Below are 126,376 nucleotides of genomic sequence, written 5' to 3'. Positions count from 1 at the left end.
GTTTCGATCTCCACGCCATACCACTTGTTGATGAGCTTGAAGCAAGTGATGATCTGGTAAGACACTAGAGTGAGATGGCAAAGCGAGAGTTTTTAACAAACAAAGACTTTCTCGCTAAAGTCCGAAATGGGGAATCTCAAGCCTCAACTCCCAATGAGCTTCATCCATCTCGTTGGCCATATAAAAACGTTGCTTTGCTTCGTAGATCTCGAGGCTCATCCGCTTGGATATTTCTTATTTCTTGCCTTTTCACCTCCCCCAATTCACCGATAGTGAAGAAAGAGATTAGCAATGATGGACTAGACCAATGAAAGCGAACAAAGGTTTTTATTTGTTAGCCAAGCCCACCTATTACATCACCTTCTATTGCAGAAGCGAAAGAGACATGCCCTATTGACTAGTCGAAGAACATCCTTATACATAATCAGTCATTTTGACTCTCATTGGTACAAATTCTTTTTAAATCTTCTCTATCTTGTCTAAATGCTGAGGCATGCTTGTCTTCTTTTGCTTCTTACTTGGAAAAGACCATTGTAAAAAAAACTTCATGTTTACCATTTTCACTGACTTATACGTTCTATGTGGAGTTGCTAGATTTCTCACGCAGACTTAATGTGGAAAATATCATGGATGGATGTCGGTGCACGGCCGCTCTGGGTTGGATAGACCTAGTATCGGGCTGTGAACATCTTTGCCGACCTCCCACTAGAGTGTGCAACCATTGAGTGTGTTTGTTATTCTCTTTACTATTATAACAAGCCGTAAACACACATTCCATATGCAATTCCTTTCATGCATATGTTTTGCCGTTCTCATTTACCGTCACAGTTGTTTGCTATTTGCAGGTTATTCGAATTTATGCCTCCACCATCCACTGCGATGCCCAAATTTGGTTCCAACAACTGCTGCTTTCATTAAGAGTGAACACATATTCTTCTTGGTCAAATCACTCTACTGGAAATATGACTGCTAAGGAAACCTCTGTTAACGCTAATATTAACCCAATTGTGTGACCATGATTTTTCAAGGCCAGAGTAAGGTTGATCAAAATACAATTACCTTAGAAGTTCGGTTATAGACTCACCAGCTTCGAAGAGTTAAATTAACCAGAACGGCGGTGAAACTATCACCTTGTTTTGGGGCAATAAGCGGAGAGACTCCGCTAGATGACCATACTTGTTCTGAAAGACACTTGATCTGATCCAAATATAGACTCAATCAGATCTTTATAAGTCTTAGAGTTCCTACAATCTTGGAATTGGTGTGTGCCACAAGTAATCACAACTCCTAATAGGGTGCAATATCTACTTCTAAGTATCCTCCAAGATTCTCATGGCTTAGAAAGATGATTTTATCCTAAAACAGTCTCTCCCCATGGTGTAAATGCACCTATCCAGGGTTCACCTATGATAATGCAATCTTTATGCTTGAATTTTCTTGCCACTACTTGAGTCTAAAACAATTCACTATAACCCGTCGGATAGCCCACCTTCTCGAGGCTTTAGTAAAGAAACTTCTCTTTTAACCTTATGCTCGTCATGGTACTCAAAGGAGAGTGTATGACTTTGATTGGCACAGAAGTGCCCAGCTGAGAATTTCCCCAAAACGGCGCCAAGCTGTTAACGCTCAAAACTTGGAGGTCAACAAATGACCAATATGGTTAACCCTGGATGAGTTTAACGTTATACAAATATGAAAACAACAAGATTTAAATGGTCCCCCCATAAGATTGGGCTATGTCCATTGGAGTAATATCCCTTTAAATTTGGTATGTCACAAGAACTCTTAATATAAAGTAATCCTAGTCTATTCTCGTGATTGGACCACTTCTAATGGGCACTCATTTTTTTTTTATATAAGTCATGACTGAGCCCAAAAAGTCTTTGCCATTTAAGTTTTTCACAGTCCCATTATTAAATGACTTGTACTAGTAAACTTGGCTCGTAGACTACTTCTCCACTATCCCAATTGACACATGGAGAAGAAATGACATTCGTGCATGGCTACTTGCTTGGTTTCCTTCGTCGACACCATTCGAGTGCGGCGCTCGTTAGTGGGTGGTTGGAAATCACTTAACCTGAGCACTAGCTCTGAAACCAACTATGACCTTTCATAGATTTCCTTCCTTGTTGCAAGCCAACGCGTGAGTTAACATTTGGAAAAGAGCGATCATTGGTGGTGCTTGTCATTACTTTAGTCTAAAGAAAGCATGGAAATGGCACTGTAGAAATGAATAGTGTCAGTTTAATTACAATAATGCCATTGCTTTAAGGATTTCACCTGGGTTTTTTTTTTTTCCAGGTTTAGTTGTATGGGCTTTTGCGAGTTTGGGCTGTGATTGGGTTGGTGGGTTTTGTTTGTGGTTGGGTTGTTCGGATGGATGGCCGACACGGGCAGACCTAGCCTGCAATGAAGCCCATGAGAAGATAGGGGAGGTGTGGTGCGATGCGAGAAAGAAGAGAGAGAGGAGTCGTCCGATGGCAGAGAGACGAGAGGTGGGTTGTGCGATGCCAGAGAGAAGAGAGATGAGGACTTGTAGAAGGAAAAATTGGAGGAGAGAGGGAGAGGTAGGATGAGCAAAGCAATAGGTAGGGCTGCCCGGAATTTGGGTTTTGTTTTTTCTCGGTGAGCTCTGCTTTAGAGAAACGGTGAAGCAGGAAGGGACGCCTAAACCTAGGGTTGGTTTCAGAGATTTGGTCTGCAAGCATTGATGAAGATTTCTCCCAGCTGGCAGTTTGAATTCCTTTCAAAGCTAAGTGTCCCTTTTGAACCGAATTTTCCCTTATTTCACTGTTTCTGGTTTGAACTTGCTTAGAAACCAGTTGGTTTTTCTGCTTTCTTTTCTGTTTAATTCTGGTTCGGTTCTTCAACGTTTTAGTTGGGAGTGCAAGATTTGATTTTAAATTATTAAATTGGGACAACAAAACAAGTATTTTTTGCTGCTTTCTTCACTGTCTAATAATACCACTTCCTCTTCATTTCTCTTTTTCTTCCTGTTGTGTTGGTCTTTCAGTATTTATAGCTTCTCCGCCGAAATAGGTTTTCCATTTGTATAAACCTAGGGTTTTGGGTGTTTTTTCCTCCATGGTAAAATTGCTTCGCACAATTTCTGGGGTTGCGATCGACGGTGGTATGTGTTGTGTTTGGTTTTTCTTTTGCATTTTGCTTGATTTGGATGAAATTGTAACCATTTTGTTTTGGGTTGGTTTTGATCCTGTGCTAGGTTTTCCTCGCTGAGAGGATATTTTTCATTTTGGTTCCTTCGTTGATCAGTCGCAAATTTGGCAGTGTCTCTGCCGGTCCTCTTATTTTTTGGGTAAATCTCCTTCCGCCAAAAACAATTTCCTTGCTATTTTTACTACTTCGTTCTCCTTCTTCTTCTTTATTATTATATACCTTTTGTCTATTTAACATGTTTGTAAGATTGGTTTATCATTTATGCATGTTTTTATACAATTGTTGCATATTTCATTCATATTTTACATATGTATATGCTTCACTTTTATCAAGTACATACTTGAGAGATTGGCAGCTTAATTTTTGGGTGACTTTTTGTCATCATTTTTTTTTATACGTCTGGGAACCCATTGATAAGTGTTAGATTAGAGTGTGTTTGTAATTTTTTGGAACAAATCAGAGGAATGATTGGAGTTTGGGTAAATTTGATGTTAGGTTAAAATTTCTTTGTAATTTTAGTCTGTTGTGCATTACCTATTCGGAAATCACGCTTGAGCAGTGGTGTTGCACCATTGTGCTATTTTGCAAAGTACCAAACCAGGGGAAGAAGATCATTAACACTTTGTTTAGACAGAACCGTTTGTTTTGGCCAAAATCAAAAGGAAAAAAAAAATACTTTTAACCAAATGTTGTGTTTTCTTTCTTCTTTGTCCATTTTTCCTAAAACATTTAACCAAAACATGACAATTTCACTGAAAAAAAATCCCATTTCCGTACTTTTAAATGAATTAAGCATGTCATTTTAACACCTCCTATAAAATATTTATGTAAACCAACAAAAAATCCGACTTTTTTCCTACTTCTGAATGAATGAAGCATGCAATTTCAATTTTGTCCATGTGGTCTAAACTATTGAATCAAAACATGGCAATTTCATTGCAAAAACCCCATTTTTCCCAACTTTTGACTGAATTGAGCATAACATTTTAAGGCTTTGCGTAAAAGATTATATGAGGCAGCTAAAAATCCTATTGTTTTTCTACTTATTCATTGAATCAAACATGTCATTTCAAATTAGTAGCTCAATTTTCTTTCTGCTGTTACAATTAGTGGCTTAAGTGCCCCATTTTTTCCTACTTTTGAATGAATTGAGCATAGCTGTGAATTGTTTCCTAACAAATCTGTTGAGATATGTTATTTTTGGTAGGAAATTATGGTTGTTGTTGTTAGAAATAGATTGAATTTTTCTGTTTGGTTTTGATTATAGCTTATGTCTTTGAACAAGCATCCTTTTAAAGTTGCTGCAAAGTGTTTCCTCCCTTGCTTGAACAGGTAATACAATGTTTCCTCCCTTAATTTCTCTGTTTCGTCTACTATATCCACCTGCCATAAATCACAAAAGCAGTTCTACTCAACACGCACACACACACCCACTTTTCCGACCGTCCAAATCAACCACTTTTCCGACCCTTGAATGTCTTAAGGTACTTTTCTGTTTCTTTTGGTTCCTTCTTTTGTTGCTTAAATTCATGTGATTAAAGTCTGAAAACATATAGTGAAAAAGATGCAACTTTTTTTATGTCAAATGTGCTTAAAGATTGGACATGTTATTGAATGTTAGCCATATAGTTTGAATTGGATATGTGATTGAATAGTAGGTATTTAGTTTGAATTGATTTGAATGTGTGGTTTATTGAATTGGAATTTGGATATGTGCGAATTGGAATTGGATATGTTGAAACTTTATATTTATCTCAAAAGAAAATAAAAGGAATTCATTCCACATACAGAAGCAAATGATCCAACAATTACATATTTAATTCGAACTCCATGAGTGTTTTTGTCAATGATTTATTGATTTTGTGTGATTTCGGTTGGATGGCTATCATAAAGTGAATCCTCAACTTTGTTCGTGTATATTGAGAGTAAATTAGAGAGCTAAAAGGTAGTAAAGTTTGAATATTTATGTTTAATGTTGTTTTGAGTTTGGATTAATTTTGTTTGTTTGATATTAGAAATTGAGTGATAGGGAATTGGCACTTTTGTCCCTTTTGAATAACGTTTAACTCAATTCTAATTTTCTATTTGGTTTCCAAGAAAATTGAGGGAAAAAAGGATAGAAGATTAATGAATTCACTGAATTGAGTGCTTTAAGTCCATTTGTGATTGAAGTTATTCCCTTTGCTTTCATTTCTGTTTTTTTTTTCTTTTGGGTTTCCAGCACGTTGAGCATGGTAAAATAAATTATTTTGATTTTGGAAGTCTACTTTGTTTTTCAACTTTAGTTCTTGGGGGAACCGAAAATGTGATTATATGTATGGTGGTTGTATTTGTTTGTCATTTGAAAGCAATTGAAATAGAGTGAGAGAAGGGAGAGGAAAAGGATTTGGTCCTCATTTAATTCTTCTTCTATTTCATAGATTCAAAATGTGTTTAGTATCTTATTTAATTGGTGTACCTTTGCTCATTTAACTCAGATTTAATATGATTTGGTCCTCTAATTTCTCTAAATTGCTAACGGATTTATTTTCTTTAGAAATTTCATGAACTCTGGTTGTGGGATGATGCTTGTAGATGAACTATATGCACGGTTTTCTAGGATGAGTTAGGAAGATCCACCTGAAAACAGCATAGAAGATAGAGAACTGGTATGTTGCTTTGTGTTTCTGTTGGATTTTGATGTTTATATGACCATTGTCTTTTCAATTGATAAAAAATCTTGTGTAACTTCTGAAAATTCATCGTCACCATTGAAAAAAAGTGTGATTTGTTCTTGGTAGATCGGGTGGCGTTCGATAGTTGATGGATTCATGCCTAGAATCCTACTACTAATTTTGGGCTATAGGCTTGACCATTATTTACAGCAGAGAGGTTGTTTTGAGATTAAGAGACCTTAGGAAACTATCATACAAGACTATACTTACAATTCAATATCGTTTTTCGAGTTCATAAGAGGAATGTGTTTATGGAAGTTAATATCTTCTTTTTCTTTTGGTGGTTTTCTCACTAGGAAATGCTCAAGTTCTATCATATATTTTTTGGTAATTGAGTTTTAATTTTCACAGTAATTGTACAACCTTGTTCCATCATGATTAAATCTGCCTCGCAGATCTTCTCTCTGTGCCTCCTTCAAAACTCCTATCGTGAGTTCCAAAATATACCCCCAATTGTATTTTCTCTCTCTCTGCGCTTTTGGAAGGTTCCAATTTCTTGCGTTCTTAAGCTTATACCTAATTCTGCCTGTGTAAGTTTATCTTACATTGCCGGTCCCAAGCCCGGATAAAGGAGGAAGGGGAGGGCGTCAGGTAGTCGACAGCCGGCACTCCTCGGTTACGTCGAATCCTTATGAAAATGAATCCAGAACGAAATCACGCTAAAGCTAGGGCGTCACCCGTAAGTGCCGTGCTGTGTGGCCCGAGCACAGTGATAAGTGAGTAAGGGTCGCTGTATCTCCATCGGCACCCGGATGCAGTGTTAAATGAGCAAGGGGGCCATAGAAACTTCTTTTCGAACGACTACACTCAAAGTTGCTTGGGAGCATATGCTCCTATCAACTTTACACAGGACACACAAAAGAAGTACTTTGATCCTATTAGACGAGGGAGGGTGAAGAAGCTAGGACAGAAGGGTAGAGTTTAAGAGAGTATAATGCATTTAGGAAGGTGGAATATAGGAACCTTAACGGGAAAATCTATGGAAGTAGTGGAAGTTATGGTGAGGAGAAGGATAAATATTATGTGCCTACAAGAAACTAAGTGGGTTGGTCTTAAGGCAAAGGATCTAGAAAACTCAGGGTTTAAACTTTGGTATTCGGGCATAAATAAAACTAGAAACGGTGTTGGCATCATCGTGGACAAGACCTTGACACAAGATGTTGTAGATGTCAAGAGGGTAGGAGATAAAATCATGGCAATTAAGATTGTAATAGGATAAGAACTCATCAATGTGATTAGTGCGTATACACCTCAAGTAGGGTTGGATACGAGTTCGAAGGAGAAATTTTAGGAAGACCTTGGAGACTTGGTGCAAGGAATTGCTCAGACGGAGAAGTTATGTATAGGAGGAGATTTAAATGGACCCGTGGGTAGGGAGACAGGCAACTATGGAGGTTTTCATGGTGGCCATGGTTTTGGGGAGAGAAACGAGGATGGGGAAGCTATCTTGGATTTCGCAATGGCATATGATCTTTTCTCAGCCAACACCTTCTTTAAGAAGAGAGAAGAACATGTGATCACCTACAAAAGTGGGTCGTCAAAAACACAAATAGATTTTCTTCTAATGAGGAAAGGGGATTGTATAATTTGTAAGGATTGCAAAGTTATACCGGGAGAGAGCTTGGCTAATCAACATCGCTTGTTGGTGATGGATGTACATATCAAAAGAGAGAAAAAAGAACAAGACTTGGAAATGCCCAAGGACTAGATGGTGGAATCTAAAAGGAGAAAAACAAGTCATTTTCAAAGAGAAAGTAATCACCCAGTGTGTGTGAGATAGAGAGGGGGAAGCTAGCCAAAGGTGGGATTCCATGGCTAGTTGTATCCGAAAAGTAGCAAAAGAGATATTAGGAGAGTCCAAGGGTTTTGCTACACACCAAAAGGAATCTTGGTGGTGGAATGAGGAGGTACAAACAAAGGTGAAGGCTAAGAAGGAATGTTGTAAAGCCTTATACAAAGATAGGACCGATGAAAATGGTGAAAGGTATAGAAGAGCGAAGCAAGAGGCGAAGAAAGCTGTGAGAGAAGCTCAGTTAGCGGCTTATGACGATATGTATAAGCGACTAGATACCAAAAGAAGGAGAGTTGGATATCTATAAACTAGCTAGAGCAAGGGAAAAGAAGACAAGGGACCTAAACCAAGTGAGGTGCATCAAGGATGAGGATGGAAAGGTTCTTGCTACAGAGAACGCGGTCAAAGACAGATAGAGAGATTATTTTCATAATCTTTTCAATGAAGGACATGAAAGGAGTACTTCTTTAGGGGAGTTGAGTAACTCAGAAGAGTGTAGAAACTACTTATTTTATCGTCGAATCAGGAAGGAAGAAGTGGTTGTAGCTTTGAAAAAGATGAAGCATAGAAAAGCAGTGGGCCCAGACGATATACCGATCGAAGTGTGGAAAGTCTTGGGAGAGACAGGTATAGCATGGCTCATTGACCTTTTCAATAGGATTTTGAAAACGAAGAAGATGCCAAATGAGTGGTGAAAGAGCACTTTGGTGTCTATCTACAAGAATAAGGGCGACGTACAAAATTGCATGAACTATAGGGGTATTAAGCTAATGAGTCATACAATGAAGCTCTGGGAGAGAGTCATTAAGCATATATTGAGGCAAGAGACACGGGTTTCGGACAACCAATTCGGGTTCATGCCAGGGTGCTCAACCATGGAGACAATTTATCTCTTATGAAGATTGATGGAAATATATAGAGATGGGAAAAAGGATTTACACATGGTCTTTATAGATTTGGAAAAAGCGTATGACAGGGTCCCAAGAGACATTCTTTGGAGGATTTTAGAGAAGAAAGAAGTACGAGTAGCATATATCTAAGCTATAAAAGATATGTATGAATGAACAAAGATTGCCGTAAGAACTCATGAATGACAAACTGAAAGCTTCCCCATAACTGTAGGATTACATCAAGGCTCATCCTTAAGTCCTTACCTTTTTGTGTTGGTAATGGATGAGTTAACAGGACATATTCAAGATGATATTCCTTGGTGTATGCTTTTTGCAGACGATATAGTGTTGATAAATGAAACTCAGGAAGGGGTAAATGCGAAGCTTAACCTTTGGAGAGAAGTGTTGGAATCTAAAGGTCTTCGCCTAAGCCGATCAAAGACAGAATATATGGAGTGCAAGTTCAGTGCAAATGAAGGCCAAAATGAGTTAGGGTGAGGATCGGAGATCAGGAAATACCAAAGAGCGACCGTTTTCGCTAACTATTATCTATCTTGCAAAAGAACGGAGAATTAGATGAAGATCTCAACCATAGAATACAAGCTGGATGGATGAAGTGGAAGTGTTCATCTGGCATGTTGTGTGACCGTCGTATGCCACTGAAGCTCAAGGAAAAATTTTATAGGACGGCAATAAGGCTGGCAATGCTGTATGGCACAGAATGTTGGGCGGTGAAGCATCAACACGTACATAAAATGGGTGTAGCGGAGATGAGGGTGCTTCGTTGGATGTGTGGGCACACGAGAAATGATAAGATTAGGAATGAGGATATCCGAGGTAAAGTAGGAGTAGCCGAAATTGTAGGAAAGTTGAGAGAAAATTAGTTACGGTGGTTTGGACATGTGCAAAGAAGGCCTACTGACGCTCTGGTTAGAAGATACGACTACGGGACAGAGGTTCAGGGCCGAAGGGGTAGAGGAAGACCTAGGAAAACTTTGGAAGAGACTCTAAGAAAAGACTTAGAGTACTTGGATCTAATGGAGGACATGATACAGGACCGAGCACAATGGTGTTCTAAGATTCATATAGCCAACCCCACTCAATGACTTGGATTTTTCAAGTCTCCAATCGAGAAGTTTTCCTCACTAGGGAAATTAAGGGAATACTACCTCAACCTACATGCTCCACTCACAAAGCTTCAACATACAAGCTTCAACAAAAGAAAAATTCAAAGAACTTAGTGAAGAAGGCTTTGGTGTATTTAACATAATACGTTGAAATGAAGCAAAACTTATTTATTGATATCTCCGATAAGTTACAAATATGTACATATACATGAGTCAAAATAAACAAACAAGAGGGAGCCTTCACAAAGGTTGCTTAGGAGAAGTCTCAGCAGTCGGTAGAGCCCCAGAAAGAGAAGGCACCGGAAGGGGATCATTCGGAGCCTCAGTACTGGACAAAACCCTAGAAGGAGGAGGCATCGGAAGTTGATCATTTGGAGCTTCATTACGTAGTACACCCTCAGAAGACGAAGGCAATAAATGCCTTTGGAACAAACCCACAAACCTCTGATGATCAAGTAAAATCTGACCATCAGATTCCTTCATCTGGTCAAGCTTCCTCTTCATGTTTGTAGCATAGTCATGTGTGAGCCAGTGCAATTGTTTATTTTCATGCTTGAGCCCTCTAATCTCCTGTTTGAGACTCATTACTTCAGCCGCCAATGATTCAACTTGGCGGGTTCGAGCAAATAGGCGTTGGGCCATATTAGCCACAGAACCTCCACACTGAACACTAAGAGCCAGAGAATCCTTAACAGCCAACTCATCAGACCGTTTGGAAAGTAGTCTGTTATCTTTGGGAGTGAGAAGGTTCCTGGCCACCACCACAGCGATCATATCATTCTTCATCACGGAATCCCCAACGGTAAGAAGACCAGTAAGGGATAAGAAGGATGGGCGCCATATGTTGTCTGGAGAAGGCGTGGCTTCCTCTTCAACAAGGTTCAAGTCAAAACGACGGTCGGAGGGGCCAGACATTTTCAAAGGTGTTGAAGAGAGGAGGTCAGACAAATCAAGATCTTAGAAGTGCAAGAAGGGAGCTTCTACTGGTGGAGATTCAAGTGTGTTTTGGAACTTAATGCCAGCCTCTATAAAAATCTGCACTCGACGGAGCTTCAAAAATCGAAGAGGCATTTGCTTTCTCAAAAGCTGGGCTGCACAGAGACCACGAGGGCCGATCTCAAAAATCGAAGACGCGTTTGCTTTCTCAAAAGCTGGGCTGCTCAAAGACCACGAATGCCGATCTCAGAAATCGAAGAGGCGCTTGCTTTCTCAAAAGTTGGGCTGCTCAGAGACCACGAGGGCCAATCTCAGAAATCGAAAAGGCACTTACTTTTTCAGCCTTGTCTAAAGAAGGCGTGGCTGCCTCTTCAACAAGGTTCAAGTTAAAACGACGGTCGAAGGGGCCAAACATTTTGAAAGGTGTTGAAGAGAGAAGAGGTCGGACAAATTAAGATCTTAGAAGTGCAAAGAAGGGAGCTTCTACTGGTGGAGATTCAAGTGTGCTTTGGAACTTAATGCCAGCCTCTATAAAAATCTGCACTCGACGGAGCTTCAGAAATCGAAGAGGCGTTTGCTTTCTCAAAAGCTGGGCTGCACAGAGACCACGAGGGCCGATCTCAGAAATCGAAGACGTGTTTGCTTTCTCAAAAGCTGGGCTGCTCAAAGACCACGAAGGCCGATCTCAGAAATCGAAGAGGCGCTTGCTTTCTCAAAAGCGGGGCTGCTCAGAGACCACGAGGGTCGATCTCAGAAATTGAAGAGGCACTTACTTTTTCAGCCTTGTCAGCACCTGTCACATGCACACTCAGCTTTGCGGAAATTACGAGCATTCTGTCGAAGATTTCTGGTAAAGTAGAAAGCATGTGAATCTTAATGTTCAATCATCAACTTTCCACACGCAACATCAGCTCATGGGTACCACAGATAACTTTGCCAAAGATCTCTGACGAAGTTTAGACACGTGAAGCTTGCAGCTTCCACTACATCACTATGACCAAGAAGGGTAAAAGAATAGCAAAGAAACAACACTAATAAAGTTTAGACACATATATTTTAAAGGTCTAGCTACCATATTATTACCCACAAGGGTAAAGGAACATCACCGCTGCTGGATAATTGGAAAGTCCCTGTGTGTCAACCTTTGTGCTCCGTAGCAAGGTAGACTAGCAAACATGCCTAACATTTACTCACATTCGAGAAAACACTCCCAACAAGATTGCTTCTTCTAAAATCGAAAAGGCACCGTCCTTCGAATCTCGAGAGCCAGACTCCCAACATGATTACTTTATCAGAAATCAAAAAGACACCGCTCTCCGAATCTCGAGAGCCAGACTCCCAGCAAGATTGCTTTCTCAAAAATCGAAGAGGCACCGTTCTCCGAATCTCGAGAGCCAGATCCTTCAAAAATCGAAGAGGCACCGCTTTCTCAACTTCGAGAGCCAGATTTCCTTGGATAAAGCTTGTCTATAATCTTCACATGCAACATCAGCTTTCCAGATACCACAGACCACTTTTTCAAAGTGCTCTGACAGAGTTAAAACACGTGAAGCTGGCAACTCCCACTACTGTGCTATGACCAAGTAGGGTAAAGGAATAGCATTACTACTTGTTATTAGGGAGACTCCTATATATGTCGACCTCTATCCTCAATGGACAGGCAAACTTGCAAAAATGTTCAACCCTTCCTCATATCTGAGAGGGCACTCCCAACGAAGCCTCTCGAAATACTCAGCTTTCTTTCCCCCCCGATAATACCTCTGCAAACAAGCTACACATGAGTAAGAATATCTCATATCATCAGGGTTAAAAGCAAGAGTATCTTATATCATGTTTTTTCCCTGTCTTTTCCTTTGGCCTTATTCTTACCTGCAAGATAAGGAGAAATAGAGCAATCAGTCAGCACTTGGAATCAAGCTTCTAGTCAGCAACTGATTGCCTGGAACCCCTTACCTGATTACTTACCTGGCATTGCTCTCGAGTATTCATCTTCAACATCTTATGCTTCTAGGGAAGATACCACATGTGCTTGAGGAACAGATAGGGCAAGTGAGAATGATACAAGGAAGCATGTGGAGACAAGCATAACAGAACATGTGCCGATACATCCACTACTTTGTCAACAGCAAAAGTATCCCATATCATCAAGGTCGAACGTACTCTAGATTTGATGGACTTGTTTTGACCCTCAAATTCTTCAGTCGGCTTTATACTCTGGAGGAAACCAGAAAATCCTCCAGCCCAGTTCAAGAATAAGTCTGTGGAAAGTTACTTTTTCAAAAGCAAAAGTATCTCATATCATATCTTCTCATTTTTCTTCTCTTTATCCTTCATGCTGCCTGCAAGATAGGGAGAATGAGAACAATCAGCCGGAACTCGAAATCAAACTTCTGATCTGGGACTAATTGCTTGGATCTCTGATTGCTTACCTTGTCTTTCACTTCTTTCAGCAGATCCCCTAGCTCGACGACTTGGGGGACTCCTACTACATGGTTTGTATCGTACTTGACCAAGCCTGAAACTACAAGTAAGCTTCAAGTGAAATTGATACATTACCTTTTGCATCTCCACCAGTTAAAGATACCACCCCTGGATGGAGGAAGAGTACTTCCAGAGAAGATGCCACATCTACCTATGAGACAGATAAGGCAAGTGAAGACGATACCACACTTCGGTACTTAGAAGTTTCGTGATTACGAGATCATTCTCCCACAATATTTCCTAATGTCATTTGTACTAAATCATTCACTTGTACTCACTAAAGGATAGCTTGAACCTATGTACTTGTGTAAACCCTTCACATTTAATGAGAACTCCTCTACTCCGTGGACGTAGCCAATCTGGGTGAACCACGTACATCTTGTGTTTGCTTTCCTGTCTCTATCCATTTACATACTTATCCACACTAATGATCGGAGCAATCTAGCGAAGATCACAAACTTAATTTTTTGTGTTGTACCAAAGTCCTCACTGATTTTGTGCATCAACAATCCTTAAGTCTTTACATTTTTGCGTTGGTAATGGATGAGTTAACATGACATATTCAAGATGATATTCCTTGGTGTATGCTTTTCGCAAACGATATAGTGTTGATAGATGAAACTCAGGAAAGGGTATATGCGAAGCTTAACCTCTGGAGAGCAGTGTTGGAATCTAAAGGTTTTCGCCTAAGTCGATCAAAGACAGAATATATGAAGTGCAAGTTTAGTGCAAATGGAGGCCAAAATGAGTTAGGGGTGAGGATTGGAGATCAGGAAATACCAAAGAGCGACTGTTTTCACTACCTAGGATCTATCTTGCAAAAGAACGGATAATTAGATGGAGATCTCAACCATAGAATACAAGCTGGATGGATGAAGTGGAAGAGTGCATCCGACGTGTTGTGTGACCATCGTAGGCCACTGAAACTCAAGGGAAAATTTTATAGGACGGCAATAAGGCCGGCGATGCTGTATGGCACAGAATGTTGGACATTGAAGTATCAACACGTACATAAAATGGGTGTAGCGAAGATGAGGTTGCTCATCCAATTTACCATTCAATGCCTCATATTCATGCTGATACACACACACACACACACACATATTTGTTTTGATATTTTAGTACTTTCCAGAAATGGATTTATGAGGATTTATATCGTAGTTGGGTACATGATGCGGATTCATATTCAAAGAAAAATGATCCCCGCTCTTGAGGTCTCTTTCTTGCTTCGATTGATCGTTTTGCTAGGGTTTCGAGTTGTTGCAATCTTGAAATTGCATTGTAGAATTTATTAGCATAGTGGTCCTCACAAATCACCATCGATGTAGCACCTAATTAATCGTATTCAATGTTGTGATCTGAAAAGAAGCACTAATTAAGGGAGTAATATTTAAGGTTGAAGATAAAAGATTCTCTATAGCTGATAGCTCTAGATGTGTAATTACATAATAATTAGCTCTGCTGGTTAATCCAATTTGTTGAGGTAAGGAATATATTTTGAATGATACAACTGCATGCTCTCATGGATTTCTCCCAAAGATTGGATTTTCAGTTTTTGGGAGTGTTAAAATTTTAGTTTTTTGATCTTTTCTTGAAAGGATATGAAATTGGAAATCCAAAATATCAATTTTTTGTTGAAATTATTTGACTTTTGGTTCAAAATTTTGAATGCAAGAGGTCCTGTTGGTCCATTTTTGACCTTATTTTTTTATATTATATTTTGTTGTCAGCAATGAATTTATGAATGTATGAAAACAGTGGATGCTAAATTTAGGGGGATTTTGCTCAAATGAAGATATTTTTGTATGGATATTTAGTATTAGTGCGATTTCTGCTTCTTGAATTGGGGCAAATAGCACTTTGATATTGCTCTTGGACTTTAGAACAAGTTTCCCCTTCTATGAAAACATAGCATAGTAATTTTAGGAAACATGTGAAATTATAGAAGTTTCTATGTTGAATTCTCTTTATTTCACTTTGAATCATTGTCAAGGAATTGCTCTTGGGAACTTGGTGCTGCATGAGGAATTTGTTCGGGTCATTCAAATGTTTGGAGGTTAACTTTCTATTTGGAGATTCTAGAAAATAAGTTGTAATCATGAATTTTTAGCAAGAGAAGTTTGTTAGGTTAGTTTAATCAGCCTAGGTAAAGGAAATTAGTTACTGTTGTGGAATTTCTTGATTAAATTTCTTACTTTGGTAGTGGTTTTTTATTTTGTATGCATTTGACTGAATCTGGTAGTTGGGATTTTTTTTTTAAATTTTTTATTTTGTCATTCGTTTGCCATCACCCTCTCTACTGAGATAATGACACAAGTGAAAAGTGGTGGAAAGGGAAAAGATTTGTTGTTAGAGAAAATATGTACTGTTGGATTAGGAATTAGCTGAGATAGCAGCAACGTTTTTTTAGCGATTAATATTGATGTTTCATTGTACTATATGCGTAGGATATATGAATGCAATAATAGGGATTGAGTTTCAAGGGTGTGTGCTTTGTGCATCAATTGGTGAATGAATTTGATTGGTTCTGTTTTTTGGGATTGAAATTTGAAACAAAATATTCATGCTTTTGTGGCGTAAGTAGGTGAATGAATTTGATTGGTTTTGTGTGCCTACGCTGTTAAAGAAAAGTCGAAACAAAACGAACAACAACAACAACAACAACAACAACAACAACAAAGCCTTTTCCCACTAAGTGGGGTCGGCTATATGAATCCTAGAACGCCATTGCGCTCGGTTTTGTGTCATGTCCTCCGTTAGATCCAAGTACTCTAAGTCTTTTCTTAGAGTCTCTTCCAAAGTTTTCCTAGGTCTTCCTCTACCCCTTCGGCCCTGAACCTCTGTCCCGTAGTCACATCTTCGAACCGGAGCGTCAGTCGGCCTTCTTTGCACATGTCCAAATCACCAGAGCCGATTTTCTCTCATCTTTCCTACAATTTCGGCTACTCCTACTGTACCTCGGATATCCTCATTCCCAATCTTATCCTTTCTCGTGTGCCCACACATCCCACGAAGCATCCTCATCTCCGCTACACCCATTTTGTGTACGTGTTGATGCTTCACCACCCAACATTCTCTGCCATACAACATCGCTGGCCTTATTGCCGTCCTATAAAATTTTCCCTTGAGCTTCAGTGGCCTACGACGGTCACACAACACGCCGGATGCACTCTTTCCATCCAGCTCGTATTCTATGGTTGAGATCTCCATCTAATTCTCCGTTCTCTTGCAAGATAGATCATAGGTAACGAAAACGGTCGCTTTTTGTGATCTTCGCTAGATTGCTCCGGTCATTAGTGTGGATAAGTATATAAATGGATAGAGATAGGAAAGCAAACACAAGATGTACGTGGTTCACCCAGATTGGCTACGTCCACGGAATAGAAGAGTTCTCATTAATTGTGAAGGGTTTACACAAGTATATAGGTTCAAGCTCTCCTTTAGTGAGTACGAGTGAATGATTTAGTACAAATGACATTAGGAAATATTGTGGGAGAATGATCTCGTAATCACGAAACTTCTAAGTATCGGAGTGTGGTGTCGTCTTGACTTGCCTTATCTGTCTCATAGGTAGATGTGGCATCTTCTCTGGAAGTACTCTTCCTCCATCCAAGGGTGGTATCTTTAACTGGTGGAGATGCACAAGGTAATGTATCAATTTCACTTGAAGCTTACTTGTAGTTTCAGGCTTGGTCAAGCGCGATACAAACCATGTAGTAGGAGTCCCCCAAGTCGCCGAGCTAGGGGGTCTGCTGAAAGAGGTGACAGACAAGGTAAGCAATCAGAGCTCAGACTGATTGTTCACCTTCTCCCCATCTTGCAGCAGCATGAAGGATAAAGAGAAGAAAAATGAGAAGAGATGATATGAGATACTTTTGCTTTTGAAGAAGTAACTTTCCACAGGCTTATTCTTGAACTGAGCTGGAGGGTTTTCTGGTTTCCTCCAGAGTATAAGGCCGACTGAAGAATTTGAGGGTCAAAACAAGTCCATCAAATCTAGAGTACGTTCCACCCTGCTGATATGGGATACTTTTGCTTTTGACAGAGTAATGGATGTATCGGCACGTGTGCTGTTACGCTTGTCTCCACATGCTTCCTTGTATCCTTCGCACTTGCCCTATCTGTTCCTCAAGCAGATGCGGAATCTTCCCTGGAAACATAAGATGTTGAAGATGAGTACTCGAGAGCAATGGCAGGTAAGTAATCAGGTAAGGGGTTCCAGGCAGTCAGTTCCTGGCTGGAAGCTTGATTCCAAGTGCTGACTGATTGCTCTCTTTCTCCTTGTCTTGCAGGTAAAAACAAGGCCAAAAGAAAAAACAGGGAAAAAGCATGATATGGGATACTCTTGCTTTTAACCCTGATGATATGAGATATTCTTGCTCTAGTATAGCTTGTTTGCAGAGGTATTATCGGGGGGAAAGAAAGCTGAATATTTCGAAAGGCTTTGTTGGGAGTGCCCTCTCAGATATGATGAAGGGTTGAGCATTTTTGCAGGTCTGCCTGTCCGTTGGGGATGGAGGTCGACATATATAGGAGTCTCCCTAACAACAAGTAGTAATGCTATTCCTTTACCCTGCTTGGTCATAGCACGGTAGTGGGAGCTGCCAGTTTCACATGTTTTAACTCTGTCAGAGCACTTTGAAAAAGTGGTCTGTGGTATCTGGCTCTCGAGATTCGGAGAACGATGCCTCTTCGATTTTTGAGAAAGCAATCATGTTGGGGGTCTGACTCTCGAGATTCGGAGAGCAGTGTCTCTTCGATTTTTGAGGAAGTAATCATGTTGGGAGTCTGGCTCTCGAGATTCGGAGGGCGGTGCCTCTTCGATTTTGGAGCAAGCAATCTTGTTGGGAGTGTTGTCTCGAATGTGAGTAAAGGTTGGACATGTTTGCTAGTCTACCTTGCCACGAAGCACAAAGGTTGACACATAGGGACTTTCCAATTATCCAGCAATGGTACTGTTCATTTACCCTCTCTTCGATTTTGAGAAAGTAGTCATGTTGGGAGTCTAGCTCTCGAGATTCGGAGGACGGTGCCTCTTCGATTTTGGAGCAAGCAATCTTGTTGGGACTGTTTTCTCGAATGTGAGTAAAGGTTGGGCATGTTTGCTAGTCTACCTTGCCACGAAGCACAGAGGTTGACACACAGGGACTTTCCAATTATCCAGCAGTGGTACTGTTCCTTTACCCTTGTGGGTAATAATACGGTAGCTAGACCTTCAAAATTTATGTGTCTAAACTTTGTTAGTGCTGTTTCTTTGCTATTCTTTTACCTTTCTTGGTCAGAGCGATGTAGTGGGAGCTGCAAGCTTCACGTGCTCAACTTTGGCAAAGTGATCTGTGGTACCCATGAGTTATTGTTACGTGTGGGAAGTGGGTGATTGAACAGTAAGATTCATGTGCTTTCTACTTCACTAGAAGTCTTCGACAGAATGCCCATAATTTCTGCAAAGCTGAGTGTGCGTGTGACAGGTGCTGACAAGGCTAGAAAAGTAGGTGCCTCTTTGATTTCTGAGATCGGCCCTCGTGGTCTCTGAGCAGCCCAGCTTTTGAGAAAGCGAGCGCCTCTTCGATTGATTCGGAGAACGGTGCCTCACCGATTTTTGAGAAAGCAATCATGCTGGGGGTCTGGCTCTCGAGATTCGGGGAGCAGTGTCTCTTCGATTTTTGAGAAAGTAATCATGTTGGGAGAGTGGCTCTCGAGATTCGGAGGGCGGTGCCTCTTCGATTTTGGAGCAAGCAATCTTGTTGGGAGTGTTTTCTCGAATGTGAGTAAAGGTTGGGCATGTTTGCTAGTCTACCTTGCCACGAAGCACAGAGGTTGACACACAGGGACTTTCCAATTATCCAGCAATGGTACTGTTCCTTTACCCTCTCTTCGATTTTTAAGAAAGTAGTCATGTTGGGAGTCTGGCTCTTTAGATTCGGAGGACGGTGCCTCTTCGATTTTGGAGCAAGCAATCTTATTGGGAGTGTTTTCTCGAATGTGAGTAAAGGTTGGGCATGTTTGCTAGTCTACCTTGCCACGAAGCACAGAGGTTGACATACATGGACTTTCCAATTATCCAGCAGTGGTACTGTTCCTTTACCCTTGTGGGTAATAATATGGTAGCTAGACCTTCAAAATTTATGGGTCTAAACTTTGTTAGTGTTGTTTCTTTGCTATTCTTTTACCCTTCTTGGTCAGAGCGATGTAGTGGGAGCTGCAAGCTTCACGTGCTCAACTTTGGCAGAGAACTTTGGCAAAGTTATCTGTGGTACCCATGAGCTATTGTTGCGTGTGGGAAGTGGGTGATTGAACAGTAAGATTCATGTGTTTTCTACTTCCCCAGAAGTCTTTGACAGAATGCCCATAATTTCCGCAAAGCTGAGTGTGCGTGTGACAGGTGCTGACAAGGCTGGAAAAGTAGGTGCCTCTTCGATTTCTGAGATCGGCCCTCGTGGTCTCTAGGGAGCCCAGCTTTTGAGAAAGCGAGCGCCTCTTCGATTTCTGAGATCGGCCTTCGTGGTCTTTGAGCAGCCCAACTTTTGAGAAAGCAAACGGCTCTTCGATTTCTGAGATTAACCCTCGTGATCTCTAAGCAGCCCAACTTTTGAGAAAGCAAACGCCTCTTCGATTTCTGAGCAGGCGCCTCTTTGATTTCTGAAGCTCCGTCGAGTGCAGATTTTTATAGGGGCTGGCATTAAGTTCCAAAGCACACTTGAATCTCCACCAGTAGAAGCTTCATTCTTGCACTTCTAAGATCTTGATTTGTCCGACCTCTTCTCTCTTCAACACCTTTGAAAATGTCTGGCCCTTCCGACCGTCGTTTTGACTTGAACCTTGTTGAAGAGGCAGCCCCGCCTTCTCCAGACAACATATGGCGCCCATCCTTCGTCTCCCCAACTGGTCCTCTTACCGTTGGGGATTCCGTGATGAAGAATGATATGACCGCTGCGGTGGTGGCCAGGAACCTTCTCACTCCCAAAGATAACAGACTACTTTCCAAACGGTCTGATGAGTTAGCTGTTAAGGATTCGCTGGCTCTCAGTGTTCAGTGTGCAGGTTCTGTGTCTAATATGGCACAACGCCTATTTGCTCGAACCCGCCAAGTTGAATCATTGGCGGCTGAAGTGATGAGTCTCAAACAGGAGATTAGAGGGCTCAAGCATGAGAATAAACAGTTGCACCGGCTCGCACATGACTATGCTACAAACATGAAGAGGAAGCTTGACCAGATGAAGGAAACTGATGGTCAGGTTTTACTTGATCATCAGAGATTTGTGGGTTTGTTCCAAAGGCATTTATTGCCTTCGTCTTCTGGGGCTGTACCGCGTAATGAAGCTCCAAATGATCAACCTCTGATGCCTCATCCTTCTAGGGTTCTGTCCAGTACTGAGGCTCCAAATGATCCCCCTCCGGTGCCTTCTCTTTCTGGGGCTCTACCGACTGCTGAGACTTCTCCTAAGCAACCTTTGTGAAGGCTCCCTCTTGTGTGTTTATTTTGACTCATGTATATGTACATATTTGTAGCTTATCGGGGATATCAATAAATAAGCTTTCCTTCATTTCAACGTATTGTGTTAAATACACCAAAGCCTTCTTCGCTAAGTTCTTTGAATTTTCTTTTGTTGAAGCTTGTATGTTGAAGCTTTCTGAGTGGAGCATGTAGGTTGGGGTAGTGTTCCCTTAATTTCCCGAGTGAGGAAAACTTCTTGGTTGGAGACTTGGAAAATCCAAGTCACTGAGTGGGATCGGCTATATGAATCTTAGAACGCCATTGTGCTCGATCCTGTGTCATGTCCTTCGTTAGATCCAAGTACTCTAAGTCTTTTCTTAGAGTCTCTTCCAAAGTTTTCCTAGGTCTTCCTCTACCCCTTCGGCCCTGAACCTCTGTCCCATAGTCGCATCTTCTAATCGGAGCGTCAGTAGGCCTTCTTTGCACATGTCCAAACCACCGTAACCGATTTTCTCTCATCTTTCCTTCAATTTCGGCTACTCCTGCTTTACCCCGGATATCCTCATTCCTAATCTTATCCTTTCTCGTGTGCCCACACATCCAACGAAGCATCCTCATCTCCGCTACACCCATTTTGTGTACGTGTTGATGTTTCACCGCCCAACATTCTGTGCCATACAGCATTGCCGGCCTTATTGCCGTCCTATAAAATTTTCCCTTGAGCTTCAGTGGCATACGGCGGTCACACAACACGCCGGATGCACTCTTCCACTTCATCCATCCAGCTTGTATTCTATGGTTGAGATCTCCATCTAATTCTCCGTTCTTTTGCAAGATAGATCCTAGGTAACGAAAACGGTCGCTCTTTGGTATTTCTTGATCTCCGATCCTCACCCCTAACTCGTTTTGGCCTCCATTTGCACTGAACTTGCACTCCATATATTCTGTCTTTGATCGGCTTAGGCGAAGACCTTTAGATTCCAATACTTCTCTCCAAAGGTTAAGCTTTGCATTTACCCCTTCCTGAGTTTCATCTATCAACACTATATCGTCTGCGAAAAGCATACACCAAGGAATATCATCTTGAATATGTCCTGTTAACTCATCCATTACCAACGCAAAAAGGTAAGGACTTAAGGATGAGCCTTGATGTAATCCTACAGTTATGGGAAAGCTTTCGGTTTGTCCTTCATGAGTTCTTACGGCAGTCTTTGCTCCTTCATACATATCCTTTATAGCTTGGATATATGCTACTCGTACTCCTTTCTTCTCTAAAATCCTCCAAAGAATGTCTCTTGGGACCCTATCATACGCTTTTTCCAAATCTATAAAGACCATGTGTAAATCCTTTTTCCCATCTCTATATCTTTCCATCAATCTTCGTAAGAGATAGATTGCCTCCATGGTTGAGCGCCCTGGCATGAACCCGAATTGGTTGTCCGAAACCCGTGTCTCTTGCCTCAATCTATGCTCAATGACTCTCTCCCAGAGCTTCATTGTATGACTCATTAGCTTAATACCCCTATAGTTCATGCAATTTTGTACGTCGCCCTTATTCTTGTAGATAGGCACCAAAGTGCTCGTTCGCCACTCATTTGGCATCTTCTTCGTTTTCAAAATCCTATTGAAAAGGTCAGTGAGCCATGTTATACCTGTCTCTCCCAAAACTTTCCACACTTCGATTGGTATATCGTCTGGGCCTATTGCTTTTCTATGCTTCATCTTATTCAAAGCTACAACCACTTCTTCCTTCCGGATTCGACGATAAAAGGAGTAGTTTCTACACTCTTCTGAGTTACTCAACTCCCCTAAAGAAGCACTCCTTTCATGTCCTTCATTGAAAAGATTATGAAAATAACCTCTCCATCTGTCTTTAACCGCGTTCTCTGTAGCAAGAACCTTTCCATCCTCATCCTTGATGCACCTCACTTGGTTTAGGTCCCTTGTCTTCTTTTCCCTTGCTCTAGCTAGTTTATAGATATCCAACTCTCCTTCTTTGGTATCTAGTCGTTTATACATATCGTCGTAAGCCGCTAACTTAGCTTCTCTGACAGCTTTCTTCGCCTCTTGCTTCGCTTTTCTATACCTTTCACCATTTTCATCGGTCCTCTCCTTGTATAAGGCTTTACAACATTCCTTCTTAGCCTTCACCTTTGTTTGTACCTCCTCATTCCACCACCAAGATTCCTTTTGGTGTGGGGCAAAGCCCTTGGACTCTCCTAATACCTCTTTTGCTACTTTTCGGATACAACTAGCCATGGAATCCCACATTTGGCTAGCTTCCCCCTCTCTATCCCACACACATTGGGTGATTACCTTCTCTTTGAAAATGGCTTGTTTTTCTTCTTTTAGATTCCACCATCTAGTTCTTGGGCACTTCCAAGTCTTGTTCTTTTGTCTTACTCTTTTGATATGTACATCCATCACCAACAAGCGATGTTGATTAGCCACGCTCTCTCCTGGTATAACTTTGCAATCCTTACAAGTTATACGATCCCCTTTCCTCATTAGAAGAAAATCTATTTGTGTTTTTGACGACCCACTCTTGTAGGTGATCACATGTTCTTCTCTCTTCTTAAAGAAGGTGTTGGCTAAGAAGAGATCATATGCCATTGCAAAATCCAAGATAGCTTCCCCATCCTCGTTTCTCTCCCCAAAACCATGGCCACCATGAAAACCTCCATAGTTGCCTGTCTCCCTGCCCACGTGTCCATTTAAATCTCCTCCTATAAATAACTTCTCCGTCTGAGCAATTCCTTGCACCAAGTCTCCAAGATCTTCCCAAAATTTCTCCTTCGAACTCGTATCCAACCCTACTTGAGGTGCGTACGCACTAATCACATTGATAAGTTCTTGTCCTATTACAATCTTGATTGCCATGATTCTATCTCCTACCCTCTTGACATCTACAACATCTTGTACCAAGGTCTTGTCCACGATGATGCCAACACCGTTTCTCGTTCTATTTGTGCCCGAATACCAAAGTTTAAACCCTGAGTTTTCTAGATCCTTTGCCTTACTACCAACCCACTTAGTTTCTTGTAGGCACATAATATTTATCCTTCTCCTCACCATAACTTCCACTACTTCCATAGATTTTCCCGTTAAGGTTCCTATATTCCACGTTCCTAAACGCATTTTGCTCTCTTGAACTCTACCCTTCTGTCCTAGCTTCTTCACCCTCCCCCGTCTAATAGGATCAAAGTACTTCTTTTGTGTGTCCCGGGTAAAGTTGATAGGAGCATATGCTCCCAAACAACTTTGAGTGGAGTCGTTCGAAAAGAAGTTTCTATGGCCCCCTTGCTCATTTAACACTGCATCCGGGTGCCGATGGAGATACAGCGACCCTTGCTCACTTATCACTGTGCTCGGGCCACACAGCGCGCCACTTACGGGTGACGCCCTAGCTTTAGCGCGATTTTGTTCTGGATTCATTTTCATAAGGATTCGACGTGATCATGGAGTGCCGGCTGTCGACTACCTGACGCCCTCCCCCTCCTCCTTTATCCGGGCTTGGGACCGGCCATGTAAGACATAGGCGGAGTTAGTCGAAACAAAACGAAACGAAAAAGAAAATTAAAAGAGTGATCCTGAGTAGTGTGAACTCGAATCATAGGTATTGACCTTTCCTTTTTGTGTTGAATTTTTTGTTTTTTTTTTAATGATTTAGTGTCAGATTTGAATTGGGGAATTGCTGCTGTAATAGGAGAGCTTGATCATGGTGATTGAGGTGTTAATTTGATTTTATGTTTACTTTGGAGTTTTGGATAATGATCATGAATTTTGGTGGAAGATATGAGATTTCTTTAATTTTTTGCTTGGTTAAATATGACAACTACCAATACATACGACAACGTCGTCCTTCTCAGTTCTCCCCCACAAACTCCTTTCTGTTTGGATCATCTCAATTTTCTAACTTATTATTACACTCATTCCTCTGTCCTTTTCCTGTTTAGTTGATATAGAATGAGGTTTTGGTTGTTTTAGAGAATTTTTGTTTTCTTACCTGTAGAAAGAAATTGAGGATGTATGTTTTTGTGTTGGAAGGGTGGAGGCAGTAGTTTTTGAAAAAAAAGGTTGTTTTTTCAATTTTTTATTTCTGTGTTCATGGTTGTTTCAATGGATCTTCGTCTAATATAAATAGAGCTAAATTGAATGCCTATTTTTCTGCATTGTATTTGCCTTTTTAAATTCATTCCTTTTTCTTGATGAATGTAATTTGGTTTTGCAGGTCAAACTTTTCCAGCAAGAAGATTTAAGCTTTGAATTGGATCGAGGTATAAATGTTTCCACTTATTTAGTGTGCTCAATTGATTATTGCTTTGAATGCATTGTGGTTGGAACATGATTTAGTACGTATTTGATTGACAATGAGAAATTGAGAGATTTATGTTTTGGGATCAGACAGAATCCCTTTAACCACAGATACTATTTTTGGTGAGTTTTTTTTAGTGAGACAATGATGTTATTATAATGCAGTTGGTTATTCTTTTTTGTAGTTGATCAAATCCAAATGTTTTCTTACATGCCCTTCGATATAAATACTCACAGCTCTCTCTCTCTCTCTCTCTCTCTCAGCTCACACACGCACACAGAAACTACCACATTGCTAGAAAAGCTGAAGAAACACTAGAATTTAGTGAGTCTGAAACGTTGAGGTTGACATTTAAGGTTCTCTTTCTTTCAGAGGCTAGAAAATATCTGGATCTGCTTCAAATTTCAATTTTTGTGGCCAGATTTTTGTGCCCCGTACGGTTTGTGTTGTGCTAAAAGCATGATTGTTAACGTTTGAGTGGTTTAAGGGAATGTCCAACTGAGTTGGGAAGTTTTTGTTCATTCTGTTAAGGTGAGCGTCTTTGGAGGTATTGTGGATATATTGTCCGAATTGGGGTTTTTAAAGTTGAAATTTAATCTGGGATTCTGAATTTTTTTTACAAGTTAGTAATTTGTGGAGTTATTCTTAGTTTTTATCAAGAAATTTGATTTAGGTTTCATATATTTTGTGAAATTAGATACTCTTTTTTGTGAAGATTTTTTTAATCTGAAAATGCCCGAGAGTTGAATGTGACAAAGTAAGCAGATCAGCATGTAAACCAGAAACCAAGAAGCTCAAACCCTGAGAATTCAATGGTTAGCCCTGTTTTCAGATTAGTTTGCTTCAGTTTATTTTGTCGTAATTTAATTAATAACATATTAGAGCGAAACCCTGTTGGTTATTGTGCTTTTTGTATAATAACATGTATTTTCTCTTCTTTGCATTTAGCAGTAATCAACCTTAGTTATGCGACTCAAAATCTGAGGTAGCCTCTGGACCTTATTCTCAGGAAGGTAGCATTTTCCAATTTTTCATCTTTACTTTTTCAGTTATTTTCTGTTCGGTTGTTGAGAAAGTGATGGAAATATAGTTATCTGTAAATATGGAAACTTGAATCTGTGCAGACTCCTTGGTTCTGTATTGGGTTCTGTGGAGGTTTAGGGTTTTAATTCTGAATGATTTGTTCATATTTGTGTTGAATTTATTCAACTTAAATGTGTTTTATTTATCCGATTACGCCTGAAACAGCTGGTTCCTGCAGCAACGTGCGGACGTAATTTCTAATTTATAACTAAGATAGTGCTCTGTCAACTATACATTATTTTAATGAGTCTAAAAGGACCCTACGCGTTAATGATGAGTCAATATTATATTATATATTTTGCCATAATCTTAGTATTAATTTATTAGTTATTTTGTGAGAAATTTGATACTTTGAATGATATTTCCAATGTAGAACATTTGACTTTCTCTTGAGCAAAAAATAGCCAAACTGATGAATTTTAGAGTGATTCCAATTGGAGGAAGTTCGTGTGTTTCTCAACATGCTCGTATCTAACTTTCATACTTTTCTACCAGTTAACAAACGTCATTCTAGCTTAGTTCATCTACATATTTGGAGTTCTTCTTACTTTTGACAAGTTTCATGTGATTTATCAAGGTAATTCAATCCATTGGATCCATACCTTGCATGAATTGTGTATTGTGATTGAGCCACTGATGAGACGATGGAGATCAAATCTTCTGCATCTAAAATGGGTGTGGCTTCTCTATGGCCCAAATCATTGACTGACAAGTGTTTATAAACTTAAATGTTCTTAACTTTGTTGTCAGAAACTTAATATGTGTCAGTCAATGATTAGGACTATAGAGAGGTCACACCCATTTTAAATGTAGAAGATTTGGTATTGTGACGATGAGCTGCAACTTGCCTATGTTCTTGAGCTTTGCGAGTGATTGAGCATCAGGACAACTGCCACTTCAAAGACAAGAAGTGCGACAAAGCTGTTATTTTATACTTCGTTAATATTTGGATTCTTGGCACGTAGTAGGATATAAAACAAAGTCCTTAAGTTACTAGACGAAGAAAAGAATCAAAACAAGCACAATCTTCTAAGAAGTCAAATAACTTAGGGAAATGGCTACTAGTTAATATGAGAAGCGAGAATGTCTATTAGTTATGAAGCATGTATGTTGGGGTCCGGAATTTAGCGAGTATGACCACAACTAGTTTGCCTCAGCGAAAAATAAAATTAAGAAAAAGCTTAGAGGACGTTAAGGGTCATGCGTGTCCATGAAATAACGATAACAGGTATCATGTTTTCCACATGCACGGTTAACTGGTGGTTGGTATACCAATAGGTTGCCATTAAAGTTTCTTATTAATGCGAAAAGCAGCTCATTGATCGATCTCTAGTTCTGTGCATATCATTTGCATGTACTGTACATATGATGTGCATGTGGTGCACATATAGTGTATATGGTGATGATATCACAGGTGATGACGCCATTTTTCTGATTTCGAAGAGAGCTTTGAGCTTTGGGTTAGCTCAGATTTGTGAACATATCATGTGCATGTGTGTGCATGTTGTGTACATACAGTGAGCATATCCTGAAAAATTCATCCAACAAAACACCAATTTTTGCCAATTTTTAGTGAACACCATCACAACATTAAAACGAGGTAGGGAATCCTATGATATAGAAGAGGGAGGATTGATTAAATTTTGTTTCACTATTACTTCATATAGCTTCTAGGTTTATTCTCCCATTCCCTAAATATGAAAAAGCTCACTTCTTTAATCCCACTAATCTGCAAATATTGGAAGGAAGAGTGCAAACAACAAATGAGTTTTCTCATTTTTGGTCAATAACAAATGGGTTTTCTTGTTTTGGTGGTGTTGACCCCTCTAGCCCAGGATGTTCGTGGAGAGAGAGAGAGAGAGAGAGAGAGAGAGAGAGAGAGAGAGAGAGAGAGAGAGAGAGATGAGGGCTTTGTTCCCAATAGACATCGCATGTGTAGCAGCAGTTAATGACTATGCTTTGTTCCCACACTCAATGCAAGTCCAATGGTGGTGGTCTCGAGCCTCAATTGTTTGCTATGTTGCTAAAAAATGGCCAGAAAACTCCCGCTTGCTGGAGTTTTGATCCCAACAATTAGGGATGAGATTTGTGACAAGGCTAGGTGTTTTTTACTACGAGGACGAGATGAAATTTGTGGTGGCTTCGTTTTGGAAAATGTTGGTCGAGACGACTATGCACCGCGTGTGCACAGTGGTGCACAATGAGAATAGGATAGAGAGAGCATGAGGGACAAAGTGAGAGAAGAAAGAGGGAGGGACATAGGGAGAGTAGAAAGAGAAAACAGAAAATGGGAAGAAATAACTTATTTATATACAAGGGCAATTATGTCATTTCAAGGTATAGGAAAAAAGGAAAACTAATGAAAAGGGCTTGAAAACTTTGAGTTTTAATGATAAGGACAAAATAAAGGGTAAAGTGAATAGTACCAGGATTGATTTTTTAGTGTAAAAATGTGGTTTTTCGTTAAAGTGAACAGTACCGGGTGCTTTTCATTAAAGTTCCCTAGGAAAAATCATGTTTTTGTTCAATTGTTGTGCATGGTGTATACATGCCGTGTGCATATTCAAAAAATCCTATTTTTGTCCCAAGATTAAAAAAATATCCTATTTTGAGTAATTCCCAATAATTTAAGATGCAAGTAAAACTTAACTTACTCAAAAGACTGTCATTAGTAGAATCCAACAATGACATGCTTGTTATTCTATATATCATTTAACTTGAATTGTCTACTTAGCCTCTCATTCACATTGGTATAGAACTCTATGAAGAGAACCTAGCTAGTTCATTTATTTTGGAGTATCATCAGTTGCATTGGATCAATACTATTTCTTTGTCAGAAGAAGAGTATGATTTGTTTTAATTTGGTTTTTTCAACCCATCCAAATATCACGTGGTCTCCGAAGATGTCATGTTCTTCAAATAATATTTCAGTCGCGGTACTTAAAGGCCTGTTTGGTATCCTATTTGAAAATTTTTATCATTTCTCAAAACATTTTTTAAGAACATTTCTTGAAAACAGTTTTTTTGAAGACTCAAAAACTTGATTTGTTTCTAATTAAATTTTTTTATATCTTACGACTTAAACTATAACAAAGAGATCTAAAAAGAGGAGGTCGCAAGAGAGGTAGAAAGAGAAGAGAGGAGGAAAGAAAGTAAGATATGATTTAAGGAAAAAGAAAGAAGAGAGAGAATCAGACGAGATAAAGAGGAAGATGAGTGAGAAAAAGAACCTAAAAAATAAAAAGAGCGGATTGGAGGAGAGACGAAAAAGATAAAAAAAAAAAAAAGAGTATAGAGAAAGAAGAAAAGAGAGAGATTTGGAGTGAGAGTGGAGGAGGAAGAGAAAAGAAAGAAGTGAGTTTAAGTTTAAAAATTCTAAAAACCCACTTTTTATGTTTTTAGATAATAGACTATATTTTTTAGTTAGTCTTGAGTTCAGTTTTTGAAAATAGTCCTACCAAACAAGTTTTTAAGGCCTAAAACTTGAAAATTGTTTTTGAGTTTAAAAAGTTGTATTCAAGTACACTACCAAACAGGCTCTAAATATCTTGTAAAACATATTTTGGGTGCATCCAATTCATAAAACTCGTTTATGCACGTACTTCAAATATGAAATGTGAGTTATTTAACAAAAAAAATAAAAATAAAAAAAATGAAACGTGAGTTGTTATTACAAGTCCAGGTCAATGTTTGGTAGCTTGGTCATGTGAATTCTGACAAGGAAAAGATTTCAATTTTTAATGCAAAAGAAAGCAAACCACATCACTGATTATTGACTGGTACACAGGTTATGGATATGGATTTCATCCGAATTTAAATTATGAGAATTCTAAAATTCATCATATCTTAATTATTTATCGTGAATTATACCGTTAGAAATCATTTAACTTTTTTTATTTAAATTTAAATACAAATAATACTTGACGAAAACGGACTACACGATATATGATGAATAGTTATAATATAAAGATCTATTTGGAGAGAATCCTCCTCCCAAAGAAATTTCACATATGCAAATTTCTGCATTTCTTTAATATTTTTCAGGGGAAATAGTAGCTGGTTTTTTATTATTAAAAAACATTACAATCTTCTAAAAGAACGTTACTAATGATATTTGGGAGCTCATCATACTTACAATTAGATTTTAGTTTTGTATTTTTAAATAAAAATCTAACAATTCACACACTCAAAATATCTTTTGAGCCAAAGTACCGTAAAAAATTCCTCCATTAATGTTGGGGGGAATATAGCCACTTAACCCTTTATTAGGGGTGGGCAAGGTCTAGTTTGGTACGGTTTCGGTGCGAAATATAGCCAAAGTACCATAAAAATCCCTCAAGGTGTTTTTGTACCTGCCTTGGGTGCGAGAAGGCTCACCTTTGTTCATCTCATTCGTTTTGTTTTTGGAGGAGATCTTGACGGGCACGGAAGAGGTCTTGATGGGGGTAGTATGGACGGCAAAAGCTTCTTTGGCGGGCTTTTTCCTAGTCTTGTTTACCTTTGGGGCAAACACCTTATCCTTTTTGAAGTCAGTGATCGGCTCCTTTTTCCCATGATTGGCAATACTCAGCCCCATATCATGGGATCGAGTTGCCAATTCTTTAAATGTTCTCGGTTTTATGCCTTGGAGGATGTAATGTAACCCCTAGTGCATGCCTTGAACACACATCTCAATGGCGGAGGTTTCAAAAAGCCAATCTTTGCAATCCAGACTTAATGAACGCCATTTATTGATGTAGTCGACAATAGGTTCATCCTTCCACTATTTCGTACTCGTCAGCTCCAGCATGCTTATGGTGTGGTGAGTGTTGTTGACACGTCCCAACCCTGATATTCCTTGAATACCCGGATAAGCACGTGCTGGTCGACACCCGAGGGTGACGAAAGCCATTTATTGACTACAAGAGTAATGATTAGGAGGAAATATTCATGAATAATCATTAGAATCTAAAGATAATAAACAAAGTTTAAGGAAAAGTCTAGAGTGCACAGAATACGTTCTAATTCAAGATCACAAAAGGAAAGATCATTACAAGATATCACCCAAGTGAGTGATAGACTGCTACTGGTAGGGGAATGCCTCGTACGTTGTGTCGTAGTCCTCGTTTCTAAGACTTGAATGGAGGCGAAAAACAAAGGTGAGTGGACCAAGTTCATAAATACAATAATAATAAAACAGTTATCAATATACTAAACCCCACATTTTATATAAAGAAAACCACTAGTATAATAAGTGATAGGTTTCCTGAAAACCCTAGCATGCCAAAAACATCTCAAAAGACATATCGCGGAAAAACATCGCGGAAATCACAACATCAATCGTCTCACAGATCGTCTCGTAAGCGCGGTGTGCTACCAATAAAATCATTGAATAAATATAACTCCCAGCCTTATGCCAGCACTGTGGTCTCTGCGCCCGTAGCCAATGATTACCAACTCCCGCCCCAATGCCTGCTTCGTGTCCCTTAGCCAGTAGTTAGGGATTATTTCTCCCGGCCTATCTGCCAACACCAAATCTTCGCCCCAGGCGGCATAGTGTCCACTAGGTACGCACAAATAGTTATGCCTCTCATAAATAACCACTTCATAGTATAAAGTCATCCATCGTCTATACTATAAAGAGGGTTTTCTAAAACATGTTCTAGCATCCTATACTAAAAAAAATACGGTATATTAAAATATAACTCAATATAAGCCAACAATTAATTCCTTACAAAATAACAAGACGATAATCAATATTTCAGTAAACATGCTTAACATAAAATCAGTTCATAAATTTGTAAGGCATGCATTTCATTTATGCAAATAAACTATAAAATTATACAAATTTTAGAAGGGGTCCACTCACAGATACTCCGTAGCAGCAGAGTTGTGGGGAAAAGGATTAAGGAAATCCCCACTAGCAACTTCACCTAAGCAAAAAAATGTACAATTTATCAAACTACCCAACTATAGAATTTCAAGAATGGAAATGGGTCTTGGGTTTGGATCCGGATTAGGGTTTAGGTTTAGGTTAAATAGGGTTAGGACTTATTAGGTTTTGGGTTTGAATAGTTTAGGAACAAAAGGGGTGGTTTGGGCTTGAGCCCAAACCTACACAACACACATACACACTCACCAGCACACACACATGTATGCACAACACATATGCACACATGCACTCACATACGCACACACAGTACTGTAGACATCGAAATTTCGGTGAAATAAATGTTGATCAATAATTAAAATTTCAACGTTCACGTGTCACATAAATTTTACACATAGAATGTGACTCAACGAAAAATCGAGAATCATCAGAAAAGTCATCAAACATGAGACATGTCAACACTTTGCATAAATGATTTTTTTCATCTGATTATTTAAATCCAAAAATCAAGTTTTGGAATTCTATAAATAGAAAGCCAAGGCATTCATTTTAGGGACACCAATTCACATCGCACCAAAACCTTGAAGCTTTGAAACTCCAAAGCTCCCAAGCAAATCCCGAAGGATCAAGAAACCTCTCTTCGTTCTTCGTCAAATTCTCCTTCAAGATCAAGCCCCAACGGCCCTTGAAGAACTTTCACCAATTCAAGATCCAGCCCCGAAGGCCCTTGAAGAAAGTGTTCATCGTTCATCACCATTCATCCTAAGATCAAGCCCCCGACGACCCCTTAGATCAACAAAATTAATAAATTTATTCACTATTCTTCAAGATCAAGCCCAAAAGCCCTTGATGATCCGTACACCATTGTTCATCCTAAAGATCAAGCCCCGACGACGCTTTGGATCAGCAACCCATCCACGAACTTCTGATGGTCGCTTTGAATCCGACCTTCAAATTCCTGCAGATGATCAAGCTTTCTCTTCATGCTCGTCGAATAATCATTTGCAAGCATGTGCCACTCTCAATTCTCGCTCTTAAGACGTTTAATCTCTCGTCCAAGGCTTTCCACCTCGGCCTTCAATGATTCAACTTGGCGAGTTCGAGCAAGTAGACGCTGGCCCATGTTGGACACAGAGCCCACACACTAAACACTGAGAGCCAGGGAGTCTTAGACAACCAACTCATCAGACCGCATTGAAAGCAACCTATTATCTCTAGGAGTGATGAGGTTCCTAGCTACTACCGTCACCGCTATTGCATCCCTCATCACAGAATCTTCAACTGTAAGAGGGCCGTTAGAAGATAAGAAGGACAACCACCATATATTACCCTGACGCGACGCACTTGTATCCCTCCTGAGACTCAAATCTAAGCAAATGTTAGAACGGTATGCCATTTTCAAAAATGGTAAAAGAAAAAGGTTGGAGGTAGTAAAATCTCAGAAATACACTAGAGACAATTTTCACAAGTGGGCAATCTTCAAAATGTGCATGTGGGATGTGATCGATACCTCTATAAAAGGAGAGGCAACACAGCTACAAGTTCAAAAATCAAAGAGACGCCACTCTCTGAATTTCAAAAGCCAGATTTTCTGCATAAAGTCCATTAACACTTTTCAGACGCAACTTAGCTTGTCGGATAGCACGTGCAACTTTGTCAAAGATCACTGACAGAGTTGAAAACACATGAAGTTCATTATTCCAACTACCACACTTTTGGCTGACAAGCGTGGGTGACAAGGCTACATCCGCACTACCACCTGTTATTGGGAAATCACTATATTGGTCGACTTCTATCCTCTATGGCAAGGCACACATCCAAAATGCCTGACTCTTTAACTAATTCTTTAAGAGCAAAAGCATCAAATATCTTCAGGGTCGAAATCAAGAGTATCTCATAGCATGTTTTCCCCTGTCCTTTTCTTTTTTCTTGTTCTTCCCTGCAGGATAAGAAGAAAGAAAGCAATCAGCCGATACTTGGAATCAACCTTTCGATTTGGAACTGACTGCCTGGAACCCCTTCCCTGATTGATTACCTAGCACTGCTCTCAAGTACTCATCTTCAAATGTTGATGCATGGCCAAATAAGATACCAGATGCCTGGAGAACAGATGAGGCAAGTGAAAATGATGCATCGAAGCATGTGGAGACAAGCACAACAAATACATGTGTTAATCATCCGTTACTTCTTCAAAAGCAAAAGTATCTCATATCATCAGGGTCGAAAGCAAAGGTATCTCATATCATGCTTTTCCCCTATCTTTTCCTTTGCCCGTGCTCTTGCCTGTAGAACAAGGAGAAAGAAAGCAATCAGTCGGAACCTGAAATCAAACTTCCGATCGGGAACTGATTGCCCGGAACTTTTGCCTGGTTGCTTACCTAGCACTGCTCTCGAGTGCTCATCTTGAACTGTCGACGGGTCTCAAATTTCCTCAGCAAATACTTCAGGACAGTTGATATGATGTTGGCTCTTTACACTAAAGCTGCCAAGCATGGATGAGTCACTGAGAAGTGATGCTCTGAAGGACCATTTAAAGGCAAAAGTACAGAAGAATGCAGCATGATGAGTTGGAACAAATCATTATAGCAGGACACCCTTCTCGACAGAACTGCATAATCCAGACGGAGGAGTTTAAGTCAAATCCAAGCTTGCCATCGTTGCTATAATCAAAGAGCTCGAGAAGCTTCAACAGTCTTTCGCTAACACTGTCGCCGAAGAGCAAAGTCTCGACAACCCTTGAAGATCGTACCGTTAACCAAACTGCTCGGGGTTCATATGAAAATGCCGCGAACTTCCTTGATCTTTCAAAGCAAATTTTTTGCAGCATCTGACCTTATCCCCTAGCCTTCTTCAATATGAATTGGAAAGATTGAACAAAGAAACAGACCATCACCTCCATCTCGTGCTTACCTGCCATGTGTCCAAATCCTAAAACCGCTCGTGGTCATGTTTAAGTTCAAGATCAAATCCCAACAGCCCTTGAAGAAATCACAAGTCCGATTCAAAATCAAGCCTCATCCACCCTTGAATCAAATTCAGCTCCAGATAAAATGAGTAAGTTCAGACCTTTGGAGGAAACCAGAAAACCCTCTAGCCCAGTTCAAGATTAAGCCTGTGGAAAATTAACAATTGGGGGAAACCAGAAAATCTTCCAGCCAAATTCAAGATCAAGCCCAGACGGCCCTTGAAGAAATTAACAGCCCATTTCAAGATCAAGCCTCAACGGCCCTTGGATCGACATATACATTAAGGGACTTCAAAACACATCTTCTACACGTGACATGCACATGTATACGACGCGCCTTGAAGTGGGGGCATTTGTAGACATCGAAATTTCGGTGAAATAAATGTTGATCAATAATTCAAATTTCAATGTTCACGTGTCACATAAATTTTACACATAACATGTGACTCAACGAAAAATTGAGAATCATCAGAAAAGTCATCAAACATGACACGTGTTCATCGTTCATCATCGTTCATCCTAAGATCAAGCCCCCGACGACCCTTTGGATTAACAACATCAATAAATTCATCCACTGTTCTTCAAGATCAAGCCCAAAAGCCCTTGAAGATCCGTACACCACTGTTCATCCTAAAGATCAAGCCTCGACGACCCTTTGGATCAGCAGCCCATCCACAAATCAACACTTTATGGAGATCGAATCAGAGGATTAAATTTAAGAGAGATTGTAACCCCAAAATCATTAATACAAAATATTATTTTGTACACGTGTTCTTGTCTCATTCATTGCAAGATTTCCATGTTTACAAGTACACGCACGCACACCCACACACATGCACAACATAACACACATATACACACGTGCACCACACACACTTACACGCACTCACCATACACGTACACACCCACACGGACACACACACACACACACACTGTACATGCACACACCTATACACAACAACACACACACACACACACTCACACAGGCACACCCACACACATAGTTAACACACACACACATCGCAACCCACACCACACATACACTGCTCTACACATACACACACGACACTGCCAACAAACAGCAAGGTAATTAATTACCTGGGATAGTATTCAAAGGAGTTCGAGTGTCCACACCTTCGAACTCGTCGAAAAACGCTCAGGTTTCACCATCGGAGACTGAGACAGGGAGTATGGGTGCATGCAGAGACTTAGTCCCACGATTTCAAGCTTAGGTTAGACCAAGTACATAACAAAAGCCAAAATTAAGCTAAAACCAAACAAGGCAGTCACCACCTTGCTTCAAACTCAACGGCATTCGCCGAAATTTGTCGCTAGGGGTGGCATGCATGCACATATTCAAAACAGGGTTTAAATCCTTAGATTTTCGACATAAACATGCATCACAGACTATATTATAACCCACACTAATCAAGAGAGGGATTAAACCATACCTGAGATGGAGTTCGAGAGAGCTCAAGCTCTCTGCGTTAATGGCAGAACACATAGAGGTGCTTTGATGACACATGCAAGGCTGCAAGTGGATTCGCCATGTCCCAAAGGTTTGAGGTTCAGATTTTTGGGTTTTGGTTTGGTTGAAAATGGCGTGGGTGATGGTGGTTTCCTTCTCGGCGCTGAAGAGGTAAAAGAGAGTGTTTAGAGAAAGAGAGAGCACGGGGAAAGGGAAGAAAGAAAGGTCTGAGAGGGAAGAGATAAGAGAGACTCGGGGGATAAAAAAAATCAGGGGTGGGCCTCTTGGGCTCACCAATTAAAAACTAAAAACCATTTTTAAATAAAATGGGGGTAGGGTGTAACAATCTACCCCATCTGACAGAAATTTCATCCTCGAAATTGGGAATTTACACGAAAAGAAAGGAATATTGGTTCCACATTGATTCCTTTGTTTCCCAATTAGCTTCTTCGACTGCATGGTTCCTCCACAGTACCTTCACCAAAGGAATAACTTTATTCCGCAACACCTTATCCTGTCTGTCAAGGATAGCCACTGGTTCTTCTACATAGCTAGCATCCGGATTTACTTCTAATGGCTCTAACTGGATGATATGAGAGGGATCTGGTACATATTTCTGAAGCATGGAAACATGGAAAACGTTATGGATCAGTGACAACTCTGGTGGTAGCTCCAACCTATAAGCAACTGCACTAATTCTCTCAATAATATGATAGGGACCGACGTATCGAGGACTCAACTTTCCTCGCTTACCAAAATGGACAACACCCTTCCAGAGAGACAACTTCAAGAATACAAAGTTGCCCACTGTAAACTCACGATCCTTGGAATGTTTGTCTGCAATGCTTTTCTGTCGGTCTTGTGCTGTTTTCAAATTCACCTTAATTAGTTGGATATTAACGTTGGTGGTATCCATAATCTCTGGTCCCACCAACGACCTTTCTCCTACCTATGTCCAACATAATGGCATCTTACACACCTTCCCGTAAAGTGCTTTAAAATGCGCCATACCAATATTCGAGTGATAACTATTATTGTAAGCAAACTCCACCAACGACAAATAGTTATCCCAGCTACCTTTCCACTGTAACATTGACACTCTCAACATGTCTTCTAAAGTTTGAATCGTCCGCTCAGACTGATCATCAGTTTGTGGATGATAAGCAGTGCTAAACAGTAATTGAGTACCCATAGCGGCATTAAAGGCTTTCTAAAACCTGGAAGTAAATCTGGGATCTCTGTCTGACATAATGGAAAAGGGTACACCATGAAGACGAACAATATTATAGACGAATAATTTCGCTAATTTCTCCAACAAGTAGGTGATAGGAGCATATTTATGCGCCTTAGTTAGCTAGTTCTTATGCATTTATGTTGTGTTTTCTTAGTTAAATTAGTCTTTTAAGCTATTTTGATGTGTTTTCAGGTTTTAGAGACAAAGTGAGCAAAAGGATGCAATTTGGAGCATTTTGGAGCAAAATTGGGCTAGAATGGAGTTCATGCACATGAAGCACAAGGGATGGACGAATTTGAAGGATTGATGAAGCTAGGAATGTGTTTTGAAGTTGAAGAATTGAAGATACAAAGATTCCTAATTGAAGTGGGAAAGTGCTTAATTGAAGATGAAATCCTAGTTGAAGATGGATTCCTAGTTGAAGTTGGATTCCTAGAAGATTGAAGTTTCCTACTCAAACAAGGTTTCCTACTTGAAGAAGGGAAGTTGAAGCCAAAGAATCAGCTCAAGTGAAGAAACCTTATCCAAAACATTATCCAAACCCTATCCTATCCAATCCTATCTTATCTTATCCTATCCTAATCCTATCTTATTTAATTCCAGCTGCATGGGGGATTTATTTTCAGATTAGGACACATTAAAATTGGTTTCTAGAAGCCCTTATCCACTCCTACAAAGGTGCCACACCTTATCCCTTGTTTTTTCTAGAAATCAGCCACAAAACAACCTTTCTAGAAGGCCTTATCCCTTGTCCTACAAAAGTGACGCCCCAAACCTTTCTAGAACTTCTAGAAACCTGATTATTCCTTTCCCCCTTGGTTTCTAAAAGCCTTAGCCTTTTCCTTCAAGGATTGTGTGTTATTATCCTATACAAATTAGGCTTTTAAATCCTTTTCCTTTGCTACATAGGGGCTGCGAATTTCAGCCTATAAATACCATCCTTTGCTGCACCATTTAGTCACCATCCTCTACCATATTTTCACTACACCATTCACCCAAACATACCTTGTGTGCCGTGAGTTTGCAAGGAGAAGAAGGAAGACAACTTGGAGCCATGCATGCCATTCAAGGAGCTTGGATTGTGGAGCGTTTCTAGGTGTTTTCTATCTTTGTTTTAATGTTTAAATTTATTTATCTTTGTTTATTTGCGAGTATGAGGAACTAAACCCCCCTTGGCTAGGGGGGGATTCGAAACCATGATTATGCTTGCTATATGATTTGATTACTTTTAATTGCGTTTCATAAGTTGTGATTTCAATTTGCTTATCTATGTGAATTAAAACTTATTCTTGTATGTTGATTGAGGGTCGACACTTAGTTTGCATGCATGAATTTGATGCTAGGATATAAGGGAATTTCACCTAATCGTTATGAACTTATATTCACAAGTAGTAAAGGTTGTTGATCACAATCGTGTTAAGTAAATTCTTGGCATAAGTTTCATGCAATCATAGTAACAAGTGCTTCGTCAATGCTTATGGTTTTCATAGAACTTAATGATTCTTGCTTGTATCTCTATTATGCAATCATGTAGGGGACTTGTGGGGAATGCTTTGGGTTGTCGTATGCAATCATCCAATTCAATAACATTAGGAAAATCTGAAGGTTAATTTAAGCGGACCTAATTAACTTGGGGCGTTGGGAATTCATGGTTTATTGAAAAGCAATTAGAGATCGTTTTATATGCAAGTGTGACATGTGTGGAGATGAACCCCTTAGCTACCCTTCCATCCATTCAAATCAACCAAACTCGTTTTAGAGTCTTTTCAATTTACAAAGTTTGTTTTGTTTTCAAAATTCGTCCAAAATCAATTCCCCTTTAGTTTTAAGTGTCATATTAGTTAGAAACCCATTTAGTTTGTGTTTTTAGGTGTCTTGAGTCAAGTTTAAACCAATTTTCGTCCAAATTCTTCCCTAGTGTCCAAAACTGCCCAGAAAGTGGTTTTAAGGCAGTTTTGAGTGTTTATTTGCTGTTTTGAGTCTTTTGGTTTGTTTTGGTGTTTTAAAGTTTAGTTTTGCATTCTTTGAGTCTAGTTTAGTGTTTCAAACTTGTTTTTACGTAGTTGAGTCAATTCCAAGTGATTTTGCAATCCCTCCTAATCCCCGGCCTAGAACGATCCCTACTTACATACTTGCTACAATTGATAAAAAGAGGGTTAATTTGAGTGTCAACATAATTTTCACATCAAATTTTGGCGCCGTTGCCGGGGATTAGCAACTTTGCTAATCCCTTGGTTCTTTTCTTTTTGTTTAGTTTGTTTCTGTTTTAGTTTGTGACTTAGTTTTGTTTTCCTTGTTTTGTGTTACTTTTGATATTTGATTTAGTTCTCTTTCTTTGATTTTAGGTACTAGAGAAGTAAGACATGGATTTTGCTAGTATTCAAGCTCAATTAGCAAATCTTACTTCTCAATTGTCACAGATTGCCGAAAGGACCACAATGCAAAGTGTCCCTGCATTTGGTGCGTCTTATAGGCAAGGATACCAAGCCAATCTATATCCACAAAGCAATTGGAGTGATCATTCAAACTCTATGTGGTGGGAAGCTCAACAAGTTCAACACAAAGCATATTGGCAGCCATATGAAGAGTTCTATTCAAGACCTATGCAGCCACCACAACCTCATATACAATATGCTCAATCAAATTTAGGTTCGTCAATAGATTATAATCAAATTCTTAATGAATTAAATTCTTTGTTGCAGGGCTCACAAAATCAAGCCAAGGAGGCTCAACAAGGTGGATATTGGCAGCAAGAAGAGGAGTTCTATCATTGGCCATATGAACTATCACATCCATCACAACAATTTGCCCAATTCAATTCAGGTACGTCTTTGGATAATGATATGTTTAATAAGTTACTCACCTCTTTGTACCAGGAAGTAGAAAATCGAAACAAAGAGATGCCAATTCAAACCAAGAAGACGGGTGAATTGGAGAAGCATATTGGGCAGATTATGGAGTTCATGGCACAAATTCAAGAGCAAACTGAAGTCTCCAACTCAACTATTGGAAATTCGAATGAAGATTTTGAAATCCATGATGCTATCACTTTGGGAAGTGCTATGGAGGTTGGAGCTGACCTAAAAACGTCCAAACATTGCCTAGAAGTGGATGAGGAGCTGCTGATTGAGGAGGAGGAAGAAGACATACACACGGCAAGGGTAGAACAACCCTTGCCGCAACCCCCTAAGCCTTCTAACCCACCCACCACAAGTAAGGACGTCCCAATTTCATTTCATTCTAATGTTATTCCTCCCAATGTCCCTTTTCCTAGCAGGTTTTTGATTCCCAAGCAAGAAGAGAGTGAAAAAGACATTGTGGAAGCTCTTCCAAAGGTGCAAAAGGATATTACAATTCTGGGTGCAACAAAGCAAGTTCTAGATCGTGTTGAATATTTCAAAGGCCTTTGTTTCCCAAGAAGAATGATTCAAGAGAAAGTAGTGGCTAAAAAATGTCAAGACTTCATCAAAGAGGACAAATTTGAAACAACAAAGCCCAAAGAAGTTGAATTTGATGACATTGGACAAGTCACAACCATCATAGTAAATCTGGCCAAGTCCAATATCCCTGAAACTTTCAAAGGAGTGGTGTTTGTCATTGAGTTCTTGTCGGACAAAGCAAGTAAGTCATCTTCTCCAATTTCCATTACATTTTATACTAACTTGCTGATTTTGATGAATCAGGTACCTACACTAGAATCTAAACCAATGCCGGTTCATTTCAAGTATCATCGTCCATTCAAAGATCAAATCCATGTCGTGGGACCTAGGGGAGCTTAAAGAGAAGCATTCAAATAAGGAAGATTGAGGACAATGCCGTGGGACCTAGGAATTGCTCTAACAACCAGATTTGAGTTTCTAAAACCCTTCACTTTGTTGCTTGTTTCTAATCTGCCAGTTTTGTTTTTAACTTGCTGTTTGTGTGTTTCTTTGTGTTTTGTGTGAGTTTATGCTTGAAACATTGAGGACAATGTTTGATTTAAGTGTGGGGGGGTAAATAAGTGTTTTTGATGCAAATTCGTGGGATTTTATCACCCTTTACTTATAGACTTGTTTTTCATTGTTTTTAAGTGTTTTTAGAAAGTTTTGATGTGTTTTTATGTGGCTTTACCAGAAAATCCGAAAATTCAAGACAAAAATAGAAAAAGTTTTGAAAAAACCCAAAAAGAGTCGTTTTAAAAGTTGTTTTTGTGTGTTTGTGTCTTAGAGTACCTTCCAACACAATGATGAGGATTTGGTTTTTAATTGCATGACCGTTAAAGAAAGTTACAAACATGGATGGAAGTTTGATATGCTCTTTTGTTTATGCTTGGTCATCGTTGTTGTTTACGAATTCACATGTAATCACAAAGGAAAAAATCAGTTTTTGTAACATGCTTGAAGGAAGGAACTCAAACTAATGCTACAACCCTGTGAGACTTGAGCCTAAACATTCTTTGGAGAGTTAATAATCTTTGAATTTGTTGTTTTCTAAAGTCGTTGCATGATCTCATCATTCTTTGCTTGGTTGCTACTTAGAAGGCGTGTCATCATTATAGATCCAAATATTAGAACTCATACCCATTTCATTCAAAACTTAAAATTGAGTGCATAACATATAACAAGATGAAGTTGTTTAGTAGTTATCACCAGAGCCAAAAAGCCTTCAACCCATGCATTTGTTTTTGTAGGATTAACCCCTTTGAGCCTTATTTAGCCTATTTTTGTTGTTAGCCACATTATCCGTACATAGCCTAGAGTAGGACTATCCATACCCTTGTTCTTAAAGGATAATAAAGCATGACTTAGAGGAAATACCTTTTGATCAATGTGTGCAGAAAACTAAGTGTGGGGGAAGGGAAAGTTTGTGTGCCAAAAGAGTAAGGAGAGCACGGGTTAGACAAAGAAAAACAAAAGAAAAAAAAAAAAAGAAAATTCGTAGAAAAAGAAAGAAAAAAAGAGAAAAGTGTGAAAAGTATGAAAAGGAGTTGAAAGAGCATAAAATGAGCTCTAAGTTGTTGGTTGTTGAAGCAAGGGTCCAAAACATTGAATTTGACCCTAAGTGTTGCATGAGTCTTCCCCTTGTGTTTCAAAATCGATTTTTGCATGCAAAAGTGAATTCTAAGTGTCAATTTCATTACTTATCTTATTATTCTTTAAGAATGTTTGTTTATCGTTACCTTTCTTTGTTAGCCAATACCTTAGCCCCGTTACAACCCTTTGCTTCTATCTTGATTGTTATGTGTTTCAATATGTGGAGTTTGGAATTGGTATGAGCATATGATATCCCTGGTTCTCGCATCTAAGTAGTAGCATTCCATTCATGAGATCATATCTAAATGCTTATTAACTCCCGAAAATGCTTTCTTTGTTATACATATATGTGAGCGTTCGTTTTCATATTTACATCAATCTTCTCACATATAACTAGTATAGGGTGTGGAGTTAGAAAATCTGTGTGAAAATTGAGTGCATATCTAGTAAGGACTTGAGCAAATTCTCTAAGGCATGTTACTACATTCAAAATCATGTTTTAAATGGTTATATGTGAACTAGTACGTGGTGACTATGATTAAGTATGTGCTTAAGTGTGAAGATGACTAAAATCTATGGGAATGATGATTTTTAATATGTCATGTACCATTGGAAATCCCTGAGGCGATTGTTGAAGGTTTAGGTCATGTTTTGTTTCGTTGTTTTGCTCGAGGACTAGCAAAAGCTAAGTGTGGGGGAATTTGATAGGAGCATATTTATGCGCCTTAGTTAGCTAGTTCTTATGCATTTATGTTGTGTTTTCTTAGTTAAATTAGTCTTTTAAGCTATTTTGATGTGTTTTCAGGTTTTAGAGACAAAGTGAGCAAAAGGATGCAATTTGGAGCATTTTGGAGCAAAATTGGGCTAGAATGGAGTTCATGCACATGAAGCACAAGGGATGGACGAATTTGAAGGATTGATGAAGCTAGGAATGTGTTTTGAAGTTGAAGAATTGAAGATACAAAGATTCCTAATTGAAGTGGGAAAGTGCTTAATTGAAGATGAAATCCTAGTTGAAGATGGATTCCTAGTTGAAGTTGGATTCCTAGAAGATTGAAGTTTCCTACTCAAACAAGGTTTCCTACTTGAAGAAGGGAAGTTGAAGCCAAAGAATCAGCTCAAGTGAAGAAACCTTATCCAAAACATTATCCAAACCCTATCCTATCCAATCCTATCTTATCTTATCCTATCCTAATCCTATCTTATTTAATTCCAGCTGCATGGGGGATTTATTTTCAGATTAGGACACATTAAAATTGGTTTCTAGAAGCCCTTATCCACTCCTACAAAGGTGCCACACCTTATCCCTTGTTTTTTCTAGAAATCAGCCACAAAACAACCTTTCTAGAAGGCCTTATCCCTTGTCCTACAAAAGTGACGCCCCAAACCTTTCTAGAACTTCTAGAAACCTGATTATTCCTTTCCCCCTTGGTTTCTAAAAGCCTTAGCCTTTTCCTTCAAGGATTGTGTGTTATTATCCTATACAAATTAGGCTTTTAAATCCTTTTCCTTTGCTACATAGGGGCTGCGAATTTCAGCCTATAAATACCATCCTTTGCTGCACCATTTAGTCACCATCCTCTACCATATTTTCACTACACCATTCACCCAAACATACCTTGTGTGCCGTGAGTTTGCAAGGAGAAGAAGGAAGACAACTTGGAGCCATGCATGCCATTCAAGGAGCTTGGATTGTGGAGCGTTTCTAGGTGTTTTCTATCTTTGTTTTAATGTTTAAATTTATTTATCTTTGTTTATTTGCGAGTATGAGGAACTAAACCCCCCTTGGCTAGGGGGGGATTCGAAACCATGATTATGCTTGCTATATGATTTGATTACTTTTAATTGCGTTTCATAAGTTGTGATTTCAATTTGCTTATCTATGTGAATTAAAACTTATTCTTGTATGTTGATTGAGGGTCGACACTTAGTTTGCATGCATGAATTTGATGCTAGGATATAAGGGAATTTCACCTAATCGTTATGAACTTATATTCACAAGTAGTAAAGGTTGTTGATCACAATCGTGTTAAGTAAATTCTTGGCATAAGTTTCATGCAATCATAGTAACAAGTGCTTCGTCAATGCTTATGGTTTTCATAGAACTTAATGATTCTTGCTTGTATCTCTATTATGCAATCATGTAGGGGACTTGTGGGGAATGCTTTGGGTTGTCGTATGCAATCATCCAATTCAATAACATTAGGAAAATCTGAAGGTTAATTTAAGCGGACCTAATTAACTTGGGGCGTTGGGAATTCATGGTTTATTGAAAAGCAATTAGAGATCGTTTTATATGCAAGTGTGACATGTGTGGAGATGAACCCCTTAGCTACCCTTCCATCCATTCAAATCAACCAAACTCGTTTTAGAGTCTTTTCAATTTACAAAGTTTGTTTTGTTTTCAAAATTCGTCCAAAATCAATTCCCCTTTAGTTTTAAGTGTCATATTAGTTAGAAACCCATTTAGTTTGTGTTTTTAGGTGTCTTGAGTCAAGTTTAAACCAATTTTCGTCCAAATTCTTCCCTAGTGTCCAAAACTGCCCAGAAAGTGGTTTTAAGGCAGTTTTGAGTGTTTATTTGCTGTTTTGAGTCTTTTGGTTTGTTTTGGTGTTTTAAAGTTTAGTTTTGCATTCTTTGAGTCTAGTTTAGTGTTTCAAACTTGTTTTTACGTAGTTGAGTCAATTCCAAGTGATTTTGCAATCCCTCCTAATCCCCGGCCTAGAACGATCCCTACTTACATACTTGCTACAATTGATAAAAAGAGGGTTAATTTGAGTGTCAACATAATTTTCACATCAGTAGGTCTGTCGAACTGGTAAGAAATGAGCGGTCTTGGTAAGCCGATCGACAATTACCCAAATACCATCGTACCTTGACGGTGTTCTAGGAAATCTGTACACAAAGTCCATAGTGATATCCTCCCACTTCCAAACTGGTATCGGAAGATTATGCATCAGTCCTCCAGGTCTTTGTCTGTCTGCTTTAACCTGTTGGCAGATTAAACATCTACTCACATACTCCGCTACGTCCCGTTTCATCCCTTCCTGGTAATAGAAAGGATAAATGGTGCGATACAATTTAGTATTTCCTGGATGCATAGCATAAGCTGAAGTATGAGCCTCATCAAGAATTTCCTTTTTAACAGCTTCATTATCTTTAGGCATGAACAAACGGTTCCCTTTCAATAAAGTTCCATCCCTACAAATGATGAATTTCTCATTATCCCCCTTCAACACTTGTTCCTTTAATTCGACACATTCCGGATCAAGTTCCTGAGCTTCTTTGACCATTGTTGAGCAAAAATTGTACATAATATGTAAACAAAAAATTCACTCGACACAATTTCACCCTCGTTCAATTTTCCGAAAAGGGTTTTATTAATTCAAGTTCGACCCATTCTAGGCTACGCGCCTATTAATTACAACCTTCCTTTTGGGAAAGAAATACCCTTTGATTCCATTTCGAATAAAATGTAACTTGAGGATTTTGGTGCTTGTTTGATTTTGTGACTGCATCTAGGTCGAATCCTAGATTGCCTACGTACCCTCTTGAGGGATCAAGTCACTCGTAGTTCCTTGGTGTATTTGTTGGAGTTTAATGCCTTGTGCAGTTTTAGCTCATGCGGGCAAGGAGCAACTGATGCCTTGTGCAGTTTTTAGCTCATGCAGGCGAGGACTTTAAGCCGTTGGAGCTTTAATGCCTTGTGCAGTTTTAGCTCATGTGGGCAAGGACTTTAAACCATTGGAGCTATATGTAACTTCGTGGTTTTTTAGACTTGTTGCAGCTTTGTGTCATTTGATACTTGATACGGCTTCGTGCCATTTGAGACTTTTCTTCGGCTTCGTGCCATTTTGACACTTGATACGGCTTCGTGCCCTTTGAAACTTTTCTTCGGCTTCATGCCATTTTGGTATTTGTTAACAGGAGTGAATTTAGTTTATATAAACCAGGGATTCGTTTCGGTTTCGCGGTTGCGTCTAAAAACTTGATATTAGACTGCCTACGTATCCTTAACGGAATCAAACCGGCGTAGTTCGTTAAAAATTTGTTACTTTGTTTGGATTTGGTGTGACTTCATGCCATTTGAATTTTGATGTGGCTTCGGAGCTTTCCAAGTTCCAATAGGACTTGTCTTCCAATTTCAATAACCACACTTCTTCCCCACGTGAGATGCATACTTTTCTTTTGAACCTACTTTGAATTTTCAAACCTTCACAAAACAAGCTTTACTTTTTTCATGCTTTTAAGTTTTCACAACTTCCCACTTGTGTTCGTGATTTTCAGGAAGCTTTATCCACCCCTTCTTTTTATTTTTTCTTCTCTTTGCCGCAACTTTCCTTTGGTGGGGCTCAAATCCTATATCAATTGTTCTTAGGCAAATTTTTGTTCTGTAGCAAACTTGTCCCTTTTTCTAGAGAACCACCTGCATGGATTCCCAACTTGTTTTGCTCTTCATCACGTGAAAGGATTAGGGAGCTTTGATTTCCCCCCAGCACACTTGCCCATATTTTTGTCTTGTTTCTTTGTAGAGCCAATAGCCTCTTTATTGTAAGTGTACCTTTGTCAGGACTTTTCTAATAGTAGGAAAACATCTTTGTTTTTTTACTTTTCCACCTAGAAGCTTGCTGCAACACTTTACATGATGAATAAAACTATCTTCTTTTTCCTGGAACATTTTTCGAAGGATGAAGCGGCAGCAACATTTCCTTCTTTTGTAATGCCTTGCACAATAAATTTTGAGAAAGGTTAGGATCCCATGGCCTTCCCCTTTTTTCTTTCACGAGAATGTCTTCTCAAAGGAAGTCCATAGCAAGCCTTATTCTCCCATTTTTTGTGAATTAAACTTTCCAAGTTCGAATGGAACTTTGCTACCCTTTCCTCTCATCGTCAGCAACCTTTTTTCTTTTTTTCTTCTTCACTCGACGGCTGCGACGGGTTTCTTTGTTGTTTTTTTTTTTTTGATGAAAGCATCATTCTCTTTTTTTTTGGTGTGACTTCTTTTCCAAAATAGGATCCTGTGGCTTTTCCAAATAGGATCCTGTGGCTGCCTTCGAGGCTCTGCAACTCTAGGGGCTTGATCACAATGGTGTTGCTACCATCGTCAGCCTTGATGCCATATTTTCCTTGGCACGTTTGAGCAGCTTAGAAAAGTTGTAGTGCTTCAGAGGTGTTGGTGTGGCGGTGGCAGATCACTAAGATTTGATTGGAACTTAACAGGGTGGTTTAGACCCTGAAGAAATTCATGGGATTTAAACTGCAGCGGCACGGAGCGGAGCTCTTGGATTTGATCGGAATTTCACGGGGTGGTTTAGACCCAGAAGAAATTCATGTGATTAAACTGCAGCAGCGGGGAGCGGAAGTGGTGATTACGTTGGCTTTGTTGGACTGCAACTCGAGAATGCGGGCGAGTGGGAAAAGTTGAAGAAGCAAAGTGCTTCTTTTCTTCCTACAAAGCAGAAGAAGGAAATAACCCAAAAAAATTAAATGAGATGGCTTTATACCTTCAAATGTTTTGTAGCTTTTCCTGCCCTTTGTTCTTGCGTGTAGCTCTTGATTTCTTCTTCTTCTTTCTTTTCCTTTGTTGTGCCTTTGCTCTCTTACTTTGCCTCTCTGTTGTCTTCTCTGTGCTTCTCAATTTCTGCAGCGTCTCCTCTCTTGTTTCCGTTTCCCCCCCATTTCCACTGCGACTGATGCCTATTTATAAGCATCATAGGAAGCCTCTGGAGCCTTTACGTGGGGGAGATAGAGGCCATATTTTTCACCACCCTCTCCCACTGACTGTGTAACCTCCCACGTCTCTACGAAAAACCTTCCACATCTTGCAGAAAACTTTCCACGTTTTGCAGAAGATGGGGAGTTTTGCTCCACGTTTTCTGCCTTTTTGTAGGAAGAAACATGTGTTTTCTTTTCTCCCTTGATATATATATATATATATATATATATTATTTATTTTTTGTTCCCGTTTTCTTCTTTGTCGACTTGGATTTCCAAGTTTAAGACTTCACGTGGGTGGTCCTCTTCTTTTTCCTCTTTTTCTATTATTATTTTTTTAATGCATGCATGGGATCTGGAAGCATTCAACACATGCATGGCACTTGGATGCGGTGGGCTTTTTTTTTTTTTTTTTTCAACAACCATGTTTACAAAGATAAGTCTAACCTAAAAATGCGTTAGCCAAGCTCCGTGCTCACCTGGTTCCAAATTAACATCAGTTTCCCGAAGAGAAAATAGTAATGGAACGTGTACAACTTGAAGTGATGCAAGCTGCTCGTGATGTTTCCGACTAAGAGCATCAACCACGGCATTAGCATGCCCAGGGTGGTACTCAATCGAACAGTCATAATCACTTATAAGCTCCATCAACCTTCTCTATCTCAAATTCAGCTCCTTCTTGATGAACACATACTTAAGACTCTTATGATCCATAAAAATACAACATTTCTCTCCATATAAGTAGTGCCTCCAAATCTTCAAAGTGAAAAATCACTGCTCCTAACTCCAAATCATGAGTGGGATAATTTCTTTCATGGGTTTTGAGTTGTTTGGAAGCGTAGGTGATAACGTTTCCATGCTACATCAGTACACACCCAAAACCTGATAGAGAAGCATCAGTATACACCTTAAATTCACCACTGTCATCTAGAAGAGCGAGAACAGGGGCTTGAGTGAGACGTCGATTAAGCTCCTGAAAACTTTGTTCACAATTTTTATCCCACACAAACTGGACACCTTTACAAGTCAATTGAGTAAGAGGCAGAGCAATTGTAGAAAAATTCTGAATAAATCTTCGATAATACCCTACCAAACCCAGGAAACTTCTCACTTCGGTGACATTCTTCGGTTGTTCCCAGTTAGACACTGCTGACACCTTTTGGGGATCCATACTAATTCCTTCAGCAGAAACTATATGTCCAAGAAAATCGACCTGAGTTAACCAAAACTGGCACTTACTGAACTTGGCATAAAGTTGGTTGTCCCTCAGTCATTCTGGCACTAGTCTTAAATGCTTATTGTGCTCATTAACACTTCTAGAATAAACTAGAATGTCATCAATGAACACAATCATAAACCAATCCAGATACGGTCTAAAGACTCTGTTCATCAAATCCATAAGTGTTGCAGGTGCATTTGTCAATCCAAAAGGCATGACACAAAATGCATAATGCACATACCTCATACGGAAAGCTGTTTTCGGGACATCATCCTCACGAATCCTCAATTGATGGTAACCCAATCGAAGATCAATTTTGGAAAATACCTGAGCACCTTTTAATTGATCAAACAAATCATCGATCCGAGGCAGAGGGTAACGATTCTTTACCGTCACCTGATTCAGTTGTCTATAATCGATACAGAATCTCATTGATCCATCATTCTTTCTAACAAAAAGAACATGAGCTCCCTACGGGGATGTACTCGGCTGGATATAACCTTTGTCTACCAATTCCTGGAGTTGGATCTTCAATTCTCTCAACTCCGCTGGTGCCATTTGGTAAGGTGCCAAGGAAATAAGATTTGTACCTGGGAGTAAATCGATAGTAAACTCAATTTCCCTCGCAGGTGGCAATCCCGGTAAATCATCAGGAAACACATCGATGAAGTTCCTTACAACTGGCACCTCTTCTGGACCTAAAGAAGGTTCATCCTTCACAACTACGTGGGCTAAAAACCCCCCACACAACCCTTATTCAACAACCTAGTTGCTCGAATGGCTGAAATAATACTATTGGGGAGGACAAGTCGCTCATCCATAAATGTAACTAATGGAAGTCCTAGCCGATTAAACGTCACAATTTTCTCCCGACATGCGACATTCGCTCGGTGCTTAGATAGCCAATCCATTCCCAGAATGACGTCAAACTTCGCTAGTTTAAAAGGAATTAAATTAATCTCTAAGTTTTCCCCTTCCACAATAATTGGACAATTCCGATATTGCCATTGAGCACAAAACAATTCACCACATGGCATTTGAATCAGCATATCAAAACCTAGTGGCTGAGGTTGAAAAGGTATAACCTGAGCAAAAGATGAAGAAACAAAAGACTATGTAGCACCCGGATCAATTAAAACTCTAGCCTAAGTATTATAGGCAGGTAACGTACCGGTGATAACTCGAGGATTCTAATCAACCTACTGCTGAGTCATGGAGTTCATATGTCCATGAACCCGATACCCCGCATTATTGTTCCAACTGCCATGGCCTCTGGAACCATGTCATGCTTTATTCCCCTGATTAATGTTACCAGAAGATGTTCCAGCCTGTTGTTGGGTAGAAAATTGAGCACTCCGGCTGTCATTTCCTCTAAAATTTTGGCTACCTCTACCACCAAACTGCAGACCTCTGTTACCCTCGTTGTTCTGATTAGTACTGCTACCATAACTCCGACTACTACTGCCACTGCCATCATAACTCTGTCGACTGCCATAATTCTGAACGGTCTGATAGCCTGAGCCAGAGGCAAAATCACCATGTGATGGCGCTGAAGGACAATCACGAACAAAATGCCCAGTGCCACCACACCTGTGACAAACTACAGCAGTTATCCCACAACTCCCTCAATGACGTAACCCACATTGATTACAAACCGGATAACTCGGAGTGAAATGACCGAAAGATCGTCTTGTCGACTCGTTGCCTGAGCTTTCACTGGACGACCCTGAACCCCGACCTAATCATTTAAAGGAAAAGGAATGTTTGGGACCTACAGAACTGGAGGGCCCCACTGATTCTCTGGTACTCCATGACTGGAAATTCCAACTCCTCTGATTCTGATTCCGCTGTCTATTCTGTCTCTGGGGCTGGCTCCAAATCTGAGGTTGATCCTGCATCTCTGTATTCCACTTAGACTGTTCTATATTCAAACTTATCTTGATTACTTCTTCATAAGTTCTAGGTCTCTGAGCAACTACTAGTGTACGGTACTCTTGGTTCAGTGCAAGCATCGCCTAATCCATCTGTGCTTATGGATTATCATAAGTCCCATCATGATGCCTAGCCAAGTGCCTGAAGGTACTGTCAAATTCTGTGATGCTGAGGTCACCCTGTCGGAACTCTAAATACTCATGCCTCTTCCTCAATCTGTAACTGGGGCTTAGAAAGTAAGTAATAAAACGTTTCCTAAAGGCAGCCTATGTTATCCAAGAACCAGGTGGACGAGATTCCTTCGCTGATTTCCACCAACTCATAGCATCACCCTGAATGAAAAAACCTACAGTGTTTGCCCACTCATTTAGTGGACACTTCATAGCCACCAGAGTATACTCCATTTTCTCTAACCACTGCTCAGCCTCCTCACAATTTCCCACAGATTTCAACTTAGTAACTTCATGACTACTAGCGATTCATTAATGTAGAGGTAAACTACTGCATTCCCCCCATTATAGAAGAACGAGGTCGTCGAGGCACATTCCCACCAGGATTAGCCATGATCTGACAAGGACAACAAGATTTAGAAAGGCTGAAATTTACCAAATTGGTGGAAAGAAACCTTAACCATGCTTTGATACCAATCGGACACGTCCCAACCCTGATATTCCCTGAATACCCAGATAGGCACGTGCTGGCCGACACCCGAGGGTGACGAAAGCCATTTATTGACTACAAGAGTAATGATTAGGAGGAAATATTCATGAATAATCATTCGAATCTAAAGGTAATAAGCAAAGTTTAAGGAAATGTCTATAGTGCATAGAATACGTTCTAATTCAAGATCACAAAAGGAAAGATCATTACAAGATATCACCCAAGTGAGTGATAAACTGCTACTGGTAGGGGAATGCCTCGTACGTTGTGTCGTAGTCCTCGTTTCTAAGACCTGAATGGGGGCGAAAAACAAAGGTGAGTGGACCAAGTTCATATATACAATAATAATAAAACATTTATGAAGATACTAACCCCCACAGTTTATATAAAGAAAACTACTAGTATAATAAGTAATAAGTTTACTGAAAACCCTAGCATGCCAAAAACATCTCAAAAGACATATCGCGGAAAAACATTGCGGAAATTAAAATATCAATCGTCTCACATATCGTCTCGTAAGCGTGGTGTACTACCAATAAAATCACTGAATAAATATAACTCCCAGCCTTATGCCAGCACCGTGGTCTCTACGCCTGTAGCCAGAGATTGCCAACTCCCAGCCCAATGCCTGCTCCGTGTCCCTCAGCCCGTAGCTAGAGATTATTTCTCCTGGCCTATCTGCCAACACCAGATCTTCGCCCCAGGCGGCATAGTGTCCACTAGATATGCACAAATAGTTCTGCCTCTCATAAATAACCACTTCATAGTATAAAGTCATTCATCGTCTATACTATAAAGAGGTTTTTCTAAAACATGTTCTAGCATCCTATCGTCATCCATCAGATAGTCTACCAGTTCATGGTTCTTATAAAAAAAAATACGATATATTAAAATATAGTTCAATATAGGCCAACAATTAATTCCTTACAAAATAACGAAACGATAATGAATATTTCAGTAAACATGCTTAACATAAAATCAGTTCATAAATGTGTAAGGCATGCATTTCATTTATGCAAATAAACTATAAAATTATGCAAATTTTAGAAGGGGTCCACTCACAGATACTCCGTAGCAGCAGAGTTGTGCGGAAAAGGATTAAGGAAATCCCCACTAGCAACTTCACCTAAGCACAAAAATGTACAATTTATCAAACTACCCAACTATAGAATTTCAAGAAATGGAAATGGGTCTTGGGTTTGGATCCGGATTAGGGTTTAGGTTTAGGTTAAATAGGGTTAGGACTTATTAGGTTTTGGGTTTGAATAGTTTAGGAACAAAAGGGGTGGTTTGGGCTTGAGCCCAAACCCACACAACACACATACACACACGCCAGCACATACACATATGCACACATGCACTCATATACGCACACACAGTACACACACGCACACCCACACACACGCACTACACAACACACACATACACCCGTGCACCACACACACTCACACGCACTCACCATACATGCACACACCCACACGGACACACACACACACACACACACACACACACACACACACACACACACACTGTACATCCACACACCCATACACAACAACACACACACACTCATACGGGCACACCCACACACACACACACATCGGAGCTCATACCACACATACACTGCACTACACACACACACACACACACGGCACTGCCAACAAACAGCAAGGTAATTAATTACCAGGGATAGTATTCAAAGGAGTTCGAGTATCCACACCTTCGAACTCGTCGAAAAACGCTCGAGTGTCACCGTCGGAGACTGAGACAGGGAGTATGGGTGCATGCAGAAAGTTAGTCCCACGATTTCAAGCTTAGGTTAGCCCAAGCACACAACAAAAGCCAAAATTGAGCTAAAACCAAACAAGGCAATCATCACCCTTCTTCAAACTCAAAGGCATTCGTCGAAATTCTTCGCTAGGGGTGGCATGCATGCACATATTCAAAACAAGGTTTAAACCCTTAGATTTTCGACATAAACACGCATCACAGACTAGATTATAACCCATACTAATCAAGAGAGGGATTAAACCATACCTGAGATGGAGTTCGAGAGAGTTCAAGCTCTCTGCGTTAATGGTAGAGCACATAGAGGTGCTTTGATGACACATGCAAGGCTGCAAGTGGATTCGCCATGTCCCTAAGGTTTAAGGTTCAAATTTTTGAGTTTTAGTTTGGTTGAAAATGGCATGGGTGATGGTGGTTTCCTTCTCGGCGCCGGAGGGGTAAAAGAGAGTGTTTAAAGAGAGAGAGAGATAGAGCACGGGGAAAGGGAAGAAAGAGATGACTGAGAGGGAAAATATAAGAGAGACTCGGGGGATAAAAAAATTAGAGGTGGGCCCCTTGGGCTCACCAATTAAAAACTAAAAATCATTTTTAAATAAAATGGGGGTGAGGTGTAACAGTTGTAGAAGTGGTTGAGGAATTCCCTTTCAAGTTGGTCTCAGTTATTGATAGACTCAAGCTCGAGGTTGGTGTACCAGTCAAAGGCATTACCTTTTAGTGAGCGTGCAAACTGCTTGATGAGGTAGTCTCCCTTCGTCCTAGCATTGTTGCAGGTTTCAATGAAATGGGCAATATGTTGTTTAGGATTACCCTTTCCATCAAATTGCATGAGTTTGGGTGGCTGATAACCCCTTGGCATCCTCAAGGCGTCAATCCTTTTAGAGTATGGATTTGAGTACATCATGGAATCATGCGAGCTTCCTTCATATTGCGTTTTGATCATGCTTATGATCATATATTGCAGCTATTGGATAGAGAGAGATCTCATGAGCGTCGTAGCTCGGTCCACCTCTAGCTTATCCTTAGCTTTTTTCCATCAGAGGCTCCTCATTTTCGTCAGTTTCATCCTTTGGTGGATCAACCTTCGAGTTAGCTTTCTCGTCATGCTGTGCCTCCAGACGATTGATGAGTGTAGCAATCTACAAGTATTTTTCCTCCCCGGTACTTGTCAACCTTGCGATTGTTTCGTTCATTTGTGCTAGCTGCTCTTCGATTAAAGTCGCACCAGTAGTCATGACTTGTATGGCTATAGGATACGAGCTGCTGCTTTCTTCCCTTGGTGCCCTTAGCAAGGCCAGGGTGATCACGGGCTCGTGCCTCGAGTGCTTTTGCTCATTCGACAGAGTTGATGTAGAGGTGGAAAGCACAGTAGAGAGAGCTCTTGTCTTGCTTTGGGTTGTGACGCCCAAAGTGCCACCACTTGCGGCAAGGATGTTCTTGTTCTTTGTGTTGGTTGCGGGAACAACTTGATCATTTCTTGATGCCATATGTGTTTCTTGTGGATTTGAAGACATAGATGAGAGGCAGAGAAGTCCCATTGAGCGTGCCAAATTTGTAAACAAAAAAAATTCTTTAACGAATGAAACGAGAACACGTGTACAAAGTAGATTTGTATTGATAAATTTGTAGGGTTACAATCTTTGTTTAGAACTTTCCTCTGATTCGATCTCCGAAAGATGTGTGGATATGTAGGTTGTTGATCCAAAGGTTGCGATGACTTGATATTGGACGAACGATTGAACGATTGCTTTAAGTTTTGAGCTTGAAACAATGCGTGGATAATCTTCACCTCTAGGTTTGTGTATGACCAGTGGCAAAGGTGATGTTGATGTGGGATTTTGTTGATTCAAGGGTCTTGGTGACTTGATCTTGAATCGAACGTCGTTACAAGTTTTAAGCTTGCAACAAAGTCTTGAAGGAATCGGCACAAGTGCTTATTGATTCTTCAAAGGAATGCTTTGGCTTTGGTTGTACGTTCTTTGAAGAAAGCTTTGGCAGTGTATTAGTCTTCAAAGATTTGGCAGAGGTTCTCCTTTTGTGAGAATTTCGACCCTTCAATGTAGAAATTGTCGACCTTTATGCTTGTCTGAGGACCTTGATTTTTATACTTAGCTTGCCTTTGGATGGATTTGGCTTTGATTTGTGTCTTGATTCATCCATGTGAGAATTTAGACATGTTTTGTGTCTTAATTTTAGCCACTTTCCCTTACTTGGCCGAAATTTATAGGGCTTTCTTGCCTATTTTGCGATCAATCTTCAATATTTGCTTGTTTTATGAAGATGCTTTAGCTTTCATTCCGGTTTTGGGAGAAATTTGGGCCCTTTACTGATTTTTAGGAGAGTTCTTCCCCTTTGCCGAATTTTAGGAATGCTTTTAAGCTTCGTTTGGTTGATTTGTGCTACATGTCATTGATAACTTATCCATTTGTGATGAGTTATATGCCACGTTAAGCTTTGTGAATTGTGATGCATCATTTGTATGCAATGAAATTTACATTTTTACATCGTTTTCTTACATTGCGGTTCAGTTTCAAACCGAAATAGTTTCACAACCTTAAAGCTAAATTGTTCGATGCGGTTTGATTTGGTTCGTGTTTCTGTTTCAATTTTCGGTTTCAAATGCCCACCCCCCACCCTTCATTGAGATCCCAGACAAGGGTGAACTGCATGCATGTTACCCTATGTTGGACCAATATCATTCAGAAGACTAAACACCATAAATAGTGGATTCTTGGGAATTATCTTCATTCTGCAGGGCATGTAGGCTTGGCAAACGGGTCGTGTCTGTTGTGTTCGTGTCGTTTTCGTGTAACACCTGTTATCTTAACGGGTCGTGTGGTCTCACACTTGTTATCTTAACAGGTCCTTAACAGGTCGGGTCACTTTACCTAACGGGTAAAGTGATTGACCCGTTAAGAAAAATATTTTTTTTTCTTAAATTTGCACATACCACACTTTGCCATATAAATATTACTTCAAAACATTAAAACACATAATTTAATATATATATATATATAATTATATTATATAATTATTTTAGATTTTCGGGATATAAAATTGTTAAATTAATATATATAATTATTATAGTTTATTCATACTTTCATTAAGTATAACATAAGATTTTGTGGTATCCACTAGTGTAATTTGTTTAAATTGAAGATCGAATTCATTCATTGTATTCATATAGGGTCAAGGAGTGTAGCTGTAAACAATCATCAAAATCGGAGTTAAAATAATCGTTAAATCGTGATTTTTCGTTTTATAATCGTTGCAAAGTTTTGTCCCGTTACTTGATCTCTGAATGTTTGTTTTTTACAATTTTTGGCGTATGCGATCTCGAAGTATATACAAACATGTTTGACAGTTGGATCGCTGAAACTAGTTTCGTAGAATGCGTATCTCATCAAAATAATAGATTCATTAACATTAAAAGTTCATTCATACTTTCATTAAGTATAACATAAGATTTTGTGGTATGCACTAGTGTAAATATTTTAACTTGAAAATTGAATTCATTCATTGTATTCATATAGGTTCAAGGAATGTAGCTGTAAAAAATCATCAAAATCGAAGTTAAAATAACCGTTAAATCGTGATTTTTCTTTTTATAACCGTCGAAAGGTTTTGTCCCATTACTTGATCTCTATACGTTAGTTTTTTTCAATTTTTGGCGTATGCAATCTCGAAGTATATACAATATTGTTTGATTGTTGGATCATTGAAACTAGTTTCGTAGAATACGTATCCCATCAAAAAAATAGATTCGACAACATTTAAGAGTTTATTCATAATTTCATTAAGTATAACATAAGATTTTGTGGTATCCACTAGTGTAAATATTTTAAATTGAATATTGAATTCATTCATTGTATTCATATAGGGTCAAGGAGTGTAGCTGTAAAGAATCATCAAAATCGAAGTTAAAATAACCGTTAAATCGTGATATTTCTTTTGATAACCGTCGAAAAGTTTTGTCCCGTGACTTGATCTCTGAATGTTTGTTTTTTCCAATTTTTGGCGTATGAGATCTCGAAGAATATACAAACATGTTTGACAGTTGGATCGTTGAAGCTAGTTTCGTAGAATGCGTATCCTATCAACACAATAGATTCACTAACACTTACATGTTTATTTATATTTCATTAAGTATAACATAAGATTTTGTGGTATCCACTAGTGTAAATATTTTAAATTGAAGATCGAATTCATTCATTGTATTCATATAGGGTCAAGGAGTGCAGCTGTAAAAAATCATCAAAATCAGAGTTAAAATAACCGTTACATCGTGATTTTTCTTTTTATAACCGTCGAAAGGTTTTGTCCCGTTACTTGATCTCTACATGTTTGTTTTTTTCAATTTTTGGCGTATGCGATCTCGAAGTATATACAATCATGTTTGACGGTTGGATCGTCGAAACTAGTTTTGTAGAATGCATATCCCATCAAAACAATAGATTCACTAACACTTAAGAGTTTATTCATATTAAGTATAACATAAGATTTTGTGGTATCCACTAGTGTAAATATTTTAAATTGAAGATCGAATTCATTCATTGTATTCACATAGGTTCAAGGAGTGTAGTTGTAAAAAATCATCAAAATCGGAGTTAAAATAACCGTTAAATCGTGTTTTTTCTTTTTATAACCGTTGAAAGGTTTTGACCTATTACTTGATCTCTATATGTTTGTTTTTTTGTAATTTTTGGCGTATGCGATCTCGAAGTATATATGAACATGTTTGACGGTTGGATCGTTGAAACTAGTTTCGTAGAATGCGTATCCCATCAAAACAATAGATTCACTAACACTTAAGAGTTTATTCATGCTTTCATTAAGTATAACGTAAGATTTTGTGGTATCCACTAGTGTAAATATTTGAAATTGAAGATCGAATTCGTTCATTGTATTCATATAGGGTCAAGGAGTGTAGCTGTAAAGAATAATCAAAATCGAAGTTAAAATAACCGTTAAATCGTGATTTTTCGTTTTATAACCGTCGAAAAATTTTGTTCCGTTACTTAATCTCTGAGTGTTTGTTTTTTGCAATTTTTCGCATATGCGATCTCGAAGTATATACAAATATGTTTGAAGATTGGATCGTCGAAACTAGTTTAGTAGAATGCGTATCCCATCACAACAATAGATTCACTAACACTTAAGAGTTTATTCATACTTTCATTAAGTATAACATAAGATTTTGTGGTCTCCACTAGTGTAAATATTTTAAATTGAAGATCGAATTCATTCATTGTATTCATATAGGGTCAAGGAGTGTAGCTGTAAAAAATCATCAAAATCAGAGTTAAAATAACCGTTAAATCGTGATTTTTCTTTTTATAACTGTCGAAATGTTTTGTCCTGTTACTTGATCTCTATATGTTTGATTTTTTCAATTTTTGGCGTATGCGATCTCGAAGTTATACAATCATGTTTGATGGTTGGATCGTTGAAATTAGTTTCATAGAATGCGTATCTCATCAGAACAATAGATTTACTAACACTTAAGAGTTTATTCATATTAAGTATAACATAAGATTTTGTGTGTAAATATTTTAAATTGAAGATCGAATTCATTCATTGTATTCACATAGGTTGAAGGAGTGTAGCTGTAAAAAAATCATCAAAATCGGAGTTAAAATAACCGTTAAATCGTGTTTTTTCTTTTTATAACCATTGAAAGGTTTTGTCCTGTTACTTGATCTCTATATGTTTGGTTTTTTGTAATTTTTGGCGTATGCGATCTCGAAGTATATATGAACATGTTTGACGGTTGGATCGTTGAAACTAGTTTCGTAGAATGCGTATCCCATCAAAACAATAGATTCACTAACACTTAAGAGTTTATTCATACTTTCATTAAGTATAACGTAAGATTTTGTGGTATGAACTAGTGTAAATATTTTAAATTGAAGATCAAATTCGTTCATTGTATTCATATAGAGTCAAGGAGTGTAGCTGTAAAGAATAATCAAAATCGAAGTTAAAATAACCGTTAAATCGTGATTTTTCGTTTTATAACCGTGGAAAAAATTTTGTTCCTTTACTTAATCTCTGAGTGTTTGTTTTTTGCAATTTTTCGCATATGCGATCTCGAAGTATATACAAATATGTTTGACGATTGGATCGTCGAAAATAGTTTAGTAGAATACGTATCCCATCAAAACAATAGATTCCCTAACACTTAAGAGTTTATTCATACTTGAAGGAAAAATTTTGTCCTAGCTAAGAACAAGTATGAACATTTGAATACATATGCATACTATTAACTCATTAATATAGGCATGCATCCAAAAACAATTCAATAAAACCCATGACTTTCAAAGCCTAGTATATTGTGAACCAAAATAAACTCTTTAACAACATTAAAGAGAAAGAAGAATTTAGTGATTCTTTACCCTTGAAGCTCATCCTTGTTTACACAAGGGATTCACCCAAGTGGAGGGCCTTCAAGTCACCTCCAAGCTCCTTGAATCCTTCTTGTGTTTTCCTCCCTTTAGTGCTCCTTTGATGATTTGAGGAAAAAGGATTTGTTCTCCAAAACACCAAAAGCTTGATGTCTCTAAGTCTCTTCACCAAGGTTGTATATTGTGAAGATGATATAGATGACTTAGAGAGATTTTAGATGCTAGTAAAAATCCTCTAAGTGGCCGGCCTCTATGTAGAAGAATGAGAGAAAATGTTTCACCCAATTTCTATTAGAAAACCCTTAATTAGAAACAAAGCTATAAAGATGACTTTATACTTCATCTCTTAGGTTAGTGGCAAACTTGCAATTAAGCAAAAATCCCCAATACCCTTGCTATGGCCGGCCTCCTTTTGTTATTGGGCTAAATACCCATATTTGTTTTAGTTGTCATACAACTTAAACATAATGGGCCTATTGGACCAAAACAATTTTGGACCCCGAAGCCCAAACTAACTTAAAAGCCCAATACGAACCTTTCGTATAATTAATTAACTAATTAATTAACTTTGACCATTCTTCAATTAAACCATTTAATTGCTTATCCATTTCATATAATTTCTTCACTAACATCCTTATGTGGTGTACGATCCATTAGGTTCCAATTAACGAGGCAGTGGGCGATGTTAGTCTTAACGATCGATTGTGAATTGAAACCACATTTCAATTCTCCCTTAAGATTAGTGTTTGCTAATCTTCAGGGCTTCCACAAACCATGAGTGACGCCTAGCAGCATATCATGATTACCCAAGTTAAGTAGAATTGGTTGGAGAACCTATCCAGTTACAACTACAATGCAATACGGTCCTTCTCTAATACAATACTCTTAATCACGTTGTTTGAATGATAGTTTGTTTCATGTCTACTATCCAATGTGATACTTTCCTATATGATTCCCTTGAATATGATTTGGAACAACTTTCCTTAGTCATATTCATTTGCTTTGGCCAAAGACTTTAGAATCATAACTTAGAGTATTCTCCCTCCACCATGGAAGGTTAGAGATCCCTTGTTGTACATTCATATGCCTACATGACTAGATAGCTTGACCCCAACAATGTCGTGGACACTCCAAAGGAATGCCGTTGACATGATCAAAGATCAAGGACCTAACCATTAGACATCGATGATGCCTCAGGTCAAAGGACTACTTTGCATATTGCAACTTTAGAGTTCATACATGACATGTATGTTCGAACTCTCGTTTGATCGCAGTTCAGTGTACTCGATTACTCTTTCGAGCACCTATGTGTTTGTCTTAGTGTCCAACACCAAATGACTTGAGACTAGTCATACTCTCGCTTGAGTCAACACAACATATACTAGCCTTAGTGGATTGTCAATGCCCAATTAGCAATCCTATGGCTAGGAACGTTTTAGGAATGAACATAAGAGAAAAGTCTCGATAATCTAACTCATTAGATCACATATCTCTTAGAACAAATACATTCCTTGGATTCCCTTATTGCTTAAACACATGATACAATAAATAGTGATTAACAATAAGATTTGCCCTCCATTAAACTTATAAAAGTTTAACACAATAAGTATTCCAAAAAACTATTACATCAAATGAGTGGCTTTGTGGGCATACTTCCAACAATCTCCAACTTGCACTCAAAGCCACCTTCCCATGTATCTAATACCCATCTTTTCCATATGACGGTCAAGCTGGATCTGAGACATTGGCTTTGTCAGTGGATCTGCTACGTTATCGGCTGAAGCAACTTTGAGGATGTTTAATTTCCCCTCGGCAGCATATCTTCTAATGATATTAAAGCGTCTGTCAATATGCTTGTTCTTTTGATGTGCCCTGGGTTCCTTGGCTTGAGCTATCGCCCCACTATTATCACAGTACAAAGTTACTGGTGATGTAATGGTTGGAACCACTCCAAGTTCAGTAATGAACTTCTTCATCCAGAACGCTTCTTTGCCGGCTTCAGCTGCAGCGACATATTCAGCCTCTGTCGTGGAATCAGCAATTACACTTTGCTTCTTGCTTTTCCAACTGACAGCCCCACCATTCAGAGTGAATACATATCCGGAGTTGGAACTTCTATCATCGACGTCAGATTGGAAATCTGCGTCTGTATAGCCTTCCACTTGCAACTCTGATGCTCCTCCATATACGAGGAACATGTCCTTAGTTCTTTTTAAGTACTTAAGGACCGTCTTGACAGCTGTCCAGTGTTCTGATCCTGGGTTAGATTGATATCGACTAGTAATGCTCACAGCATATGCGATATCAGGCCTTGTGCATATCATGGCATACATGAGACTTCCTATGGCGGAAGCATAAGGAATCCTACTCATATGCCCTATCTCTTCAGGAGTCTTAGGTTCCATGGTCTTAGAAAGATGAATTCCATGTCTCACAGGAAGAAAACCTTTCTTAGATTGTTCCATTTCGAACCTAGTTAGCACCTTATCAATGTACATAGATTGGGATAATCCAATTAATTTTCTGGATCTATCACGATAGAGCTTTATCCCAAGTACATAAGATGCATCTCCCAAATCTTTCATGTGGAAGGTTTTGGACAACCACACTTTTACAGAAGAAAGTACTGCAGTGTCATTCCCGAATAGTAATATGTCATCTACATATAACACTAGGAATACAACTGCATCCCCAACGACCTTTTGATAAACACAATTGTCGTCTTCGTTTTGAGTAAAACCAAACGTTTTGATCTCAGTGTCGAAACGAATGTTCCAGCTCCTGGAGGCTTGCTTAAGTCCATAAATGGACCTTTGAAGCTTGCATACCTTAGTCTTTTCAGACTTGGACACGAAACCTTCGGGTTGAGTCATATAGAGCTCTTCCTCTAGGTAGCCATTCAGAAAGGCCGTCTTCACGTCCATTTGCCAGATTTCATAATCATGGTACGCAGCTATAGCAAGCAAAATCCGAATAGACTTAATCATGGCTACAGGAGAGAAGGTTTCTTCATAGTCAATCCCTTCTCTTTGCCTGTAACCCTTGGCTACTAATCTAGCCTTATAAGTCTCCACGTTCCCATCAACGCCTATCTTCCTCTTGAAGACCCATTTGTTCCCAACAGGTACAATACCTTCAGGAGGGTCTACAAGAGTCCAGACCTGATTTTGATACATGGAATCCATCTCGGATTTCATGGCCTCTTGCCATCTCTTTGAATCAATGTCGGACATTGCTTCAGTGTAGTCTCTAGGGTCCTCATTTGTTTCATTGTCACCTAGAAGGTACAATTCATCAAAGTCATTGTCTAAGCCATACCTCTTAGGTGGCTCACTAACCCGTTCCGATCTACGTGGAGCTAGGGGTTCAGGAACAGGATTGTCAATATGTCGAGTGCTCGTTTGTGGTTCATTATTAATCTCATTAATTTCCATCTGTTTGCTTATAGTTCCTTTGAGAACAAATTCGTCCTCTAGAAACTTAGCAGTTCTGGCGACAAAGACTTTCTGGTCGTCAGGATGGTAGAACTCATATCCCATAGTTTCTTTAGGATATCCCACAAAATAACATCTTACTGATCTCGCTTCAAGCTTAGTAGCTTCAAGCTTCTTGACATATGCTTCACAACCCCAAATCTTAACATGTTTAAGACTTGGCTTTCTTCCATGCCATATCTCATAGGGCGTTTGTGGAACTGACTTGGAAGGTACTCTATTAAGCAAGTAATCTGCTGTATATAGAGCGTATCCCCAGAATGTTACTGGTAGATCAGCGGAACTCATCATAGAACGAACCATGTTCATCAAGGTTCGATTTCTCCTTTCAGAAACTCCATTAAGTTGTGGAGTTCCTGGAGGAGTCCACTGTGATATTATTCCACACTCTTTGAGATAATCTAGGAACTCATTACTCAGATATTCACCCCCTCGATCCGATCTTAGAATCTTTATCTGTTTCCCAGTTTGCTTCTCAACTTCATTCTTGAATTCTTTGAACTTTTCAAAGGATTCTGACTTGTACTTCATAAGATACACATAGCCAAACCGAGAGTGATCGTCGGTGAATGTGATATAGTAGGAGAAGCCTCCTCTCGACGTAGTAGACATAGGTCCACATACGTCAGTGTGGATTAACCCTAGAATTTCAGTGGTACGCTCTCCTTTTCCAGTAAATGGAGATTTGGTCATTTTCCCTTTCAAGCAACATTCACAAGTACCCATCTGGTCATTACCCAATGGGTGGATATATCCGTCTTTCGACATCTTGCGAATCTTATCAAGGTTCACATGTCCAAGTTTAAGATGCCACGTCTTTTCTTGGTTAACATCTTCTCTAGCCCTTTTGGGTTTTGAGGTATTCCCGCTTTCAATACAGTGCAACCCACTATTCGTCTCTAGGTGAAAAAGTCCCTCTATCATATTACCATGAGAGATAATACGACCGTTCAAGTATAAAGTGCAACTCATTTTGTCAAACAATACTGAGTGCCCATCTCGTAAAAGCTTAGAGATGGAAATCAAATTCTTTATACATGAAGGAAAATATAAACAATTTTTAAGTTCCAGGACTTCCCCAGAGGGTAGGTTAAGCATGTAGGTGCCTATTGCTTTTGCTGAGATTTTAGTGCCGTTCCCAACTCGCACAATCATCTCCCCATTGCTCAGTGACTTGCTTCCTACTAGTCCCTGCATCGTATTACAGATATGTTGACTAGCGCCTGAATCAAATATCCAGGAATTGGAGCTCACTGTAAAAGCACTCTCTATGACAGAAATAGTCTCTTCAAAAGTTCGTGTCATAAGGCTCGCAATGCGCATCCTGTATTTCTTCTTCCAACGTTCATCATTTCCACAATGAAAGCATGTTCCTTTGGATTTCTTTGCCTTCTTCTTATGCAACATTTTCCTTATGTTTGCATTCTCACTCCCACTGTCCATTTTGAAACCTTTTTCAAATCTACAGCACATGTCAATCATCTCTTTCAAAGAATGATCGAATCTATTCACTTTATAGTTTACAATAAACTTAGTGAAATCATCCGAGAGAGATGCAAGGAAAAAGTCTTGGGCCATTTTCCCATCGATGGAAATTCCTAAACTTTTAAGATCTTTAAATATCTTTTCCATCTTTTGTCCATGTTTATGAACTGATGCCCCCTTTGCCATCTTGGCATTCATTAGACTACAAACATTTGAGAATCGTACATTACTAGTCTCAATGTCATGCATCTTATGCAAACTCTCAACCATGGCACAAGAAGTGTCCATGTGCTTATGTAGCTTCATAAGCTCCTCACTAAGTGAAGTAAGGATTAAGCATTTGGCTTGTAAGTCATCCTCATAGTGTCTAACATAATTTTGACACTCCTCCTTTGAAGCTAGTTTCGTAAGAGGTACATGAGGAGGGGATTGCTTAAGCACATACAATATGTCTTTCACCTTTGAGACATTCTCAATATGGCGATACCAAGCAAGGAAACGTTGGCCCTTAAGGCCACTTTTGTCAAGTATAATGGTGGGTATAATTTTAGGCATGTTGATCACTACATAACATAACAGAAATCGTATTAGATTGTTTGTTTAAAACTATTTGATTGGGTCTTTGAATCAAATAGTACCACCCACTATTTTTGGCAAATTCCACATCCCTCAATAGAATTCGAGAGTTATATTGAACTCTTAGCGGGTTATGGGAGACTCACCATTACCAAGCCCACCTCACGATGATACGATGTTTGGCTAGCAAAAATAATGATGAGAGAATAACGCATTATTCATTTACAACTTTTGTAATTACCCATCCGTTTGGCCTCTAGAGAATGTTGCCTCACGATGATACGATGTTGGCACCATTGCACTTAGTTTAAGTTATTCCCACCATGCTTAGTTTGTGAAGGGGTTCAAGAATAGCCTCACGATGATACGATGTTTGGCTACCCTCGTTGCCTACACTAACCTCATCATATGTTTATGGACTCCTCCTGGATGTAAGCACATACTTTGTACTCCCCCATGATAGGGTGAAGCCGGTGTATGAGTCACAAACGCTTGGAGCCCACCACGGTGGAAGGCCTACGAAGAGATATTCTAAACATCTCTCGCTTATCAACTTAAATCTTCATTTTGAGGGAGTAGTTTTGGGCTACATCAAAACATTTTAATCATATTAAAAGAACTTGGGCCTATCAAAACTATTGGTCCAAGTTAATATGAATTAGTAGCATATAATACTCCCACTATTTCGAAGAAATAAGTGAGACTATATGGAACTACTAACGAATGCATTGCATCCTCATATGGACTATATAGTCATATTAGGTCTTAGGATGATTATGAACCGTTCAATTTGATCCAACACGAGCCTTGTGTTGGACCTTGGGTCTAAGGTAGGTAGTTGTTGATTTTAGTTACGTGTTTAATCCAATTAAACCGTTATTTCCTATTGGGCTTTGGACCCAACTATTCCATTTTGCATACATATAAACAAAAGGAATACATGAAATAATAAGAAGGGCTTATGCCCTTTTACAACACAAATCAAATGATGGACTTATGTCCATTTACAACAACTTGAATTAATCAAATTACATTCAAATCTATACTACTAAAACCCAAACATTCATAATGTATATCGGCCAATCACATAGCTCAATTATTGAGGCCTATGGTTCATAATCACCCTTTTCTTAATCAATCATATTAACTAATAAAACAATTTTAAACAATTGGTTTTTGGATCCATAGAATTGATTTAAATGGAACTAAATGAAATGAAAATCCAATTCTCATTAAAGAGACAAAACAATTTTGTTCTCATTCTTTTGGGGTCACTTTGTAAAAACCTAAACTTTTGGGCCAAAATGCAAATACACAAAAGTATCTAAAACTTTATGTAATTGCACAAAAGGCCCCAAAAACATCCACACTTGGGGTGGCCGGCCATTTAATGATGTTTTGAAAAAAAATCTAAAAAATTTTGAAAGTTGTTTTTGGTGGGTGAGGAAAAGGGTGAAAGTGATGATTTGTTTGAAAAATAAAGTCTATGACTAATTATGACAAATATTAAAACCATTCCATCACATCTCACCAATAACCTCAATCATCAAAATTTAAACCAAAACTTTATGAAAAACATAAAACTTTTGAATCAAAAACTTCAAAACTTTATGTTCTTGGCAAGAACTTCAAGAACATTGAAGAACACTCATGAAAACTCATAATAGCTCCATGAATGTTTTCACTTACCAAAACTCATTTTTTCAACACTCAAAAGAGGGCTAACATCCTAGGGTACTTAGGGGTTCCAAAAGTCACTTTAAAACCATTTTAACAAGACAAACATGAACCCAAAAAATCACCCTTTGGATTTGGCCGAATTTCCCAAAACACATGGCACCAAATTTTAGTTCCAATATTCATGCTTAAATGAAATACATCTACAACATTTGAGATGCTAAATTTTCTAGCAAAATTTATAAATTCAAAAGCAAGAACAAAGCTTGTAACATTTACAACATTTAAATCACAAAATATGAAAGTCACAAAACCCAAAAGGATTCACCATAAACTAGGCCTAGGCTCTGATACCACTTGAAGGAAAAATTTTGTCCTAGCTAAGAACAAGTATGAACATTTGAATACATATGCATACTATTAACTCATTAATATAGGCATGCATCCAAAAACAATTCAATAAAACCCATGACTTTCAAAGCCTAGTATATTGTGAACCAAAATAAACTCTTTAACAACATTAAAGAGAAAGAAGAATTTAGTGATTCTTTACCCTTGAAGCTCATCCTTGTTTACACAAGGGATTCACCCAAGTGGAGGGCCTTCAAGTCACCTCCAAGCTCCTTGAATCCTTCTTGTGTTTTCCTCCCTTTAGTGCTCCTTTGATGATTTGAGGAAAAAGGATTTGTTCTCCAAAACACCAAAAGCTTGATGTCTCTAAGTCTCTTCACCAAGGTTGTATATTGTGAAGATGATATAGATGACTTAGAGAGATTTTAGATGCTAGTAAAAATCCTCTAAGTGGCCGGCCTCTATGTAGAAGAATGAGAGAAAATGTTTCACCCAATTTCTATTAGAAAACCCTTAATTAGAAACAAAGCTATAAAGATGACTTTATACTTCATCTCTTAGGTTAGTGGCAAACTTGCAATTAAGCAAAAATCCCCAATACCCTTGCTATGGCCGGCCTCCTTTTGTTATTGGGCTAAATACCCATATTTGTTTTAGTTGTCATACAACTTAAACATAATGGGCCTATTGGACCAAAACAATTTTGGACCCCGAAGCCCAAACTAACTTAAAAGCCCAATACGAACCTTTCGTATAATTAATTAACTAATTAATTAACTTTGACCATTCTTCAATTAAACCATTTAATTGCTTATCCATTTCATATAATTTCTTCACTAACATCCTTATGTGGTGTACGATCCATTAGGTTCCAATTAACGAGGCAGTGGGCGATGTTAGTCTTAACGATCGATTGTGAATTGAAACCACATTTCAATTCTCCCTTAAGATTAGTGTTTGCTAATCTTCAGGGCTTCCACAAACCATGAGTGACGCCTAGCAGCATATCATGATTACCCAAGTTAAGTAGAATTGGTTGGAGAACCTATCCAGTTACAACTACAATGCAATACGGTCATTCTCTAATACAATACTCTTAATCACGTTGTTTGAATGATAGTTTGTTTCATGTCTACTATCCAATGTGATACTTTCCTATATGATTCCCTTGAATATGATTTGGAACAACTTTCCTTAGTCATATTCATTTGCTTTGGCCAAAGACTTTAGAATCATAACTTAGAGTATTCTCCCTCCACCATGGAAGGTTAGAGATCCCTTGTTGTACATTCATATGCCTACATGACTAGATAGCTTGACCCCAACAATGCCGTGGACACTCCAAAGGAATGCCGTTGACATGATCAAAGATCAAGGACCTAACCATTAGACATCGATGATGCCTCAGGTCAAAGGACTACTTTGCATATTGCAACTTTAGAGTTCATACATGACATGTATGTTCGAACTCTCGTTTGATCGCAGTTCAGTGTACTCGATTACTCTTTCGAGCACCTATGTGTTTGTCTTAGTGTCCAACACCAAATGACTTGAGACTAGTCATACTCTCGCTTGAGTCAACACAACATATACTAGCCTTAGTGGATTGTCAATGCCCAATTAGCAATCCTATGGCTAGGAACGTTTTAGGAATGAACATAAGAGAAAAGTCTCGATAATCTAACTCATTAGATCACATATCTCTTAGAACAAATACATTCCTTGGATTCCCTTATTGCTTAAACACATGATACAATAAATAGTGATTAACAATAAGATTTGCCCTCCATTAAACTTATAAAAGTTTAACACAATAAGTATTCCAAAAAACTATTACATCAAATGAGTGGCTTTGTGGGCATACTTCCAACAATACTTTCATTAAGTATAACATAAGATTTTGTGGTCTCCACTAGTGTAAATATTTTAAATTGAAGATCGAATTCATTCATTGTATTCATATATGGTCAAGGAGTGTAGCTGTAAAAAATCATCAAAATCGGAGTTAAAATAACCGTTAAATCGTGATTTTTCTTTTTATAACTGTCGAAATGTTTTGTCCTGTTACTTGATCTCTATATGTTTGATTTTTTCAATTTTTGGCGTATGCGATCTCGAAGTATATACAATCATGTTTGATGGTTGGATCGTTGAAATTAGTTTCATAGAATGCGTATCCCATCAAAACAATAGATTCGCTAATATTTAAGCGTTTATTCATAATTTCATTAAGTATAACATAAGATTTTGTGGTATCTACTATTGTAAATATTTTAAATTGAAGATTGAATTCATTCATTGTATTCATATAGGGTCAAGGTGTGTAGCTGTAAAGAATAATCAAAATCGAAATTAAAATAACCTTTAAATCGTAATATTTTTTTTTATAACCGTCAAAAAGTTTTGTCCTGTCACTTGATATCTGAATGTTTGTTTTTTGCAATTTTTGGCTTATGCGATCTCGAAGAATATACAAACATGTTTGACGGTTGGATCGTTGAAACTAGTTTTGTAAAATGCGTATCCTATCAAAACAATAGATTCACTAACACTTAAGAGTTTATTCATACTTCAATTAAGTATTAACATAAGATTTTGTGGTTTCCACTTGTGTAAATATTTTAAATTGAAGATTGAATTCATTCATTGTATTCATATAGGATCAAGGAGTGTAGCTGTAAAAAATCATCAAAATCGGAGTTAAAATAACCGTTAAGTCGTGATTTTTCTTTTTATAACTGTCGAAAAGTTTTGTCCCGTTACTTGATCTTTATATGTTTGATTTTTTCAATTTTTGGCGTATGCGATCTCGAAGTATATACAATCATGTTTGATGGTTGGATCGTTGAAACTAGTTTCGTAGAATGCGTATCCCATCAAAACAATAGATTCGCTAGCATTTAAAAGTTTATTCATAATTTCATTAAGTATAACATAAGATTTTCGGTATCCACTAGTGTAAATATTTTAAATTGAAGATCAAATTCATTCATTGTATTCATATAGGGTCAAGGAGTGTAGCTGTAAAGAATAATAAAAATCGGAGTTAAAACAACCGTTAAATCGTGATTTTTTTTTATAACCGTCGAAAGGTTTTTTCCCGTTACTTGATCTCTATATGTTTGTTTTTTGCAATTTTTGACGTATGCAATCTCGAAGTATATACAAGCATGTTTGATGGTTGGATCGTTGAAATTAGTTTCGTATAACGTATCTGTTGACCCTAAAAACTACCAAGCCTACGTGGCGCGCAGGCCGAGTAATCTATAAGCTAACTACGTCCTTCGGTGATTGCGGGGCGTGCCAACTCGTCGGCCGAGCTCGGCCGAGGAGTAAATTTTTTGATGTTGCGTTGGGTGCGCGGCTGACTTCTGCGTCTTGCGTTTGCGGCCTAGGAAGAAACACGTCTCGGCCTCTTGGGCTCTCGAACCTGAAGACAAGGTTACTATTTTTACAAAGTTCAATATCAAATTCGGCTTTCAACATGCCGAATGTAATAACTTGTAACACCTCACTTCGCCGAGAAGGCTGATGAGATGACCTCGACCAATAAGGATTCAGAAATCCTTCTCGACCGAGACTTGGATAGGTAATCAATCGTTCTCGTCGCAGTGCTGTTGATGCCAACGGAAGATACTGCGAGACCGACTGATTCTACGGTGATAGAGCTATCTATGCCGACTTAAGATATCACCGGTTGCTTCCACAGTGCTATTCATGCCAACGGAAGATGTGTCAGCGAAAAAGAAAAAGAAAAATCACAAGTTGTGAGAATTTGCGCAGGGCAATTTTGTATTGATTTGCAGGGGGCTTGACTGACGCACAGCTTCCCCTATTTATAGCACTGGATCTTGAATCCGAGTTAAAATCCTACTCGGACTAGATCTTCCTCTCTGGATCAACATCACCTCGACCAGTCCTATCTTCACTAGGATTGTGAACCTAGTCCTTAACTGAGCCGGATTTGCTTTCTGGGTTACTGATCCCGCCGAGACTCCCTTTTGTACTAGGATTCGACTTACGTTATGATCTAACCGACCTAGGCTTGGAAGCCCACGAGCTGAACGATCCATGGCCCTCTCGCCGCACGGCCTCCCGGGCCGAGAATGATCCTACCCTCGGCCCAAACTATTATTTTGGGCCCAAACATTGCCCCATCGCTTCTGAGGTCCTCGGCCTGAATTCTTCGGCCGAGTTTCGGCCTTGAAGAAGCGAATCTACCACTCAGAACCCTAGTGCCCGAGTTCCAAGGTGCATTTATTGAACATGATTGCACGATCTTGATCCTGCTAACCAAACTCGCCACGTGGCGTCCTCCAACACGGCCAATCCCCAATAATGACGTCTAAGGCGTGCGGCTGCCTGAACCGTCCTGCCATCATGACCTTATGGCTGAACTTAACCACTACCTCAATCCGTGAGTCACTTGTCATCGTGCAGGCGTCGAAACGTCTTTCGCCATTAATTTCGCCGTCACACGCAATCGTGCGCCCCCAAAACCTGAGACCTTCGGTCTTCTCAACTGCATTTGCCAAATGTTCATCATGATCAACGATTCCTTCGGTCGATTTTGCCCTCTGTTTTGAATTTCAAACGATTGCCCTTCCTGCCAAAATCCTATAAATACTGAAATCACTCATTCATACTTTACGCTTCCAAAATCACTCCGAAATTTCTTGCCATTGTTCTCCAGCACATTTCTCTTTCCCAGGTCTTCGTCTTCAAATCTCCCAATCCAGAACTTTTTACGCCGTGCTTCCTTCCTACAATGGCATCCTTCATCTCTAAGCTTTCCAGGGAATGTGACCAGCATCAGAAAATTCTTGATCGGAGCTCGATCAAAACCATACGGTTTGAAAGTGACATGAGCACTTCCCACCAAATCTTGGGTCATCTTTTCAAGGCGGCAGTACCGTCGACCATTACTGGCCTTCTCCAGGAGCACTGCCTAACACCCTTGCTCCAAGGGTTTGAATGGTCGAGAGAGGATGCGGCGAAACCCCAAGGCTCCTGGCCCTCAACGACCACAACCTGGGCAGCCTGGGTTGTTCGAATGGAAAGGCTCTTCGACGAGCAATGGAAGGCCCTCGGCATCTACGACGCCATCCTCCTCTTGTCAATGGATGTCGTTCCCTACAAGGAGCTTCTCCTAGCCGCTTTGTGCTTCTGGTGCTCGGCCACCAACACCATGGTTCTTCCTCTTGGTCCCATCGGCCCCACCATTCTCGATGTCACCGCTATTTTGGGCACTTCGGCAACTGGGATCCCCATCGATGCGGCCCTCTCTGGGTACCCGTCGAATATTGACCTGAAGACGCTTTTTGATCGACGGGCTTTCGAGACATTGAACCGTGAAGGTTAAATCCCGTCGAAAGAAGACATTCAGAAGCTCCACAAGAACTTCTTCAATTACAACACCCTCTATCTCCATTTCGCCGGCCGAGGAGAAGATGACCTGCGAGAAGGAGAACATGAATCTTTCCTCTTCTATTGGTACAAAAAGTACATTTGTTGTACCAAGTCGAACAAATGCTTGGTCGAGAACATGCCGGTAGCGGAGGCCCTGGCTAGTGGTCACGTCCTGTCACTGAGCTCCAACATTCTCGCCCATCTCTTCCGCTGCCTGGCCGAGGTGACCCTTCACAAGATCGACCCACACCAGAATGGTCCCCTCTCGGTCTTCCAACTCTGGTTACAAGTTTATTTCACCTCCCTTCGGCCGGCCATAGCCGATTTCTCGCCAACGGAGGCGCTTGGACCTCAGCTGGCCTCCCGACCGACACCCCCTCACCAAGCCGAAGAGGTATTTAGGTACCTCTTCGCTCTTGACGACCTCTCCAACGACGAATTCCTGATTTGTCATCGTCGAGATTATCCTTCCTCCATCAGGCTACCTACATCCATGTGGGGCGCGGGGGAAGATGCCGACCTTCGTCAGTCCTGGGGGTCGTTCGTGCTCACTCGTGACCTTCCTCTCGGCTGTGATGGGAAACGAGCGGGTTGGGAAGTGTACCATCCTAACTTCCTTGCTCAACAGCTCGGCTATCTCCAAGGCTGCCCGGTCCCCCTTCTCTCCTCCCGAACAGTCCTAAGCCGTGGACGTGAACCTCGTTCCTCGGAGAAGGAATGCAAAACCACCGCGAGGGAGTTCCAAGAGCAATGCCACCAGAAACCCTTTGCACTGACACCTTCGGTGATTGGTGGGAAGATTATACCCAGGCATTCTTTGGTGCTCCGGTCGAAGACGTGTTGAACAAACTTTTCGGTGAACGACCTAAGAAGGCCCCGGCCCCCCAAGCTCAAGGTAACTGTTCATTTTTCCCTTTCTCCTTCAACTTTGCATATTGATTTGCCTTGCTGATTTGCCTTGCTGATTTGTTTTTATCTTCTCAGGTAGTCGGCCATTGAGAAAAGTGGAGGCAGTTGCCGCGGCTACGGCCGAGAAAAATCGGTCGTGGCTAAGAAGGATAAGACTGCTGGTCGGGCCGTGCTGAACAAACGGCCTCGCCAAGAGGCCGAGCCGGCTGTCGAACCCCCACCGCCTGCCAAGCGGGTAAAAAAGCTAGCAAAGAAGGGCGCACGGGAGATCCACGTCATCTCCAGTCAAACTACGGGGGCGAGGACTCCCAATGTTTCCCCTTCTTCTGCCGTCGGCCAACCTTGGTCGACAAACAGCCAGCTCCAGCCGCAGAGACAGTTCAAGCGCGTCCTGTTTCTGGGGCTGGTACACCAGTTGTGCCCCCCTGTCGAGGAGGCACCTGTTCCAAAAAGGGCGGTTTCTACGACCGAAGGAACTTCCCCTAAAAATCCAAAGCCCTCGGTCTTTGTTCTGGAAGATAGTGAGGGGAGCGATGAGGTCCCGTTGGCAAATCATCCTCATACTCGCCGACAACCTCCTCCAATGTCTGAGATGGCGGTTCAAGCCGCCCCTCCACGGCTGATCGTGGCAAGCGTCCGGTCGAGGAACCAACAGCGGTGGCCGAACCCCCCGCTCCTTCTCAGGACCAGGATGTCCCTCCCTCATCCGAAACGGTTGTCCCGGTCGGCCCCTCCACAGCCGACCGAGGCAAATGACCAGCCGAGGAACCTGAGGTAACGGCGAAAACGCCCGTTCATCCTCAAAACCAGGGCTTCCACATTCCTCCGCAGGAGGTTACTTCGGCCTTCGTAAGTACCCTCTACCGTCTTTCCTTGATTGCTTTTCTGCTTTAGAATTCTAAACGAGGAAAATACTAAATGTCAGGTGCCTGTACACTCTTTTCACCAAAAATTCTACGCGCCGAAGGGCGTTATCTATATTTCTTGGCCGCCTCAGTGGCCATCGAACGTAGATAACCTCCATCGGCCGCGTGAACTGAGAAGCAATCTAAGACACTGGCTCGGCCATTGAGTTCTTTGCGTTCGAGCAACGATCCTGGAGACCTGGCCGAGGTCTCCTCTCGGCAGGTTAAAAAAACGCAACCTTCTTGCTATCCTTGTCATGACTTCTTTTGAGCTTAACCTAATTTGTGTGTGCAGGCTTCGTGGGAGGTCGAATTCAAAGCCCTTCTCTCCAGCACAACTACCGGGTCTGGTCCTTCGGCCGCCACGACTGAAGCTGCCGATTCAACCGCTCTGTCTCAGTTGCGAGAAGTCTTGTCGCTTTCGGCGTCGTAAGTACTCGAGCGCAACGATCTTGATCTGCTTGGCGCATGTCTGAACGACCTCGGAGCTGACGGTCGTCTGAGCGGAGATGCTATCGTTTGGGCATCATCGGCCTTGGAGCGGGTTCGGAAGACATTTAGTATCTTCCAAACCGCTCTAAAGGCCGAACAAGACCTACAAGCTGCCACGGCCGTCCAAGACACTCTCCGTCCGAAAATCGACACCTTAAAGGTAAAAAGAGAAGCATTGGCCGAGCTCGACCGTCAAATGGCAGAACTAGCGAAACGTAGGTCGGCCATTACCTCCGATCTTGCTAAGGACTTCGAGTCGGGCGGAAAAGATTGCCTGACCGAGTATGCGGCGACCACAAAACGGGTCGAGCGGTTGAAGCTGGACAAGAAGAATCGGCAAGCCGAGGTCATCATGGGCGAGGTGCAGTGGTTGGAATTGAAAGCCCTGCTCGGCACTCTTCTACCCTCTTCACCTTGAATGTAAACCGATCGACTTACTCATTTTGTACATGCTTATCAATCTTAATGAAATGGTTTTCTATTCCCGCATTTCCCACGTGACCGGGTAGTATTTTTTCAAAAACTTTCCGTTGATTGGTAATCTGTGAACCAAACCGGTCCGGTCTTTAAGATGATACGCCCCTTTTCCGTATACTTTATGTATAACAAACGGTCATTCCCAATTTGGCAACCATTTGCCGAACCTAGGGTCTTTTAGTCCTACGGGTAACACTGTTTGCCAAACCAATTCACCTTCGCCGAATGTTTTATGTCGTACCTTTTGATTATAGGCTCGCTCGGCAATCCGTTTCTGTGCCACTAGTAAGTTATAAGCGTCAAGTCGCACTTCTTCCAAATCTTCTAATTCTTGTCTCATGGACTGATTATATTCGGCGCTAAACAAACTACTTTGCTCAATTAATCGCAACGAATTTATGCTTAACTCGACTGGCAACATTGCGTCATGTCCGTAGGTTAATGCGTACGGGGTTGTCGCAGTCGCCGATCGAGGCGATGTCCGATATGCCCATAATGCCTCGTTCAACTTCAAATGCCACATGCCAGGCCTTTCTTTTATTATTTTTTCGAGGATGCCGATCAACACTTTATTACTTACCTCGGCCTGCCCATTCGCTTGTGGATAATACGGTGTGGACTGTTCCAGCCAAATTTTCAAATTTACCGTGTACTCTTTAAACCTTTCGGCTGTGAAGATTGTTCCATTGTTGGTTATGATCGTTTCCGGTACGCCAAACCTGGTCACAATGTGTTCCTCCACGAAGTCGCAAACTTCTTTAGACGTTAACTCGGCATATGATTTCGCTTCGACCTACTTAGTAAAGTAATCAGTTGCGACTATTATCCATGCATGCTTAGCAGCTCCAGAAGATGGCGTGATTTTGCCGATTACGTCCATGGCCCATCCTCTAAACGGCCATGGCTTTATGACCGAATGCAGTGGTTCGGCCGGGACCCTTTGTATCGGCCCATGGATTTGGCACTGTACGCATCCTCGTGCAAACTCGATACAATCCTTTAGTATTCTCGGCCAAAAATAGCCTTGTCGTCGAAGTAACCATCGCATTTTCCATCCGGATTGATGAGCTCTGCATACCCCTTCATGGACTTCTGTAATCGCTCGAGCACTCTCTTGGGGGCCGAGGCATAGCAGTAACAAACCATCTTCGCCTTTTCGATATAACTCGTTTTGGTACGTGACATAGTTCGTGGCGTGAACTCGTGTCCTGCGACTATGTTTTCCATTAGGATTGTCAAGGTACTGCATAATGGGTGTTCTCCAATCATCTGGTATTACCTCGGCCGTACAAATCTCTATAGAATCCTGCCGATCTAACAAGGAAGTTAAGGACATGACCCTGGTGCGTATCATGTTGTCGCGTCGGAGGATTTGCTGGTTAACCAAGGCCGGGTATAACTGTCGTAACACCGGTATCTCTTGGCCTAATTTGCCCCCTAGGAGTTGTGCGCTGGAGGCAATTTGAGCCAATTCGTCTGCGTCGGTATTATGACTCCGGGAAATATGTTTAAATGTAATACCGTTAAAGGATTCAGCCAAATAGCTAGCGACCATGTGGTAAGGTGCCAGGGTACAACTCATGCAATGAAAAGAACCATTAAGTTGGTTAATCACAAGTTCGGAGTCGCCGAGGACGAGGGCGCGGGTCGCCCGCAGGTCATGAAGGATTCCAAGGCCGACGATTAGGGCTTCATATTCGGCCTGATTGTTGGTGCATTCGAAATCCAACTTAAGCGAAAATAACCAGCGATCGTGGTTTGGGGATTGAATGACAATTCCCACGCCCGCTGATGATGATGTACTGGAGCCGTCAAAGTACATCGTCCAGTGGTTGTCGCGCGTCTAAACCATGCCGAGTTCAACGTCGTTGCCCCCAAAACCATATGGGGAGGGATGTTGAGCAAGGAAATCAGCCAGTGCCTGGCCTTTGACGGCTTTCTGGGCTACGTACTGCAAGCTAAATTCGGATAGTGCCATTGTCCATTTCCCAATGCAGCCCTTCATGATTGGTCGGGTGAGCATGTAGCGGATGACGTCGGTCTGAGCAATGACTTGGGTGACCGATAGGAGCATATAATGCTGAAGCTTGGAAGCGGCGAAAAATACGGCCAGGCACAGCTTCTCGACGGCTGGATAATTGATCTCTGGTTGACTCAAATTGCGGCTGAGATAAAAAATAGCCTGCTCCCGGCCGGCGTCGTTGTCTTGCGCGAGAAGGCAGCCGATAAACTCTTCGACCGTCGAGATATAGAGCTTAAGAGGCTTGCTGCGCCGAGGAGGAACCAGGACAGGTAGGTTCGTGAGGGAGACTTTGATTTGCGTAAACGCCGCCTGATGCTCGTCGTTCCACACGAATTTATCTGAGTCCTTGAGTTTCAAAAGCGTGGAGAACGCTTTCATTTTACCTGCCGAGTTAGCAATAAAACGACGGAGGAAATTGATCTGTCCGAGTAAGGACTGAAGTTGTTTCTTCGTCGTTGAGGGTGGGGCATTGATGATTGCGCGTGCCTTATTCGCATCGACTTCAATCCCACGGTGATGCACGAGGAAACCAAGAAAATTCCCGGCCGATACGCCGAAGGCACATTTGGCAGGATTCATCTTGAGGTTGTGCCGACGCATGCGGAGGAAAGCCTGTCGGAGATCGTCCAGATGTGTCCGTCGACGTTTAGATTTAATGACAACATCGTCGATATAAACGTCGACGATGGTTCCAATTAAATCATGAAAAATGGTATTCATCGCCCGTTGGTATGTGGCGCCGGCATTCTTGAGGCCGAATGGCATAACAACCCATTCGTAAATGCCGAGCGCCCCCGGGCAACGGAAAGCAGTTTTGTGCACATCGGCTTCGGCAATGAATATCTGGTTGTACCCGGCGTGTCCATCCATAAAGGATAAGATTGCATGATTTGCCGCGGCATCAATTAACAGATCTGAAATCAGCATTGGATACTCATCTTTGGGAGTTGCCAGATTCAGATTTCTGAAATCGATGCAGATACGTAGTGCACCATTTTTCTTTAAAACAGGAACGATATTCGCCAACCATTCGACATATCGAGCTGTCCGAATGAACCCGGCTTTCAAAAGCCGAACCAATTCGTTCTTGATGCCGAGTTGCACTTCGGTCGAGAATCGACGAGGTGGCTGACGGAAAGGTTTACATCCGGGCTTAATGCGTAATTCATGCTCGACCAACGTACGATCCAAGCCGGCATTTCATGGTAGCTCCAAGCAAAACAATCTTTAAACTCCGTAAGCAAGGCACGAAACTCGTCCTTCATTTTTTGGGGAAGTAAAGCACTAACAAACAAAGGTCGTGGGTCATCGGCCGTCCCAACATTAATCTCTTCCAGGGGGTCCTTAACTTGGGGCCAATGATCCTCGAGCTTGGCCGGGGCGGCTTGAATTTTATCAAGAGATAAGATAGGACCATTATCTCCTTCGGCAAGGAACTCGACGAGGTTGACGCCCGAATTTGGTTGTTTAGATATAGTATACCAATGGGCCAGCAGTCGTTCCATAGTAGATGAAACCGCGGCCCTTCGTGTTTCCCGATCGGTGTCAAACATCGGCTTCTGGGAGGAAGTTGGCTAATCTGAGTCGCGTCGAATCCTGGTGGACAGTCTCGGCGCCAACCTCGATAGCTTTCTGAACCGAAATCCGAGTCGGCCGTCCTTCTTCATTGAAGCCTTGCAAAGTAATGTAGCCGACGTGGTCATCATAATACTGTGCTTGGATCATGTTAGCTTCGAAGGGCTGGCTATCGGCCGGGTGAACAGTGACCGAGTTGCCGTCCCAAAAGACAAGCACTTGATATAATGAGGAAGGAATACAGCTGGTTTGGTGAATCCAATCTCGACCGAGCAGTGCATTATACTCGGTCTTGGAATCAACCACGAAAAAGGCAGTCATGTGAGTGCGACTGGTAATATTCACAGTTAACGGAAGTACGCCTTTAGTTTGGGATTTGTCGCCGACGAAACTACTCATTGTGATCCCTGACGGAATAAGTTCGTCATTCGAGCGACGTAAGGCCTTCATGATATTCAGAGGCATGATATTGACGGTAGCTCCACAGTCGACAAAAACTTTGGAAACTGGATATCCCTCGATGTGGGCCGTCACATACAACGGCTTTAAATGGTGAAGGTTGGCCGGTGATGAACGAGGAAACAATTCGGCCAAAGCGGCCTTTAGACTATCATCTTTTGTTGTCGACTCACCTTCAACAACAGATACAAAATCAACATGGCCGGCTTCTTCGGCGACTACATCACCATTGAGGAAATTCGGTTGAGCCGTGCTTGATTGAAAATCAGCGGGTAACACATGGACCATACTGATTTCCATGTTATCGAGGACTAACGGGCCCATCGAGTGAAGACCCTCCTCGCTAGCCTCATCTCTTGGCTGGTCGGCGACTGCGGACTCCGTTGTTGTCAAAGTTGGACAACGAGACTCTTCTGTTCCTTCTTAGATGGTTGGATCCTGCAGTGCTGCTTCGGCAACTTGTTGGTTCTGCGTGATTGCCTCAGGTGAGGTTGAAATCGACAGTGTGCTTGGGGTCAGGACTTGGACCTGCTCCTGGTAGTGTAGTCGGGCATCCCTAATGTCGAGATAAGCATCCAGACGTGCAACACGTGCTATTTCATCGGTCGTAAGGCCGAAGAGCGAAACAGCCGAAAATACTTCAAAGTGATATCGTAAATACTGAAGGTCCTCCATTGAGAAAGGAAGGTCGGCTGCATCGATATCAGTGTATGGGTCGACTTCAAATCCAAGGACACGAGCTTCTCGTATGTGTTGGAACCTTGCTTTCAATCCTGGGTCTGAGGTTTTCTAGATGATTCGCTCGGCATCAGGACAAGTCAGGACTAGATCAATGGTGTCCTGGCATGCCTTTGGCAAACCATACAGATCGTTGGCCGAATGTTTCTTATGGAATTCGCGCATATATTCCAAAGACTCCCCGAGGAACGGGGGATGCAAATTCCGTCGAATTTTGATCAAAGGTTCTTGTATAGCCGGCGGGGCTAATTTGCTTTCGGCCTCTTGCCTGAAATGTTCAAGGCGTGCTTTCATCTCCCCTGGTCGAAGAAGAAGTTTGATCCGTTTATCGGCCTCTTCAAACGTGGTTTCGACATCTTGGTCGACCAGCCGTTTCCCTTGAGCCAACTCTGTCATAATGGTTGGAGGTGGTCATTCATCATCTGTAGCAATTGTGTCCTTCGGCCGCCATTTAGGGACCGAAGTTTTTTGGGCTGCCCGTCGGCGGGCCATGCAATCTATCCTTTGATGCCGGCGTTTCTGGGATTTGGACAACGCGATGTAGACGCCTTTCGAAGAATGATATGTATACCAACGTTGATCTCTAGGCTCGGGAGGTTTGAAGGTTTTTTGGCTCTGCGATGATTCTGAACTGCTAGAATTATGTTTATAGTAATCATCGTCATAGAATGAAGCATCAAAATCGAGGCGCCGCCTGACCGGGGGTGTCTCTTCCATCCGTACTTTAGGACCGAGCTTATCAAAAACCCCTTGATGTTGGCCTACGTTGGCTACCTTTTACCGGGTTGCGTCCATAGGTCGTTCTGTTACAAGAGAAGAGGGATTCTCCTCTGGCTCACTGTCGACCTTTGCTCTACATTTTCTGCACAAAACCGTCGTCCCACTGTCTTCATCGGTGCTATAATCCATCATAGGTTTGACAATAGCGGGTCCTGTTAAAGCTGTAGGTGGTTCGTTTGAACGAAAATCGGCCATGAACCGTGGCCGAGAATTCTGATTCCGCAAGCGTTGCGTCGCAACAACTTCAGCCTTTCCTTTCCCGTTGTCCTTAGGTAGGCACGCATCGACCATATTTACTGTTGCCGTGGGGAACAGGTCAGTATCAACACTCATCTTCTTCTCTGGAAATTTCAGTTTGCCATTATCAATCCAGCTTTGGACGTTGTTGCAAAACACGACGCAATTGTTTGTCGTATGTTTGCTTGAATTGTGGTATTTACAATATACCTTTCCTTTAAGCTCTTCGGCCTTGGGAATGTTGTGACTAGGCTGAAGCTTGATGATTCTTGCTGATAACAGTTGGTCAAAAATTGCGTCAGCCTTTGTAATATCAAAAGTATAAACTTTTGACGGTTTCAACGTTCCCTCAGTGGCCGAGCGGCTTTTGACTTCCCTAGAGTCAACTTGAGTCAATGCCTTGCAAACGTATGGCTTATCTATCATTATCTCAGCTGCATCCACACTAACGCATTCATCCTCGGTTGATGCATAATTGACAGTAGGATTCTTGTAAATCGTCCCCCGAGTTGGAACTTTCGAAATCTTTTCCTCGCGGAGCAAGTAATCATACTGCTCGACATGCTGGGCTAATTCGTACATATCCCGAAAGTTTGCCCCCAAGAATTTCTTTTTGTATTCAACGTCGAGGCCGTTCAAAGCAAGCCTGACAAATTCAACTTCGGGTAAAGGCATTCGGCACCAATTCCTGGCTGATTTGAACCTGGTAAGATAATCCATTGGTGACTCATCAGATGCTTGAGCCATCCTTGCTAATTAGGAAACTGACATCTTCATCCCTGGCCGATAAAACTGCTCGTGGAATTTCTCGACCAACTCCTCCCAGTTTTGGACGGAATTAGGAGGGAGATTGATATACCAGGCGAATGCTGAACCGGTCAATGAGAAGTTGAACAGCCGTAACTTATGGAAATCACTATTAACGTCCCCGCATTACGCGGTGAAACGAGCCACGTGCTCCAACGAAGATAGGGACGATTCACCGGTAAAAAGGCTAAAATCTGGGATCTTGAAACCCTTCGGGTATCCGAACGTTTCCACGTAGACTGGGTACGGATCATCCGCTGAACTTCGGTCATGTCAACAGGTGTTGCTTCGACCCTCTGGTTGGTTCCGTCTGACCTACTATTTGACCCTCCTCCTTTTTCCAAGTCAATTGGTTTGAGCCGAGCAGGAATAGGCTCGGCTGGTACAATTGGTAACGGATTATTTCCTGGTGGTAAGTGCTGGAGAAGATCGAAAGGCCTGCTGTCACTGACTTTACTAACCAGCATTTCGAGCAATCTGGTTTGTCGCTCATTGGAACTGAGTATCACGTCATGCAGCTTGTCAATGCCTCGACTAAACGTCTGCTCGACTGACCGAGACTGCTCGTCTAGTCGCTTTCGAAGAAACGACCTTGTTGGTGGATCAGATCCTTCACCACCATCCTCATCGCACTCCTCTACTATCCCTTCATTGAGAACGCAGGTGTTTCTATTAGGGATTTCTAGACCGCGTAGTTGACCGCCGAGATTAACTTATCTCTCTCGGCGAGTCGCGCTCGTGGACTCAGGTGTCACAGCGCTAAGGGGATTCTGCGTCTGTGGCACACTTTGTCCTATGCTCTGATTCGGCAAATCGGCTGTCGACTTTCCCATAGCTGTTTTCTTTTTTACCGACCGTGTTTCAATTGGCATGAACTTCGTAGTTTAGCACTGGGTCCCACTGGGTGTGCCAAAATGTTGACCCTAAAAACTACCAAGCCTACGTGGCGCGCAGGCCGAGTAATCTATAAGCTAACTACGCCCTTCGGTGATTGCGGGGCGTGCCAACTCGTCGGCCAAGCTCGGCCGAGGAGTAAATTTTTTGATGTTACGTTGGGTGCGCGGCTGACTTCTGCGTCTTGCGATTGCGGCCGAGGAAGGAACACGTCTCGGCCTCTTGGGCTCTCGAACCTGAAGACAAGGTTACTATTTTTACGAAGTTCAATATCAAATTCGGCTTTCAACGTGCCGAATGTAATAACTTGTAACACCTCACTTCGCCAAGAAGGCTGATGAGATGACCTCGACCAATAAGGATTCAGAAATCCTTCTCGACCGAGACTTGGATAGGTAATCAATCGTTCTCACCGCAGTGCTGTTGATGCCAACGGAAGATACTGCGAGACCGACTAATTCTACGGTGACAAAGCTATCTATGCCGACTTAAGATATCACTGGTTGCTTCCACAGTGCTGTTGATGACAACGGAAGATGTGTCAGCGAAAAAGAAAAAGAAAAATCACAAGTTATGAGAATTTGCGCAGGGCAATTTTGTATTGATTTGCAGGGGGCTTGACTGACGCACAGCTTCCCCTATTTATAGCACTGGATCTTGAATCCGAGTTAAAATCCTACTCGGACTAGGTCTTCCTCTCCGGATCAACACCACCTCGACCAGTCCTATCTTCACTAGGATTGTGAACCTAGTCCTTAACTGAGCCGGATTCGCTTTCTGGGTTATTGATCCCGCTGAGACTCCCTATTGTACTAGGATTCGACTTACGTTATGATCTAACCGACCTAGGCTTGGAAGCCCACGAGCTGAACGATCCATGGCCCTCTCGCCGCACGGCCTCCCGGGCCGAGAATGATCCTACCCTCGGCCCAAACTATTATTTTGGGCCCAAACAGTATCCCATCAAAACAATAGATTCCCTAACATTTAAGCATTTGTTCATAATTTCATTAAGTATAACATAAGATTTTGTGGTATCCACTAGTGTAAATATTTTAAATTGAAGATTGAATTCATTCATTGTATTCATATAGGGTCAAGGAGTGTAGCTGTAAAGAATAATCAAAATCGAAGTTAAAATAACCATTAAATCGTGATATTTTATTTTATAACTGTCAAAAAGTTTTGTCCTGTCACTTGATATCTGAATGTTTGTTTTTTGCAATTTTTGGCTTATGCGATCTCGAAGAATATACAATCATGTTTGACGGTTGGATCGTTGAAACTAGTTTTGTAGAATGCGTATCCCATCAAAACAATAGATTCACTAACACTTAAGAGTTTATTCATACTTCAATTAAGTATTAACATAAAATTTTGTGGTATCCACTAGTGTAAATATTTTAAATTGAAGATCGAATTCATTCATTGTATTCATATAGGGTCAAGGAGTATAGCTGTAAAAAATCATCAAAATCGGAGTTAAAATAACCGTTAAGTCGTGATTTTTTTTTTTATAATTGTCGAAAAGCTTTGTCCCGTTAATTGATCTTTATATGTTTGATTTTTTTCAATTTTTGGTGTATGCGATCTCGAAGTATATACAATCATGTTTGATGGTTGGATCGTTGAAACTAGTTTCGTAGAATGCGTATCCCATCAAAACATTAGATTCGCTATCATTTACAAGTTTATTCATAATTTCATTAAGTATAACATAAGATTTTGTGGTATCCACTAGTGTAAATATTTTAAATTGAAGATTGAATTCATTCATTGTATTCATATAGGGTCAAGGAGTATAGCTGTAAAGAATCATCAAAATTGAAGTTAAAATAACCGTTAAATCGTGATTTTTTTTTTATACCCGTCGAAAGATTTTTTCCCGTTACTTGATCTCTATATGTTTGTTTTTTGCAATTTTTGGCGTATGCGATCTCGAAGTATATACAATCATGTTTGATGGTTGGATCCTTGAAACTAGTTTCGTAGAATGCGTATCCCATCAATACAATAGATTCACTAATATTTAAGAGTTTATTCATAATTTCATTAAGTATAACATAAGATTTTGTGGTATCCACTCGTGTAAATATTTTAAATTGAAGATTGAATTCATTAATTGTATTCATATAGGGTCAAGGAATGTAGCTAGAAAGAATCATCAAAATCGGAGTTAAAATAACCGTTAAATCGTGATTTTTCTTTTTATAACCGTCGAATGGTTTTTCCGCGTTACTTGATCTCTATATGTTTGTTTTTTGCAATTTTTGGCGTATGCTATCTCGAAGAATATACAAACATGTTTGACGATTGGATCGTTGAAACTAGTTTTGTAGAATGCATATCCCATCAAAACAATAGATTCACTAACACTTACGAGTTTATTCATATTAAGTATAACATAAGATTTTGTGGTATCCACTAGTGTAAATATTTTAAATTGAAGATCGAATTCTTTCGTTGTATTCACATAGGTTCAAGGAGTGTAGCTGTAAAAAATCATCAAAATCGGAGTTAAAATAACCGTTAAATCGTGATTTTTCTTTTTATAACCGTTGAAAGGTTTTGTCCTGTTACTTGATCTCTATATGTTTGTTTTTTTGCAATTTTTGGCGTATGCGATCTCGAAGTATGTATGAACATGTTTGACGGTTGGATCGTTGAAACTAGTTTCGTAGAATGCGTATCCCATCAAAACAATAGATTCACTAACACTTAAGAGTTTATTCATACTTTCATTAAGTATAACGTAAGATTTTGTGGTATCCACCAGTGTAAATATTTTAAATTGAAGATCGAATTCGTTCATTGTATTCATATAGGGTCAAGGAGTGTAGCTGTAAAAAATCATTAAAATCGGAGTTAAAATAACCGTTAAATCGTGATTTTTCATTTTATAACCGTCGAAAAATTTTGTTCCGTTACTTAATCTCTGAGTGTTTGTTTTTTGCAATTTTTAGCATATGCGATCTCGAAGTATATTCAAATGTGTTTGACGATTGGATCGTTGAAACTAGTTTAGTAGAATGTGTATCCCATCAAAACAATAGATTCACTAACACTTAAGAGTTTATTCATACTTTCATTAAGTATAACATAAGATTTTGTGGTATCCACTAGTGTAAATATTTTAAATTGAAGATCGAATTCATTCATTGTATTCATATAGGATCAAGGAGTGTAGCTGTAAAAAATCATAAAAATCAGAGTTAAAATAACCGTTAAATCGTGATTTTTCGTTTTATAACTGTCAAAAAGTTTTGTTCGGTTACTTGATGTCTGAATGTTTGTTTGTTTCGATTTTTTAATGATGCGATCTCGAAGCATATGCAAACAAGTTTGACGGTTGGATCGTTGAAATTAGTTTCGTATAATTCATATCCCATCAATTTCAATGGTATATATATATTTATTAAGTAGATTTAAATCTATTTATTTTGTACGTATAATTATTAAAGTTTTTTGGGGTATAAAATTTAATTTAAAATTATATATATATAATTATTATAGTTAATATCTTGGGGTATAATTATTATAGTATGTATATAATTATTATAATTATTATAGTTAAATTAATATATATATATATAGTATTTTTTAGGGTTATAAAATTATAAAATTAATATTTTGCTTATCGTGTATCGTGTTACCTACGTGTATACCCGAATCAACCCGTTATTTTAACATGTGCTTATCGAGTTACCGATAACAATCCGATTCGTTATCGTGTCGACCTGAACACCTATTAATTTCGTATCGTGTCGAATCAACTTATCGGGTCATGTCAAAAATTATCTGGCCTAATGACATGCCCTTAAATAGTGAATTCTTCGGAATTGTGCCTTAATTAGTTGATCATATTCATAGACCACAATATCCAACATGGGATCAAATTTTAAGATTCTTCCAGGGGTAAACGACAAAATTTTGGGATCAAATTTTAAGCTTCTTCCGAGAGTAAACGACAAATTTTACTGTGCATCATATACCAACCTTTGATTGGTGTAGATCCTCTAATGATGCCAAAATAGCTACGTGCGTGCGTGCGTGCGTGTGTGTGTGTGTGTGCGTACAATATAAAATGCAAAGATTTGCTTATGATGCATTGGGGAAATGCAGAGATTCGGAGGCCTCCATACAATAATTTTTAATAAATGTACTTATGTTTACACACACACATATATTTATGCAAAGATTTGCTTATCATGCATTGGGGAAATGCAAAGATTTCGAGGCCTCCATACAATAATTTGTAATAAATGTACTTATGTTTACACACACATATATATTTATGCAATGAAATGCAAAGATTTCGAGGCCTCCATACAATAATTTGTAATAAATGTACTTATGTTTACACACACATATATATTTATGCAATGAAATGCAAAGATTTGGAGGCCTCCATACAATAATTGTTTGGTTAATTTTAATTAATGTACTTATGTTTATATATATATATATATATATATATATATATATATATATATATAAACAACTATAAATTTTAACTTTTAATTTAAAAAATATAATATCTTACATAGAAATAGTTACATTAAAATCAGAGACTTCGATAAAAAACTGAAAACTAACAAGGTTTTATTTAAAGAATGTTGATAGCTAGGAGAAATTTTCCAGCACACATGCTGACCTGGAGTTCCCCACTAATAGGCATCTGACACCTATCCTCCTACGGCTGATGGATCGAGATTGACGACAACAAATTTGAGTTGGAGTCGCCGCTGACAATCTCTGGGTTCCATGTATATGTAAGAGTGGGAGAGAGAGAGAGAGAGAGAGGGGAAAGGAATGAAAGAGAAAGTCGAACAGAGAGAAGGGATGATGATGCCAGAAAAATCGCCAACCGGGGATGGAGGTGGGTGTGGGTTAGACTTGGCAGTTTTTGACACGACACGAAAACAATACGAAAATAACGGGTTTCGGGTCAATACGATAACTTATCGGGTCACTATCGGGTGACCCGTTAAGAACCCGTTAATAACGGGTTCTTAATAGGTATACACGCGGGTAACACGTGGGTAACCCGTTTCGACCCGTTAAGAAAAAAATTATTTTAATAATTTTAAAGTTTAATTACTAAAAGATTTATTATAAAATACAATAGTCATATTAATATATACAATATATTCTATATTAAATATATAGTTTTGTATTATCGTTCTACATAAATTATAAAAAAAATAAAAAAAAAGTTTTAGTCATTATTTATTTTTATTATGAGAGTTCCTTATTATCATTACTAGGATAAATTTTACATAACATATTCTTGTCCAAAATTAAAATATACTAGTATAGTATTTGTATATGCAAGAACTAAGAAGACATACATACAAGTATGAAAAATGTGAAATAATATATAAACACTTGTGATTTATCATTATTCCACTACGAATAGATAATTGTTACACTTATATTATCGTTTAGATTTTTAAAATCCTTCAAACCCTCATGAATAATGTTTTTTATTTGAGGGCAAAATTAATAAAATTAATAATAATTATTGTAGAAGTGTAAAAAATGTAAATATATATATATATATACAATAACTCATATATAAAAAAATGTAAATGCTTTAAATTAAAGATCAAATTTATTCATTACATTCTTATAGTGTCGAGGAGTGTATCTGTAAAAAATCATCAAAATCAGAGATAAAATAGCCGTTAAATTGTGATTTTTCGTTTATAACCGTCGAAAACTTTTGTTCCATTACGTAATCTTTGAATGTTTGTTTTTTACGATTTTTTACGTATGGGATCTCGGAATGTGTACAAATAAGTTTGACGGTTAGATCGTTGAAAAAAGTTTCGTTGAATGCATATTGCGTCAAAACGGTAGATTAAACAAACACTTATAGTTAATATTATACTTCTATTAAGTATAAAATAAGTTTTTGTGGTATCCACTAGTGTAAATACTTTAAATTAAAGATCAAATTTATTCATTACATTCTTATAGGGTCGAGGAGTGTATTTGTAAAAACCATCAAAATCGAAGCTAAAATAAGCGTTAAATTGTGATTTTTCATTTATAACCGTCGAAAACTTTTGTTCTGTTACGTAATCTCTGAATATTTTTTTTATGATTTTTTACGTATGCGATCTCGGAATGTATACAAATAAGTTTGACGGTTGGATCGTTGAAAATATTTTTGTAGAATGCATATTGCGTCAAAACAGTAAATTAAACAAACACTTAGAGTTAATATTATACTTCTATTAAGTATAAAATAAGTTTTTGTGGTATCCACTAGTGTAAATACTTTAAATTAAAGATCAAATTTATTCATTACATTCTTATAGGTCGAGGAGTCTATCTGTAAAAAAGTATCAAAATCGGAGATAAAATAACCGTTAAATTGTGATTTTTCGTTTGTAACCGTCGAAAACTTTTGTTCCATTACGTAATCTCTGAATGTTTGTTTTTTACGATTTTTTACATATGCGATCTCGGAATGTGTACAAATAAGTGTGACGGTTGGATCGTTGAATTTTTTTTTTGTAGAATGCATATTGTGTCAAAACGGTAGATTAAACAAACACTTAGAGTTAATATTATACTTCTATTAAGTATAAAATAAGTTTTTGTGGTATCCACTATTGTAAATACTTTAAATTAAAGATCAAATTTATTCATTACATTCTTATAGGGTCGAGGAGTGTATCTGTAAAAATTCATTAAAATCGGAGCTAAAATAACCGTTAAATTGTGATTTTTCGTTTATAACCGTCGAAAACTTTTGTTCTGTTACGTAAGCTCTGAATGTTTGTTTTTTACGATTTTTTAAGTATGCAATCTTGGAATGTGTACAAATAAGTTTGACGGTTGGATCGTTGAAAAAAGTTTTTGGACCGCCAGCAATAGATAATTTTGTAGTAGTGAAACCTTAAATTTATTTAACCATTGATTGTTATTTACGCTTTATTCTTCTTACTGAATTTCATTTTGAAAATTTTATTTTTTGAAAACATGATCATCTGGCGGATGTAAGAAGATGATATCACGTTTCGATATCTACGGTTAACTGAAATATGAGTCAATATCATATAATTTGTAGAAACTTTATAAACATCAAGCAATATTTTCACTAACCGTAAAATTCTAAATATAATATCAACGATTCAAACCGTTCATCTACCTGCACCCTCTAATAGATCATGTTTTCAAAAAAGAAAATCTAAAAAAACGAAATTTGATGAGAACAATGAAGCATAAATGTAAACAACAATCAACGGTTAAATTTTGATCTATGAATTATATGATTATAGTGGCGAATTTCGAAGTTAAGCTCTTCATGAAAGTTATAAAACTTGTCATTACGAGTGTTTATATATATTTTTTCCATATTTTTTTACACTTCTACATTAATTAAAAAACTATTAAAGACTTTAGGTAAGCGAAAATATACTTAAAACAAAATTGTGTTTTTATGTTTTGGATGTGATAATATAAAATGTATATACTTATTTAGTATTATGTTTTTCATTTGATTATTTATTGGTTTAAAATATATTTTCCTTAACGGGTAACGGGTCGGGTCATATTACCTGTTAATATTATCGGGTCGATTTCGGGTCGGGGCATTTTACCCGTTTATTTTAACGGATGTTACACGACACGACCCGTTAAGATATCAGGTATGACACGAAAACGACACGAACACGGAAAATACGACACGAATGCCAAGTCTAGTGTGGGTGGTTCAGCATCGTCATGCTCGTAAGCCGCTGATATCATTTTGAGTTTATATTTAAATAATTGTCAATTTTTTCATTTAAAAGAATAAGATACACAAGTGTCAAATATTTATTAGTGGAATTCCAGGTCAGCATATGTTATAGGTACTTGGAAAAATTTCTCAATAACTGGGGAGTACATCCAAAGTATCGCATTGCTATAAATATATGCAACTCTTATGGCAGAATAGGCACCAAAAGCAAGAGTACGCAGAGGCATTATTCGAGAACTCAAACTAAAATGGAGCTAGAGCAAGTGCTTCACATGAATGGAGGAGTTGGGAAAACAAGCTATGCAAGCAACTCACTACATCCAGTTAGTCTCCATCCGTTTCTCTATTTCTTTCTTATTTTACTTGAGCTCTGTATATACTTTCCTAGCTCATATTCGATTTTAATGAACCTTTTTAATGACAAGGACTTGTTTTCATAAAATTAAGAAAATTTTAATAATATTCAGCTATCTAAAATTTATTTCAGAGAGCTGTGATTTCATTGGTGAAGCCCATAGTTAATGCAAGCATAGAGCAGCTTTGCAGCAAACTCTTCTCTGACTGTTTGAAAATAGCAGACTTGGGATGCTCTTCCGGACCCAACACCCTTTTGGTGGTATCAGATATCATACACAACATCCATGCCGCTTTCCAAAAACTGAACCGTCCATCTCCTACCATCCAAGTCTTCTTGAATGATCTTCCCGGGAACGATTTCAACACTGTGTTCAGGTCATTGCCAGGGTTCTATAAGAAATTTGAGGAAGAACAGAAGTTAGGGCCATGTTTCGTTACTGCAATGCCTGGTTCTTTCTATGGCAGGCTCTTTCCAAACAATTCTCTCCACTTTATTCACTCTAATTATGCCCTTATGTGGATCTCTGAGGTACGTGAATTGTTCTTTTGACCACTCAAACACTTACTAATATTTGTCGTTCTGGTTTAATTAATCATGGTTTTATTATGATAAAACGTACTGTGTAGGCTCCAAAAGGTTTGATCACCAAGGACGGAGAGGGACTAAACAAGCAGAACATATATATAGCGAAGACAAGCCCGCATGATGTGTATAAGCTGTATTTGGAGCAATTCAAAAAGGACTTCACAGTGTTTTTGAGGTCACGAGCAGAAGAGCAGGTCTCCGGAGGAAGTATGGTCCTCACAACAATGGGCAGCATAAAGAGCCATGATCCACTTTGCATTTGGGAAGTTGTCGGACTTAAACTCAATGATATGGTTTTAGAGGTGATTTGTGGCCTAGATTATTAAGCAGAAAAATCTACATACCAAGTAGGAACAAAATAATTTAAACCAACTAAATCCCATCCACATTAGTTTATGCACTATCGCAAAAGCTTAATAATTAGCACTTCCATATAAAATTGTTAAAAATAGTTCGACATTTTTAGGAATATCTATAATAGAGATGGAACCAACAAAAATAAATAAAAAATGGCCGATACGGCTACAAATTGAGAACTACATTATGACTGATTTGTTACTCTAAAAAGTTGCAAAAAATTACTATTTATATAGAAAACTCAAGCAGACTAAAGCGAACCCTAATCTTAAGAATCCTAATTTTCCAACAAAGTCTAACAACTTATGTGTTTCCTTCAATAATTGCTTTACAAATTACTAACTTTATTTAATTTGATGAATTTTAGGGTTTGATTGAGGAGGAAAAATTGGACACATTCGATCTGCCATATTATGCACCTACAACAAAGGAAGTTGAAGATATGATCGAGGCGGAAGGATCTTTTACTTTGCAAAGCCTTGAAGTTTTCAAAAATGATTGGGACTCTTATATAAAGCATGCTGACAGTGGCCTTGATAAAAAGGCCAGGGCTGCCGTAATTGCCACTGATATAAGGGCTGTGGGAGAGCCTATTCTGGCAACCCAATTCGGAGATGAAGCTATGGACGATTTGTTTCGCCGGTTCGAAGAAGATGTCCTTGATCACATGGAAATGGAGAATTGCCAGTACATTAACCTGGTTATCTCGTTGACAAAGAAGCGTTGAATAAAATGAATATGCAAAGAGAACAAGATTTAGGTTATATTGTTCTTTTTATCATTCTCCATTTCATGTTTTGTACTTCATTATAAGAAATAAATTTGCTTACTATTAACTACTGTAGAGATCAGCAACCTTTCAGTAAAACGAGGAAGATGAACCGAAGAGAGAGCTTTGGTCTTTGGAAAGGATCTTGTCCGGTTCCCTTCCACCAAATTTACCAATCTGGGTCCTTAAAATTTGATCTAACGGCTAAAAAACAGAGGTATCCTTTAAAAATTATAATAACTTTAGTCATTTGATCAAATTTCATGGGTCCGGATTGGTGGATATGGTGGAAGGGACCAGGAGAGGATCCCTTTCCTTGGTCTTTTTATGTATCTTGAAAAAAATAAAGGATGATTTTGTATAAAATCAATTAAAAGTTATGATATTAACAATAGGCCAATCAAATTTATTGGAATTATAAATTGGTCAATGAGACTTTAAGATACATTAAAACACCTCAATGTATATTTTATTTTTATTTATTTTTCTCTTCATTACATTTTTTTATATCAATTTAATTTTATTATTTTAATACAAAATTAAACCAAACTCCGCCGTGTAAGTTTATCTTTCATTGCCGGTCCCAAGCCCGGATAAAGGAGGAGGGGGAGGGCGTCAGGTAGTCGACAGCCGGCACTCCATGATTACGTCGAATCCTTATGAAAATGAATCCAGAACGAAATCGCGTTAAAGCTAGGGCGTCACCCGTAAGTGGCGCGCTGTGTGGCCCGAGCACAGTGATAAGTGAGCAAGGGTCGCTGTATCTCCATCGGCACCCGGATGCAGTGTTAAATGAGCAAGGGGGCTATAGAAACTTCTTTTCGAACGACTCCACTCAAAGTTGTTTGGGAGCATATGCTCCTATCAACTTTACACGGGACACACAAAAGAAGTACTTTGATCCTATTAGACGGGGAAGGGTGAAGAAGCTAGGACAGAAGGGTAGAGTTCAAGAGAGCAAAATGCGTTTAGGAACGTGGAATATAGGAACCTTGACGGGAAAATCTATGGAAGTAGTAGAAGTTATGGTGAGGAGAAGGATAAATATTATGTGCCTACAAGAAACTAAGTGGGTTGGGCGTAAGGCAAAGGATCTAGAAAACTCAGGGTTTAAACTATGGTATTCGGGCACAAATAGAACGAGAAACGGTGTTGGCATCATCGTGGACAAGACCTTGACACAAGATGTTGTAGATGTCAAGAGGGTAGGAGATAGAATCATGGCAATCAAGATTGTAATAGGACAAGAACTTATCAATGTGATTAGTGCGTACGCACCTCAAGTAGGGTTGGATACGAGTTCGAAGGAGAAATTTTGGGAAGACCTTGGAGACTTGGTGCAAGGAATTGCTCAGACGGAGAAGTTATTTATAGGAGGAGATTTAAATGGACACGTGGGCAGGGAGACAGGCAACTATGGAGGTTTTCATGGTGGCCATGGTTTTGGGGAGAGAAACGAGGATGGGGAAGCTATCTTGGATTTTGCAATGGCATATGATCTCTTCTTAACCAACACCTTCTTTAAGAAGAGAGAAGAACATGTGATCACCTACAAGAGTGGGTCGTCAAAAACACAAATAGATTTTCTTCTAATGAGGAAAGAGGATCGTATAACTTGTAAGGATTGCAAAATTATACCAGGAGAGAGCGTGGCTAATCAACATCGCTTGTTGGTGATGGATGTACATATCAAAAGAGTGAGAAAAAAGAACAAGACTTGGAAGTGCCCAAGGATTAGATAGTGGAATCTAAAAGAAGAAAAACAAGCCATTTTCAAAGAGAAAATAATCACCCAGTGTGTGTGGGATAGAGAGGGGGAAGCTAACCAAATGTGGGATTCCATGGCTAGTTGTATCCGAAAAGTAGCAAAAGAGGTATTAGGAGAGTCCAAGGGCTTTGCCCCACACCAAAAGGAATCTTGGTGATGGAATGAGGAGGTACAAACAAAGGTGAAGGCTAAGAAGGAATGTTGTAAAGCCTTATACAAGGATAGAACCGATGAAAATGGTGAAAGGTATAGAAAAGCGAAGCAAGAGGCGAAGAAAGTTGTGAGAGAAGCTAAGTTAGCGGCTTATGACGATATGTATAAGCGACTAGATACCAAAGAAGGAGAGTTGGATATCTATAAACTAGCTAGAGCAAGGGAAAAGAAGACAAGGGACCTAAACCAAGTGAGGTGCATCAAGGATGAGGATGGAAAGGTTCTTGCTACAGAGAACGCGGTTAAAGACAGATGGAAAGGTTATTTTCATAATCTTTTCAATGAAGGACATGAAATGAGTGATTCTTTAGGGGAGTTGAGTAACTCAGAAGAGTGTAGAAACTACTCTTTTTATCGTAGAATCCGGAAGGAAGAAGTGGTTGTAGCTTTGAAGAAGATGAAACATAGAAAAGCAGTAGGCCCAGACGATATACCAATCGAAGTGTGGAAAGTTTTGGGAGAGACAGGTATAACATGGCTCACTGACCTTTTCAATAGGATTTTGAAAACGAAGAAGATGCCAAATGAGTGGCGAACGAGCACTTTGGTGCCTATCTACAAGAATAAGGGCGATGTACAAAATTGCATGAACTATAGGGGTATTAAGCTAATGAGTCATACAATGAAGCTCTGGGAGAGAGTCATTGAGCATAGATTGAGGCAAGAGACACGGGTTTCGAACAACCAATTCGGGTTCATGCCAGGGCGCTCAACCATGGAGGCAATTTATCTCTTACGAAGATTGATGGAAAGATATAGAGATGGGAAAAAGGATTTACACATGGTCTTTATAGATTTGGAAAAAGCGTATGATAGGGTCCCAAGAGACATTCTTTGGAGGATTTTAGAGAAGAAAGGAGTACGAGTAGCATATATCCAAACTATACAGGATATGTATGAAGGAGCAAAGACTGCCGTAAGAACTCATGAAGGACAAACCGAAAGCTTTCCCATAACTGTAGGATTACATCAAGGCTCATCCTTAAGTCCTTACCTTTTTGTGTTGGTAATGGATGAGTTAACAGGACATATTCAAGATGATATTCCTTGGTGTATGCTTTTCGCAGACGATATAGTGTTGATAGATGAAACTCAGGAAGGGGTAAATGCAAAGCTTAAACTTTGGAGAGAAGTGTTGGAATCTAAAGGTCTTCGCCTAAGCCGATCAAAGACAGAATATATGGAGTGCAAGTTCAGTGCAAATGGAGGCCAAAACGAGTTAGGGGTGAGGATCGGAGATCAAGAAATACCAAAGAGCGACAATTTTCGTTACCTAGGATCTATTTTGCAAAAGAACGGAGAATTAGATGGAGATCTCAACCATAGAATACAAGCTGGATGGATGAAGTGGAAGAGTGCATCCGGCGTGTTGTGTGACCGCCGTATGCCACTGAAGCTCAAGGGAAAATTTTATAGGACGACAATAAGGCCGGCGATGCTGTATGGCACAGAATGTTGGGCGGTGAAGCATCAACACGTACACAAAATGGGTGTAGCGGAGATGAGGATGCTTCGTTGGATGTGTGGGCACACGAGAAAGGATAAGATTAGGAATGAAGATATCCGGGGTAAAGTAGGAGTAGCCGAAATTGAAGGAAAGATGAGAGAAAATCGGTTACGGTGGTTTGGACATGTGCAAAGAAGGCATACTGACGCTCCGATTAGAAGATGCGACTATGGGACAGAGGTTCAGGGCCGAAGGGGTAGAGGAAGACCTAGGAAAACTTTGAGAGAGACCCTAAGAAAAGACTTAGAGTACTTGGATCTAACGGAGGACATGACACAGGACAGAACACAATGGCGTTCTAAGATTCATATACCCGATCCCACTCAATGACTTGGATTTTCCAAGTCTCCAACCGAGAAGTTGTCCTCGCTCAGGAAATTAAGGGAACACTACCTCAACCTACATGCTCCACTCACAAAGCTTCAACATACAAACTTCAACAAAAGAAAATTCAAAGAACTTAGCGAAGAAGGCTTTGGTGATTTAACACAATACGTTGAAATGAAGGAAAGCTTATTTATTGATATCCCCGATAAGTTACAAATATGTACATATACTTGAGTCAAAATAAACAAACAAGAGGGAGCCTTCACAAAGGTTGCTTAGGAGAAGTCTCAGCAGTCGGTAAAGCCCCAGAAAGAGAAGGCACCGGAGGGGGATCATTCGGAGCCTCAGTACTGGACAGAACCCTAGAAGGAGGAGGCATCAGAGGTTGATCATTTGGAGCTTCATTACGCGGTACAGCCCCAGAAGACGAAGGCAATAAATGCCTTTGGAACAAACCCACAAATCTCTGATGATCAAGTAAAACCTGACCATCAGATTCCTTCATCTGGTCAAGCTTCCTCTTCATGTTTGTAGCATAGTCATGTGCGAGCCGGTGCAACTGTTTATTCTCATGCTTGAGCCCTCTAATCTCTTGTTTGAGACTCATCACTTCAGCCGCCAATGATTCAACTTGGCGGGTTCGAGTAAATAGGCGTTGGGCCATATTAGACACAGAACCTGCACACTGAACACTAAGAGCCAGAGAATCCTTAACAGCCAACTCATCAGACCGTTTGGAAAGTAGTCGGTTATCTTTGGGAGTGAGAAGGTTCCTGGCCACTACCGCAGCGGTCATATCATTCTTCATCACGGAATCCCCAACGGTAAGAGGACCAGTAGGGGAGACGAAGGATGGGCGCCATATGTTGTCTGGAGAAGGCGGGGCTGCCTCTTCAACAAGGTTCAAGTCAAAACGACGGTCGGAGGGGCCAGACATTTTCAAAGGTGTTGAAGAGAGAAGAGGTCGGACAAATCAAGATCTTAGAAGTGCAAGAATGGAGCTTCTACTGGTGGATATTCAAGTGTGCTTTGGAACTTAATGTCAGCCCCTATAAAAATCTGCACTCGACGAAGCTTCAGAAATCGAAAAGGCGTTTGCTTTCTCAAAAGCTGGGCGGCTCAGAGACCACGAGGGTCGATCTCAGAAATCGAAGAGGCGTTTGCTTTCTCAAAAACTGGGTTGCTCAAAGACCACGAAGGCCGATCTCAAAAATCGAAGAGGTTTGCTTTCTCAAAAGCTGGGCTGCTCAGAGACCACGAGGGCCGATCCCAGAAATCGAAGAGGTTTGCTTTCTCAAAAGCTGGGCTGCTCAAAGACCACGAGGGCCGATCTCAGAAATCGAAGAGGCACCTACTTTTCCAGCCTTGTCAGCACCTGTCACACGCACTCAGCTTTGCGGAAATTATAGGCATTCTGTCGAAGATTTCTGGCGAAGTAGAAAGCACATGAATCGTACTGTTCAATCACGCACTTCCCACACGCAACAGTAGCTCATGGGTACCACATATGACTTTGCCAAAGTTCTATGACAAAGTTGAGACTACTTTTCCAGCCCTGTCAGCACCTGTCACACGCACACTCAGCTTTGCGGAAATTATGGGCATTCTGTCGAAGATTTCTGGCGAAGTAGAAAGCACATGAATCGAACTGTTCACTCACCCACTTCCCACACGCAACAGTAGCTCATGGGTACCACATATAACTTTGCCAAAGTTCTCTGACAAAGTTGAGACACGTGAAGCTTGCAGCTCTCACTACATCGCTCTGACCAAGAAGGGTAAAAGAATAGCAAAGAAACAACACTAACAAAGTGTAGACACATAAATTTTGAAGGCCTAGCTACCATATTATTACCCACAAGGGTAAAGGAACAGTACCACTGCTGGATAATTGGAAAGTCCCGGTGTGTCAACCTCTGTGCTTCGTGGCAAGGTAGACTAGCAAACATGCCCAACCTTTACTCACATTTGAGAAAACACTCCCAACAAGATTGCTTGCACCAAAATCGAAGAGGCATCGCCCTCCAAATCTCGAGAGCCAGACTCCCAACATGATTACTTTCTCAAAAATCGAAGAGAGGGTAAAAGAACAGTACCACTGCTGGATAATTGGAAAGTCCCTGTGTGTCAACCTCTGTGCTTCGTGGCAAGGTAGACTAGCAAACATGCCCAACCTTTACTCACATTCGAGAAAACACCCCCAACAAGATTGCTTGCTCCAAAATCGAAGAGGCACCGCCCCCCGAATCTTGAGAGCCAGACTCCTAACATGATTACTTTCTCAAAAATCGAAGAGAGGGTAAAGGAACAGTACCACTGCTGGATAATTGGAAAGTCCCTGTGTGTCAACCTCTGTGCTTCGTGGCAAGGTAGACTAGCAAACATGCCCAACCTTTACTCACATTCGAGAAAACACTCCCAACAAGATTGCTTGCTCCAAAATCGAAGAGGCACCGCCCTCCGAATCTCGAGAGCCAGACTCCCAACATGATTACTTTCTCAAAAATCGAAGACACCGCTCTCCGAATCTCGAGAGCCAGACCCCCAGCAGGATTGCTTTCTCAAAAATCGAAGAGGCATCGTTCTCCGAATCTCGATAGCCAGATCCCCGACAGGATTGCTTGTTCGAAAACCGAAGAGGCACCACTTTCCCAACTTCAAGAGCCAGATCTCCTTGGATAAAGCTTGTCTGTAATCTTCACACGCAACATCAGCTTTCCAGATACCACAGACCACTTTTTCAAAGTGCTCTGACAGAGTTAAAACTTGTGAAGCTGGCAGCTCCCACTACCGTGCTATGACCAAGCAGGGTAAAGGAATAGCATTATTACTTGATGTTAGGGAGACTCCTATATATGTCGACCTCCATCCCCAACGAACAGGCAGACCTGCAAAAATGCTCAACCCTTCCTCTTATCTGAGAGGGCACTCCCAACGAAGCCTTTCGAAATATTCAACTTTCTTTCCCCCCGATAATACCTCTGTAAACAAGCTATACTAGAGCAAGAATATCTCATATCATCAGGGTTAAAAGCAAGAGTATCCCATATCATGCTTTTTCCCTGTCTTTTCCTTTGGCCTTGTTCTTACCTGCAAGACAAGGAGAAAGAGAGCAATCAGTCAGCACTTGGAATCAAGCTTCCAGCCAGGAACTGACTGCCTGGAACCCCTTACCTGATTACTTACCTAGCATTGCTCTCGAGTACTCATCTTCAACATCTTATGCTTCCAGGGAAGATACCGTATCTGCCTGAGGAACAGATAGGGCAAGTGAGAAGGATACAAGGAAGCATGTGGAGACAAGCGTAACAGCACACGTGCCGATACGTCCACTACTCTGTCAAAAGCAAAAGTATCCCATATCAGCAGGGTCGAACATACTCTAGATTTGATGGACTTGTTTTGACCCTCAAATTCTTCAGTCGGCCTTATACTCTGGAGGAAACCAGAAAACCCTCCAGCCCAGTTCAAGAATAAGCCTGTGGAAAGTTACTTCTTCAAAAGCAAAAGTATCCTATATCATCTCTTCTCATTTTTCTTCTCTTTATCCTTCATGCTGCCTGCAAGATAGGGAGAATGTGAACAATCAGTCGGAGCTCTGATTGCTTACCTTGTTTGTTACCTCTTTCAGCAGATCCCCTAGCCCGGCGACTTGGGGGACTCCTACTACATGGTTTGTATCGCGCTTGACCAAGCCTGAAACTACAAGTAAGCTTCAAGTGACATTGATACATTACCTTGTGCATCTCTACCAGTTACAGATACCACCCCTGGATGGAGGAAGAGTACTTCCAGAGAAGATGCCACATCTACCTATGAGACAGATAAGGAAAGTCAAGACGATACCACACTCTGGTACTTAGAAGTTTCGTGGTTACGAGATCATTCTCCTACAATATTTCCTAATGTCATTTGTACTAAATCATTCACTTGTACTCCCTAAAGGAGAGCTTGAACCTATGTACTTGTGTAAACCCTTCACAATTAATGAGAACTCCTCTATTCCGTGGACGTAGCCAATCTGGGTGAACCACGTACATCTTATGTTTGCTTTCCTATCTCTATCCATTTATATACTTATCCACACTAATGACCGGAGCAATCTAGCGAAGATCATAAAAAGTGACCGTTTTCGCTACCTAGGATCTATCTTGCAAGAGAACGGAGAATTAGATGGAGATCTCAACCATAGAATGCTGGATGGATGAAGTGTAAGAGTGTATCCAGCGTGTTGGGTGACCGTCGTAGGCCACTGAAGCTCAAGGGAAAATTTTATAGGACGGCAATAAGGCCAGCGATGTTGTATGGCACAGAATGTTGGGCGGTGAAGCATCAACACGTACACAAAATGGGTGTAGCGGAGATGAGGATGCTTCGTGGGATGTATGGGCACACGAGAAAGGATAAGATTGGGAAGGAGGATATCCGAGGTAAAGGATGAGTAGCCAAAATTGAAGGAAATATGAGAGAAAATCGGTTCCGGTGGTTTGGACATGTGCAAAGAAGGCCTACTGACGCTCCGGTTCGAAAATGTGACTACGGGACAGAGGTTCAGGGCCGAAGGGGTAGAGGAAGACCTAGGAAAACTTTGGAAGAGACCCTAAGAAAAGACTTGAGTACTTGGATCTAACAGAGGACATGACACAAAACCGAGCGCAATGGCGTTCTAGGATTCATATAGCCGACCCCACTTAGTGGGAAAAGGCTTTGTTGTTGTTGTTGTTGTAATACAAAATTAAACCAAGAACAAAAAATATAATTTTTTTTGTGCGACAAATAGCTTCGTCATGCATATTTTTTTGCGATAATTCACTTTCGTCGCGCAAGAACAACATGTCGTCATGCAAAGTTTTTAGAGATGAATATTAGTCATCCCAGGTTTGTATCCTGGCATTTTGTGCGACGAACATATTCGTTCCTAAAAATTTGGTGCGACGAATGAGGAACCGTTGCGCCGTATTTTCTGCGATCAACGCTTTTGTTCATCATTCAAAGTCTTTCTTCACGATCTTTATGTGAGGTATTTTGCGCAACAAAATTTTTGTCACGCATACGTTTGTGCGACGCTATTACGCTTTGCGTGACCAATTTTTGTTCGTCGCACTAAATGTTAAACATGGTAATGGTATATTCCGGGTGTACTTTAATAGTTAGATTTTAGTTGTTGTATTTTTAAATAAAAATCTATTGGTTAAAACATTCAAAATATCATATACTTCGAACTACTGTAAAAAAATTCCTTCAAAAGTTGAGGGGGAATATAGCCACTTAACCCTTCATTGAGATCCCAGACAAGGGTGAACAGCATGCATGTTGCCTTACGTTGGACCAATATTATCCAAAAGACCAACAACATAAATGGTGGACGTTGGAAAATAAAAAGGAAAGTATTTTAGGGATATGATTTAATTAGTGATTTTATATGATTTACTTAGGTTTGATATGATTTGATTTGGTCTAGGTTTCCTTGTCTTGTTGACAAAGGATTATTTTGATTTATTCCTAGTATTGCTCCTTTGTAATCTTATAGATACCTCCATATGGAGAAGAATAAAGTATTGAAATAGTATTTGAAAATTGTGAGTAAGGATGGGCAACAGTTATGGCGAGCTGGTAACCGCTGTTATTTACCCATAACCATTTATATTCATACCTGCATAACCGTTTACTCGTTGGGTAATTGTATAAACGGTTATACCCATACCCATAACCGTTTATAAACGGTTAACCATACCCATAACCGTATACCCATTTAACCATAACCGTTTACCCATTTAACCATAACCATTTACCCGTTTACCTGTTTTTGAACCAGTTTATCCTCTTTTTTTTTTTTACCCGTTTACCCATTTTTCATCTGTCTACATGTTTTTTTTTAACAACTTGAAAATTACAAAAGAAAATTTTGTTATAATTTTTGTTTTTTGACAATTAAACATCATTATAGGTACATTTTAACATGCATTTTCCTATTTTAATTATTTAAGTCCTCGTACAATTCCAAATTTTTAGATTCTTCCAAGAGTGAACGACAACTTTTAATGTGCAACATGTACCAAGCTTGATTGGTGCAGATTCTGAAATGATGCCAAACATGTGTTTGTTAGACGAATTTTGATTATCCTATGATTTCTAGATGATGTCACGTGTATGACGCATGGAGCCGTATGTAAAATAGCTACGTACTATTTAACTACATTTACAGAAGACTAAGTTTAAGTTATTTGTCTACTACCATATTATATTCATGATGAACTAAAACTACTTACAAGAAGAGCGGGAACATCATCACCTTGTATTACTATTTTATGTATAATGTGTATGACGAGTTATTGACGACATGATTGATATGTTTTACTTCTAAAATAAAATGATATAAACAAAATAAACGTTTTGACTCTACTAATAATATCACGTGACAGAGTTTCAAGTATACAAAAAATTGCTCTATACCTAATAACAAGTAAGCTGCATGAGGAAAGTATTTTGCTATAAATATGCAACTCTTATAGCAGAATAGGCACCGGGATTAAGAGTGTTGAGAAGCATTATTTGAGAACACAAACTAATGGAGGTAGAGCAAGTGCTTCACATGAATGGAGGAATTGGGAAGACAAGCTATGCAACCAACTCTCTACTTCAAGTTAGACAGCATCTGTTTCTCTGTGTAGACTTTCCTATTTGATCCTATTCGATTTTAATGAGCTTTTTTTAATATCACGGGAACTAATTGTTCTTATAAAATTAAGAACATTTTAATAATATTCAGCTGTCTAAATTTATTTCAGAGAGCTATGATTTCGATGGTGAAGCCCATAGTTAAGGCAAGCATAGAGCAGCTTTGCAGCACACTCTTCTCTTACTGTTTAAAAATAGCAGACTTGGGATGCTCTTCTGGACCCAACACCCTTTTGGCGGTATCAGATATCACACACAACATCCATGCCACTTTCCAAAAACTAAACCGTCCATCTCCTTCACTGCAAGCCTTCTTGAATGATCTTCCCAGGGACGATTTCAACACTGTGTTTGTTGGAATATAAGTGTGTGTGCTGTGTTTTTCTTAATGTTTCTAAGTTTAAATGTGAGCCATTGGATTATAGACCAATTGGACAGCTGAGATGTAATCTTAGTTTTTAGTAGTGTATATTGCCACTTGTATCTATCTTATAGGGTAGATTACATGAAGGGTAGAGATTGAATTGTGGACTCTCTTCTCTACGGATATATCTTTGCACATGTCTTGTGTGCAGAGTGTGAATGAAGAAAAGCTTTGTTAGTTCTGGTTTGAACATTCTTTCTGCATTCATCTGTGGTTGGAGAAATCTTTCATTTTCTTCTTGATTCACTTTCTGAGAAACAAGGTCATATTCCTTAATTCTAACATGGCCTCAGAGCCAGGTTCAATCGTTTAATACTGGGAGATTGAATCTGTGAAGTTACGAGATCTGTGTCTAATATGGCAGGATCTGGAGGAGGTGAGCTGAGAGCACCGATCTTAACCGGCGAGAATTATGAATTCTGAAGCATAAGGATGAAGACCATTTTTAAGTCTTATGGACTATGGGAATTTGTTGAAAAATGAATCGAGAGCTCAGATTCGAAGGGAGCTGACTCAGATCTGAAGAAGAAGGAGAAAGAGGGATCGAGCGAAGTTGCATCTCTCACGGAGAAGCTCATGAAAGATGCCAAGGCACTTGGATTGATTCAGGGAGCAGTCTCCGATGAAAATTTTCCTCGGATCTCACACGAAGAAACTTCTAAGGGAGCCTGGGATATTCTGATGCAAGAATTTCATGGAGACAAACAGGTTAGAAGTGTTAAATTACAAGGTCTTCGTAGAGAATTTGAGTATACCAGAATGAGAGATGATGAATCAATTTCTGTTTATCTTACAAAAATTATTCGATCTGATAAATCAAATGAGAAGTTATGGAGAAGAGTTGTCTAGAGAGAGGATTGTGCAAAAATTATTAATTAGCTTACCTTCTGCGTATGATTCTATATGCTCTGTGATTGAACACTCAAGGGATATAGATGTGATTGAGGTTCAAGAGGTAGTTGCCTTATTGAAAAGTTTTGCACAGAGGTTGGAGAGACATAATGAGAACAAGACTGAGAGAGCATTTGCGAGTCTAAGTGTGAATCCCAAACCTGTCAATTCTTCTGGAAATCAAGGCAATCGATACCAAAAGAATTGGAAGCCAAAATACAAAAATTGGAATCAAAAGCCTGTTTACCAATCTGGAAAGCAAATTGTAGCTGCAGAAGGGGGAAGAAATCCTTGCAAGCACTGTGATAAGTACCATTATGGAGAGTGTTTTCTTAAAGGCAAGCCTAAGTGTCATTGTTGTGGGAAAATTGGTCACATTGCAAGGGATTGTAATAATAAGAAAAATGCTCAAGGTGTTCAGCAACTAAACTTTGCAGCTCAGGTTCCTTCTACAACTACTATGTTCTATGTAAGTAATGCGGTTGACAAGAAGTCTATTGAAGATGTATGGTATGTGGATAGTGGTTGTAGTAACCACATGACTGGTAGAGAAGATGTACTGATTGACATTGACAGAAGCATAACTGCCAAGGTAGAAATGGGAACTGGACAGTTGGTTGATGTTATAGGAAAAGGAAGCTTGGTAATGGATACAAAGATGGGAAGGAGATATATCAATGAAGTGATGCTTGTCTCAGGTCTCAAAGAGAATCTACTAAGTGTAGGGCAGATGATGGAGCACGGGTATTTCCTTATTTTTGGAGATAACAAAGCATAAATTTATGATGATTGCTTTCTTTCAAATTTGGTTGCTAAGGTGCCAATGAGAGGAAACAGAAGTTTTCCTTTGAAATTTCAAAGAGATTTGCATCTTGCATTAAAAGCAAGTGTAAATGAGTCAACATTGATCTGGCATAGAAGAATGGGGCATCTGAATGTCAACAGTCTGAAGCTACTACAGGAGAAATAAATGGTACTTGGATTGCCAGAAATCAAGATCATTAATAATCTGTGTGAGGGATGCAATCTTGGGAAGCATTGCAGAGATTCTTTTCAAAGGGAGACAACAAGTAGAGCTACTGTTCCATTGGAGTTGGTACACACAGATGTGTGTGGACCAATGCAAACCATTACCAAAGCTGGAAATCGGTATTTTCTCACTTTCATAGATGATTGTACTCGGATGTGTTGGGTCTATTTTTTAAGATACAAATAAGATGTATTCAATGTTTTTAAGAAGTTCAAGGCCACTGTTGAATTGCAAAGTGGATATAAGTTGAAAAAGCTGAGAAGTGATCGAGGGGGTGAATACACATCTATTGAGTTTAATAGATTTTGTGAAGAAGTGGGAATGGAAAGGCAACTCACTGTGGCATACTCACCACAGCAGAATGGCGTAGCTGAAAGGAAGAACAGAACTATTGTGGAGATGGCTAGATGTATGATGTTTGAAAAGAATATACCACTGGAGTTTTGGGCTGAGGCAGTCAACATTGCAGTGTATGTTCTAAATAGGTGTCCAACTAAGGCATTAGACAAGAAAACTCCATTTGAAGCTTATAGTGGAAGAAAGCCAGGAATCAAACATCTAAAAGTGTTTGGTTCTCTGTGCTATGCACATATTCCAGAACAGCAGAGACAAAAGCTTGATTTGACTAGTACAAAATGTGTGTTTCTGGGATATGGAAGTTGTGAGAAAGGCTACAAGCTTTACAATATTGACTCTCGAAAAGTCATTATTTCCAGAGATGTGGTGTTCAATGAGGAAGCTTGTTGGGACTGGAATGCACAAAAGGAATGCAATCTTACAATACCATATACTGATTCTCTCACTGAGAAAGGAAATGAGATTGAAGGAACAAGGTTGAGTCAAGCTGAGATCTCTGAAGATGATGTTGAAATACCAGAAGATAGTGAAGAAATACCTGTTAGATCTAATTCAGGTCCACAGGATGTTGATCACACACCTCTGAAATATAAAAGTATTGCAGAAGTGTATGAAAGATGCAATCTGTGTATAATTGAACCTGAAACATTTGAAGAAGAGTTCAAGGATGAAGCATGGCAGAAAGCAATGGAGAGTGAAATTGCAATGATAGAAAAGAATAATACCTGGGAGCTAGTTGATAGACCATCTGATAAACCAGTAATTGGTGTCAAATGGATTTATAAAATTAAGTTGAATCTTGATGGCTCGGTTCAGAAAAACAAAGCAAGACTTGTTGCAAGGGGTTACTCTCAAAAGCTTGGTATAGACTTCAATGAGACCTTTGCACCGGTTGCTAGGCTTGATACAATAAGGACTTTGGTTGCTTTGGCTGCACAGAAAGGGTGGAAACTTTATCAGTTAGATGTGAAGTCAGCATTTTTAAATGGAGTATTGCAGGAAGAGGTTTATGTTGATCAACCCCTTGGTTTTGTGATTAAAAACAAGGAAGATGTGGTGTACAGACTCAAGAAGGCACTTTATGGTCTTAAGCAAGCTCCAAGAGCTTGGTATGAAGAAATTAATTCCTATTTCACTAAGGCAGGTTTTCAAAGAAGTCCTAGTGAAGCAACTTTATATGTGAAGATTACTAAAGGTGGAATACTTATTGTTTCACTATATGTGGATGATATAATCTACACTGGGAATTCTAAAGAATTCTTGATGGTGTTCAAAACTGCAATGATGAGACAATATGAAATGATTGATCTTGGATTGTTGCATCATTTCTTGGGTCTTGGTGTGATACAAACTGATAATTGCATTTTCTTGCATCAGAAGAAATATGCAAAGACACTGTTAGACAAGTTTGGTTTCAAAGATTGTAAATCTGTTGCTACTCCTCTGGCTGTGAATGATAAACTGTCTAAAATGGATGGTAGTGAACAAGCTGATGAGAGTCTATATAGGCAGATGGTTGGAAGCCTATTATACTTGACTGCAACAAGGCCAGATATCATGTTTGCAGCAAGTTTGTTTGCAAGATTCATGCATGGTCCTACTAGAAAACATATGGGAACAACTAAGAGAGTGCTGAGATACATTCAAGGCACACTTGATTATGGTATAGCATATGAGAAGGGAAATGAAGCAATGCTTATTGGCTACTGTGACAGTGATTGGTCAGGTAGTGAGGATGACATGAAGAGCACATCTGGGTATGCATTTAATCTTGGTTCAGGAGTGTTTTCGTGGGCATCAGTCAAGCAGAGTAGTGTTGCATTATCTACTGCAGAAGCTGAATATGTTAGTGCAGCAGAGGCCACAGCACAAGCAATTTGGTTGAGATTTGTTCTCTCGGATTTTGGTGAAGAACAGGTTGAGCCAACTACAATCTTACGTGACAATACATCCGCTATTGCCATAACCAAAAATCCTGTGCATCATTATAAGACAAGACATATAAACAGGAGATTTCATTTCATTCGTGATGCACTACAAGATGGAGAAATTGACTTACTGTACTGCAAGACAGAGGAACAGGTTGCAGACATTTTCACTAAGGCTTTGGCCAGAGATCGATTTGAACTTCTGAGACAGAAGCTTGGAGTAATTTCAGCACAACACTTAGAAGGGAGTGTTGGAATATAAGTGTGTGTGCTGTGTTTTTCTTAATGTTTCTAAGTTTAAATGTGAGCCATTGGATTATAGACCAATTGGACAGCTGAGATGTAATCTTAGTTTTTAGTAGTGTATATTGCCACTTGTATCTATCTTATAGGGTAGATTACATGAAGGGTAGAGATTGAATTGTGGACTCTCTTCTCTACGGATATATCTTTGCACATGTCTTGTGTGCAGAGTGTGAATGAAGAAAAGCTTTGTTAGTTCTGGTTTGAACATTCTTTCTGCATTCATCTGTGGTTGGAGAAATCTTTCATTTTCTTCTTGATTCACTTTCTGAGAAACAAGGTCATATTCCTTAATTCTAACAGTGTTCAGGTCATTGCCAGGGTTCTACAAGAAACTTGAGAAAGAACAGAAGTTGGGGCCATGTTTCATTACTGCAATTCCTGGTTCTTTCTATGGCAGGCTTTTTCCAAACAATTCTCTCTACTTTGTTCTCTCTAATTATGCCCTTATGTGGATCTCTGAGGTGTGAATTGTTTTTTTTTTTTTTTAACCCCTCATACACTTACTAATATTTTTCGAGGTGGTTTAATTAATCATGGTATTTAGTATGATAAAACGTACTGTGTAGGCTCCAAAAGGTTTGATGACCAAGGAAGGAGAGGGACTAAACAAGAAGAACATATGTATAGCGAAAACAAGCCCATATGCTGTGTATAAGCTGTATTTTGAGCAATTCAAAAAGGACTTCACAGTGTTTTTGAGGTCACGAGCAGAAGAGCTGGTCCCCGGATAAAGTATGGCCCTCACAACAATGGGCAGCATAAAGAGCCATGACCCACTTTGCATTTGGGAAGTTGTCGGACTCAAACTCAATAATATGGTTTTCGATGTAATATGTGGTCCAGATTATCAATCCTAAATGTCTACGTACCAGGTAGGAACAAAATAAAAGCAACTTAATATGAACCACATTAATTTATGGCCACTATCGCAAACTTAATAATTAGTACTTACAATATAAATTTGTTAAAAAAAAGTACAACATTTATTATTAGATATTTATTTAAGTATATCTCTAATTGAGATGGAACCAATGGAAAAACAAATAAATAAAATTGCGAATGCGATTATAAACTGAGGGCTACATTTTAACTAATTCGTTATTCTACTAAGTTACAAAACACATCCTGTTGTAGAAATGGATGTCCACTCAAATAATGGGCAAGTTGCCCTTCCACTATTTAGCATGTGATTTACTTGTATAAAAACAAGCCTTATGAAACACAACAAAGAGATAGATAGATGTGAAGGGTTCACGGGAGAAAAGAAGGAAAAGGAAGAAAGGAAGAGAGAGAGAGGAAAGAAGAGGAAGAAGAGGAAGATGAGGGGGAGATATAAAGAGAGTTATCTTTGTACTCCTATTATTTCAAATTATAATGAAAGCACCACTGCTGCTCCGAGTACGTACTCCAGTCACACTGACTGTAGAGGAACCTCGTAAATTTTGTGTCTTATTTCATTTATTCCACTGCACCCACGGTCGATTTTACAACACGTTATCAGCATGAGAAGCTCTCATGTCAGTGGAAAGCACAACGCCACAAATCATGTTCACCTTCTTCAGCTGGAATCTCATAGATAAGAAAAAAAATTTCATTTCATCTTCAAATCTCAGTACAATTGATTTTCTTGAAGCAACTATATATATTGTTATATGACTGTATATCATCCTTTGCAGAAGCAAAAGAGTAAAAGACTCAAAATTTGTAAGAGAATTTGACAGCCATGTAAATAGCCTCGGAACTCCAACTTGCGGACCTCGGATTGAAATACTTTCTTCTTGTAAGTTGTTCGTCTGCTCAGTATCTACAACATATCAAAATTTCAGAAAATGTTAACGGTGCGATCGTCGCAGATGTCTGAAATACCAAACTAGTTTCCAATTTCAGCAGAAAACTGGGCAGCCACCTTATGAGTACCAAAACTCCATTTCGGTAACTCAAATCGAAATTGTTTCTTCACGAAAGTTGTTTGGTATCCTCTTATCCATATCATACTAAATTTTGAACTAAATCTAACGGTTTGATCTTCTCATAAGTTGCAGACACTCTTGACTCCAAAACTTATGGGAACCGTTTCGACTTTTTCGAAACTCACCAGAGGAGGAACACCAATTGGAACTTATTGTTACTATTATTTACTGAGTAACCAAAATGACTTCGAACTGTGAAATAATAATAAAAATAAAAGGGATGAAACAAAAGAAGTGGCAGACCAAGAAAATGAAAAAGCAAAACATGAGGACTTAGTCATTGCATTTTCTGTTTTGGCATATTTATGTGCATGGTGTTGGTTTAAAGCCCATGTCACAAGTTCTACTTATTTAAAGCAATTTATTTACAGTGGGTAGAATTATTACCCTTTGTTTTAAAGCTTTGATATTTATGTGAATGGTGCTGAATCAAAGCCCTTGTCACAAGCTTTATTTACTTTAAAGCAATTTATTTACCATGGACGGTTTTACCGCCTATTGCTTTAAGTTTTAATGGTGCTGAATTAAAGCCCTTGTCACAAGCTTTATTTATTTAAATGCAATTTATTCATTATGGCTGGAATTAGCGCCTATTGCTTTAATTTATTTATTGTACTTATCTTTTGTTACAATGAGTATATATAAGACCCAAAGTTCCTTGATCAGATCAGAACCTGCAGTTTCTTGATCCTCATCATATAAAATGATTGGACCCGAAGTTCCATCATACAGAAAGATTAGGCATGAAGTCCTTTGATCCTGAAGATCAGGACATGAAATTCCTTGATGAGTACCGTAAGTTTAAAGTGCCGCAATGCCTCAACTTAACTATAATAAAGGACATAAGAGTCTCAGTTCACAGACTATTAAACAAGGACCAGAAGTTCCTCATGTCCATACTCAAAACGGTTTAGCAGAAGCATTTATTAAGTGGGTGAAATCAATTACCAACGCTCTGCTCATGAAAACGAAATTGCCAATTTTCTACATGGGAACATGTAAACTTTACATGATGCATTATTAATTCGATTGAGATATGTTACCAACCATCAATACTTCTCAGTACAACTCGTGTTTGGGAACCAGCCAAGCATTATACTTTCACGAGTTTTTTGTTGTGTTGTCTATGTGCCTGTAAGACTGCCACAACGTACTGAAATGAGGCATCATCGTAGATTAGGCATTGATGTTGAACATCATCTATCATTCAATATTTAGAACCCTTGACTGGGGATATATTTACCGCTTGGTTTGCGGACTGTCATTTTTATAAGACAATGTTTCCGCTGTTAGGGGGAGAAAATATCGTTCCAAAAAAAAAACAATGAGAAAATATCATTCCAGAAGAATGACGAGAAAGGATCGTTCCAGAAGAACGAAGAGAATTTATTTTATTTTGATTCACGAATCAATCAATGAGAAAATGAAATATGAATAATTGAATGATGCAACGAAAGTGATGAAATCATATATACTTACTGCAAATGTGTCTACAAGAATTGATGTCTCTGTTGGATAAAATAATGAGACAGTAAATGATTTATCTGTTGCACGCCTGAAGCGTGGCAGATTTTTAGACTCAAAAGGTTCAGTTATTCGAAAGAAAAATAATATGGCACTACTGAACTATTGCATTCCCGAAGCATAACTGTTGCATGCCAGAAGCATGACAGTCGCCGCATGGATACACGTCCCAGATAGGACAATCCACAGACATGGGAATATTGATGTCTCATGCATGTAGCATGATAGATGTATAGGTTCCAAAGACTCAACTCCCGGAAGTGGAGATTAAAATCCAAGCTCTATAAAGCTCAAGAGGAGGTTATGATCCACATTCTCTAAATTATGACTATCCTGGAAGAGATAGCGTCATACCCTTGAAGAGGCAATGAATATCCAAAGAAATGAAAAGTTTTTATGCATGCGCATGCACATGAGAATATGGGATCACGGATTGATGATAACCAATGGTAATTTTGGTTTTTACAAGTAGCTACTAAATTCATCAATGAGCTGTGTTAATATTGAGTCACGTTCTTTTGTTCGTCGACAAAAGAAAAATTATTGGCCAAAATGGAGAAAGGCAATTCCATTACAATTTTGTAAGAACGTGGACAAATGAACCTATATATATTTGAATACAATACAAATAGCCAAAAGATGTTGAACCAAGGAGGTTACATATCGGCATTTGTAATACACTCACATAATATGACACAAGGTTACTAATTGAAACCTGAAATTATACTCTTGTAAACGAGTTCATATAAATGGAGAATTATATACGAAGGGTTATGAGTCGCCCACATCATATCTCCATAAGTAAATCCCTCAAGTATACATGGGAGCAAATTGCTCTGTATAAATTCCAAAGGAAAATGTGTCATGAAGTGTAGAAAATCCTTGAAGGATTCAAATTGCTTGAAGTAAGCCCCTGAAGGGTAAAGCATAAAATATATACTCAATATCAATGGATGATATAAATTGCCTTAGTGAGTACTATCAGTATGATATTGTTGCAACATACTAAAATCTCTTGCAAGAGTCAATGACATTAAATTAGAACTCTTGAAGAGTTGATGATATTAAATTGGGACTCCTGAAGAGTCTAGAAAAATTATAAAGTGTTGAAGGAATTATTGTCTCGAGCTGCAGATCGAACAATCTACCAACACGAATCTTATCCATGATATTTATGATATTAAAAGAACCATATGGATTGAAGATTATGAGTTGAATACTCATATGATGAAGACACTAAGAATAATCATTTATCTTCGTGAGGGTAAAGATAAATTAATATTTGGTCCAGAAGTACCACATCTTAGTAAAGTATATGCTTTATTGTATTTGGCACAATACATTGAATGAAATAAAGCTTATTTATTAATATCTCCAAGAAATTACAAATATATACATACACATGAGTTAAAACAAACAAACAGGATGAAGCCTTCACAAAGGTTGCTCATGTGAAGCCTCAGTACTCGGAAGTACCCCAGAAAGGGGAGGCACTGGAGATTGATCATGTGGCACCCCAGTACTTAGCAAAACACCAGAAGGGGAAGGCATCAGTTGCTTTCGGAATCTAGCAACAAACCTCTGGTGATCACTTTGAATTCGACTTTCAGATTCCTGCAGTTGGTCGAGCTTTCTTTTCATGCTCGTAGAGTAACTATTTGCAAGCACGTGTAACACCCTATTCTCGTGCTTGAGCCCTCTGATATCTTGTTTAAGACTTGCCACCTCTGCCATTAATAATTCAACTTGGCGAGTTTGAGCAAGTAGGCGTTGGCCCATATTGGACACAGAGCCAGCACACTGAACACTGAGAGCCAAGGAGTCTTGAACGGCCGACTCTTCAGACCGTTCTGAAAGGATCTTGTTATCCCTTGGAGTGAGAAGATTCTTAGCTACCACAGTAGCGGTTATGTTATTCTTCATCACAGAGTCCCCAACCGTAAGAGGACCATTAGAAGATAAGAAGGACGGGCGCCATATATTATCCTGACGTTGCTCGTCTGTATCATTCCTAAGACTCAAATCTAAGCAAATGTTAGATGGGCAAGTCATTTTTCAGAAATGATGAAGGAAAAACAGAGGTCAAATAAAATTTCAGAAGTGCAAGATAGAGGAAATTTCTACAGGCAGCAACTTTCTGAGCATACTCTTGAACACAATTGATGTCTCTATAAAAGAAGAGGCAGCAGAGCCACTTGTTCAAAGATCGAAGAGGCACCGCTCTCCGAATTTCAAAAGCCAGATTTTCCTGAATAAAGTTTGTTGGCATTTTTCAGACGTAATCCCAGCTTTTTCAGATATCGCGTGCAACTTTGTCAAAGATATCTGACAAAGTTGAAAACGCGTAAATCTTACTGTTCTATTTACACCACAGTTATTGACAAGAGTAAAAGCACAGCACCACCACTTGCTATTGAGAAATCTCTATATATGTTGACCTCTGTTCTCCATAACAAGGCAGACCCGCAACACTGCAAGAATACCTAACTCTTCCTCATCTCCGAGAATGCATCTTCAACATAGCATCTCGAAATACTCAGTTTTCTTCCTCTCCGAGAATACCTCTTCAAACATGTCACACCAGAGCAAGATTATCACATATCTTCAGGGACCAGAGCAAGATTATCTCATATCATACAATCTCCCTGTCCTTTCCTTTGTCCTTGTTCTTGTCTGCGAAGACAAGGATAAAGAAAGCAATATGTCGGAACCTCTACTCAAACTCCCGGTAAGGAACCGACTGCCTGGAACCTTTCCTGATTGCTTACCTAGTGTTGCTCTCGAGTAGTCATCTTCAACGGTTGGAGCTGGGTCTCCAGTCACCAAGAAGTGATGAACCATCTAAATGCAAGGGTTGCACTCCACTCCGGCATCAGAGGGCAAATACTGCCGGAGAAGATGCCACACATGCATGGGGGAAAAGCAGGGAAAATACTACTTAAGCAAGGGGAGCAAGTAAGGAAAGTGAAAATGATACATTGAAGCATGTGGAGACAAGCGCAACAAACGTGTGCTGATTCATCCCTGACAAAATTGAAGATCACTTGCCACATGAAGCTCCTCATGGTCCAATTTCATTCAAGATCAAGCCTCGAAGGTCCTTGAAGAAATCACAAGTCCGATTCAAGATCAAGTGTTCATTACTCTTGAATCAAATTCCGCTCCAGATAAAAGGAGTAAATTCAGACCTTTGGATGCTAGTCTAACAGAAAGTCCTACAACCCAGTTCAAGAAAAAGCCTGTGGAAAGTTAACAACAAGTAAAGCAACTCTTTCAGCAACTCTTCTTACTAAGAGACTAAAGCAGAACAATCAACGATCAACCTAAATGATTTGAAATCAGGGGGAGATACTCATCAGGGGTAGCATCCAAAATAGATCAAGAGTTTAACGAGTCAATCGAAGACTTGTGGCCATCCAAGGAGGAGTGTTGTAGAAATGGATGTCCACTCAAATAATGGGCAAGTTGCCCTTCCACTATTTAGCATGTGATTTACTTGTATAAAAACAAGCCTTATGAAACACAACAAAGAGATAGATAGATGTGAAGGGTTCACGGGAGAAAAGAAGGAAAAGGAAGAAAGGAAGAGAGAGAGAGGAAAGAAGAGGAAGAAGAGGAAGATGAGGGGGAGATATAAAGAGAGTTATCTTTGTACTCCTATTATTTCAAATTATAATGAAAGCACCACTGCTGCCCCGATGACGTACTCCAGTCACTCTGACTGTAGAGGAACCTCGTAAATTTTGTGTCTTGTTTCATTTATTCCACTGCACCCACAGTCGATTTTACAACACATCCTATATATAAAGAAAACTAAAAAAAAAGACTAAAGCAAACCCTAATCTTTAAGGAACCCTAATTTCCCAACGACTTCAATAATTACTTTACTAATTACAAACATTATTTAGTTTGATGAATTTCAAGGTTTGATTGAGAAGGAAAATTTGGAGATATTCAATCTGCCATATTATGCATCAACAACAAAGGATGTTGAAGATGTAAACGAGGCTGAAGGATCTTTTAGGTTGCAAAGCGTTGAAGCTTTCAAAAATGATTGGGACTCTTATATGAAGCATGCTTACAGTGACGTTGGTAAAAAGGCAAGGGCTAAACTTGCCACTGATATAAGAGCTGTGGAAGAGCCTGTTATGGTAACACAATTCGGAGAAGCTGCTATGGATGATTTGTTTTGCCGGTCCGAAGCAGTTGTCCTTCATCACATGGAAATGGAGAATTGCCAGTACATTAACCTGGTTATCTCTTTGACAAAGAAGCGTTGAATAGATGAATATGCAAGAAATGACAACGAGATTTAGGTTATATTGTTCTTTTTATCATTTTGCATTTCATGTTTTGTACTTCATTATAAGAAAGAGAGCTTCGGTAAAACGAGGAAGATGAACTGAAGAGAAAGAGAGCTTCGGTCTTTGTATGCATACAACAACAACAACAACAACAAAGCCTTTTCCCACTAAGTGGGGTCGGCTATGTGAATCCTAGAACGCCATTGCGCTCGGTTCTGTGTCATATCCTCCTTTAGATCCAAGTACTCTAAGTCTTTTCTTAGGGTCTCTTCCAAAGTTTTCCTAGGTCTTCCTCTACCCCTTCAACCCTGAACCTCTATCTCGTAGTCACATCTTTGAACTGGAGCGTCAGTAGGCCTTCTTTGCACATGTCCAACCCACTCATTCCTAATCTTATCCTTTCTCGTGAACCCACACCTCCAACAAAGCATCCTCATCTCTGCTACACCCATTTTGTGTACGTGTTAATGCTTCACCGCCCAACATTCTATGCCATACAGCATCGCCAACCTTATTGCCGTCCTATAAAATTTTCCCTTGAGCTTCAGTGGCATACGACGGTCACATAACACGCCGAATGCACTCTTTTACTTCATCCATCCCGCTTGTATTCCATATATTCTGTCTTTGATCGGCTTAGGCGAAGACCTTTAGATTCCAACACTCTCTCCAAAGGTTAAGCTTCGCATTCATCCCTTCTTGAGTTTCATCTATCAACCCTATATCGTCTGCGTAAAGCATACACCAAGGAATAAAATCTTGAATATGTCCTGTTAACTCATTCATTACCAATGTAAAAAGGTAAGGACTTAAGGATTGTTGATGCATAAAATCAGTGAGGACTTTGGTACAACAGAAAGTATTAAGTTTGTGACATTCGCTAGATTGCTCTGGTCAATAGTGTGGATAAGTATGTAAAAGGATAGAGACAGGAGAGCAAACACAAAATGTACGTGGTTCACCCAGATTGGCTACGTCCACGGAGTAGAGGAGTTCTCATTAATTGTGAAGGGTTTACACAAGTACATACGTTCAAGCTCTCCTTTAATGGGTACAAGTGAATGATTTAGTACAAATGGCATTAGGAAATATTTTGGGAGAATGATCTCCTTTTATAGAAGAGAGTTTCTAGCCTTGTTCTGACATTGACACGTGTCGTGTTATGATTGGCTTCCAATGTTGACACAAGTAGTAATGCTATTCTTTTACCCTTCTTGGTCATAGCACTGTAGTGGGAGCTGCCAGCTTCACGTGTTTTAACTCTGTCAGAACACTTTGAAAAAGTGGTCTGTGGTATCTGGAAAGCTGATGTTGCGTGTGAAGATTACAGACAAGCTTTATCCAAAGAGATCTAGCTCTCGAAGTTGAGAAAGCGATGCCTCTTTGGTTTTCCAACAAGCGATCTTGTCGGGGATCTGGCTCTCGAGATTCGGAGAACGGTGCCTCTTCGATATTTGAGAAAGCAATCATGCTGGGAGTCTGGCTCTTGAAATTCGAAGAGCGGTGTCTCTTCGATTTTTGAGAAAGTAATCCTGTTAGGAGTCTGGCTCTCGAGATTCGGAGGTCGGTACCTCTTCGATTTTGGAGCAAGCAATCTTGTTAGGAGTGTTTTCTCGAATGTGAGTAAAGGTTGGGCATTTTTGCTAGTCTACCTTGCCACGGAGCACAGAGGTTGACACACAGGGACTTTCCAATTATCCAGCAGTGATGCTGTTCCTTTACCCTTGTGGGTAATAATATGGTAGCTAAACCTTCAAAATTTATGTGTCTAAACTTTGTTAGTGTTGTTTCTTTGCTATTCTTTTACCCTTCTTGGTCATAGTGATGTAGTGGGAGTTGCAAGCTTCACGTGTCTAAACTTTGTCAGAGATCTTTGGCAAAGTTATCTGTGGTACCCATGAGCTGATGTTGCATGCGGAAAGTGGATGATTGAACAGTAAGATTCACGTGCTTTCTACTTCACCAGAAATCTTCGACAGATTGCCCGTAATTTCCGCAAGGTTGAGTGTGCATGTGACAGGTGCTGACAAGGCTGAGAAAGCAGGTGCCTCTTCAATTTCTGAGATCGACCCTCGTTGTCTCTGAGCAGCACAGCTTTTGAGAAAGCAAGCACCTTTTCGATTTTTGAGATCGGCCCTCGTGGTCTTTGAGCAGCCCAGTTTTTGAGAAAGCAAACGCCTCTTCGATCTCTAAGATTGGCCCTCGTGGTCTCTGAGTAGCCCAACTTTTGAGAAAGCAAACGCCTCTTTGATTTCTGAAGCTCCGTCGAGTGCAGATTTTATAGAGGCTGGCATTAAGTTCCAAAGCAAACTTGAATCTCCACCAGTAGAAGCTCCCTTCTTGTACTTCTAAGATCTTGTTTTGTCCGACCTCTTCTTTGTTCAACACCTTTGAAAATGTCTGGCCCTTCCGACCGTCGTTTTGACTTGAACCTTGGTGAAGAGGCAGACGCGCCTTCTCTAGACAACATATGGCGCCCATCATTCTTATCCCCTACTGGTCCTCTTACCGTTGGGGATTCCGTGATGAAGAATGATATGACCGTTGCGATGATGGCCAGGAACATTCTCACTCCCAAAGATAACAGACTTTTTTCCAAACGGTCTGATGAGTTGGCTGTTAAGGATTCTCTGGCTCTTAGTGTTCAGTGTGCAGGTTCTGTGTCGAATATGGCCCAACGCCTATTTGCTCGAATCCGCCAAGTTGAATCATTGGCGGCTGAAGTGATGAGTCTCAAGCAGGAGATTAGAGGGCTCAAGCATGAGAATAAACAGTTGCACAGGCTTGCACATGACTATGCTACAAACATGAAAAGGAAGCTGGACCAGGTGAAGGAATCTGATGGTCAGATTTTACTTGATCAACAGAGGTTTGTGGGTTTGTTCCAAAGGCATTTATTGCATTCGTTTTCTGGGGTTGTACCGCGTAATAAAGCTTCAAATGATCAGCCTCCGATGCCTCTTCCTTCTAGGGTTCTGTCCAGTACTAAGGCTCCGAGAGATAACCCTCCGGTGCCTTTTCTTTCTGGGGCTTTACCGACTGCTGAGACTTCTCATAAGCAACCTTTGTGAATGCCCCCTCTTGTTTGTTTATTTTGACTTATGTATATGTACATATTTGTAACTTATCGGAGATATCAATAAATAAGCTTTGCTTCATTTCAACGTATTGTGTTAAATACACCAAAGCCTTCTTCACTAAGTTCTTTGAATTTTTCTTTTGTTGAAGCTTGTATGTTGAAACTTTGTGAGTGAAGCATGTAGGTTGAGGTAGTGTTCCCTTAATTTCTCGAGTGAGGGAAACTTCTCGGTTGAAGACTTGAAAAATCCAAGTCACTGAGTGGGGTCGGCTATATGAATTTTAGAACGCCATTGTGCTCGGTCCTGTGTCATGTCCTCCGTTAGATCCAAGTACTCTAAGTCTTTTCTTAGAGTCTCTTCCAAAGTTTTCCTAGGTCTTCCTCTACCCCTTCGACCTTGAACCTCTATCCCGTAGTTGCATTTTCTAACCAGAGCGTCAGTAGGCCTTCTTTGCACATGTCCAAACCACCGTAACCGATTTTCTCTCAGCTTTCCTACAATTTCGACTACTCATACTTTACCACAGATATCCTCATTCCTAATCTTATCCTTTCTCATGTGCCCACACATCCAACGAAGCATCTTCATCTCCGCTACACCTATTTTGTGTATGTGTTGATGCTTCACGCCCAACATTCTGTGCCATACAGCATCGTCGGCCTTATTGTCATCCTATAAAATTTTCCCTTGAGCTTCAGTGGCATACGGTGGTCACACAACACGCCGGATGCACTCTTCCACTTCATCCATCCAGCTTGTATTCCATGGTTAAGATCTTCATCTAATTCTCCGTTCTTTTGCAAGATAGATCCTAGGTAGCGAAAGCAGTCGCTCTTTGGTATTTCCTGATCTCTAATCCTCACCCCTAACTTATTTTGGCCTCCATTTGCACTGAACTTGCACTCCATATATTCTGTCTTTGATCGGCTTAGGCGAAGACCTTTAGATTCCAACACTTCTCTCCAAAGGTTAAGCTTCACATTTACCCCTTCCTGAGTTTCATCTATCAACACTATATCGTCTGCGAAAAGCATACACCAAGGAATATCATCTTGAATATGTCCTGTTAACTTATCCATTACCAACGTAAAAAGGTACGGACTTAAGGATGAGCCTTGATGTAATCCTACAGTTATGGGGAAGCTTTCGGTTTGTCCTTCATGAGTTCTTACGGCAGTCTTTGCTCCTTCCTACATATCCTTTATAGCTTGGATATATGCTACTCGTACTCCTTTCTTCTCCAAAATCCTCCAGAGAATGTCTCTTGGGACCCTATCATACGCTTTTTCCAAATCTATAAAGACCATGTGTAAATCATTTTTCCCCTATCTATATCTTTCCATCAATCTTCGTAAGAGATAGATTGCCTCCATGGTTGAGCGTCCTGGCATGAACCCGAATTGGTTGTCCGAAACCCGTGTCTCTTGCCTCAATCTATGCAACGTCGCCCTTATTCTTGTAGATAGGCACCAAAGTGCTCTTTCGCCACTCATTTGGCATCTTCTTCATTTTCAAAATCCTATTGAAAAGATTATGAAAATAACCTCTCCATCTGTCTTTGACCGCGTTCTCTGTAGCAAGAACATTTCCATCCTCATCCTTGATGCACCTCACTTGGTTTAGGTCCCTTGTCTTCTTTTCCCTTGCTCTAGCTAGTTTATAGATATCTCACTCTCATTCTTTGGTATCTAGTCGCTTATACATATCGTCATAAGCCACTAACTTAGCTTCTCTCACAGCTTTCTTCGCCTCTTGCTTCGCTCTTCTATACCTTTCACCATTTTCATCGGTCCTATCCTTGTATAAGGCTTTACAACATTCCTTCTTAGCCTTCACCTTCGTTTGTACCTCTTCATTCCACCACCAAGATTCCTTTTGGTGTGGAGCAAAGCCCTTAGACTCTCCTAATACCTCTTTTGCTACTTTTCGGATACAACTAGCCATGGAATCCCACCTTTGGCTAGTTTCCCCCTCTCTATCCCACACACACTGGGTGATTATTTTCTCTTTGAAAATGGCTTGTTTTTCTCCTTTTAGGTTCCACCATCTAGTCCTTGGGCACTTCCAAGTCTTGTTCTTTTTCTCACTCTTTTGATATGTACATCCATCACCAACAAGCGATGTTGATTAGCCAAGCTCTCTCCCGGTATAACTTTGCAATCCTTACAAGTTATACGATCCCCTTTCCTTATTAGAAGAAAATCTATTTGTGTTTTTAACGACCCACTCTTGTAGGTGATCACATGTTCTTCTCTCTTCTTAAAGAAGGTGTTGGCTAAGAAGAGATCATATGCCATTGCAAAATCCAAGATAGCTTCTCCATCCTCGTTTCTCTCCCCAAAACCATGGCCACCATGAAAACCTCCATAGTTGCCTATCTCCTTGCCCACGTGTCCATTTAAATCTCATCATATAAATAACTTCTCCGTCTGAGCAATTCCTTGCACCAAGTCTCCAAGGTCTTCCCAAAATTTCTCATTCGAACTCGTATCCAACCCTACTTGAGGTGCGTACACACTAATCACATTGATGAGTTCTTTTCCTATTACAATCTTGATTGCCATGATTCTATCTCCTACCATCTTGACATCTACAACATCTTATGTCAAGGTCTTGTCCACGATGATGCCAACACCGTTTCTCATTCTATTTGTGCCCGAATACCAGAGTTTAAACCCTGAGTTTTCTAGATCCTTTGCCTTAAGACCAACCCACTTAGTTTCTTGTAGGCACATAATATTTATCCTTCTCCTCACCATAACTTCCACTACTTCCATAGATTTTCCCGTTAGGGTTCCTATATTCCACGTTCCTAAACGCATTCTACTCTCTTGAACTCTACCCTTCTGTCTAATAGGATCAAAGTACTTATTTTGTGTGTCTTGTGTAAAGTTGATAGGAGCATATGCTCCCAAACAACTTTGAGTGGAGTCGTTTGAAAAAAAGTTTCTATGGCCCCCTTGCTTATTTAACACTGCATCCGGGTGCCGATGGAGATACAGCGACCCTTGCTCACTTACCACTGAGTATTATCCTAATAACACTTCAACAATTCTCTAACAAACTCTTAACTGAAGCTGATTTACGAAACCATGTGTCTCTATAATGTTAACCCCCTTGAGAAATTTTTAGATAACCAGAATTCTTGTCACTTGATATTCCATTTCACGTATTTTAATGAGTGAGCAACATTGACACACCCCAACTCGGAATGTCCGTCTGGACTCTAAATCGAGCTGTGCTGACTTACGCTCGGAGGGTGACGAAGCCATTAAGTGTCGTGGTGTGGAACATGTGAGTAAATTTAAACCTAAAGTTGCCTAAATGGAAGAGTGCGCATGTGAGCGGGAATGAACCCATTTTATACGTGATGTCAGAGAGCGTAAGTACAATAAAAGTAGAATGAGAATTATACCATCAAAGGTAATCTCCAATACCAAGATTTGCCAAGAATCCTTGTCGATACGAAAACTCTGCTACGCACTACTACAAAAGGGGATATCACTGGCGGTGTAAAACCGACAAGAAACAACAATTACTGTCGGATTTTTGGTAAAAATCCAACATTAAATCGTGCAATGTCGGATAGAGGAACCGACACCAATACTACTATCACCAAAAGGGTAATGACGTCGCTTATTCCCCTTGATCCGCCACCAAGAAGCAAAGTAATATAAAATAAAATGAACAACGGTGTCGCTTAAAAGCGACATCGACTCTTACGTCGCTTATAAGCGACATGAAAATCTGATAGGATGGCGGTCAAAACCAACATTAAGTAACAAATAGACAATAAAAATATCACACTTACTGTCGGTCCAAACCTACATCACGTAAGTTAAATAAATAAAATAGTCGATCTACTGTCGATCGTAACCGACATTACCTAACATCTCTATAAATAAAATAATTATGCTGCTGCCGTCCGTAAAATCACCAGAACTTCACTTCTTTTGAGGCCAGCACTTCACTTCTTTTTCATTTTCTTCTTAAACAACCAAAAAAATCACCATAATATTCACTCACATTTGGATCATCATCACCATACGTTGGATTCAACCAACCATTTACCAAACTTCCTGACCACCTGAAGCAATGGATTACAAAGAATGTGATTGAAAAAATAAACAAATGCACACAATGTTAGCCAACTCCGGCATGAAAGCACGTCGTCGTTAATACAATTTTATCCAGGTTTGGATTGCACTTCGGCAATTGGGCACGACTGAAGATCTTGTCCGCATTCGCAACATGTCTGCACCGAAAACATAACACTAAGAACAAGGTACTAAAAATATGATCGTGTCAACTCATCTTGAAACTATAGTTCAAAAATGTACCTGATGCCCGCAACCAAAGGCCATGTCTTTCGGATTTGTAAGGCAAATGGGGCAAACCTGTTCAACACCATATAAACTGTTAACCCATAAGAGCGCTACAAACCCATCAAAACAATATTTAGAGGTGGCAGCTGAGAAGTTTGCATACCTGATTATCATAGGTAGAACTAGGAGCAAGTGGAGCTATACCGATAAAACTACTGTTTCCATAATAAGGAGGAACACTTGGCTCGTAACTGGTATGGGAAGGTTTCGTGAAAGATGGCGAACTAAAACTGGTAGCACGGGAAGTTTTTGAGCTACTGAAAGATGACGCTCCATACATAGGAGGGGGGAGAGGAACCCTCTAGGAATATTACCCTTCCGGCCACTGCTCATTTCAAGAAGAATAAATTTTGTAAAAATATTACGTAAACATAGGTTTTCGAAAAGGGTTTAGAGATGAGAAATAAGGACTGTATTGTTACCCCAATATATTGAGCTTTATTGTTGCTTTTCTCTAACACACTGACTGAAATGCACTTGGCGTCAAAATATTTGGACTTCGCTTCAATTAAAACCGACACTAAGTCAAGTAGTCTGACACACTTACTGAAAGGCAAGTGGCATCAAAATAGGAAAAAAAATGTGTCGGTTAAAACCAACGTGAGCCTGACAGACTTGATGGAAGTGGCGTCGAAATAAGAAAATTTTATGTCAGTTCAAACCGACGCGAGCTTGACAGATATGACAGTGATTGCAAGTTGCGTGGAAATAAGAAAACATTGTGTCGATTCAAACCAACATGAGCCTGACAAACTTGACTATGATTGCAAGTGGCGTTGAAACAAGCGGGACAAAAAAAGTCTAACCCAAGGTTAAAAAATAAGCAATTCTGTTATCTCATATAATATTTTTGTTTGTACCATACTTAGGGCCTCCGTATTTAGATCTCGTATAAATACTCGGGGGATTCAAATGTAATTATGTAATAAATGAAGGGGCAAATATGTAAAAAGGGGAGGAGCCCTTAGTCTATAAAATGGCCTCCTCACCCTCACAATATGAGGGCTATGAGATTCAGAGCAAAGCTCTCTCACCCTCATAGAAGCCTCACTCTCACATTACAAAGCTCTGATCCTCACATACAGAGGCTTTCACCCTCCCAATCCTTTCACAAACAGATAAATACAATATCAATGTGGACGTAGCCCAAACATTGGGGTAAACCACGATACATCTTGTGTTATTTACTTTCTTGCAGATTCACGGTCGGATTTACATTGTTCCAAGACCCCTCCGGTTTTGTGTATCAACATTTAGCGCCGTCTGTGGGAATCGACACGAAAAACTATATCGGTCATTTCTCAATTTTTCATCTCACCACCGTGAAACCTTACCACAATATCCACCGTGAATCTGCTCACCTAAAAACCACAGATCCAAATTTCTCAAGTCCAAATCCCCCAAAACCTATGAATTTGCCAAATTTCCCAATCCACCAACAAACCCAATTGATTAATTCACAAAAAGTTCAAAACTTTCCACTTTCCCACTTCCCCATATTCCTTAATCTGATTTCCCAATAAACAGCTTTTCCCAATCAGAGATATGTTAGCTTTGGAAATGGCCTGGGATGAGCTGCCGGTCCCGGTGATCTTGGCCTTACCGACTTTCACATTCTCTAAATACTTCCTGAACCGCTCTCCGTCATGTTCCAAAAACTTACCCTTATGTTTGGCAGCTATGTAAATCTCGGGCAAATCCATAGCCTTCCTGAAAGGCACCAAAATCTCCTTCCTCAGTCGGTGCCTGACTTTGTGCAAGTACTCTTCCTCCTCCATTCCTTGGTATTCAGGGTATGATTCTCTCGGGAAAAGCTTCCTTGCAATGCTCTCACAGAGCAGCGTGGAGCGGTCGAATGAGGCATTGAGGGAAGGGCACCACTTCGCCACTAGGGTTATCTCCTTGTACTTTGAAAAGGATGACGTATCTTTCAGGGATTCAATATCTACCACCTTTCGATTACGAGCTTGGGTCCTTCTCTTTTCCATTATCGTCAGAACCCTCTCAATATTGTGGAATATTTTGACAGACATAATCGCAGAGGAACGTGCGAGAGGAATATTTTGACCATACTTTCTTGGTCTTTGGTGCTTTGAGCTGTCATCCGGAGCTTTACCCAGCAACCACGTGATAAGTTTAGTATATTCAACAATATTTTGACCATACTTTCTTGGTCTCTGAGATTGTTGTTGGTGGAGTCATGAGAGATGGATTTGCTCACAACGACTGCTTTATTTTTTTATATTTAATATGCTCCACTATTCCACTTTCCCACGGGATTACATGATTAAAGATAAGAAGATGTCCACCAAGGTTCACCGTCTCCACTTTCTGTTGGACTAGAAGATGCCCATCAACATG

General features: G+C 39.8%; 2 protein-coding genes, 1 long non-coding RNA gene and 1 pseudogene across 3 annotated transcripts; 2 read left to right on the top strand and 2 right to left on the bottom strand.

Moving 5' to 3' along the window:
- Window positions 1-9,884: 9,884 nt before the first annotated feature.
- Window positions 9,885-98,219, bottom strand: LOC126585425 (uncharacterized). The gene is made up of 2 exons (XM_050249857.1): window positions 97,817-98,219; window positions 9,885-10,356 (listed from the first exon to the last, which is right to left on the bottom strand). Exons 1-2 carry the CDS (start codon window positions 98,073-98,075, stop codon window positions 9,941-9,943), a joined length of 675 nt encoding a protein of 224 aa, XP_050105814.1. The 5' UTR covers window positions 98,076-98,219; the 3' UTR covers window positions 9,885-9,940.
- Window positions 91,464-93,390, top strand: LOC126585423 (probable caffeine synthase MTL2). Its single transcript, XM_050249856.1, has 4 exons — window positions 91,464-91,577; window positions 91,742-92,140; window positions 92,239-92,499; window positions 92,922-93,390. Exons 1-4 carry the CDS (start codon window positions 91,503-91,505, stop codon window positions 93,279-93,281), a joined length of 1,095 nt encoding a protein of 364 aa, XP_050105813.1. The 5' UTR covers window positions 91,464-91,502; the 3' UTR covers window positions 93,282-93,390.
- Window positions 98,220-103,679: 5,460 nt separating the features above from the next.
- LOC126585424 (salicylate carboxymethyltransferase-like) lies at window positions 103,680-116,526 on the top strand (annotated as a pseudogene).
- Window positions 116,527-123,730: 7,204 nt separating this feature from the next.
- On the bottom strand, window positions 123,731-124,159 carry LOC126585428 (uncharacterized). Its single transcript, XR_007610498.1, has 3 exons — window positions 124,119-124,159; window positions 123,971-124,027; window positions 123,731-123,885 (listed from the first exon to the last, which is right to left on the bottom strand). It is a non-coding gene; the product is annotated as an uncharacterized LOC126585428 (long non-coding RNA).
- Between the last annotated feature and the right edge of the window lie 2,217 nt (window positions 124,160-126,376).

The sequence above is a fragment of the Malus sylvestris genome, chromosome 10, assembly GCF_916048215.2.
Source record: "Malus sylvestris chromosome 10, drMalSylv7.2, whole genome shotgun sequence".
In the NCBI taxonomy this organism is placed as follows: domain Eukaryota; kingdom Viridiplantae; phylum Streptophyta; class Magnoliopsida; order Rosales; family Rosaceae; genus Malus; species Malus sylvestris.
Note: the sequence above shows the minus strand (reverse complement) of the source record. Positions and strands in the feature narration are given on the sequence as shown.

Excerpts from the sequence above, each read along its gene's own strand:
- LOC126585423 (XM_050249856.1), top strand. The coding sequence starts at position 91,503 with ATGGAGCTAGAGCAAGTGCTTCACATGAATGGAGGAGTTGGGAAAACA. Across the intron at positions 91,578-91,741 it reads CAAGCAACTCACTACATCCA|AGAGCTGTGATTTCATTGGT; the intron begins GTTAGTCTCCAT and ends AATTTATTTCAG. Across the intron at positions 92,500-92,921 it reads TCAATGATATGGTTTTAGAG|GGTTTGATTGAGGAGGAAAA; the intron begins GTGATTTGTGGC and ends GATGAATTTTAG.
- LOC126585425 (XM_050249857.1), bottom strand. The coding sequence starts at position 98,075 with ATGTCTGGCCCCTCCGACCGTCGTTTTGACTTGAACCTTGTTGAAGAG. Across the intron at positions 10,357-97,816 it reads TCTTAGTGTTCAGTGTGCAG|GTTCTGTGGCTAATATGGCC; the intron begins GTTCTGTGTCTA and ends TTCAGTGTGGAG.